Source organism: Pelodiscus sinensis, chromosome 3 (assembly GCF_049634645.1).
Source record: "Pelodiscus sinensis isolate JC-2024 chromosome 3, ASM4963464v1, whole genome shotgun sequence".
Classification (NCBI taxonomy): domain Eukaryota; kingdom Metazoa; phylum Chordata; order Testudines; family Trionychidae; genus Pelodiscus; species Pelodiscus sinensis.
In genome coordinates, this window is record NC_134713.1 from 168,734,678 (window position 1) to 168,878,856 (window position 144,179).

At 44.2% G+C, this 144,179-nt stretch overlaps 1 protein-coding gene and 1 non-coding gene across 2 annotated transcripts; one reads left to right on the forward strand and one right to left on the reverse strand.

Moving 5' to 3' along the window:
* Positions 1-7,376: 7,376 nt before the first annotated feature.
* On the reverse strand, positions 7,377-7,470 carry TRNAI-UAU (transfer RNA isoleucine (anticodon UAU)). Its single transcript has 2 exons — positions 7,433-7,470; positions 7,377-7,412 (listed from the first exon to the last, which is right to left on the reverse strand). It is a non-coding gene; the product is annotated as a tRNA-Ile (tRNA).
* Positions 7,471-16,396: 8,926 nt separating this feature from the next.
* HAAO (3-hydroxyanthranilate 3,4-dioxygenase) lies at positions 16,397-89,081 on the forward strand. Its single transcript, XM_006133988.4, has 10 exons — positions 16,397-16,574; positions 26,913-26,991; positions 44,091-44,174; positions 45,669-45,775; positions 49,463-49,552; positions 52,362-52,405; positions 81,971-82,116; positions 83,030-83,098; positions 84,461-84,543; positions 87,273-89,081. Exons 1-10 carry the CDS (start codon positions 16,495-16,497, stop codon positions 87,349-87,351), a joined length of 861 nt encoding a protein of 286 aa, XP_006134050.3. The 5' UTR covers positions 16,397-16,494; the 3' UTR covers positions 87,352-89,081.
* The last annotated feature ends 55,098 nt before the right edge of the window (positions 89,082-144,179 follow it).

A 144,179-nucleotide genomic window follows, 5' to 3' on the forward strand; every position in this document is an offset into this window, starting at 1 on the left:
AGCCTGGTCCCGGGAAGAGGGGGAGGGCTGGGGGGCATCGGGTGGCTGTCTCGAGCCGTGCCAGGTGCAGGGTCTGCTAGCTGGGTGCTGGCAGGCTTGCACCTGGCACGGGCACCGTAGCCAGCCCGTGCCCCTTTAAGGGATCCGGGGCCGGGAGGGGGACAGTAGAGTTTCCCTGGTGTTGGCCAGAGTGGCCACCAGGGAAAGCTGGGGAGGGCTAGCCTCCCACTAGTTCGAATTAAGGGGCTACACACCCCTTAATTTGAACTAGTATGTTCAAACTAGGCTTAGTCCTCGTACAATGAGGTTTACCTAGTTCGAACTAAGCGCTCCGCTAGTTCGAATTAAGTTTGAACTAGCAGAGCGCTAGTGTAGCGCCTATCAAAGTTAATTCGAACTAACGTCCATTAGTTCGAATTAACTTTGTAGTGTAGACATACCCAAAAGGTGTAGCCCTTTTAGTCTGTAACTTTAAAAAAAGAGGAGTAGTCCTGTGGCACCTTAGGGTACATCTGCATTACAGAGAACCATCAACATGCCACTGTGGCTCTTCCAGGGTTCAAATTAGCAGGTCTAGAGAACACAGCTAATTCAAAGTGGGAGGGGGACTCTGGTCAATGTCAGTAGTCCTGTTGTCATGAGGAGTAAGGGAAATTGAAGGGAGAATGTTCTCCCTTTGCTTCCTACAATGCAGACAGCACCAAAAGTTGAGTTAAGGTACTTCGACTTCACCTACACAATTAATGTAAGTGAAGCTGCATACCTTAATTCAACCTTGTCCCATAGTGTAGACATTTATATATAATCATGAGCTTTTAAGGGCAAAACCCACTTCTTTAGATGACCTTCAGTGGATTCAGTGGGAAATGTTAGGCTGCCTGCATTTAAGAGCTTATCCCATGTATCTATTTTATTTTTAGTAAAAGGTAAAAGATTTATACAATCTGAAGAGTCTAATCCTACAGCCAGGAATAGAATTCATTGCAGACTTGCACTGCCCATGCATTAATCTGTCATATACATTCCTGCTGTATTGTTTTCCTCCTTTTGATTATCTAGCTAAAGTATTTCCAACGCCTAAATAGGACAGCCATTTCCAAATTTCTGAATCCTTAATAAGAAAATTCTCAAAGTCTATTAAATAAGAGATGCAAGTTTGCTTTAGAAAGTGTTACAAATGCAAGTAACCACCGAAAAGAACTAGGGGTTAGATTTTTCAAGTATGCCCAAGTGACTTAAGGAGCACAAATTCTTACTTTCAGTGTGACCTATGCACTCAAGTAATTTTTGCTCGTCCCATCCAAAATCACCTAAAAATTGGACCATTCACTGCTATTTTTGTTGTTTTAAAGGTCAGGATCCAAGAGTTAGTAGGGTCTTTAAAATAGGTAAGCAGAGTATTTGTAAAGAGGGAGCAGGAGGGGAGAGGAGTCTAGAACATTTTGATCACTGCCAGTGTCAGTTTCTAGCCACAATCATCTTCCTCACAGTAATTAATTAATTTAATTGAACATTTTCATAGAAAATGGAGGTGATAATTGTAGTTTCCTCTTCCTTTCAGCTAGGAAAAGTTGAGAGCCTAGTAAGGCATTTGGAGACAATTCATAGGTAGATTGCTACAAATGTTTTGCAGGTTACATTAAAACACAATTCATATTCAAGCTCTCTTACAACAAGATGATAATACACGTACAAGACTTAGCATCTATTCTGGGGAAGAGGAAGGTGGTAAGGATAACACTATCATTTAAATCTAGTCATACACGAGAAACCCACAGAGCCGAGTTTCATTTCATCAAAACAAATAGTATTGACACCTGTGTGTCAACAGAAATAGAAATTAGCACAGCTATAAATAGAATACAGTTTTGTTTTGTTCAGTCTCTTGAAGCTAGACAAAGCACGAAGTATGCACCACCCCCTTCCCAAGAACAAGGCAGCTACCCTAGTAGCATGTACTGCAATATGCCTCACACAGATTGCAGCTACAGCAGGCATGTCAAAATGGCGTCAGGAGGGCTGCATGTGGTCTCATCGAAGTTTTTTGTGGCCCGCCAGTATATTTTCAGAAACATTGAAGTGTGGCCTGCTGGCCACTTGGAGCACATGACCGAGTGTAGGTCACGCCGGCCAACCACTCTGCGCATGATGCCAGCAGCAACTACTCAGGGCCGACTGGCTGGGCAGCTCTGCGCATGGCCCCCAGCACGTAGTCACAGCCGGCTGGCCGCTGTACTCACATCGTCCCAGTGCCTAAGAAAGTGTGGCAGTGGTGGCAATGTGATGATGATGGCTCCAGAACCTAGGCATTAGGAAGGGTGGGGGGGAGGGTGCCTGCCTCTGGGGGAGGCATTAGGTTGGGGGGGAGGCTGGAAGTCCTTGCCTCTGGGGGAGGGGAGGCATTGGACCACAGCTCTTTAGCTCTTCCCTTTGTACAAACATACAATTGTGTTATTTGCATGATGTCACATATTGTTTCTCAAATAATAGGATAGCATACAGTTTTTTCCACCGAATGGAATAGAATCAAGAGTACTGGAATATATACACACACAAGCGTCTGGTTTGTGGTTCCCAGTTTAATTTTCATATATCCTGAGTTTTAAATACCTAACTGTACTACTGCGGTAATATTTATCTGATTTCCTTCGAACGTAGGCATTGCCAAATCAGCCAATGGGATCCTCTAGTCTAGTCCAGGATTCTAGCTACAAAAGTGGCCAATACAAAATGAAACAGGATGAGGTGTGAGTGTGGTCGCATATGTCCACAAGAAACGATAGTGGACAGTTATCCCCGGATAGGGAATGTTTCTTCTTCACTCCCATCAGTTTGTGGCTGGCTTATGACCTGACACATGAGTGGGTTTTAATCTCTTTTTTATCCTACCTATAGTATTTTAGATGTTTTCATTATAAATAAGCCTTCATCTTTTGAAAATCTTACAAACCTTTAACCTCACTGCTATTTAATGGCAGCGAGTTCCACAGATGAATTGGGTAAAAAAAAAAAAAAGTTTCCTTTTATCAATTTTAAATTTCTTGTCATTTAAGTAAATGTAAAAAGATACTCGGTGAAGCCAAGTAAGGGCGTACCATCGATCTTTGTAATGGCATTGTTATGGATTTCACCCAATTGCATGAATAATTATATGTTTATGCAAAAATCTCAGTCTTACAAAGTATCTCAAATTTTCACAGAAGCCTGTTCTATTTGATTAACCACTTTCTATATTTGTTTTTATTTCAACAAAACAAGTTATGTATCATGTAAAAAAAATTGAAAGTACCTTAAATTTATATTTAAATTAAAAATTATGAGCAAATAATTTTACACATCAAATTATTGTATTATATTCAAACAAGACCTGAACATTATAAAATATACCTAAAACATAATCTATAATAATAAATAATTACAACTTTCTGATAGAAGTATATTTTCTTTGGTGGCCCTGAAAGCTATCAGTTTTCATTTGTGCGGCCCTCAGGCTTTGAGTATGACATGCCTGAGCTACAGCATAGCTTGTCTGTACATAGAGGGATATCATAAAGCCCCATGACCCTCTCCACACTAGTGATTTAGCAGCAAGTTAAACACCTGTACCAGTGCAGCTATGCTAGTGCTATAAAAAAAATCAGTGCAAGCAAAGCCTGATCCACACTTATGTCAGCAGAGTTACAGCACACCAGGGACAGTGTGAAAAAGCCAACCTCCTGAGTATAGTCGCTCCTGCCTTTGCTGCACCAAAACTGCCTGAACCTCCATCCAGCACCCTAACTCTCTGTCCCAGGCTCAGGCCAGTCTCTTCCCACACTCTGAACCTCTGAGTCCAAGACCAGAGCCTGCACCCCAATCCACTGCCCCAAGCTGGTGAAAGTTACAAAAAGAGAGGGTGGGGGGTGGAGAGAGCAGGATGGGGTAAGGGAAAGGGCAGGAGGCAGGGCAAAGGTATTTGGGCATGAAGAGTATACTGGATTGCACTTAAATTCAAAAAGTGATCTTGTGCTTAAAAAGTTTGGAGACCACTGATTTACAGCATCAGGGTGTGTTGACATAACCCAAACTGAACCACTGCAGTTCCCAGGGAGGAGAGAGCCTGTCTCTCACATTTAACTTAAGCCCCATTGTTCCACCTCTCCTGCTTACCTCATTTAACACACATTCTTCCATCATGTGCTATTGACCAAGGCTCACCATCCCCTTTGCTACCTCATTACAAGCCATAAATCATTCCTTACCTTAATTAGTCTTCTGGGGAGTAGTGCAGAGTTTTACTGGCCCCGAACTTCTACAACCATTGAGAGGCATTAGCAGAAAGGCCTGCAGCACAATCTATCCAAAGAAGCACTCAAGGGAAGGAAACAAAACACTAGAAACAAAAACTCACAGAATTCTATCACCAAGCTGCTTCTCTGTTATTTATATTTTTGGAATCCAACTAAAACAGAGACTTTTTTTTCTCTACCTTGCACTTCATCTAATCATTTTCACCTGTGCAAATTGAGTGTAACATGCAACCACTCTGCATAGGAGCAAGTGATTACACACAGAAAAAACAGTGGGCAGGCAGGATTTCAAACATAAAAACAGTGGGCAGGCAGGATTTCCCCACTCACAATAGAATACAGTACAGTCACAAAGCTATACAAATTATTAATTCAATCTATAGTAATTTAATTTACTTTATTTTGTGAGTATACATTTATTACATTAATGTGGATTAATCTCCACTGTAAATCACCAATAATTGTCATGATTTAGCATTATTTCCTTTATAAGATCCTCCCACACTCCATTCTGCAAACACGTATTCATGAGCTTAATTTCCCTACTATGAGCAGTCCTGCTACCATGTTAATACCTACATACGTGTTTGCAGGATCAGGGCCTTAAGTTTCATGTAAAATCACTTCTGCCACAAGAATGGCATGATGCAACCATGCTGAGTAGCCTTGTTCAGATGCAAACCAAAGATAATTTCAGCTTCTCAGAAACAGGCTTAGCCTTTGCCTACACTGAAGCCTGAGTCAGCAAAATGTATTTCACTCAGGGTATGTCCACACTTGCCCCCTACTTCGAAGTAGGGAGGCAAATGAAGCATACCGAAGTTGCAAATCAAGCCCGGGATTTAAATATCCCGCGCTTGATTTGCATGTTCCCGGCCGGTTGCCATTTTAGAAATTTACTAGCCCGGAGTAACTGCCCGCATCTACACGCGGCAATGAAACGGGAGTCCGATTTAAAGCCCTAACTCAAATTAGCTGGTATTCCTCCTGCAATGAGGTTTACCAGCTAATTTGAATTAGGGGCTTTAAATCGAACTCCCGTTTCACTGCCACGTGTAGACGCGGGTAGTTACTCCAGCTAGTGAATTTCTAAAATGGCGACCGGCCGGGAACTTGCAAATCAAGCGCAGGATATTTAAATCCCAGACTTGATTTGCAACTTCGGTATGCTTCATTTGCCTCCCTACTTCAAAGTAGGGGGTTAAGTGTAAGCATACCCTCAGGGATATGAAAATTCCTCTCCCTATGACTGACATAAGTTAAAGTGCCATAAGCCTTTTATGCGCACAGCGCCATGTCAGCAGAGGGCTTCTCCCACCGACATAGCTTATGCTACTTGCAGAGCTGGGGTTTTTTGTTTGTTTGTGGGTTTTTTATGCTGATTATGGAAGAGCTCTCTGTGGTCAGCATAGAGCATCTTCATGAGATGCATGGCAGTAGTGCAGCTGTATAGGTGAAGCGGGGCTACTGTAGCATTCTACATATACATACCCTATCATTCTTTTCCCTCTGCCATTTTAAATAAGATAAGAAAACCAAGGTACTCATTAGAACAGGGGTGGGCAATAATTTGTAATGGGGGGCCATGCCAAGATTTTGGTAAGTGGTCAAGGACTGCACTTCTGTGGAAGGGGTGCAGGGTCTGGGACAACAGGTGGGGGTGTGAAAGGGAGAGTGAGATAAGAGGATTGAGGTACAGGAGAGGGTGTGAGGTCTGAGAGAGAGTTTGAGTGGAAGGAGTTAAGATCCGGGGCTGGGGTTTGGGGTGCAGAGTTGAGGGGGGCAGAGGCACAAAGGGGAACCCGCTTGAGCGAGAACGGAAGCAGTCCCTGCTCACGCAGGGTCCTGACTGCTGCACCTCCCCCTTTGAAATGTACAGTAGCTGCCTGCTGCACCTCTTCCTTTCAAATGCACAATGGCAGCAAGTGGCTCTTGCCGTTTCCCCTGCCGCGCCTCTGCCTCCCCTGCAGAGAGGATACGGGGGACACACACGATGACTGGCTTTTAAACTGGCTTTCCTTAGCACCGGCTCCTGTGCCCTCCGCCTCTTGGTGCCTCTGATACAGAGGCAGCAAGGAGAAGAGGGATGGGGGGGGGGGGGCAGGAGGGAGCTAGTCGAGTAGGTACTTGACTACCCGATAAGCCTAGGCTTATCAGGTAGTCAACTAGTCGCTTACATTCCTAACTCATGCATTATTGTTATTTGTTCATTAGTTATGTACTCATCCACGATCCACTTAGCACCACCTCCGACTTTATCAGACATTCTCTACCCATGACACTAACAGCCCAGACCTCTGAAGTGACTACAAGCAAAGCAGCCTATAATGATTTATTTTTACTTTTTATGTATTAGCTTTTTAAAAATTGTCAACAATAATCCTCTGTTACAGTGAATAATACCATGATTTAGTCCAGACTTTAAAAAGCCAATTATTATATTGTCAAGCTGCACAATATACAGCTAACTTAAAATGAGGGGAAAGACAATTTATCCATTTGCAGCCTCAGAGAACTAGTTTGCAGTAACTCATCTTTCTGTGATAAATTGATAATCCATATTTTACATAAAGCATAATCTATATATTAAATATATAATTTTAAATGGTTGCCCACAAAAATCATACATGCAACATTTTCCAGAAAGATGTATAAATTACATAAACTAGCTTGGATATGACAGACAAGTGGAGACTAATAGTTAAAGCTAACACACATCCAAAAAGGCAGAAACATAGGTGAAATATACACAGACACACACAAAAATCATCAGCATGTAGGCATGCATATGTATACACATACACATGCCCATTTCTATTTATTATGTATCTCTATAGATACACAAAAATAGTATCTATAGAGAAAAAGCAGTTTAATCAAGCTGTGAGTTTATATCTGCTTATTGTATAACACAGTGTGTAGATTAGTACTATTATGCAGTGTTACACACACAGGCATAAAATGGCTGCACAATTTAGCCAAGGCCTGGCTCAGCAGTGAGTCCTAGTGCAAGCTGTACTGGAAAGCTGCAAACACTCTTTCACACCAAACACGAAAAACGTGCAGTGCGCGTCCCAAAAGAACATGTGCTCCAGGTGAGGCTCGAACTCACAACCTCGGCATTGCTCTGCTGTGTACTGCTGTATAAGTACCGCGCGCTAACCGATTGCGCCACTGGAGCCCTGACACCATGCCTTCCCGAACGCTTTATCAACGGTGTTCCCGGGGGCGGGGAACGGCGCAGAGCGGTAGCCGCTCACTCCCAGCGGCCGCGCGGACACTACTGGGGGGGAGGAGGCGCGGTGCAGGGGCGGGCCTGGCCCGGTGCCTGGCGGCGCGTAGCAGGGCCTAGCGGCGGAGCTAAGCAATGGGAGCGGTGGCTTCCTCCCTTGCCGGGTGGAGGTGCGGTGGGGGCCCCTCCGAGGGAGCGCGGTGCTGGGGGGGCGCAGTGCAAGGGGCAGCACGAGGAAGCGCGGCGCAGAGGGCAGATGGGGGGGGAGTGCGGTGGAAGAGCAGTAGGGGGCGCTGTTGCAGGGGCGGCACAGAGGGCGCAGTGCAATGGGGTGGAGGCTCGGTGGGGGGGGCGCAGTGCAATAGGGTGGGGGCTCGGTGAGGGGGGGGACGCGGTGCGGGTGCGGGTGGGCGCAGTGCAATGGAGTTGGGGCGCGGTGCGGGGGGGGCGCAGTGCAAGGGGGTGGGGGCTCGGTGGGGGGGACGCGGTGCGGGGGGGCGCAGTGCATGGAGTTGGGGCGCGGTGCGGGGGGGGCGCAGTGCAAGGGGGTGGGGGCTCGGTGGGGGGGACGCGGTGCGGGGGGGCGCAGTGCAATGGAGTTGGGGCTCGGTGGGGGGGCGCAGTGCAATGGAGTGGGGGCTCGGTGCGGGGGGGCGCAGTGCAATGGGGTGGGGGCTCGGTGGGGGGGCGTAGTGCAATGGAGTTGGGGCTCGGTGCGGGGGGGCGCAGTGCAATGGGGTGGGGGCTCGGTGGGGGGGGCGCAGTGCAATGGAGTTGGGGCTCGGTGCGGGGGGGCGCAGTGCAATGGGGTGGGGGCTCGGTGGGGGGACGCGGTGCGGATGCGGGTGGGCGCAATGCAATGGAGTTGGGGCGCGGGGGGGCGCAGTGCATGGAGTTGGGGCGCGGTGCGGGGGGAGGCGCGGTGCGGATGCGGGGGGGCTTAGTGCAATGGGGTGGGGGCTCGGTGAGGGGGGCGGTGCAATGGGGTGGGGGCGGCACGGGGGGCGCCGTGCAATGGGGTTGGGGGGCGGCGCGGGGCAAGGAGGCGGTGCCCGACGCCCCCCGTTAGCCGCGGGGTGTGGGCAGCAGGGGCTCTGCACGTCGCTGCGGCGCCCGGGCCATGGTGCCGTGCAGCGCGCGCTGAGCTGTGACCCAGCCCCAGGGGAAGGCGCTGGAGCCCGCTGGCTGGGCCCTGAAGCGCCCCCGCTGCTCTGAGCGATTTGCCCGCCGGGGGCAGCCGTTCCACGGAGCGGCTCTGGTTCCGGCTGCCTTCCTTTTCCCGAGAGCAAATCGGCAAAGCCCCGCGTGCAGCTCCCGGCAGCAGGGAGCCGCATGGATCCCAGGCCCACTCAGAACATCACTTCTCGTATTTCTGGGGGCCTTCTCTAACTTGTAACGCGCCCCGCCCCCTTCCGCACCTAAAACCGCTGTGGCAACCTGGTGTCATGGTGCAGGTGGACACTGGGGCATCAACACTGCGGGGCTGGGCCCATTGCATAGCCTTGCAGTTTGCTTGGGATTGTTGGTTGCAGGGTTAGGGGAGGGGATATTTTGGAGGGGACTTGGGTTTTTTTAACTTTATTTTCTCTTTGCACCATCTCAAGTGTAAGGGACTATGCACATGCTCCAGCATTGACTGGAATAGAAAAGAATTGGTCTCTGGAGAGAGAATTTCTTTGCTACATGTGCAAATGAAATATTTCATTGCTGGTTTATTGGTCCAACATTTGAGTGGCATTGAAATTGCCTACAGTATTTAGATGTAATTCTTCTTAATCCTGAATTGAAATTTTCCATACCAAACCAAATGATGATACAGACTAAACAACACAGTCTAAAGCATACTTAAAATAAATAATAACAAAGCAAACCTCAAACCAAAGATACTATTTTTTCCATAATCACTTCCTGTTTCACTCTGCTTATTCTAGCCCTGAAGCATTCAGTACTCTGAAAATGAGAAGAATCTTGTACTCTCAGGCACTCATAGAGCAAGTTAACATTTATTTTCAGTGAATTCAGAGCTAATGAGATTTGTAAGATTGCAGGTACAGCAGCAGTAGAAGTTTATCCATGTCTCACGGGTTCATCTACAGCATGGATTCGCAAACTGGGGGGCATGAAGAAATTCCAGGGAGGGTGTGAGGCAACTCAGTCGCTCCCCATCAAGTTTTGCAGCCCCGGTCAGTTCCTTCTTTTTTTTTTTTTTTTTGTGGGAGGGGATGGGTAAGGGTTTTTCAAAAATCAAAAAGGGGGCATGATACCGAAAAGTTTGGGAACCACTCATCTACAGGTCATCCTCTCTATAAGTCAAAAATACATTCCAAAAAACTTGGACTTCTAGAGAAACTGCTTAAAGAGGGGATTTTTTTTTCCTATGGCTGACTTCCAGTTGCAATTTTTTTTGTGTGTGTGTGCGACTCAAGAGCAGGGAATGGGAGAACTTATAATGCATCAGTTCCTACAAGCATCAACGACTTTAGGGCAGAACGGATGTATGCTGGGGCGGCATATAGCAGGGACACCCTTTATACCAAGGATTTGAAGAATTTCTCCCAATATTGCTCTGTCACTGGTATGAAGTAGCCTTTGGCATTTTTATCACTGTGTCATATCAGCCAAACCTGCTCAGAGACTAGGTTGTGTACAGTAGCACATCCACCGTTGTTAGAACTGTCAAAACTACACTGGTGCCAGAGCAATTGTGTGAGAACATCCTAGTAGATAATCATATAGTGAGAAAGTAATAGTCTTCTTGTCCATTTGATTCTTGGGTTCTCTGCAAACAAGTACTTTATGAAGTCACTCTTGCCACCTGCTAAACTTTCCAACTCCCCAAAGGCAGCTTTAACTTATGTTTCTCATGTTTATGGAATGAAGAAAGGCAGAGGAAGAGAAGCTGCCCTCACCCCTCCCCTGAGTCCCTCTGTCCCACCTCTGAGCTCTCCACACCTCACAACCCCCTAACTCTGCACCCCACTATCCCAGGCCCTGAGCCCCTTCCCACCCCCTAACCCTGACTCCTCACACCCCCTAACCCTGACTCCTACACCCCCATATTTTCAGCCTCCTTCCCTGAGCCCCACATCTCCAAGCCCCTGCCCTGACTCCCGTACCCCACACACCCAGTCCCCTGCCCTCAAAGACCCAAGCAATGCTAAATAAATCTAATATAAAGATAATGAAACTGACTTTCATGCCTGCTGAGGAACTGACCTCTGAATAATTCCACATGCCTCAGTATGATGCTAGCAATCTTCTGTAACAAGAAATGCATGTGCAGAAGGGTGTGTGTGTTTTTAAATACCCATGTTACCAAACAAAGCAACATATCTCCATATATTGTTTTTATTTCTCCCTGTTTGGCTATTATTATACATGACTCAATTTACAAAGTTATTCACTATTTCACACTAGTGCCCCTATGCAACCATTGTTGAGTTTTACGGAATGAGAAGCCAAAAATGGAAGGTGTTATAGAAAGCAGTTCATTTAATCAGTTTTTATATGTACAATACTCTGAACACCTTGTGCTCAAGACTCTTTGTACTCTAGATAAAGTGAGGACATGCTGAATTACGTCAACACATAAAAACGGCCTTTTGGTGCTTGTCATTATATAGCAGCCATAAAATAATTATATGTGCCTGACTTCTAGGTGCACAAATAGGACTAGATGGTTTTCTCCATGCATATATCACAGACAGTGGTAATATGGCCACTGTTATATTTAAAACATTTAGAAAAAGGAGCCCACATAATTACATTTAGTAATATTAATATTATAAAGATCATAATCTTCATTTGTAGATTATAAGTGGCCAATTTTTCCATTCCTCTTTGGAATACAGCAGATTGAGCAGAAGATTTTCCTGACAAATTTAACTCCTCTTAAAGATGAGCATTGCTTTTCTAAGTGACCACTGCAGACTAACTAATTTCCACTAAAAGTGGTTTTAGAAAGCTAGAACATTATTGTGTCATTCTTTTGGGATTGAGGAATATTTGCCTAAATTGCATGAAACTAATTGCAAGAAATTCTCTAATGCATTCTTGGTCTCTTCAATGTTCATTGTGCAACTGGAAAAAAGGCAGAGAGGCAGTTCCATGCATTCAGTGTAATTTCTGTCAACCAGTTGCTAATATTGCTTATATAAAGGCCGATATCAGATGACAGTGGGCCTATCTAAATTAGAGTTTGTGGTTCTGTTTTAACCCATGTTAACGGATTCTAAATTAACCTGAGATAGTTAATGTAATTGTACATGTTGCACCTCTCTAAACCAGAACTCTCTGGCTGGACCACAGATGTTCCAGGAGCAGAAAGTCCCAGTGGAGGGCTAGCAGTGGTGAGCCCTGAAGGCCAGCAGGTCAGCAGGCTGCTGCTGCAGGGTTTCCCAGTGGGGTCTGGAGCCTAGCACATGGCAGTGAAGCCCCTGTCTCTGGATCCCCTGCTACACCCCCAAGGATGGGACTGGCTACACTCCCAGCCCTGGCTGTTCTCCCAGCCACTGACTCTCCTGCTGCTGGACTGGCTGCATTTCCAGCTGCCAGCTCTCCTGCCACTAGACCAGTGTTTCTTAAAACTTTTTAAGACCGAGGAACACCAAACAATTATTTTATGAGGAACACCAAGGATTTTTTATTGACCAAAAATAGGGGTGGGGGGAAGGGCCAGGAGGTAGTTATTGAGGAAAAAATGGTCTGGGAAAAGTTATTGAGTAAAAAAAAAAAAGGTAAAAAAGGTTGCCTGCCCCTTTAAGGGCAGCCATTTTGAATTCCGTTCTCCAGTGTGCCGCGGAACACGGTTTAAGAAACACTGCTCTAGACTCTTCGTCAGCTCCCATTCCTAGCCACTGGGGCTCTCTGGTCCAGCAACATCCTGCTGGACTACAAATGTGGCTGGACCAAAGAGTTCTGGATTAGAGAGGTTCAACCTGTATTAATCTATAATAAGGATATAAAGTGACCAAAAACATTGCCACAGAAGAGTAAAAATTCTGTGCAGTTTCCCATCCCAGTGTACTTCCCCTAAATTAAAATGTAGTGTGAATGGAAAGATCTCTCATCGTACAACTTGCCAGTAGTTTGCAGCAGGACATAGCACTGCAAAGCCTAAAACATTTTATTATTTCAAATGTTCAACTTTTTTTGGTGCCATGCACTATATGTAAAAGCATTCCAGCAATACATGTGAAAAATTAGTCATTTTTTTTAAAACCATGTGAAAATATACCAGTAATACTGGTGTAATTACCGGTACCAGTACAACTCCATGTGTGGATGCTACACTAACCCCGACCGTCAATCATAGCTGAAGTGTGTCTGCAGTAAAACCAGCAGGAGCTGCGCTTGCATCGGTTCCGGCTACTCCTCTCATCCTAGTGGAGTACCAGTATCGACAGCAGAGCGCTCAGAGATTGATATATTGTGTCTAAGGTAGGAATGTTAGATAAGCTGATGCTTATCTGTTAATGTTATCAGTTAAACTTTTCCCCACTCCCGGGGAGGTGGCTTCAATGCTGCAATGAAACCTAAGCTTTGCTACAGACTCTGCAGTATAAAGCTTATTTAAGCTGTAGAGCCCATACCATGTGACACTTCAACCACTGAGATTTTCAGCGGTTATCTGTTTACTATTTTTATCGACTTTGAACATCCCTAGTCTAAGCAGACGCGATAAATCGACAGCTTGGTGGATCAATCATTGAAGCGTCAATCCCCAGCATAATGACTTTTTTGTTTTTGTTTTGGAATAGCCTAAATCACTTGAAGAGACAAGATAAACTGGAAAAAGACATTCTTATATGAGTGTCCACTCCTGGAGATTTTCTGTTGTAGCTATATTAGTTTAAAGTCACCCCTTAGGTTATACCAGTGTAACACTAAGAAACACTTCGATCAAATTATCTCAAATGTGCACTTTATCCCCAACATATCAATTTTGAAGCCAATCTGGCCACTTATGTGTATTTCAGTGAGAATTTAAATTCAGGGTTAAGCAGAAACCATGTTATCACCCTTTCATGTTCACACATATAGAAAAATATTAAGAAGACTAAGCTATGACAAGAAAGGGCAAATCCTTATAAATATTAATTGGTAAAAATGTCTATATGTTTATTTCTTTATAAAAGACAGTGGAAAATCCCCTACAAATTGAGAATGGAAATAGAACAGAAACTGTCCCAGGTGTTCAGAAAATGGCAAACAGATCTGTACAGACTCACTAATCAGACCATAGTAATGCCTAATAATTCACAACCAGTTCTCTGCTTATTTGCCCAGGAGGTGATAACCACAAACTCTGATCTTCCATAAGAATTTTACAATACAGTAGGCATGACCTCACATTATGCCATCAAACTTATGCAGAATCATAAACAAGAGAGAAAATTCAGAAGTGATTCTAAGGGGATGACACCAGACATCAGTGTTGCTGATGATTTTGTCACGAGTCCCATGATACATTGTTTTACTTAAACTCCCAGCTCCTGGAGTCAAGTGATATGTGATTATTTCAGCTTTCATTCTTAAAAAAAAAAGTAAATTTTTAGCCTTCATGGCTTTGAAGACAGCTTCAAAATGAGATCCAGTGCACCCTTAAAAAGCAGAAAACACACCAAATCTATTATTTTCCATAATCACACGATTTTAAAACCAATCTCATGATAGTGGATGAGGCTGAGTCATGATTTTTAAGTGTTGGGGGTTACAATACTGCAGTCTGCTAAATTAATTAAAAAAGAAGGGAGAATACACACACACACACATAACTTTCAGGCAGGCGTGCATAGTTATGTATTTTCAGCATCATTCACAACTGTCAGGCTGTATGAAAGGGAGAGTACAAGAGGGAAAGGGAGGCTTGTCTCAGCTCCGAAAGAACATCTGGCATAGCAACAGTGGTCCTAGACACACCTCCTTATGAGGCTGTCTGATACCTGATGAGCTGAGATAAGAGCTCTGCTGACTGGCTAAAAGAAAGAGGGAGCTAAATTTGGTCCAGTTTCCCTCCAGTTGGCTGCATATGAAGGAAAGGGGGGATAGAGTCCTTTCAACTTCCCGTGGCACAATCTGAGACACATAAGAGGCAGCAGAAAAGAAGGCAGGATTCGGAACACAATTTGACCCATCAGTTCTAATTTTAGCTAATTATTTCCAATTCATGGGGAAATTTGTCATGGTTGCAGTTGCCCAACAAGTTGCGATGGTTGAGATTATAGCGTAGCTATGACTCAGATGTTTTTAGCACTATGTAATCTAGCTCAGAAGGCAACTAAATTAAAAAGACTAGGACTCATATATTGCTGACACTGATGGAGCTTACATCAGTATTACCAATCGTGGGAATTTTTTGCAGAAAGAAGTCTACTGTAGACATACCATGGTGATGTCTCTACACATCTGCCCATGTAGGGAAGGGCATCCTGCTTCAGAGAGCATGTTTTGCAAGTATGACTGCTCCCTCTTGTCACTGTTTCCCTTCAAGGGTTACATTTATAAAGGCTTCAACTCAACTTCCATTTCTGCTCCCAAAATTCTACATAAATAGTTTATCACACTGACACATGTATGCACAAGATTGTACTCATACAAACAACACTCACTTGTATTTTAGCATGAACTCTGTTTACATGCACAAATGGAATTTGTAGATTAGATGCAATTATCTTCAACAGTTACTCCAGATTTACACTGATATAACCAAATCAGAAAAAGCCTAATTGCATACAAAATAAATTATATTAAATACACAAGCTAATGAGAGTGCCCAAGATAAATACCTGTATTACCAACTTTAGATAATTCAGGGATGTATACCACATTTTGGACATATCTAGACTACGCAGAACGGTCGAAAGAGGATATGCAAATTCAAAAAATTATGTCTCATGTGGCCTGCAGTCTATATTGGGAGATGGGTGAAGCTCTGGGGGCTGTCTGTGATCTCCAGCACCCTCCTCCCCATTGCCTGCAGGCTGTCTGGGCAGGAGCGAGGCTCGGGGGGGGAGGAGGGTGGGTCCCTGCCGGGAGGGCGAGAGGCTTGGGTGGGTGGGTGGATCCCCGGGTTCCCCCCCCCCCCCAATTTCCTGCGGGCTTTCTGGGGAGGGGCCTCATTCCAGGAGTTGCTCCTGCCTGCAGCTGCCCCCCTGCAGTCTGCAGCTTGTCTGGGGAGGGCCAGGCTCTGGGGGCTTCAAATGGACAAACAGACACAGACAGACAGGGACACACTCTAAAACATGAGAGAGAGAGAGAGAATCTCCTTCAACTCAACTCAATAGGCCTGTTGGCAGCAGGCAGTTTCTAACATTTTGTTGACATAGTAACAATTTTATTTCCCAGGAGCTGTGAATTTCTTACAATACCAACCTGTTGACATCTGACCTAAATTCTCTACTTGCAGTAGTAACAAGTTAAACGTCATGAACAAAGTCACTCATTATTCCATTCTTAAATACTTCAGGAATAGCTAGTTATTAAAAAATTTAAAATATCCATTTATATATAAATATATATCATTATGCAGCCACAATTCTGCCTTTCTTCCGTTAGACTGTATTCTAAACAACTGTCTAGTTAGTATATTATTTTCATGATAATGCAATTTACTGACATTTAACCTGTACCTTCAACAAGATAATGAATACAAACTGAATGATTTTCTTCCTTCTAGCCCTGCTAAAGCAAAGGTTGTATATTTAAACAAACCTAAGCAAAGATCTAGATTTTTTTTAAACTGCATCAGTTGATCATTAACTAAGCTATTAGAAAATAGTTTGCTCTACAAAATAACCTTTGGCTGATCAAAGTAGTTCCCCTTTTCACCGTAGCATGAAGAACAATTCTATCTTATCAACCAATCACATGAGCTTTGTGGTGGGAGTAACCTAACCACTCAACAAGAGTGCGTTCTGCATTCTTCTGTGCAAATTCGTTAACTTCCTCTAAAAATCGCATTGCTGGTGTGCCATGGAGCTGCTTGTAAATGTAAGAAAATGGATTGAAGAAAACAAAACTGCTTTTTTACCCCCAGTGTGCAATAAGCTCATGTAAGTAAATAAAGATATTGTTTTGCCTTGCATAGTCTCAGGATAAAAGGAAACTTCTGTAAAATTCATACAATTGGCAAAGATTAATACTTGTGGATAAAATTGTTCTTCCTACCAGAAGTCTGGCCACAGACTTCTTTTAAAAGACAGAACATGCTTGAAAATTGTTTAATAATTTAAATAAATGGACTGTGTATGTTGAGCACACTGCAATCTACGGCCCTCGTCCAAAGTTCACTGATGTCTACACTGCCTTTTCTGCTAATTTCAGTGTGCTTTGGATCTGCCTCATTGGGAGAAAAATCACATAGAACTATCTCATGAATAGATTCAGCTTATACATTTCCACTACTTCCTTCTCACTTTGAGTTTCCATACTTGGAGGTCAAAGTCATTCCAGCAGTCAGTGAGCAGCCACTCCAGCTCCCTAAGTGAAGGATGGCCCCATTGTTACAATCAAAGAGTAGCAGAAGGAGTAATACATGAGACAATGGAACAAGGAAGAGAGAAGGATGCTTAGAGAGCTAAGTTTCATAGGGGTAGCTATGTTAGTTTGTTTTAGTGAAAACAACAAGGGGTCCTGTGGCACCTTGAAGACTAACAAATGTATTTAGTCATAAGCTTTTGTGGGTTGGAACCCATTTCGCGTGATGAATCTGACAAAATGGGCCATAGCCCATGAAAGCTTATGCCCAGATAAATTTGTTAGTCTTCAAGGTGCCACAGGACACCTCTTTTTTTTTAAAAGCAAGCTAAGTTAATTTCTACCACAGCTGTCAGCTCCGTGGCCTGATCTAGCCTACCCAGTTTCCTGTTTGTAAATCAGGCTGTGTATATTAGCTCTTTTCTCATTATAATTTATGTCACTCAGGGGCGTGAAAAACACTCCTCTGAGTGGCCTAAGTTTACATTGACAAAAGCACCAATGTGGACAACGATATGTTGATGCTTTGGGGATGGTTTAAGTTATGTCCATTGAAGAGGTCTCTCCTGTCAGCCTAAAGTGGCTACACAAGCAATTTTACAGCAGCACAGGGTTTTTACCACTGTAGTCTCTTGTGTAGACAAGGCCTCAAGTAGGGAGAAAGTGACGTCCCAATCTGGCAATGCTTTCCTATAAGGTTGGTTGGCAACCAGAGAGTAGAGATGTGATCTGTGCCCTGAATGAGACGTGTCACATTTGGCAATTTTACAAGGCATTGCATAGCTTTCTCTCAGGAATGTTCTCAAGATTCAATGATATTTTGTTCCACAGATTGGCCACAGTGGTCATGTATATCTTACAGGGTGACTGTGCCAATGTCCACTATAACAATTGCAAAAAATAACTCCCAGGATGGCCTTACATTTTGTTTTAAATACATTAGGTCAGCCATCTACACATTATGTTCCCAAGAACACTCAAGAACCTATAAAATCTGATTTCTACTCTCCTATTCTGGACAGAATTCTTGTAGCGCTTGATAGATGATCCAACTCCAATTTGCTTTCTGCATTAACTGCTTGTGACCCAAAAAGTGAAAATTTTCTTGATTATGAGAAATTGAAAATAATAGTCTGGATGCAGAAGTCAAAGCTGGCAAGAAGCACATTGCCAAAAAATTGACTTCAGTTTCTGAATTCTGGAATGTTCTTAGAGATTTGCCAACAGGTTATGTCACTCAATGAGGAGTAACAGTAGTTCGAATTAGGAGCTTTAATTCGAACTACCTAGTCCATGCCACGTGTAGCCGCGGGCAGGTGTTCAAACTACAGGGCATTTAAAAATGGCGGCGCCCGGGAACATGCAAATAAAGCCCGGGATATTTAAATCCCAGGCTTCATTTGCAAGTTCGAATGCCTACATTAGCCACCCTAGTTTGAACTAGGGTGGCCAAGTGTAGGCAAACCCTTAGTCTGTCTCTGAGGGTATGTCTACACTACAGCGCTAATTCGAACTAACTTAGTTCGAATTAATTAATTCGAACTAAGCTAATTCGAATTAGCACAGCTAGACTTAAAAACAGAGTGGACCCTGAACAGAGGTTAAGGATGGCCGGAAGCAGTGCCGGCAGGGCATCAGATGAGGAGTTAGAGCATGGAGCTGCTGTCTCAGGCTAGCCGAGGGCTGTGCTTAAAGGGTCCCGACCCCCACCCTGGACAGACAGTTCTCAGGGGTGCCCCGCTTGCAAAGCAGTCCTGGCTTGGAGTGCCCGGAATACCCACACTTGGCACACCACAGCACTCGGCCATCAGCCCGGCTGTACTTGCCACAGGCTGCCATTTGGGGAGAGGCGGTAATTGGGGGGCTGCAGGAGAGCTTCCACCCCCAGAAGCCCGCAGAGCCAGCCCAGTCCTCCCCATCGGGGACTCGTACCCCATTCCTCCTTCACCTCCTTCCACTTACCCTTCCATAGCCCCCCTTCCTGATGTACAAAATAAAGAAAACATGTGGTCAAAAATAGAATCTCTCTTTATGGAACAAAACTGGGGGAGACTGGGAAAAAGAGGTGGGAGAGGGGAAGAGAGAAGGTAGGAGAGGGGAGGGCAACTACAATGATCAGGGGTTTGGAACAGGTCCCATATGAAGAGAGGCTAAAGAGACTGGGACTTTTCAGCTTAGAAAAGAGGAGACTGAGGGGGGATATGATAGAGGTCTATAAAAGCATGAGTGGGGTGGAGAGGGTGCATACAGAAAAGTTCTTCATTAGTTCCCATAATAAAAGGACTAGAGGACACCAAAGGAAAGGAATGGGTAGCAGGCTTCAAACTAGTACCAGAAAGTTGTTCTTCACAAAGCAAAGAGTCAACCTGTGGAACTCCTTGCTGCAGGAGGCTGTGAAGGCTAGAACTAGAACAGAGTTTAAAGGGAACTTAGAGAAAGTCGTGGAGGTTGGGTCCATGGAGTGCTATTAGCCAGGGGGTAGGAATGGTGTCCCTGCCCAAAGTTTGTGGAAGGCTGGAGAGGGATGGCACGAGACAAATGGCTTGGTCACTGTCTTTGGTCCATCCCGTCCAGGGTCCCTAGTGTTGGCCGCTGTCAGCAGACAGGCTACTGGGCTAGCTTGACCTTTGGTCTGACCCAGTACGGTTATTGTAAGCTCAGGGTTCAGGGTCAGGGGTCTCACTGGACCACCTTGACTTTCATGCAAACCTGCTCCTGGGTGGCCATGCTGGCAGCTCTCTTGCCCTAGATGGCCACTTTCCTGTGCCTAGTGCAGAGGTCGTGGACGAGGTCCACGATGTCTGCACTGGACCAGGCGGGTGCCCGCCTCTTGTGGAGCAGGGCAGGCTCCCTGGAGCCGCCAGCCGGGTCCCGGGAAGAGGGGGAGGGCTGGGGGGCATCAGGTGGCTGGCTCGAGCCGTGCCAGGTGGAGAGTCTGCTGGCTCGGTGCTGGCAGGCTTGCACCTGGCATGGGCACCGTAGCCAGCCCATGCCCCTTTAACGAGTCTGGGGCCGGGAGGGGGACAGTAGAGTTTTTCTGGTGTTGGCCAGAGTGGCCACCAGGGAAAGCTGGGGAGGGCTAGCCTCCCACTAGTTCGAATTAAGGGGCTACACACCCCTTAATTCGAACTAGTAAGTTCGAACTAGGCTTAGTCCTAGTGGAATGAGGTTTACCTAGTTCGAACTAAGCACTCCGCTTAGTTTGAACTAGCGGAGCGCTAGTGTAGCGCCTATCAAAGTTAATTCGAACTAACGTCTGTTAGTTCGAATTAACTTTTTAGTGTAGACATACCCTGAGTCTGTTTTTCCACTCACTGAAAATGATATCTCCAGGGCTTCCCCTTCTGGAGACGGCTTCCTCAGCCAGCCAGCCTCACAGTCTACAAACCTTGAAGGCTCTAGTGACAGTGATTTCAAACCTGTGCTTTGGTTCCCTTTTGTATGCCAGTCTTGTCCTTGATTGGCCACTTTCTCTACGGCTACTCTAGCCTCCTTGGAGGACTTCTCTATTGTCCTTTTTGTCTAGGATAGGGTGCAACAGGTCACAAGCCTTCAGCAAGGGGCATCAGGGACTGATCCACCCAGTCATAAGTACAAAAATTCACATTCACAGCCTTCCTTTCTTTCTGTCCATCCCTGTTTTCCTTCACCCATCTATTGAAGAGCACTGTTAAGGGAACAACATCCCTTTTATTCCAGAAAGCTGGATAAATGAGTTTCCCTTTCTTTACTTCTGACTATTTGATGAACTAGTTTTAAGAGAATCTTCCACCTAATTTAGTTCCTTAGTAAGATACAGGTTGGACATCCCTTGTCTAGCACCTCAGGACCTAACTGGTCTTGAATGAGGGGATTTGCCAGACCTTGGGAGGTCCCTCCCAACATGTCCCCTGCTTAACCGCTTCCCCTTCCCCTGCTGAATTGCTTCCCCTTCCACTGCAGCTGCCTTCTCCAGCCCTGGCTCCCCAGGCGGGAGCTCCTAGCTGCTATGGGGGCCAGAGCTCTGCAGCTGTGACCAGAGCTGGAGCTTCATAGCCATTGTAGGACCCTGAGCTCCATGACTGGGGCCAGAGCTCCATGGCCAGTGTCAAACCCCAAGGTCTGCAGCTGGGGCCAGAGCCTCCTGTCTGTGGCCAGGGCTGGAGTTCCACGGCTGCTGTCGGAACCCGAGCTCCGCAGCCACTGCTAGGGTTGCCAGGTGTCCAGTTTTGAACCAGGCAGTCAAGTATTTGAGCTTTTTGTTCGGAAAACAAATTGAGAAAATATAAATGTCCAGTATTTTCTAAATAAGATGTAATGTAGATTGTGATGTAATGTCAAGTGTGTTCAGCATTTTTGTTGAAACCGTCTGGCAACCCTCACTGCTGCTGACTCCTGCTACCTCCCCACTGCAGGGGGCAGAACTGTCCGCTGCACCACCTCCCTCTCCATGTTGCTCCCTGCCCCCACATAGGGCTCCTAGCTGAGTCACCAGGTGCTTTTCCCCCACCGCACTCCTGCCCCACAGCCCGGCCTCCCTCCAGAGCCTGTGGATCTGCCCATACTCCACCCTGCTCCTCCTAAACTCTGCCCCACTCTGGGCCTCCTCTCCATCCCCCTCATCTCTTCACTCCCCCTTGGGCTCTGTGATCTAGGAACATCCCTGGTCCAGCAGTTAAGGGAGGTGTACAACCTGTATAAAATCCTTTGTTATGACCAAAATCTTTGGAAACATTTTTAACATAAACATATGGTGAAATTTCATAAACAGGTCTATTGTTATGGAGATCACACAGACTAAATTAGTGTTCCCTTTTTCTAGAAGCAATGAACTTTGTTATAAACACATTAAGCTGCACTTACTAATTTAAAATAATGTCTTTGTTTCAGTGCATTAAATATGCAGTAATCTGGAATGATTACTTAATAAAGGTTTAAGAGAATACATTTAAAATACAAAAGCATTTTAGAAATACTGATTAAGAAAATGTAAAACAGAGAAGAGCTACATCATGTATTCCATAGTATTACATGTATTCAGCGAGACAACTGACTTGCCCTTCCTACAAAGTTTTTACGAATAAATCTCTAACAAACTTCAGGATATATCGAAAACCTGTGAGTTAAATTTTTTATTCCCAAATTTAGTGCTTTTAATTAGGTACCTTCGGCATGTCCAGACTTCACAATCTGGCATGCAGGGGAAAACATGCTCCATTTTCTTTAGAAAGAAATTTTAGAAGAGCGGGTTTTTTTTTCAAATGTTATTTGCTATATTTGGGTTCAAGGATTTGGTTGAAAGGAGTGAGCAGAGGGGGGAGTGAAGAGAAGATGGAGCTGGAGGGGGAGGGGCAGAGCAGAGGCAGAGTTGAGGAACAGCAGGGGTGGAGTATGGGCAGATCCACAGGCTCTGGAGCTTGCCTCCCCAAGCAGCAGCTTTACCCGCTGTGCATGGTAATAAAAAATATTTCTTTTGTCAGTGGAATAAGGCATAATGTTGAAACCCTACCGTACATGAATACAAAGGATTTCCTATTCCTCTTCATGATATCTTTATATTATAACACAATTTTCACATTAATTTGAATGTTTATTTACTGTGATATTGGTTTTAATCCAGTTCATTCAAAAAGAAATTACAAAAGAACAAAACTTCCAGGAATCATTTCTTTTTAATTATCCTAAAGCTTCCCTGTAAATGAAAGTTAAATAACCAGTTCTGCTAGTTCAGGAATGTAAATGCTTTTCATGACTGCATGTGAATCTTTGCTTTTCTGAGTAACTATTCTAAGACACAGATTTCACTGAGGGTGTGCACATTCCCCTGTGTACTGAAGGTGGGATCCTTCTTCCAGGTAGCACCAGCGGCATCCAAGGCCAGGTTCAATATCTAGGGTTCCTCTCCATCCATCCAACACAGAACTGGCTCAAGTCCCCACCTAGTAACCTGGGAAAGTCACACAACACCCCTGGGTGCCTCTGGGAGGCAATGCTCCCCACTCGCAAACAGAGTCTGAGTGGAAAAGAAACCTTTAATAAAAGGGGAGGGAAGTAACATGGCATTAATTTGGGAAAATACCACAGAGTTCATAACCAAGCAGGTTGGGCAATGTCCTTTTCCTCTCAGGTTTTTAAGTCCAATAACGTAAATGTCCCTTTCTCTGCACCCCACTCACAGTCACTGCCCTTGGTCAGGGAAGACCAGAGTTCAGAGGTGATCTGCAGAGTTTACCTCCCATCCAGAGTGGGAGGGGGAGGGAAGGGGGCGCATCACACTCACTCTGCTGGTCACCTTCATCCACCTGCTCACTGCTCTCTGGGGGTATGTCTACACTACAGCGCTAATTCGAACTAACTTAGTTCGAATTAGTTAATTCGAACTAAGCTAATTCGAACTAACGCATCCAGACTAAAAAACTAGTTCGAATTAGCGTTTTGCTAATTCGAACTAGCATGTCCACACAGAGTGGACCCTGAACCGGGGTTAAGGATGGCCGGAAGCAGTGCCGGCAGGGCATCAGATGAGGAGTTAGAGCGTGGAGCTGCTTTCTCAGGCTAGCCGAGGGCTGTGCTTAAAGGGACCCGACCCCCACTCCGGACAGACAGTTCTCAGGGGTGCCCCGCTTGCAAAGGAGTCCTGGCTTGGAGTGCCCTGAGTGCCCACACTGGGCACATCACACCACTCGGCCATCAGCCCGGCTGCACTTGCTGCAGGCTGCCATCTGGGGAGAGGGGGCAATTGGGGGGCTGCAGGAGAGCTTCCACCCCCAGAAGCCAGCAGAGCCAGCCCAGTCCTCCCCATCGGGGGCTCGTACCCCATTCCTCCCTCACCTCCTTCCACTTACCCTTCCCTAGCCCCCCTTCCTGATGTACAAAATGAAGAAAACGTGTGGTCAAAAATAGAATCTCTCTTTATTGAACAAAACTCAGGGAGACTGGGAAAAGGAGGTGGGAGAGGGGAAGAGAGAGGGTGGGAGGGGGAAGGGCAACTAAAATGATCAGAGGTTTGGAACAGGTCCCATATGAAGAGAGGCTAAAGAGACTGGGACTTTTCAGTTTAGAAAAGAGAAGACTGAGGGGGGATAGAATAGAGGTCTATAAAAGCATGAGTGGGGTGGAGAGGGTGCATCAAGAAAAGTTCTTCATTAGTTCCCATAATAAAAGGACTAGAGGACACCAAAGGAAAGGAATGGGTAGCAGGCTTCAAACTAGTAACAGAAAGTTGTTCTTCACAAAGCAAAGAGTCAACCTGTGGAACGTCTTGCTGCAGGAGGCTGTGAAGGCTAGAACTAGAACAGAGTTTAAAGAGAAGTGAGATAAAGTGATGGAGGTTGGGTCCATGGAGTGGTATTAGCCAGGGGGCAGTCCCCGGGTTACGTACAAGATAGGGACTATAGGTTTGTTCTTAAGTTGAATTTGTACATAAGTCGGAACTGGCTCCAGATTCAGCCACTGCTGCGGAAACTGACCAGGGGCTGACTACAGGAAGCCCGAGGCAGAGTTGCTCTGCCCCCAGCTTCCTGGAATCAGCCACTGATCAGTTTCAACAGCAGCTGAATCTGGAGCCTGGGACAGAACAGCTGGGGTGTTGGACGAAGCAGTACAGATTATTAATTATATAAAAACTCGACCATTACAATCAAGACTGTTCAAAATTATGTGTGAAGATATGGGTAGTCAGCACACAGCCCTGCTTCTACATACAGAAGTCAGGTGGCTATTACGAGGAAAAGTGCTGGTTAGATTATTTGAATTGCGTCATGAGCTCTCCATAAATCTGATGGATCACAAATTCCAACTGTCTGATTGTTTAACAGACTTTTTGTGGTTATCTAGAGTTGTGTATCTTGCAGACATCTTTACAAAACTAAATGAAGTAAATCTGTCGTTGCAAGGAAAGAATGTAAATATTTTTAATGCGAAAGACAAAATTTTGTCATTGTCACGGAAGCTACAGTTTTGGATCTCATCTGTAGGACGAAATGATTTGGATTGTTTACCAACTCTGAATGATTTCCTTGAAGAAAATGGATACAAACTTGATGAAGATATTCGCAGCAACATTGCAGATCATCTCCGCGATTTATACATGAACATCATTAAGTATTTTCCAAACATCAATGACAACAATAACTGGATTCGAAATCCATTAAGTTTAACAGAAAAGCCAGTCAGTTTTTCTACACAAGATTATGAAAACCTAATTGAAATCGCTTCAGATGGCCAATTAATACAAAAATTTAAAGAAGTTTCTCTGATTACATTTTGGAGTGAAGTCAAGAATATTCATCTTTATCAAGACGTGCAATTCGTCAGCTGTTACCCTTTGCCAGTACATACTTGTGCGAAACTGGGTTCTTGAACTATGCATTAATGAAAACGAAATACAGAAATCGACTGAATGCTGCGCCAGATATGCGAATCCAACTTTCTAGTATTAAACCAAATATAAAAAGAATTTGCTAAGAAAAGAAGAAAAACCACTCTTCGCATTGAAAACTATGAATATAATTAATATTATTTGATAGTTTTATTTTTTGTACATATTTAATATGATTTTTGTTGAATATAAATGAATGGTGTTATATTCAATATGTTGAATTTAAATGAATGGTGATCTCATGACCGTATTTAGCTTATTACTACGAATTGTGGTGTACTGGCAGTCTGTGTGTGTTTGGGTGTGTTTTTTTTTTTTTGCTCGACAAACTTAATCCCTGGCTAGGGGATTCCTTGAAATTTTTCTGAGTTTGAAAGGGTTCCGTGGTCAAAAAAAATTGGGAAACACTGACCTACAGCAGAGCAACACAGATACTGAAAACAGCTAAGTTCTGGGAAGGCTCAAGCACAGGAACTTGACATAGCACTCAGGTGCACAGCCCCAAAGGGATCAAAAACCCCAGCTAAATCTGTCTTCCTCTGTATAAAAGTTTTACATAGAGAAAGCTCATAAAGTTTGCCCCCCTTTTCAATGAAGGAGAAAGCAGGAGCCCTGGGTTCAAGTCCCTTCTCTATATCACACAGAGAAGGGATTTGAACCTGGATCTTATATATATCCTGTGTGGGTCCTCTAACAATTTAAATAGAAAGGTTGGTCCAGCTAACCCTTTTCTGGAGTTAGGAATGCAAATATCTCTAGCAAATCAGGCTCTGCCGCTGAAGTAAGCTAAATGCCACTAGGGCTTAAGCAGTTCAATGGCATCTGGACTTGAGTGGCTTTGCAGAAACTAAGGTAGAGTTTAAGGAAAATACAGGCTCCTCAGTTCTCCTTAAATCACTGGTGCTGTGCATGGAAATGAAATTCGTGCATTTCTATAAAAATTAATGGTCTTCAGAATTCAGTCATGACACACACACTCTCTAATAATATTCTTCCTTTCTTTTAAAGCTCAGACGATGCTTTGAATTTTAATATTTCATGAGTTGTCTTCTATGCTACTTACAGCTCTCTAAGCATTGCAGTCCTTTGTTCCCCGCAACAAGCAGAATGTTTTTATAGGTTCATCAGTACAAAAAATAAATATTTTGGCTTGCCCTTGGAAATTTGATCTGTAATCAAATTATTGTGATTCCAGATCCTTATTTGGGATTGCTAGTTTTACAAGTATTACACTGTGTATTACCTCCTGGAAATAATGGAAATAGTTTAGTTGGGTATTTTAATTTTCTCATTTAATTTAGCTTTTATTTAAACAAATGTAAGAGTGGATATTGCAAAGATTATAATACCTACCTCTTCATAGAGGATTTTTCATCTTTAGAGCTCAACAAGTATTAAAAAAACACATCTCTTGAAACCCAGTCCAGACCCTATTTACTGGACTATACCGCTTGAGCTCTTAATAAATTAGTGTCTGTAAAATACTTTTAAATCCTCAGAGGAAATATAGAAATGCAAAATATTCCTACTAATCTCTTTAAAATATTTTTTCCAGGCACCGCCAGCAGTTGAATGTCATGTTTGTTGGAGGACCAAACCAAAGAAAGGATTATCATATTGAAGAAGGAGAAGAGGTAACGCAAAGGATATTTCTGTTTTACGATTTATTGATCTCCAGGGTTAACACATGTAACTATGGTATATGTGACATTTGCAAATTAATAAAATCCTACTTAATTCTATTAAATTGATTAGAGGTGGGCAGAGAAAATTGACAAAATCATATTCTGCAACACTTCCTAAAATTGGGTTAATTTCACTACCATTTTGTTTAGGATATAAGAACATAAAACAGTTCCAACGACGTCAAAATGTGCCCTTGCAATATTTTCAGAATGAAGCTTTTTGTTATTTCATATTTAAATGATCTTTTGTTTTGAATATTTATTGTGCATTATAGATTATAACAGGGGTGAGCAATACGCAGCTCACAGGCTGGATGCAGTTTGCCAGAGTTAGCCTCTGGCAAGCGTTCAGAAGCTTTGTTTATCTGAGCGTCAACATGTACCCTTGCTTGCAGCTCCTGTTGTCTGCTGTTTGCCATTACCACTACAGACCAACTCAAAGCAACTCCAGACCCAGCCAGAACAACAGATGCAAAATCTGCAGACATATTTGCACTGCTACAGTGATTAGCACCACACTCAGCACACACTAGATATCTGATGCCACGCCAGAAAGCTTTATACTGATAATTCAATCAGTGCAAGCCTTCCAAGTGAGACTGCACAGTGCCAACACAGGGTTCATTGCATATATAGGCAAAGTTATTTAACCAGAGGTGGCTGTATGTCATATAACTCATAGGTTGACATAATTTTGTAGTGTAGACTTACCCTAAGTGAGTTTCTCAGACCTGAAGAAGATCTCTGTGTAGGCTTGAAATTTTTTCTCTCACATCAAGAAAAGATGGTCCAATAAAAGATACTACCTCATCCACCCTATCTCGCTTTCTTTTATTTTTCCCCTTAAGCAGCAAAGAAAGGATCAAAACTGAACACTAGTTGAATAGTAATAGAGATGTAGCCGTGTTAGTTTAGTCTAGCTGAAACAAAAAACAGGACTATGTAGCACTTTAAAGACTAACAAGATGGTTTATTAGGTGATGAGCTTTCGTGGGCCAGACCCACTTCCTCAGATCAAATTGTGGAAGAAAATAGGCATAACCTTATATACCAAAGGGATACAATAAAAAAAGTGAACACATATAAAAAGGACAAATCAAATTTCAGAACAGAGGGGGGATGGAGAGGGGAGGTAAATGTCTATGAGCTAATAATATTAGAGGTGATAATTGGGGAAGCTATCTTTGTAATGGGTAAGGTAATTAGCGTCTTTGTTAAGACCCCGGCGTAAAGTGTCAAATTTAAGCATGAATGACAGTTCAGAGGTTTCTCTTTCAAGTCTGGTGTTAAAAGGTCTTTGAAGCAGGATGCAGGTAATCAAGTCGTTGAGACAATGCCCTTTCTGGTTGAAATAGCAAGAAACTGTTTTTTCTTTGTGATACTGTCTGATATCCATTTTGTGTGCATTGATTCTTTGGCGAAGCGTCTGAGACATTTGTCCAATGTACATAGCAGATGGACACTGTCAGCACATGATGACATAAATTATATTTCTGGATGAGCAGGAATATGTGTTCTTGATCTTATAACTGAATTGATTAGTTCCAATAATGGTGTCAGTAGAGTAAATACGTGGACAAAGCTGGCAACGGGGTTTGTTGCAAGGAAAAGTTCCAGGGTTGGTATTAGTGTGGTATGTCCTGTGGTTGTTGGTAAGAATCATCCTGAGGTTAGGTGGTTGTCTGTAGGAGACTATGGGTCTGTCTCCCAGAGCCTCTTGGAGTGTAGTATCCTGTTCTAGTATGGGCTGTAGTTTATTGATAATGTGTTGGACGGGCTTAAGTTGGGGGATATAGGTGATGACAAGTGGTGTTCTATTGTTGGTTTTCTTGGGTCTGTCTTGAAGTAGATGGTTTCTGGGTATTCGTCTGGCTCTTTCAATTTGTTTTTTTATTTCTCCAGGTGGGTAATTGAGGTTTATAAATGCTTGGTAGAGATCCTGAAGTTTCTGGTCTCTGTCAGTGGGATTAGAGCAGATGCGGTTGTACTGAAGGACTTGGCTATAGACGAACACTAGTTGTCACTGTAAGCCCATCTTTGCCTTCTTCGTATCTATCTGTCAAGATGCATATGATGGACTTGGCTTTTACAAATTTCTGAGAAAAAAATTAGAGGACTGCATTTTCTGGCTGAAATTAATTAAAGAGGACAACAAATAAGACTGAGAAAAGCAGGAAGTTTAGCTTTTTCGTGCATGAACTGTTTTCTGTCTCAAATCTTTTCAGTCTTAATGCTGAATCCCATCTTTTTGCACTGAATGCACTTTTCAAGTTTAGTGACTGGTTACCTGGAAAGAGTCAAATGATAATTAACTTGAAGTTCCTTGAGAAATAGAAAATATTTTTTTGTTCCCTAAGGATGCATCTACATTGCACCCTTAGCTAAAAATAAGCTACGCAATTTGAGCTATGCAAATTGTGTAGCTTATTTGGAGTGTATTTCAAAATAGCTTATTTTGGAATTTGGCACTGTCTACAAAGCACCAAATTTCAAAATAAACCGCTCTTCCAAAATGTCCCTTAATCTTTGTGGAACGAGGTTTATAGGAACATCGGAATAGCGTGCCCATTATTTTGAAAGACATTTCAAAATAATGGGTTCGCTGTCAAGATGCAGAATAACTATTTCAGGATACCGGAAGTATCCCAAAATAGCGCTGCAATATAGATGTACCCTAAATCTACACATATTATGACAACGGACAAAAACAATCAAATCTCTTGTATAACAGCTGGCTATTAAGTATTGTTTTTGAGACTACATTTATACGTGAACTGAGAATCATCCCCAGGAGTAGTTACACTTGCACTAGCTGTCATTGAGATAGCCAATGAAAATTAGCAATGTAGGCACAGTAGTATGGGCCGTACCAAGTGGTGACATAGGGTAGCCACCATGGCTGTGTCTAGACTGGCCAGTTTTTCCAGAAAATCAGCCACTTTTCTGGAAAAACTTGCCAGCTGTCTACACTGGCTGCTTGAATTTCCGCAAAAGCACTGACTTCCTACTGTAAGAAATCAGTGCTTTTTGCGGAAATACTATGCTGCTCCCGTTCGGGCAAAAGTCTTTTTCCGACAGACTTTTGCGCAAAAGGGCCAGTGTAGACAGCTGAGATTTCTTTTCCACAAAAAAGCCCCAATCGTGAAAATGGCGATCGGGACTTTTTTGCAGAAAAGCACGTCTAGATTGGCCAAGGACGCTGTTCCGCAAAAAGTGCTTTTGTGGAAAAGCATCCTGCCAATCTAGACGCGCTTTTCTGCAAATGCTTTTAATGGAAAACTTTTCAGTTAAAAGCATTTCCGGAAAATCATGCCAGTCTAGACGTAGCCCATGAGTATATGTCTGTGGGATCCGGGTAGCTTTATAGTCAACACAGTTAGCCCATGTTTCTATAGCCATTGCCTGTGCTACCATGATTAGCGTGCTAATGATTACTGTTATCAAGCTAGTGCAAGTATATCTACGCAGGTTGGGAGTCATGCCCCCAGCTCCAAATGTAGACACACCCTTCATGTTCTTTCATGTATTTAGTATTAAACAAGTTTTTCCTTAAGAAATGTATTTTTAAAACTTTTATTGCAGTGAATCAAGTGGTTACAAATTTCAGCCTTTATACAATAAATACAAATACACTTTAACATGGACAGCCCAATTTTCAAGGATGGTCTATGTAATAGGACAATAGGACATCTAAATGTGTATGTGGATTCTCAGCTCAGAATTTAGAGGGGAGGAAAATATTCAAGTGGCAAATTGAGGCCCAAAATGTGTGTGTCCTATTAAGGAGCTCACATTTAAAAGCTGGGCCCACAATCTTTATGCCAATTTAATAGCATCATTGTATATTTAAAGATAATTTGTGGTGGTGGCCTATTATAAGCAACTCTATTTATAAGAGCTTAATGTCTCAGTGATTTGAAAAAGTAAGACACTTATGCTTACCAGATTGGAGGAAATTCAGGCAGGCATGTTTGGTTTGGGAGGGAAGTTCATTTTAGGACAGTTTAAATGTGTTAAGTTCATTTTTCCACGTACAGAACTACATGCTTCTCATACACAATTAGTTGATAATATTAGAAAGTACCTTCTGTGCTTCTCTAGCCCGGTGCTTTTCAGCCTACAGTAACATTTCCCGAGGGATTCACCAGCATGTCAGTATTTGTTAACATGCTCTGATTCTTGGAACTGATACTCTTAGCTTCAAGCCATTGTTTCTTGTAGCATCATCCTTAACCATACTCGGTTGCATCCCTTATCTTGTACTGTTTCCCCTCTCATGATTTTTGTAGATAGTAGAGTTAGAATGCCCAGTTTATCAAAAATAGGCCGGAACCACTCAAACTTTAAAAGTTTGGCTCTAAACTGTGTATCTTGAGCCCACCATTACAGCATATTCATCTTTTCTAATACTGTACAGTAATCCCTCACTTAACATTGTTGTTATGTTCCTGAAAAATGCAATTTAAGCAAAACGATGTTCAGTGAATATAATTTCCCCATAAGAATTAATATCAATGGGGAAGGGAGTTAGGTTCCAGGAAAATGTATTTTAGCAGACAAAAGGCAGTATATGCATATACAGTATACGTTTTAAACAATTTAACACTGTACCCATCAATGATGGTTGTGAAGCTAGTTGATGTGGTAGAGTCAGAGGGTGGAATATTTCCCAGAGAATGTCTTGCTACTAAATGATGAACTAGTATTCAGCTGAGCCCTCAAGGGTTAACATGTTGTTAATGTAGCCGCACACCCTAGAGCAGCATGGACTGAGGCAGGAGTGAGGAAACACAACAGATGCATAGCAGTAGTTGCAAATACTTCCCTGCAGAAACTGAACATGATTAACCCATAATATCCCACTGGAGTGCACCACTTTCTCCTCTGAACAGTGCAGACACAGCTGCACAGTGCCAAGGGGTGTTTTTGTATGTGTGTGTGTGTGTGTGTGTGTGTGTGTGTGTGTGTGTGTGTGTGTGTGTGTGACAGAGAGAGAGTGAGAGCGAGAGAAACGCACAGTAGGTGTGAGACAAAGAAACACACACTATATATATATGTTTGAAAAAGAAAGAGGCAGACAAAGTTGTCTATTGCCCCTTTAAGTATGCTGACCCACTTCAAGTACACTGTCCTTGTAAGTAGACCAGGAAGTCCAGACACAGGTCTCTGTAGCTGTGATATCCTGTTTTTGGAGATGGGCTATAGAGTGAGGGGCTCGATTGTAATAAACAGGGGACATCCTGACACCAACACCCCTCTCTCCTCCCCACTGAACAGCAGTCAGGAGACTCCTGGGAGCGGCTCAAGGAAGATGGTGGGAAGAACATAGCAGTGGGGGGATACCTTACAGCTAGCAAACTTAGGGGCTACCGGCCCATCCTGGTTCCAAACCCTCATGAGGGCAGGCTTCTCTTCCAGAAAATCCTGCAAGTAGTGGACAATGCAGGCAGCCAAATGAAACAACATTAACTGGGACAACGTTAAGTGAGGAGTTACTGTCTGTACAAAGCAAGTTATCTTTGCTTTCTCTCCACAGAAACATAGGGTACGTCTACACTACAGCGCTAGTTCGAACTAACTTAGTTCGAATTAGTTAATTCGAACTAAGCTAGTTCGAACTAACGCATCTAGAACTAAAAACTAGTTCGAACTAGCGTTTTGCTAGTTCGAACTAGCAAGTCCACATTGAGTGGACTCTGAACAGGGCTTAAGGATGGCCGGAAGCAGTGCCGGCAGGGCATAAAAGGAGGACTTAGAGCATGGAGATGCTGTCTCAGGCTAGCCGAGGGCTGCGCTTAAAGGGTCCCGACCCCCACCCCGGACACACAGTTCTAAGGGGTGCCCCGCTTGCAAAGAAGTTCTGGCTTGGAGTGCCCTGAGTGCCCACACTGGGCACATCACACCACTCGGCCATCAGCCCGGCTGCACTTGCCGCAGGCTGCCATCTGGGGAGAGGGAGTAATTGGGGGGCTGCAGGAGAGCTTCCACCCCCAGAAGCCCGCAGAGCCAGCCCAGTCCTCCCCATCGGGGGCTCGTACCCCATTCCTCCCTCACCTCCTTCCACTTACCCTTCCCTAGCCCCCCTTCTTATTGATGTACAAAATAAAGATAACGTTTCTTCCAACATTGACTCTGTCTTTATTGAAAAAAACTGGGGGAGACTGGGAAAAGGAGGTGGGAGAGGGGAAGAGAGAGGCTGGGAGAGGGGAGGGCAACTAACATGATCAGGGGTTGGGAACAGGTCCCAGATGAAGAAAGGCTACAGAGACTGGGACTGTTCAGCTTAGAAAAGAGGAGACGGAGAGGGGACAGGATAGAGGTCTCTAAAAGCAGGGGTTGGGTGGAGAGGGTGCATTCAGAAAAGTTCTTCCTGAGTTCCCATAAAGAAGGACTAGAGGACACCAAAGGAAAGGAATGGGTAGCAGGCTTGAAACTAGTAAGAGAAAGTTGTTCTTCTTGACAAAGCAAATAGTTAACCTGTGGAACTCCTTGCTGCAGGAGGCTGTGAATGCTAGAACTAGAACAGAGTTTAAAGGGAAGTGAGATAAAGTGATGGAGGTTGGGTCCATGGAGTCCTATTAGCCAGAGGGTAGGAGTGGTGTCCCTGCCCAAAGTTTGTGGAAGGCTGGAGAGGGATGGCACGAGACAAATGGCTTGGTCACTGTCTTCGGTCCATCCCCTCCAGGGTCCCTAGGGTTGGCCGCTGTCGGCAGACAGGCTACTGGGCTAGATGGACCTTTGGTCTGACCCAGGACGGCCATTGTAAGCTCAGGGCTCAGGGTCGGGGGTCTCAGTGGACCCCCTTGATTTTCATGCACACCTGCTCCTGGGTGGCCAGGCTGGCAGCTCTCCTGCCCTAGCCGGCCACTTTCCTGTGCCTAGTGCGGAGATCGTGGACGAGGTCCACGATGTCCGCACTAGCCCAGGAAGGTGCCCGCCTCTTGCGGTCCAGGGCAAGCTCCCGGGAGCCGCCAGCCTGGTCCCGGCAAGAGGGGGTGGGCTGGGGGGCATCGGGTGGGTGGCTCTGTGCCGTGCCAGGTGCAGGGTCTGCTAGCTGGGTGCTGGCAGGCTTGCACCTGGCACGGGCACCGTAGCCAGCCCGTGCCCCTTTAAGGGGTCCGGGGCTGGGAGGGGGGCATAGAGTTTCCCTGGTGTTGGCCAGAGTGGCCACCAGGGAAACCTGGGGAGGGCTAGCCTCCCACTAGTTCGAACTAAAGGGCTACACAGCCCTTAGTTCGAACTAGCTAGTTCGAACTAGGCGTTAGTCCTCGTAAAATGAGGTTTACCTAGTTCGAACTAAGCGCTCCGCTAGTTCGATTCAAATTCGAACTAGCGGAGCGCTAGTGTAGCACCTATTAAAGTTAGTTCGAACTAACGTCCGTTAGTTCGAACTAACTTTGTAGTGTAGACATACCCATAGATAGTAGGGGTTCCATCCTACAAACTCTTACTCATAAGTGAAGTCCCATTGACCACAAAACCATGCTCACTCCCAGGAGAAGGGCAAGGACATTTTGGAAATATCTGTACCTCTAATCTAGCCATCCGGCACAGGTCCAACGACCAACCTGCAGGTCGATAGTGTTAGCATAGACTTAGGGATACTTTCACTTTGACTTAGCCTACACTGAACAGTTTTCCTGATATAGCTATAGCCTCCTAATTTAGACATAGCCTATACTGGGAAAAACACTATTGTGCCAATCTAACTGCATCTTCACTAGGGCTTTTGCCAGCACAGAAATGTCACCCTTCCCTCCCCCCCAAAAAATAAGAATCAATCACACATTTAGCCAACATTACTATAACTACAAAAGCTTCTAATGTAGACTTGGCCTTACATCCAGCTGTCTGTGACAACACAGGGCAATTCTTGGAACCTGGGACCAGTCAGGTGCACTTGGCCACATCCCTGTCTCTTAGGGTATGTATACACTGCAACATTTTTTTGAAATAACTCGCGTTATTCCGAAATAACTTAGTCTGTGTCTACACAGCAGGCAGTTATTTAAAAATAGTGTCAAAATACTGTCAAGCTGGAGGACTTCTTACTCTAACTCCTGTAACCTCATTGCATGAGGAATAAGAGAAGTCGGAGGAAGAGTGCTCTATTTCAAAATAAGTGCTGTTGTTTGGACACTCCCTATTTATTTTGAAATAAAACTATGCAATTGATGTAGCTCAATTTGCATAGCTTATTTCAAGTTAAGCCCTGCAGTGTAAATGTACCCTTAGACATTTCCACTACAGTGAAGGGGGATTCTATAGGAACTGTGGAGACAATGCTATACACCCATAGACTTCCCTGTGCATGAGGCATCTTCAGGGACTGGATTTACTAGCATCCTAGCTGCTTTTTTCTGCCTGAATGGTTTGTTATGTAGGCAATTTAGTCAACAAAGTAGAAAAAGGTCTTTTGGAAATTTGTAATCTTTTAACACCTGATCTGCCTAGCTGCAAAAATATTTTAAATAATGGATTGTTTGTTTTTAAATAAGAGAAAAAAGCTCCTCTTGCAATCAGCAGGAGAGAGGTTCCATTCACATCAGAAGCAGCCATTACCTTCAGAAATAGTTTTGCTGCCTAACATTGGTGGGATAAGGCTTGGCTAGTAACCAGGTTTCACAGGTCACTGATGCATATGAGCAAAGAAAAACATAGTTTCTCTCCCTTTCTCATCCAATTGCTTTTCCAGATTTTTCATGCTTGAAAATCTTAGGATGAGAAAGGGAGAGAAAATTATGTTATTCTTTGCCCATGTACATCAGTCACCTGTGAAGCCGGGACAGCACCCAAACTGTACTCCCACATCAGACTGTGATTTGCTCTGTAAATTAATTTAGTTCTTGATTATCAGACACACATGATATTTGCCAATTCAGAGTCCTATCTTGCAGGGTGCTGAACAAACCCAGTTTCTAATCTGGAAGAACTGGAGGCATGTATTTTTGACTCTCTGCTACTTGCTTCATTCTTTTTCATTGCTTGGATGCATACTTCCTGGGGCTAGGCTACAGTGAGGATGCTGATACCTCTCATAGGCTTTTCCCAGTGAAACAGCCCAGTCAAGAAAAGCAGCAGTACTGCAAAACCCTTTACTTGGTTTTGCTGAGCCTGGTACTAATGCCTCCAGCAAATACCCAGTGGCAGAAGATACATTTCTGGGATGAGTCAGCTTAGGGGACTTTCCCCAGCACCCAGGTGTTCATGCTCCCTTAAGGTACAAACAAAAAGTTATGTGAAATTCACCTTCTCCCTCAATGATGTGGAAGGTATGTATACCTTCCTGCCCCCCCAATTAGAGTACATGAATTGGGTTATATTATAAACCAGAAATGAGTTTGACAACTTAAAATACACATTTTATAGTTAATAAAGAGATATAAAACAGAACAAAGCTGATTATTAAGAAGATAAAGCAAAGCCCACAAACTAAGATACTGCTCTTCATTGTACTGAACCTCTGGAACTTCTTGCCAGAGGAGGTTGTGAAGACCAGGACTTCAACAGGGGTCAAGAAAGAACTAGATAAATTCATGGAGTTTAGGTCCATCAATACTTATTAGCTAAATTGGTAGGAATGGTGTCCCTAGCTCCGTTTGTCAGAAGCTGAAAATGGATGACAGGAGAGGGATTGCTTGATGATTACGTGTTTCTGTTCACACCCTCTGGGGCAGTGGTCCCCAGTGCGGTGCCCACGGGTGCCATGGCGCCCGCTGGGGCATTTATGTGCACCCGCCGAATGATCTGGGCCAGCCCCGCCCCCAGCGTGTGGCGCATGCGCGTTGCAGGCCCTGAGTGCATGGCACATGGGTGGCCCCGGGTGTGCGACGCATGCGCAGTCCCACCCCCAGATGCCCAGCATGTGAACAGCCCCGCCCCTGGGCACCCGGCAGCTCTGAAAGGTTGGGGACCACTGCTCTGGGGCATCTGGCATTGGCCAATGTTGAAAGACTTTGGTGTGATCCAGAAGGCCGTTCTTATGTTCTTCTGTACTCTAATGACTTTGGTAACTGGTAATATCCTCTACATTTGGAATGCAATGAAATGAAGGGAAGAACAGATTTAGGGAGAGGAGATGTGTCTTGGATACTCTGGAAAGATCAGGGGAACTAGATCAAAACCAAACTACCAGTCTCAATGTTGATTGTGTAATTTTCAGAAATGTTTTGCATCTGCAGCTGCCAATAGACCCATTCACCACTCCACTTTTGCAATATTAAGCCATACTGTAAAGGTAAAGGGCCAATGCTAAATTGATGATAACTCTGGGCAGTGGGGAAGTGGAAAGTAATAGGTAATAGATTAATAAGAAAGCAGGAAAGTTTTACAATAACAGAAATGGGACAGTGTCAGATAGTAAATAAGAAAGGGCTCATAGGAACAGCTATACTGGGTCAGAGAAAGGTCCATCTAGCCCACTATCTTGTTTTTCAATTGAGTCTAATTCCATGTGTTCCAGAAGGACAGATAATCATCAAGGGTGTGTAGACTACAGAGTTTTTTCGAAAAAAGTGGCCTTTTTTCAAAAAAACTTCCCCTGCGCCTAGACTGCCACTGTGTTCTTTTAAAATTAAATCAAAAGAACGTGGCGGGTTTTTTTGACCGCAGTAAACCTCATTTTACAGGGAAGAACGCCTTTTTTTGAAAGTGCTCTTTCAAAAAAAGGCATTCTTGAATGCAAACAGGGCTTTTTTGAAAGAGCATTCAGACTACCACAGAGGGAAGGGTAGGGGAAGAAAATGTACAAAATTTGGGAGAATATCAAAACCAAATTAAATAAGAGTACAAAAATTAAGACTTCAAACAACCTAAACCCACCCTTGTTTTTCTTCTCTTCTCTTGCCTATACATTGCCTATCTAGACCATAGGCTTTTTGAAGGCAGGGATCTTTCTAGGGTCCATAGCAATGTGCACTTTCACTGCAACCACACCCACCTATTGGAACCTACACTGCCAAAGGGTTTCCTGTGGCTGTGCAGAAGGATTGTATTTGCCCCATAGTATGGAGAGGTCCTACCAGCATATGGATGACTGTTGCACCCAAGTTCAATAGTCTTATATTTATTACTAGCTACTCCTATGACTACTGAAATGAAAGGAACATAGTCTGTAACTCAATGAGCCATTAAACAGCTGACAGTTATCTTGATAAAGTTCAGAAGACATAATCAGCACAGTAATGAACTGGATAATTACTGCCACATGTGCTCCTCAAAATGTCAAATGATTTATAGGTGAATGAAAGACATATTTTTTCTTAAAAAGACATTGTTTTCCTGAAAACTATTTCAAAGAATAAACCCCAACTTGCTGTAAAAAGTGTTGTGATAGTACCGATGCAGAAATATTTGAAGTGAGTATAATGAAACAAACAAACAAACAAACGAATGAATGAATTCCCACCACCATCACACACCCCTATTTGCACGATTTTAACAATAGAGCAGTAAATTCAGAGTTAAGGTTCCTTGGCATTCCATAAGGGTCCATTCCATTGACTTGAATGGAAGCAGAATCAGAAACAATCTCCTGCCTCTTCTGGTCAAAGCCACAGCCTGCTTGTCACTTTCAGCCTCATTGTGGCCAAGACCCCAGATCATGATCCCCACAGGCCTATGCTATAATCCACCCTTATTATCCCACCATTAACAGTATGAAGTTTGAGGAGTGTTATGATCCCCCCCCCCAGCTTTATGAAAATTGGCTTATGCATAACTCAGAGATGCTTTAAATAAAATACCTCATGTAATCCATCAATTTTAATGTTACAGTCTGCTGGATCTGTATATCCTATTTTAGTGCATGTATCATTCTTGTATGTAAAGTTAGAAATATTAAATATGAGACTGTTTATAGTATTAAATGTGCTATTGAGAGCCAGTACTGGTGCCTGGAAACCTTAATGACTGGTTGATCAACTTAATGACTTGTAAATAATCTTGTTTGTCCTGTAAGTCCAAAGGTTATTAGACTAATAAGACAAGTGATCATACCACCTGGTACTGGGATGCCATTTTTTGACCCAAGTAATTTTCCATGGAAGGGAGAATGTAGAACAAAACTTCCCCTTGCTTAAATAGTCTTCTCCCAAGTGCAGGAATCTTACCAGCCCTTGTTCTTCAGCTGACATGAAGAGATCTGGGGGACCCAGATTAGTGTAAAACATCATCTTTGACCTGAAGACTATGCTTAGAACAAGAACAGCTCTTTTAATCTACTTGCAATAAGGTTGGGTTTTTTAGCGAATTTTAACTAGCTGTACATTTTCTTTTTATTTTACCTGAGTACCTTACTTTGATCTGTCTGTTTTCACTTGCAACCATGTAAATCCTACTGTTTGTACTTAATTCAGACACTTTGTTTACTATCAGGCCCAGTATAAATAATTGTTATGAGGGGAGGACTACCAGTGTGCATCTCTCTCTTTCACTGATAATGGCAAATATCCTCATAAGCATTCTTTGTGTAAAACTTTTACTCAGAGATTTGGGATTTTGATGCCTTTTGAGGGTTGGTTTCTGAGTGCTGTGCCCTAGAATTCCATTCTCCCAGAGCTGAAGTGATTCAGCATCTGCACTTCTCTTTGGGGGGCAGTAACCCCAACTCTGTGTCTTGTCTAGGAAAGACCAGAGACTCTGGCCAGCTAGACATGGTAATAGGGATCCCCAGAGAACAAGAAGGTGAGTGTCAGTGGCATAATCAGCACACCAGAGAACAACCCCAAGGGTCTTCTGTGATCATACTCCATCACAGGGAGATCTAGCCTCCATTATGTGATACCCATGAAGTCAGAACTATAGTTTATCCATATTCAGGATTGGCAGACTAGACTTGAATGGGAGCAGGATCACAAGCAATCAAAACATTTAATACAGGAAAGAGTCCATTTTTATTCCTGGTCAGAACAGGGTGAAAATCAGTCCTATGCAGAAGGCCAGCACAAGCTCTATACCCTACTTCAATCCACAAAATAGGGATGAAGAGGTTCACAGACATTGAGCTGGGCATCTGCAATTCACCTATAGTAGTTTAAACAGAAGAGCTTTGGGACCAGGGAGAAATTTTACAACCAAGGCACATTTTTTTTTCTCTTTTTTGGTTGCAGTTGAGAGTTAGCCATTAGGAAGAAAGACTATAACTATGCCTGTGTGATTTCCTGAGAGTGGGCATTAGTGGACTTTGGCCCTTTCTGTCTTCCTAGACTATGTTTCCATGGTAATGTTCTGCAGCAGCACCCTGAACAGAAGCAAAATATGGCAACCAGAGAGAGCACTTCAGAAACTACCTTTCAATTACCAGCATGGCCAGTGAACAGGCCTTTGTGATAGTCACTGGCAGACAAATTCTCCCCAAAAGTTCTCTTTGAAGGGATGTATAGTGAGCAATTTTCCACTTAAGTAATATTATACTGTAAGATGAGCCATCAGCCTTTTTAGTGAAAGCTATTGTAGCCTTTTACACAATCACTCGGTGACACCAGACCAAATTAAAATGACAAGGGGTGGTGGGAGTCATGAGTTGGTAGTTACATGGAATAAAAGGAAAATGGCTAGGTGAACAAGCCAGGCATGGGAGGCTAACCCCCTGTCCTGTTTCTTCTGGTCAAGGCCATGTCCTCATTTACCACTTCTAGCTCCACTATTGGCAGAGGTGGCTGAAAGCTTGGTCAGAACCATTGGACAGAAGGGCTGAAAACTCAGTCCCAGGTAGGGTTGAGCTGTCAGTCCTGGATGGGGCTTTGGTGGAGCTCTGAATCCTTGCCAGAACTGTGAGTCTAGAGACCCTCCCCCATTCTGCCCCTCCTGCCTGTGCAGAATATTTTAAACTTCTGCCAAATTTATTGTCCATAAATACATGTGGAGGCTCCAGCATGGGAGTGTCAAGCTTAGGCCACTGAGTGCATGAAGGTGGGAAATCACACTGTACACACACGTCAGCCACACACACTCTTCTCCTAGGATAGGGACTTGGCGGTGAGATATCTTTGGGTACATGGCGAAAGGCCACAGGGAAGCATTTTACATGATGGCTGACATGTCAGCCATGACCCAAAACCCATTTGAATGACAAAATAGAAACAGCTAATACTAATGACCGAGTCCAGCCCTCATTCAGGCCCTTGCTTGCCATGGCTCTGGGCCATCACCTCCCAAATGGTCTTTTCATTTCCTTCTCAGCTGAAATGCAAAGGAGCAGTCAGTCACCTTTCATTTTCTTTTAACTTCCCCTCCTCCATAGCCAAAAATGTGTCCCTCCCTGCCCCAGTCCACATCTGCTGCTGATTCCTGCTCCAGAAGGGAGGAGAGGGGATCCTTGGTATCTGGGCTTAACTTTCATAGGAGAGGAAGACAGAGTGAAAAGAAGATTAGAGAGACTGCAGGGAGTTGCAGGCAGGACAGGGGGTCAGCGGCCAGGCATGTGGGAAGAAGAGGGGATAGGAGCAGATGCAGTGCATGGAGTAGATCAGAACAGCTGCTGTCCCCCAGGGGCACCAGACTGCTCCCCAGGTAGCCCTAGCACATTCACTCCAAGTCACTGAGCCAGACAATTGCCCCCCTTTCCTTCCCAGCCCCACTCCTGTCACAGCCATCCCCAGCTTGGTTCCCCCCCCACCCCCACACACACACACTGTTCCCTGAAGTCCTGTGCCTGGCTCTACTCCCTGAGCTTGGTTCCCTCTCTCCCCAGCCTTGCTGGGCCCCTACCTGCTCACTCACATGCTGCAAACTTTTGCTTCTGGCAGAAAGGGACACTTTTCCAGCTCTGGACTCCCCAGGAGGGAGGGGCTGGGTGGCACTGGAACCCTCATCTGTCCAGAGGGGAGGAGTGGGGAGAAGCCTGCTGGCTGGGCTGAAACAAGGACCAGAGAGGAGGGGGCTGGATTAGGGTTAGGAAAAGGGTACCAAAGGGGAGGGGTGCTGTCCGAGCCCTTTGTGGCACTCCCTCCCTCACCAGTTGTGTTGCCCTCATCTTGGGCCCAGACTGCCCAGTGCAAAGGCCAGCCTTGGGGGCACTGCTGCAGAGAAACTGGCAGTGGTGTGAGAGACCCCTGGCCTGTCACTTCCTTCCTCTATCTTCTTCACAGGCAGCAGTGCATGCCAGGGAATGCACATGCACTGCCTGGTATCCAGTGGGAGAGGGGAAGCAGGATAGGCACAGATGCACCAGGAGCCCAGCTGGGAGCGTGCCCACCTCCCCTACAGCATGCCCCCCACTGATCCCTTTCATACCTGCCTGCCTCATTTGGCTGCACTCATTGAGCCACCAGCAACAGCCTGCAGCAGAAAACCTGAGAGCCCAGCTGAGAGAGTGCACCACCAGCCGCACGAGGTGTGCCTACAGGAGAACATCCCAACCAGCTCTTGCCAGAGTGGCACCCAAGGGCGCACTGCCTTACTTTTACCTCCATCCATTGCTCTCACTATTCTGGGGTCCCTATCCACATTGATACCCCTGACTTGAATGAGCTGTGGGGAGAGGCTGTTTTGCAGTACAGAGAGGCCTCTGACTTAAAACACCTACGTCAGATACCACTTATGACGCTTTTCGATTGACTGCCTATTTCTCTGTACAATGCTCATTTCACCCTTATAACGGCAGGGATCACATGCTGAGCCTCAGCCAATCACTTATTTCATTATTCAAGCTTTCTGATTGGCTCCCAACCCCAGGCTCAGCCATTCAAAAACAAATGGCAAGGCAAGCTACCCTGGCCATGGAAGCCAATCAGACAAACCACTGCAAGGGATCCCCTTTCAGCTCTATTCTGGAAAGTCAAAGTATATATATGATATGATATGTTTATTTCAATACTGCTTATCAAATAAATACGATGGTGTTGCTATACAGTCATCTATACTTCATTTAATACAAAAATCTGGGTTATTGTGGTGAAAATAGTGTATCGAGCCTTCGTTCAGAAGCCAATCCCCCGATTTGACAGCAGTTTCAATTTACGGTGTTTCCACTCACAATGCAATTCTGAGGAATGAATTGTATTGTAAGTTTAAGGACTCCCAGTATACCTACCATAGAGGCAGGTCTCCTTTACCTTTTCACTTCCTTTTGAAGCAAACATTTTTATTCATAATTTCTGAAGCCTGAGAGATGTGTCCACTAGGAATATGTGGATTGGTTTGGAATCAAGTAAATACAGATAAAATCAAGACCATTTTCTAGAGCAGGGGTGGGCAATAATTTTTGGCTGGGGCCACTTCAAAAATGTTCACGCGTTCCTCCTGCTCCAGGCCAATCAGGACTTGAGGGCGGGGGAGTGCACGACAACTCTCGCCCTGCGAGGAGCTCATGGTGCTTCAAAGTGCTGGGTGCTCCTAATTGGCCTGGTGGCAGGGAAGCAGCAGGGCCTCCGTGGGCCAGATCAACCCACTTGGCGGGTTGGATCCAGCCTGCAGAGGCCCTTTTGTCCACCCTTGTTCTAGAGGAAGAAAAAAAATAGTTTTGATTTGTTTTGTTTTTAAGGTTCACACATATTGGGCACGTCTACCCAGCAGAGCTAAAGTCGAATAAAGCTATGCAACTTCAGCTACATCAGTTGCATAGCTGAAGTTGAAATAGCTTAATTCGGCTTTTGGCACCATCTATACAGCAGGAAGTTGAAGGAAGAACACTCTTCCTTAGACTTCCCTTACTCCTCGTTACCATGAGCCAGAGTAAGAAGTCCTCCTGCTCGACATTATTTTGAAATAATGGCTTGTAACGTAGATGTGCACTGCTGTGTGTACCCATTGGGATTATTGCTAGGACTGGAAACAGAAATACCAAAACACTGCAAATAAAATTTGGTCTAAGTTTGCAGTATACTTGTTAGGTGTTTCTGGCTCTCATGCTCTCTGTCTCTAAACTCCTTTACAAAATTTCCCTGACTGCTACCTACTCTGGTCACTTAGGTGTAAATCTCTGTTCTCCCTGAATTAGTCCTGACCCTTGTTAAAAGATCCCATAATGAATTAGGGATCAAAAGATTGCAGGCTAGAGCTGTGTTAGTAAGCTCACATGGCTTAATGTCATTTTTTCTACACTTCAGTTATTTTACCAGGTGGATGGAGACATGTGCTTGAAGATAATTGAAAATGGAAATCACAGAGATATCCACATCAGAGAAGGGGAGGTAAACAGGAGTTTGTACTTGTCATTATTATACCTACATGTTAAATGACTATCATAACAATTACTGTACTTCAATTCAAATTTCCACTGCAGAGCAGGATAAAATACTGATCCAGGTAATGATTAATAATATTGTGAATTAAATATAACAAATTCCATTGTAAAAGGTACCAATCCATTACACAAACTATATAGTGTGCATAACATTTCAGTGAAAAAATAGCTGGCCTATAAAGTGACAGCCAGACAGACAGGGGGGATAGGGAGGGGCAAGTGGAAGGAGGTGAGGGAGGAATGGGGTACGAGCCCCCGATGGGGAGGAATGGGCTGGCTCTGTGGGCTCCTCGGGGTGGAAGCTCTCCTGAAGCCCCTCGATTGACCCCCCCTCCGGATGGCAGCCTGCGGCAAGTGCAGCCAGGCTGATGGCCGAGTGCTGTGATGTGCCAAGTGTGGGCATTCAAGGCACTCCAAGCCAGGACTGCTTTGCTGTCCCTCATCGAGTTAGACAAGAGAGCGGGGAACCCCTGAGAACTGTCTGTCTGGGGTGGGGGTCAGGTCCCTTTAAGGACAGCTCTCGGCTAGCCTGAGGCAGCAGCTCCATGCTCTAAGTCCTAATCTGATGCCCTGCCGGCACTGCTTCCGGCCATCCTTAACCCCAGTTCAGGGTCCACTCAATGTGGACATGCTAGTTCGAATTAGGAAAATGCTAATTAGAACTAGTTTTTAGGTCTAGATGCACTAGTTCGAATTAGCTTAGTCCGAATTAACTAATTCAAATTAAGTTAGTTCAAATTAGTGCTGTAGTGTAGACATACCCATAGGAACACCATTGTGCTAATAACAAGTTTTCCTTTAATTGTACTTACCATGATTCAAAAATTACAGTAACTTTCTGAATCTCAGATAAGGTCACTGGTTTGTTCTTTATTTTAATTGTCTAACAGCAGTGATGATACAGATTGAACCTTTCTAGTCTGCCACTCTCTGGTCTGGCAACATCCATGGTCCACCATAACTTTAATTAGCTGGCTGTCCACTTCTCATGGGTGGGGCCAAGTTTCCCACAGTTTGTTTATTGAGCTGTTATTGAGTTCTAACTAACCCCTAAATGTCTTCTAAGAGCCCAGTAAGCAGTGGAAGTGTTGATAGTGCTGCTAGACAATATTGACCTCCCATGGTTCGGCAAATTCTTTGGTTCAGCACTATTCAGGTCCCAAGGGTGCCAAACTAGAGAGGTTCAAATGTACAACTGAGAGCTCAGCTCAATACCCAAGAAGACAGTGATCACTGCTGGATGAAAGGTTGCCATTAACAAGACACCAACCTGGGAAAGCTAGCAACAGCATCTATTTTGCTGCTGGTATCAATGTGGGCTCAGTTGCCAAGATCAACGGGAATAGAAGAAAAGCAGGAGGGTGAACAAAGGCCTGCAAAAAGAAAAGAAACATACGTGAGGCAGTTATAGTTATTGTTTCCAATATCTTTGTCTGGGCAGATGTTTCTCCTGCCTGCCAGGATACCTCACTCTCCTCAAAGATATGCAGAGACTGTGGGACTCGTCATCGAGAGGAAAAGGTTAAACACAGAAACAGATGGACTCAGGTGAAATATGGTTTTTTGCTTTAGATATGGGGCTGATCTGTTAAACTTCTCATATGAGTTATTGTTTCGCTACATTGTTGTATTCTACTTCTTTCCTAGTAAATTATCAATGAAAATAGCAGGTATCTATCACACACACACACACTTTAATAAACAGGTTAGCTAATATGTTCCTTATTGAAATGTCTTTTATAAGTATGTTGTATGTTTGCACTTAAATATAGACTTTCATCTAAGGATTTCAGAACACTTTGAAACCATATTTGCACTCTTGAAGATATGCTGTACTATTCCTGTCACAAGTTGTGAATGTGAACACAGCGAAAGTGCTCTTTGGAGAGTGCACAATTACACAAGTGCTTGCATGATGCAAAAGCGATTTTCATGTCTTGCACTCATGAACATCCACTATGCAGTGAAAGTGGACTTAGATGAAGTGGTGGATATCTTTACTGGGAAGTTCCCTCAAAGACTGGAACTTAAAACTCTCTTTGAAGATGGAAACTAAATACTAACAAGTCTTAGACACAGCTGTGAATTTACTCTCATGAAGAAAAGTTTGCTGTTACCTAAAATCTATTTCACTACTACTAGCTTATATATAGTCATAATTGAAAAACTCTGAAGACAAAGACTGGAATATTTTGGAATATTGTTTTTCACTTACAATATTACAGCAAGATCCCATAAGGTAATTTCTATAAAACCTTTATGATTGTATACATTTTTAGTATGCTATAACAAAATCATTTTAGCAATCACTGTTTCCAATCAAATTTTTCATTAACCTCTCATGCACACTCATTGTATGACTAATTTGAACTCCTTTATATTTAAAAGAATTGCAGTCCACATTTACAAAAAAAGCACCCCCACAGAAATTCCTGCATATGGGCCTGCTTTCAGAAAGTCACCTGAATGGATTTTGAGTTACAGGTGCACACAGTTCACCTGAAACAGTGTTCAGTCACAACACTGTATCCTCCTTTCAAAACAGCTCAGAGTCATTCACATTTATAAACAAATTCACTAGCTTTATTTTCAAAAACCAAAGATAAATTGAACTGGAAACACAATAACCTAATATTTGAGAGAACATTATATATTTGTACTTCAAAACTGAAGTTATTCAGCAACATTAAATAGAATCACCTTTTCTTGGTAAAACTTCTGCTTCCCAGGTGTAGTCCATGAATGTGGCAGTGGCATATGGTTTCTAAAAAGCTCATGTAGAGCTTATTCATGGACCAATATATTCTTGCTTTTATAACCTGAGAAGAAATTAAAAGAATTAAAAGCCATCATCTTGTTTACAATCGGCAGACTAAAATGTATTCAAGTGCACTGTTCAGTAAATAAATAGTGCAGGTTGCATGTTTAGTGCCTGTATGGATAATCTGCTAGGGTTGCCAGATGGTTTCGACAAAAATACCCAGACACACTTGACATTACATCACAATCTACATTACATCTTATTTAGAAAATACCGGACATTTATATTTTCTCAATTTTTTTCCTGAACAGAAAGCTCAAATACTGGACTGTTGGGTTCAAAACCAGACACCTGGCAACCCTATAATCTGCAAAACCTTAATTATAAGAAAGTGGGCATTTTCACTGCCAATCAATGACAGAAATCAGGACTAGACACACTCAGTCCAGAATTTAATGCCTCTAAAATGAATCTTACTTTCATTATTCTGATGTTTCTGGGCAGCACTTTTGAGGCCACACTGGAATTAAGTTTAATCATAACACTGAATTTTGTCAAGGATTTTTATATAAATTAAAAATATTTAGGCAAAGATAAACAGTCAAGCAAAGCTAGAAATGCAAAGCCTAACCTCCAGGCTTTTTCTAAAGCCCTGTTAGAAACAGAACTGTCAGTAAAGGGCTTGTCTTACCACAGTTTGGACTACAAGAGTGTGAATGGTAGCATGCACCAAAGTGGTGCTCTGTAACTCTCCCATGCTGATGCTGGTGGTGTGAATTGAAAAGTTCTTAATTAGCATTAACTTAGTTCTCTTCAAACAGGAGGCCTTCAAATATGGGTGCCTAACTAATTCCCACAAGAAACACGAGGCATTTAAAGCCAAGCTGCCTGATACCTTTGTAGTGGGTTTCTGTTCAAGGACCACTAAACAGAGATTGGTACTTAAATCCAGGCTACTGTGAGGTGCCTAACTCTGTGAGAGGGGCAGCGCTTAACACACACTTTTCTCCTCAGCAACTCCCAGGGTACGCCTACACAGCAGTGTTATTTCAGAATAACTGATGGACTTCTCACTCTGACTCTTGGTAACCCTCATTTCATGAGGAGTAAGGGAAGTCAAACGAAGAATGTTCTTCCTTCCACTTCCTGTTGTGTAGACAGCATGAAAAGCCGAATTAAGCTATTTCGAATTAAGCTACACAATTGATATAGCTGAAGTTGCACAGTTTAATTTGACTTTAGCCTTGCTGTGTAGATGTACCCCCAGTGGCTAGCTTAGACAACTCCCCATCTAGCATGCTGGCTTTTTGTGGATTGCTTTCTTAGTGCCTGTCTCTTACTATTCACTGTATAGGGAACTCAGACATCTAACTCTGCTTTTGTGGATCACTGTGTTGTTCCTGTGATTTTTCTTTTTTTAGGTGCCTGGAAGTTAAATTCCAGGACAGTGTTGCAACACCTAACTCCCTTTGTGTTGCCCACTCTAGGTGACTTTCCAAGGGTTTATTTCCCTTCTTTTTCCTTCTCTCTCCCTTCCCTCCCACCCCCATTTATTTAGAAATTGGACCTTTAATAATTCCATTCATCTGAAGAAGTGGGTTGTGCCCACGAAAGCTCATAATACCATCTACATGTTTTGTTAATCTCAAAGGGTATGTCTACACTACCCTGCTAGTTCGAACTAGCGGGGTAATGTATGCATACTGAACTTGCTAATGAAGCCCGAGATTTGAATTTCCCGGGCTTCATTAGCATAAAGCCGGCGCCGCCATTTTTAAAAGCCGGCTAGTGCGAACCCCGTGCCGCGCGGCTACACGCGGCACGGGCTAGATAGTTCGAACTAGCTAGCCATTCTGAACTATCTGTTCCACGAGGTGTACTAGCGGGGTAGTGTAGACATACCCTAAGGGTGCGTCTACACTGCAGGGCTTAACTCGAAATAAGTTTTGCAAATTGAGCTACGTCAATTGCATAGCTTATTTCAAAATACCTTATTTCAAAATTGGGAGCGTCTACACAGCACTTATTTTTAAATAGAGCACTCTTCCTCTGACTTCCCTTACTCTTCGTTCAATAAGGGTAACAGGAGTCAGAGTAAGAAGTCCTCCAGCTTGACAGTATTTCAACATTATTTCAAAATAACTACCTGCTGTGTTGACACGGACTAAGTTATTTAGAAATAACGCTAATAGACGTACCCTAAAGTTCTGCAAGACTATTCATTGTTTTTTAAGTTTTTCCAGTTACAGACTAACTTGGCTACCACCTCTGAAGCTTTTCCACAAGACTGTGTTAGAGCTGAAAATAGGACTGAAGAATACAGACTCTCTAGGCTAGCCACTAGAAAACACTGTCCTGCTAATGCACTGTACTTATTAATAAAATATAGTTCATTGCATTAACCCTTAAAATGCTATTTTATATAAATAACCATTGTGCAATGGAATGATTTACTAATGTTATTACTTTGTCAGATATTATGTTGGAGAATCAACCAACGTCCTATTTGAAAGATGGTTTCATTGTGAGGATCTTGGCACACAGCTTATCCCGATAATCCAAGAGTAAGTCTGTTCCTGTTTATTTCATGTGGTCATGTACTTACCCTTCTTTTTATGCTGCATTTTGAATAGTATTAATGAAAGTGGGTGTTTTAGTTACCATCCTACAAAAAGATCTGTGGAACATTAGTGAGCATGCACAACTCCCACTGAAGTAGATGGGAGCTGAGTGCCACACTTTATAGGGTTATAGTCTGTGCAGAGCAATTGACCAAGACAGAGCATGGGGAGATATTTAATGTAACAGAAATTCAGTGTTACAATGAAACTTAAACGATGTTAGCGCTGTGTCTGATAATCATTATTATGGCTATGTCTACATTGGCAAGTTTTTGCGCAAATACTTTTAGTGCAAGAGTTTTTGTGTCAAAGTATTTGCGCAAGAGAGCATCTACACTGGCATGTGCTTTTGTGCAAGAGATGTGCTTTTGCGCAAAAGCATCCGTGCCAGTGTAGATGCTCTCTTGCACAAGAAAGCTCTGATGGCCATTTTAGCCATCGGGCTTTCTTGTGCAAGAAATTCATGTTGCCTGTCTACACTGGCCTCTTGCGCAAGAATACTTGCACAAGAGGGCTTATTCCTGAGTGGGAGTATCATAGTTCTTGTGCAAGAAGCACTGATTTCTTACATTAGAATGTCAGTGTACTTGCGCAAGAACTCGCGGCCAGTGTAGACAGTGTAGAAAAGTGCATCCGCTTTTGCGCAAAATCTTGCCAATGTACACGTAGCCTATGTGTATGTAGAACTAGCCTGAGGATGAGGCTACTTTGACTTTCTAGGGGTATGTCTACACTACCCCGCTAGTTCGAACTAGCGGGGTAATGTATGCATACCGCACTTGCTAATGAAGCCCGGGATTTGAATTTCCCGGGCTTCATTAGCATAAGCGGGGAGCCGCCATTTTTAAATCCCCGCTGCTTCGAACCCCGTGCAGCGCGGCTACACGGGGCTCGAACTAGGTAGTTCGGACTAGGGTGCCTATTCCGAACTACCGGTACACCTCGTTTCACGAGGAGTAACGGTAGTTCGGAATAGGAACCTAGTCCGAACTACCTAGTTCGAGCCCCGTGTAGCCGCGCTGCACGGGGTTCGAAGCAGCGGGGATTTAAAAATGGCAGCTCCCCGCTTATGCTAATGAAGCCCGGGAAATTCAAATCCCGGGCTTCATTAGCAAGTGCGGTATGCATACATTACCCCGCTAGTTCGAACTAGCGGGGTAGTGTAGACATACCCTAGCTCTGCTTGTGTGTCTGGTTTTGTTTGCCTGAACTTTAAAAATATATATAGAAACCTTAAAAATACAAAAAAAAAATTAACAAAAAAATCCATCATAGTTCCTTATTGAAACTAGTTCTTTAGAATTGCAGGTAAGACTAAGCAGGTGTGCTGATTTCCACTGGACTATTATTAATGGATAATCAGTGTTTTGGTAAATTTGCTCGAGCATGTGGAAAGTAAATGTCTCCAAGCCACGTGTAAACTTGCTCACTGATGTGAGTTGCTGACTTCTCCAAATGGCTTGTAACGCATGAGTAGCTAGCAGGATACGCTTTGTATTACAGAATGGCAAGACAGTCACCTAGAGCTGCAGGACATGAAGGCAGCAACATGTTTAATGACTAATTGTCTGAGAATGATTTGGGGTACTAAAGTGCTTTTGGGCCAAATCCTCTACAGGCAGTCCCCGGGTTACGTACAAGATAGGGACTGTAGGTTTGTTCTTAAGTTGAATCTGTATGTAAGTCGGAACTGGCGTCCAGATTCAGCCGCTGCTGAAACTGACCGCCAGTTCTGACTTACATACAGAATCAACTTAAGAACCCCAGGCGTCCCCAAGTCAGCTGCTGCTGAAACTGATCAGCAGCTGATTCCAGGAAGCCCGGGGCAGATCAACTCTGCCTCGAGCTTCCTGTAGTCAGCGCTGGTCAGTTTCAGCAGAAGCTGACTTGGGGACGCCTGGGGCAGAGCAGCTGGGGTGCTGCTGGGTTGCTCCAGTAGCGCCGCTCCTCGGTGCTACTGGACCAACCCAGCAGCACCCCATCTGCTCTGCCCCAGGCGTCCTGATTCAGCCACTGCTGAAACTGACCAGCAGCGGCTGAATCAGGACCTGGGGCAGAGCAGCTGGGGTGCTGCCGGGTTGGTCCAGTAGTGCCCAGAGCGGCGCTGCAGGACCAATCGGCAGTGCCCCAGCTGCTCTGCCCCAGGGTCCAAAACAAAAGCCTGGTCTGCTGGGGGGGGCACACTAGCTGCGCCCCCCCCCCCAGCAGACCAGGGACACGGGGAGCAGAGCCGCAGTGGCAACGGGGTGCCGCGACTCTGAGGCTTTGCTCTGGCAAAGTCTCAGAGGCGCGGGACCCCGCCGTGGCTGCAGCTTCAGTCCCGGTGCCTGTGGTCTGCTGGGGACGGTCCCCAGCAGACCACAGGCACCCGGACTGAAGCGGCAGCAGCGGCGGTCTCCAGCAGACCAGGGGCACTGGAGCAGCTTACGAACGGGGCTTTCTCACCCCGGAGCTCGCAGGTAGCAATCCGCCACCTCGACCTGCGGGGCGAGAAAGCCCCGTTCGTAAGTGCGGATCCGACATAAGTCGGATCCGCGTAAGTCGGGGACTGCCTGTACTAGTGAAATTGGCATAACACCATTGAAGTCAATGGAGCTATATCTAGTTACACCAGCTGAGGATCTGACCCTATCTATTATGCAGATTACTTATGATAGCACACAACTCTATAGGATGTATGGCTACATAACCTCAGTTAGCCTACAAAATGTGAACATTAGGTTTTAGTGATGCTTTATGTTTATTATTGCAGGTTTTTCAGCTCAATACAATATCACACAGGAAAACCAAATCCAGGTAATGAAATGATTGTCCCAATTACAAAATTAATGTACATCTGATTAATTAAACAGCAATAATTTTAACTGAATTAAAGTTATTTAATTAAAATTAAGTTTAGTTTTTCCTTTCTCACTACTTCCATAAATGAAAGTCACTTTGGAAGGAAAAATAGCAATGCTCCTTCCCTGCATTGGAGATAAGAAAAGTGCATTTAGTCTGTTCATGTGAGGATAACACAATTGACTGTTTAAAGAATTATAGAGTGCAAGATCTAAGAAACTGCTTTGCTGCCATACTGGTGCATAATGCAAGCCAGAGTGCGGTTTTAGTAAATCAAATCGCCACATTGCACAGTTATTTCTCCTCCTTTACACAGGATTGTGCATTTCATCCACACCCTGAGAGAACAGGCACTTTATTTTTGGTCACTCAGGACCTGATCCAAATCCCATTGTATTTCAATGGCTTCAGGAGACCTTGGATCAAGCCCCAGTGCAATTGTGACTGCAATTGTGTTGCCCTTGAGTGGAAATTAGTCATTAATTTACTCCTAAGTCAGCCCTCAGGTTGGGGTGCAAATCACTTCTCTTTGAGGCTCTCCAGCAGCCCAGAGACATAAATCCCAACGTATTTAGTCCTAAATCTTCCATCTGCCTAGCTACACTCTCTCAGCCTACACTACAGCATTATTTCAAAATAGCTTATTTTGAAATAATTATTTCAAAATAACACGTCTACACACAAAATGCATTTTGAAATGGTGTTTTGCTATTTTGAAATAGCGTGTCCACACTGATAGGACACTGAATCGCATTTAAGGCCGGCCAGAACCGGTTCTGGCAGGGCATCAGGTAAGGAGTTAGCCTCAGGCAGCAGCCACACAAGGTTTCTGAGACCTGTGCTTAAAGGGATCCCTCCCTCCCCGTCCCCGGACAGCCGGTTTTAAGGTTTCCCTGTTTGCTTACCTCTCGCTGAGGGACAGCAAAACATTTTTTTCCTCTGCGTGCTCTGGTTGCCCTCACTCAGGACACACAGCACTCTGCAGCACTCTGCCCCTGGGCACTCTGGTGCTTTCCCTGGATGTGTTGCTGTGAGCCTGGCAGCACATTCTGCAGGCGGTAACAGTCTCCCTGGTGTGCCCCACTGGGGGCTTGTGCCTCATTCCTCCCTCACGTCCTTCCACTTACCCATCCCTAGCACCCCTTCCTGCTGTACAATAAAAGACACATGTGGAGATCATGGACATTGGAGGCAAACTTGAATTAGGTCCCTGACCTCTGCACTGGACCAGGCAGGTGCCCCCCCCTTTTCTGGCCCCTGGCTGGCTCCTGGGAGCTGGCAGACTGGTCCTGGGGAGCAGTGCAGGGCTGGCTGGCACTGGCTGCCTGGCTCATGCTGGGGCCACTGGGTCAGGTGCAGCGACTGCTGGCTCTGGGGTGGCAGTCTTGGGCTGGCACAGGCACTGTGGCCAGAGTCTACCCCTTTAAGGGCTCTGGGGAGAGGGGAAGGGAGAGTTTTCTTGGTTGTGCCCAGAGAAGCCACCAGGGCACCCTGAGATGGGCTGGAGACCCCCTATTTCAAAATAAGCATCTACACAGCACTTATTTCAAAATAGCAATTTCGAAATGGGCACTATTCCTTGTGGAATGAGGTTTACCAATTTCACAATAAGTGCTCCGCTATTTTGATTTAATTTCAAAATAGTGGTTTGGCTGTGTAGACACTGGTAAAGCTATTTCAAAATAACAGCTGTTATTTCAAAATAACTTTGCTGTGTAGACATACCTTCAGAGAGGTGGATTAAATGCAGTGACAGGAAAACTGCCACTGCCACTGTGCTGTTTGGCATTTTAAGTGCAGATATAGCCTTACATAGTATGAAAACTTTGCATAAAAGAATATTTTATCTGACCCTGTAATGCAGAGATGGGGAGTGCGGGCTCACCCCACTACAGGGGGGAGGGAGAATGGAGCTCTGAGCCACATCAAGGCAAGTCTTAGGGTGTGTCTAGACTACATGCCTCCTTCGACGGAGGCATGTAGATTAGCCAGATCGGAAGAGGGAAATGAAGCCGCGATTAAAATAATCGCGGCTTCATTTAAATTTAAATGGCTGCCCCGATCTGCCGATCAGCTGTTTGTCGGCAGATCGGGGGAGTCTGGACGCGATGCCCCGACAAAGAAGCCTTTCTTCATCGACACAGGTAAGCCTCGTGAAACCAGGCTTACCTGTGTCGATGAAGAAAGGCTTCTTTGTCGGGGCATCGCGTCCAGACTCCCCCGATCTGCCGACAAACAGCTGATCGGCAGATCGGGGCAGCCATTTAAATTTAAATGAAGCCGCGATTATTTTAATCGCGGCTTCATTTCCCTCTTCCGATCTGGCTAATCTACATGCCTCCGTCGAAGGAGGCATGTAGTCTAGACACACCCATGGGCTGCATTCATGCCCTCTTCCCACTGCCATTCCTCCTCTCCCCTGACTGGGGGAACAGCAGTTCATGTAAGTTCTGCTCCTGTGCTCACTTGCTGGCTCCACCCCCTTGCTCTCATTAGCTAGGAATCACAGCCAATGGGAGCAGTGGGGACTGAGCCTTCAAGTGCAGGGTGGTGCACAGCCACCTCTGACCCTCTGGGAGTTGTTCCAAGTAAGTGCCCCAATCCTCTGTCCCTCATACTGCACCCCTTGCCCCAACCCTCTCCCCCCACTCCCAGCCCAGACCCTGCATCCCCAGTCCACTCCTTGACCCTACCTCCCACCCAGACCCCACATCCCGAGCCTGTTCCTGCACCCTACTTCTTGCCCAGACCTCGTACTACAGTCTGCTCCCCTACAGTTCTCTCATGTACACTGACCCCCTCATTTTGGAATCACCCCAATGGCTATTCGGCCCCACTAAATCTACTATCCCTGTGCCCCCAGAAGGGTTAATCTTGTCCTGGGGGAAACCCTAGGGGCTGAGTGCTAAGGCAGTGAGGTAAGTGGCTCTTTTTTTCCCCTAGTAATAGAGATGTAGCCGTGTTAGTCTGGTCTTGCTGAAACAAAAGATAGGACTATGCAGCACTTTAACGACTAACAAACCATCTTGTCAGTCTTTAAAGTGCTGCATAGTCCTGTCTTTTGTTTCTCTTTTTTCTGTTTCTCAGTTGGTGGCAATGTATGTGAGAGTTTTTTTCCTTCTCACACTTGGGCTTCAATTCAGTGAGTGGAGGTTGTTTGGTTGGTTTTTGTTTTTTTGTTTTTTGGTTTGTTTTTTGCTTTCCACTTGCATGTGGTTCCTGGCTGATTTTTTTATAGGCCAGTGGCCCCTGATCCCAAAAATGTTCCCTAGCCCAGCAAAATTGAATGCTAAACTATATTATACAATTTAGCCACTAGATGGTGTCATGCATAACAGACCTTATCTGAGCTGGTAATAGCTAGAGCAGTGGTCACCAACCAGTAGATAGAGATCTATGGGTCCATCTTGGATCCTCTGACAGGATCCCAACTGGTTTGACCAGGAAGCTATCAAGCGCTGGCACTTCAGTTGCCCTTACCCCCACTGTCTTGCTGCTCCTGCCCTCTGCCTTGGAGCTACCCCCCAGGAGCCACCTGCTTGCTGTGCAGGGTCTGGGAGGAAGAAAAGGGGGATTCTGATGTCAGGGTGTCCCTCCTCCCCCCACTCCTGTTCCCTGTCTCCATACTGAGAAAAAGGCGTGGAAGGAGCTAGGCAATGCAAATTTCTGTCACTCTCACATCACACATTGTCGCAAATGTCTGTCGTTCTCATAAACACACTCTGTCCTTCACTCTCATCTCCTGACCCAACACACACGGTCTGTGTGTGTGGGAGGGGGGCTTGTTGTTACTCTTTTTACTGCTTGCAAAGTGGGTTTGTTTCGGTTTGTGACTGGTCTGTGCATTTCATAATTTTCATCTCTTTCTTACACTTACATTTAATTCTTTGAGTAGTGAGTTCTAAAATGCCTAACCTGGTGCCACTGGAGTAATTGTCTCAGTGGTAATTGCTGTTCCTGGAAGTAGCTGGCATGTCCCTGCATGTCCCCTGAGAGAAGCAGAGCAGGGGGGCTCCACATGCTGTCCTTGACTGCAGACACCACTCCTGCAGCTCCCATTGATTAACCGGCCAGTAGAAGCCATGGGCTCAGTGCCTGTAGATGAGGGGCACCACATGGAACCATTGTTGTATATGCCAGCTGCTTTCAGGTGTGGTGCAGAGCCAGGGCAGGAGTAAGCTGCCTTAAGCCCACCACCCGGGAGCCGTCTCTGTTAAATGGTGCCCAGCCAGAGCTTGCTTCCAAAACCCCTGTCCCAACCCTGAACCTCCTCCTGCCCCCAATCTCCTGCCCCAGATGTGAGTCCCCCTGCATCCAAACTCCTTCCCAGAGCTTGCACTCTGAAATGCCTCCTGGACTGCAATCCCCTGCCCTGGGCTAAACCCTGAGCCCCTCCCTCATGCCCAACCCCTTGGCCAAGACCAGAGTCTGCACCCCAACCCTCTACCCCAGCCTGGTGTGACAGAGGATGGGGAAGGAAGGAGGATGGAGTAAGCAGGATGAGACCTTGGAGAAGGGGTGGAGCAGGGCAGGGCCTCAAAGAAGGGATGGGAAGAAAGCAGGGCAAGGGTATTTGGGTTTGAGGTAGATCTTACATTGCACTTCAATTAAAAAAGTGATCTTGTGGTTAAAAAGGTTGAAGATCACTGAGCTAGAGCAAGCACAGCACTGAAGGGTCTCTTAGGCTGTGTCTAGACTACATGCCTCTGTCGGCAGAGGCATGTAGATTAGACAGATAGGCAAAGGCAAATGAAGCCGCGATTTAAATGATCGCGGCTTCATTTACATTTACATGGCTGCCGCGCTGAGCCGACAAACAGCTGATCAGCTGTTTGTCGGCTCGCGCGCTAGTCTGGACGTTCCCCCTGTCGATATCAAAGCCCTTTGTCGGCAGCCCCGTTATTCCTCGTGGGATGAGGTTTACCGGGGCTGCCGACAAAGGGCTTTGATGTTGATAGGGGGAACGTCCAGACTAGCGCGCGAGCCAACAAACAGCTGATCAGCTGTTTGTCGGCTCAGCGCGGCAGCCATGTAAATGTAAATGAAGCCGCGATCATTTAAATCGCGGCTTCATTTGCCTTTGCTGAACAAACAAATCTACATGCCTCTGCCGACAGAGGCATGTAGTTTAGACGTACCCTTAAAGCGCATCTACACTGGAGAGTTATTTCAGAATAACTCCTCTTATTTCAAAATAACAAGCAGAGCAATGTAATGTCTGTAGATGTAATGCCCACACGCCAGGTACATCTACATAGTAACTGACATTATTCTGAAATAACATAGTCCACAACTACACTACAAGCAATTATTTCGACATAATGTCAAAATAATGTTGAGCTGGAGGTCTTCTTATTCTGACTTCTGTAACCCTCATTTTATGGGGAGTAAGGAATGTTGGAGGAAGAGTTCTCTTTCTCAGACTTCCTTCTGTGTAAACAGTGCCAAAAGCCGAAATAAGCTCTTTCAACTTAAGCTACACAATTAACATAGCTCAAGTTGCGTAGCTTATTTCAGCTTTTTCCCTGCTGTGTGGACAGACCCTACTAAGCCTGTTATTTTGAAATAAGGGTCTTGTTATTTCAAAATATTAACTCCTACTTCCCTTGGGGAATAAGCTTATTTCAAAATAGTTATTTTGGGAGTTATTATTTTGAAATAACATATTTTGAAATAATTTTGTTGTGTAGACATAGTTATAGTGAACACATCTCTGGTGTGTCCCAGGGGAGGAAGCTCTGTGGTCAGTCCATGTATGCAGGGCCATCCCTACCAATTCTGGTGCTCTGCACAGTCCGAGAGCCTGCCTGCACCCCAATTGGGGGTTTCAAGGGCTGTGGGACTGCAGGGACAGAAGCTGTGGGGGACAGGTCCAGAGCTGGGGCGGGGCCGGGAGGCTCTCTGACCTAAAGAGCAAGGAAAGCAAGCAGGTGACATGGACGACAGTGAGCGGTGGCTGAGCTGAGCACAGCCCATAGTGGATAGGAAGGGGTTGTCCAGGAAATGGGGCTGGCTGCCTGAGCTGGGGCTGGTACCTAGCACACAGCTGCCTAGGGCACCATGAAATTTGGGGCAATTTGGTGCCCCAGATTTCATAGTGCCCTACACAGGTACATATTCTGCATCTCAGTAGGGACACAAAATATGTGAAGGGTCTTTAACCTGCAACTTATCATGCTAGACCCAGCATCAGTACTGTGTTCTCATGGGCTCCTGGCAAGAAGAGGGCTCTGTGCTTTTCTGGGAACCAAACTCTTTCTCCCCAAAAGCTCACTTCTTACCTAACAATAAACAAACCAGTTTACTTTGCTACAGGTAGCCTAGCCTTGGGAATAAATCGCTAGGTTAGAGTTTAGAAGATGTACATGCAATTCCAGATCTGTCACAAGCTTCCGATGTGATGTTGGGCAAGTCACTTAAGCTCTTTGTGCTTCACTTTCCATTCAGTAAAATTACAGTTGTTTTTCTTCCATTCTCTGCCTGTTGGTCTATTTAGACAGTAATCTCTTTAAGGCAGGGACTCTTGCCTTATACTATATAGCACCTCTCACAATCAAGCCTATTTCAATTGGGACCTGTACGTGATACTTTAATGAAAATAATATCCCCAATCTCTCACACCATCTATCCTTGGTCAATTTAATGGAATCCAATAAACAAAAGTAAGATAGATTTGAGCAAATCTCTTCCCCATAAGAACAGGGAGGTTGTAGCTTAGGAAGTGAATTATACTGAGTAGGAAAAATATAGAATACTAAATATTAACATTGGCAGTAATTTCACAAAAAGTAAGAACCACAGGCTAGACTGTCACATGCTACAGTATTTCCTTAAGCTTTTTTACACAGAACTCCAAGAAATTGTTAGATAAATCTAGCAATGAAGATCTTTCTTCTGTTGTTGTTCAAAAGCCCTCTAAAAGCCCAGAAGTCTAGGGAGAGTTTAATTAGAGCCAAAAGGAAATGTTTTCAAGAAAAAAATTAAGCACTTAAGCGTATTACATTTGTTCTGAGCTCATTACACTTTTTTCCCCTGAATGGTTTCCCACTTGGATTTAGCATCTGAATCCAGAATACAAATACTGTCTATGTTTTTTGGCTTTGCTCTTGCCCAAAGCAAAAGGCAATCAGAAAAATTCTGGGCAGAACTGCAGCCTACTCAGTGCTCCCAGTCTACACGTCTCACAGAAAGTAATAAACACAAGTTTCCAGAAATCACTTCTATTGTGCAAAAAAAGCCACATATATCCTAATATTTTTTGAGTTGCAGGAGTTTTAGCTTCCAGCTCCCATTAAGGTCAGGGAAAGTTGTATATCAACCCGTGCATAAAGCTTTACTGAAAACTGGGTAATCTAGTCACAAAAAGTACTAACTTCTCAATTCTCGCTTCACTGATGGAGAATGTCTCCCCTTGAGTTGTGATTCCCTCGAGGAGTTATCATTTTCTCTCCTTGTTACAATTCAAGAAACAGCTTAAGAGGTGTGCAGTATGCAAATCTAACATAAGCCCCAGGTACATAAGTGGTCCATTAATCTTGCACTCATCCTAGGCAAAAGGGTGAATTTCAGGCAAACCAAGCAAGTAAGTCCTCAGTAGTACAGCTTCAGCCAGGGCACTCTGAGTCTCATCTCCACATGAGTCCCAGCTGTTCTACAACCTCTGCAGAGAGGCACAGAAATAGAAAAGGAAAAAAGCAAGAGAAAAATATTCAAAGAAAGTGCTATAGCAGCTCTCTCATATGGGAAAGCTATGAATGGAATCAATCGCTCCATAACTTATTATTTTATTTGAGCTAAGTTTCTTCTGTGTGTATGTTGCGACAATTTCTGGCCTTGGTTAGCACTAGGACAATCCTGCTGAAATTAGGGTTTACAAAGATGTATGCAAGGGTAAAATTAACCCTTTGTGATACATTTTTAAAGAATACCTACATTGTGTGTGCAGTGAATGAGCAAAATTATGTGTGCAAACTAGGCAGGTACATGCCTAAATAGCCATTTTCAAGGACAATCACAAAATCTGCAATGATGCCCACATTTTTTCATGCTGGCCTCAGGACTCCTCTCTCAAAACTACTTATGTATACTAGCATATCACACACCAACTGGCCCATGTAAACCCTGCTGACTTGCACTAAATGGTCCTTAGTGCATGGCAATGTAGTCCCATTTCAAATAATAGCATATCAGAATGCACTTGGGAACTTTCCACATGGGCTACTTCATGTGCTACATGCTAATGTACACTAGAATTTACAGATACTTAGGCTACTGCACACTCATTTTTGCACAAGTAAATTTACAGTAAAGCGTCAGAAAATGCTTCTTCCAGAAGAATTATTCCTCTCCCCATGAGGAATAAGCCCTCTTGCGCAAGAGCTCTTCCACAAGAAGACAGTGTAGACAGGCAACATGATTTTCTTGCGCAAGAAACCTCTATGGCTAAAATGGCCATCAGAGCTTTCTTGCACAAGAGAGCGTCCACACTGCCATGGACGCACTTGCACAAAAGCACAACTCTTGCACAAAAGCACATGGCAGTGTGGACGCACTCTTGTGGAAGACCATTTGCACCAGAACTCTTGCATAAAACAGTTCTTGCACAAGAAGCCTGCAGTGTAGACGTAGCCTTCGTCTTTGCTTATCACTAGTAACTGCCAGCAATGCTTGAGCCTGAAAAGCTTCATATAGTTGGTTTACAAAAACATCCAAAGGTTCAGAAGCTTGTCCAGGGTTCCCTGAAATGTTCCAAACTTACAGTCTGCTCTCAGAAATATATGGCAATTGATTCTCTCTTAAGTCATCTGGTACCTCTTTTTAGGTGGGATGGAAATGTTGTTAGAATGGCCTCACATAATTTAGATTCTTCCATATCAGGGAAATGGAGCCCCCCCCCCCTAAAGTTTAATGAACTTCCCTAAAGATTTTGTAATAGGGTTGATTTTATCCAAATGGAGCTAACTATTTCTAGTCATTATATACCGTACCTCACCATCTACAAAGGCTTTATTAGGATATATAAGAATATGGTACACAGAGTCTAATTCTGCTATCACATTACATACACACTTTCCACTGATTCCAGGATATGAAACAACTGCACTATGGGTTTGAAAGCCTAGTTTGTACATAACTAGTTTTATCATAATTTTTGATAATCACACAGTACAGCAAAAATAACAACAACAACAAAATATTAGCAGATATGAAATATTGTGTGTTTTACTCATCATGTTAGGGTGAAAAAGCTATAATGTACTCTTAAGACCTGGTGTACACACAACTTTGCACTGGTTTATCTAAAAGTGTTATATAAATTGTGGGTGAGAGTTAAACCAATGTAAGCTAGGTTTAAACCAACATGAGTATCCACATTACAAAGATGACATGGTTTAGCAGCACTCCTTTTGTTAATCTGATGCAATTTTTGTACTTAGACAAACCTGAATGCCTGGTAGTGAATCTTGCTCTACCAGAGCATGAAATCAAACAAGCCAGGAGGAGTACAACACTGTTTTCAGCAGAGACCGCCCAGTTGTTATGCAACAGACAGTGCCTGATTTACAGCAAGGACTATTTCCAAGATATCATAGTTAAAGGCATTAAGATTTGGCACACACAACCTTCAGTGCAATTATCTGTTAATTGAAAATTTAAAAAAAGTAAATAGAGCTAAATAAGAAAGATAACTAGCTACTGTATAGTCTATTGGTTCAATTAAATGAAAACAGTACAAATTAAAAAAAAATCAAACACTAAAGGTCAGAATTCTGCTGTTTTACACCAAATAAATCTAGAGTAATTCTGTTAAAGTTGATCAGATTTAAACTTGTGTAACTCAGGAGAATATTTTAAAGATCATAATCAAACCTACTGAAATAGACAAAAACACATTTTCTTATAGAAATTGTATCTTCCAGTGTCATGCTCATATATGTAAAAAACTATAAACTAAACTATTTGAAATTGTCATTATTAAAAACACCTTGTGCTAAAATCCTCCATTTAGCTTCTCCATGCCCTCAAATAAGGCCTCTTCAGTTCAATTTTTTAGCTCTGACGTGGTTTAAGATAATGATTGCTTGGCTATGGTACTGATAGAGGAAGGAGAGGAGAGTTAAGGCCACCAGCATGCCAGGCTGGATTACTCAGTTCTTTTCTGAGATCAGTTTAATCCTCTCAATTTTTTAATTCATGGGTTCAAAACAGTGAATGAAATGCGCAGCTGTTTAAAAAGTCACTTGCTGTTGGAAACATCCAAATCTCTGCATATTATCTAAGTACCAGCCAGCAGTTGGTCAGAGCAGAGCAGCACTTGAATTGGGCTGGTTAAACTCACACCAGTAATCACTTTTCAGGGGTGAGTTAGAATTAACTGGGGCCACCAAAATTTCAAGGTTCCATGAGACATTATCTGTGCAACCCCTCCTATAATTCAGACCTGGCCTCTTTTTCCATCTTTCCCCATGCTCTCTGCTTCCCTAAGATACTAGCCACAGTACCCCTTTCATCTCTGTTTTCCATAGGCCTGCCCATACCTTCATCTACACTGTCCCTTGTGCTTGCAACTCTTTTCTTAAACCTATTGCCAGTCCAGCTCCTCTAGCCAGATTCAATCTTTCCTAAAACTCCTGCATGCTGTTAAGTCTACAGTAAGTAGAAGGAATGAATTGAACCATCTAAATACGTACATATATACTTTATCAAATAACCATGTGATCTTACTGTCCCCCTTGCCTTTCCTCTCCCCTTGTGCACATCTGTCCCATACTAGTAGTGGCATGTGCAACCCAAGCTATGCTTTTGTGGGTAGGAATGTAAAAGTGTAGTCAATTAACCAATTAACCAATAAGTGAAAGCTTATAGGTTAATGCTGTAGACTACATGCATTTCCCCCTCCTCTCTCCACCAGTAAATTTTTTAGCAAGCTGGCAAGCAGCCCGGCTCAGTCCTAGCTCGCACTAGGTTTGGGACTTACCCCCTGCTGCAGCTCTGCATTTAAAGTGTGTTAGGAGCCAGACAAGCAGGAAGCCTGGCTCAGTTCCAGCTCATGCCAGGTCTGGGAGCTCAGCTCTCCCTCATCCCCGGACCGGGGCTGCTGCCACCCCACATTGCTGCCTCTGTATCAGAGGCAGCAGCGTAAGGCAACAGGCAGCCAGTCCATGAGGGGAGTTGGGTTTTAAACTGGCTCTCCTCATGGACCAGCTCCCACCTGACACCACATGCTGCTGCCTCTATACAGAGGCAGCAGCACATAGTGGTGATTCTTTGGGAGTGGATAGAATAGTCGAGTAACTGATAAGAAATTAATGAGGTTAATGGACTATTCAATTAATCGATATTTAACATCCCTATTTGTGGGCAGGGACTGTGTTGTTACTAGCACACTTCTGGACACTTGGAAAAATAATAAATGTATAAATAATAACTTCCTTAGGAATGGTCAAAGCATCTATAGGTTCAAGAGACTTTCCTGCTAATTTCACTAGGACTTTTCCATATGAGGGGGGCATTCATAATGACAGATCCTGTGCTAGTGCACTGTCCCTCCTTATACCTTATAGCACACATCACCCTACAGAGGACATGAAAGATTAAGCCATGCCAAACCTTTTAGCATACCCCTGCATCCAACTGCACCATCTCGTGCAGTGGTCCCCAATGCGGTGCTTGCGGGCCCTATGGCGCCCGCCGGGCCATTTCTGTGCGCCCGCTGAGTGATCGGGGCTGGCCCTGCCCCCGGGCACATGGTGCATGGATGGTGCTGACCTCTGGGCATGTTGCGTATGGGTGGCCCCACCCCAGGGCACACAGCACAGGAGCAGCGCCGGCCCCGGGTATGCAGCGCATAGGCTGTTCCGGCCCCGGGAACATGGCGTATGGGCAGCCCCACCCCTGGGCGTGCGGCACAGGAGTGGTGCCGGCTCCAGGCACATGGCATATGGGCAGCCCCATCCCTGGGCGTGCGGCACAGGAGTGGTGCCGGCCCCGGGAGTGTAGCGCATGGGTGGAGCCGGCACCGGGCATGCGGTGTATGGGTGGCCCCGCCCCTGGGGGCATGTGCGGCCCCACCTGCGGGTGCCCAGCACGTGAGTGGCCCTGCCCCCAGGCGCCCAGCCACCCCAAAAGGTTGGGGACCACTGATCTAGTGTGATGCTGCAGAATGCACACTTAGAACCTCTAGAAGAGACTAAGTCCAAAGTACAATCTACCCCTTTAATAGTAAACAGACTTGTCTTTGTGGAAGCTTGGCCACATGCCACATTTGGAGGTTTGTTCAGTTATTTTTCAATTATAATATAATAAATGGGGATATACCTATCTCATAGAACTGGAAAGGTCCTTGAGAGGTCATCAAGGTCAGTCCCCTGCCCTCCCAGCAGGACCAAGTGCCATCCCTGATAGATTTGCTCCAGATCTCTAAATGGCCCCTTCAAGAATTGGGCTCACAACTCTGGGTTTAGCAGGCCAATGCTCAAACCACTGAGCTACTCCTCTTCTTAGTAGTAGACAAAAAGAAATCTAATTATTAAACTTCAAGAACGTATTTTGCTTTTACTTTCCTATTGCTCAAAATGGTGAAAGGATTCACTTTAATTTCTACAAAGAGCTGAAACAGAATGTGCAAGTCTGAGTCCACAAAGACAATTATGAGCATGAGAAGACAGGGAGTTTGAATGGCATGCCAGATGTCAGTCTGATGGTAGCATCATGGCTGCAAGCGCTAGGAGAAGTACAGTTTAAAATATAGAATGCAAATTACCTAAAAAGAAGGGGTGAGTGCAGTAATGTCATAAAACTGGCCTGTTGACTCAGCAAATATATGACACGAGCAAGCCATTTAATCATTCAAAACATGGGCCACCAGTTCTGGATGCCCAATTTGAAAAATCTTGGATGACATATTGGATCTTCAAAATTGTGGCACCCATGATTAATAATGTAAAAGTTGGCCTTTATCTTTCTGAGCCTTTGAGATGAGTGGGGGCCTGCCACTTGCTTTGGATCAGGCCTCACATGTCTCAGTTTTCTATCTGTAGAATAGAATGCTTACCTAACCCCGAGCGTCTGAAAGGATGAAATTCATTGCTGCACATAGAGCACTTGGCAGATACTATTGAAATGCAAAATATTTCTATCAAAACAAGCCTATGTGTAGTTATTTAAAAAATGATTTACATATCAAGAAATTCATGGGAGTGCAGTTTTTAATTAAGAGCTAAATAGTGAGTTTCTCATACTTCCCAGTCAAGGAGCAGTGTGTTGTTGCACTGTCCTAGGAAGCAAACTAGAACTCATTGATTCACAATCTGCCTTCCAGTTTGCTACTACTCCATACATGGCACTGTAACCACCCATGTCAGTATAGCAGGGATAACTAGTACATTGGGGAGGACAGAAGGAGCCAAAACTCCACCCATTGCCCACTCTCCAGCTACTTCATGGGCCCAGTCAGCTCTCCTCCTGATAAAGCTACTCACAACATGTGCAGTCAACATATGGGAATAAATAGTCATATTCTCCTGCATGAACCCAAAGGATGGGCCATAATTGTTCTAAATGAAGAATATAGGATAGTAATTTTTAATTGATTTACATAATTAACCACATGAAAACTTATTTTAAATCTTTGATCCCAAATCTCTAAGTTTTCTACAGATGCAAGGATTCTGAACTATGGGTTCCCAGGGGAGCTCCTAGAGCACAGAGCACTCTAACAATGACAACCAAAACCACACCAAAATAAATCCCGAGACACAGAAAGATCTCTTCTAAACTCTTCTGTTCTGTAATACTTTCAGCTGAGGCTCCTCCAAGGGTGGCAAAGCACAAGCCATAATCTTCAAGAGCTCTCCTTTTGCCTCACCATGGGAACTAAGCATTGCTGACTTTTGCACATATGTATCTCATAACACCATGACAGAAATCACAAAAATGCTGGGTCAAAATGCTTTTCCTTTTTATATTCAGTCTCTGGTCACCAGAACCAAAGCTTAGATCATTCACCTTATTGTAGGAGAAGTTTCTGGGTAATTTCCTTCTTCTCTTTTTGAATGATCCCAAGACAGGACCTAGACCACACTATGCACCAAGAGAATCAATCTGCTGTCTTTTACCTAACCTATACCCAGGGCTATTTAATAGTAATCATAATACTTTGCACCTCTCAAACCCCTTCCTTACAGATATCTAAAAGGTTTTAGAGAAATTATTTATGCCTCTCACCATCCTAGATGAGGAGGGAATTACTATCCCAGTTTTACAGAAGGAGACATCAAGTCACAAAGATATTAAATGGCTTGCCCAAAATCATATGTAATACTGTTGTCACCACACTGGTCCTAGGATATTAGAAGGCAGATGAGGTAAATCATCCAAGGTTATGTAGTAAGTTAATTGCAGACTCAAGAATAGAACCCCATAGTCTTAATTGCAAATCCTGGACCCAGAATACTAGACCACATTTTCTACATGTATTACCTGGCCCTTCTGACCATGGTGACACAGACCCTGCATTGAAGAGCTTAAAAAGGGCCATAGCCTAATTCCTTGTTACCCGAGCAAAGGGAGAAACCACGTATAGTTCACATATTATTCCCTCTTCTAGCTGGGTACATATTCCTTATAAGGAGGAGAAAACATGGGCCTATGTCTTTAGGTTCAAAATTTATTTTTTATCACTTCTCTTGACCAAACTCTTTGTTTAAATAAATAATACAAAGAAAAAACCACTGTTTAGTTTGCAGCATAGATTTAGTAACACAAAGAAAAATGTACAAAGAAACTTACATGAGCACTAATAAATTATTAGCCATGATAATCCTTGAGTCATACCACAAAAATATGTATAACTACACTGAGAAACAAATGCTAGAGTGCTGAGTTTTTACGTAGATGGCTCAGCAGCTGTACTTGACATCAGTGAGACAGCCATGAGTACACTGGCCTAAGTTTTCAATTTGACAAGTGCAGGGTCTCTGGAATAATTTGCATTGTGGACTACTGAGGGCCATTGAACCAAACCGTAAGCCTTGAATATGATGAAAATCACTTCAAGCCAGAGGGTTCAGCAGCACCACAGCACCCCTAATTCCAGCACCTAAGGACTAGTGATTTTAAGTGCCTCTATTTTCGAGTGCACAACTTGAGATTTTATAAAGAAGTCTGATTTTTCAGAAAATGCTGGACATCCTACCTCTGAAAATCAGATCTCTGTTAAGTGATTCATGCTGGGTTCTCTCAACTGAACAGGCTGCCAGGTTAGTGTACTAGCTTTTGGTGTGAGTGAGTTTGCTCAACTGTTTGAATTTTGATTACTGTGGCAGCTGGGATTGTGTGTCTGGGAGTGTTTGATCCTTTGTTCCCTTTATTGCCTTTGATCAGCCTTGGGATCACCCTTCCCCAGTGTTACTTACAAGGGGGTAGGCCTGACGGTAGCCAGACTGACCTAAGTGAGCAGGCTTTAAAAGCCAGAGGCAGAGAAACCAGGGGAGCGAAGTGGACAGGGGCTGGTGATAGGGGAGTTTAAGAGGGAGTTTGAAAGCAGGAGGCCTACTATGGTCAGGAAGACCAGCAACACCTGAGCCAGCAGTGCTTCTCTCTCCTTCACCTCCACCTGCACCTGAAGATAATAAGGTGATAGATAATAGCCAGTATGGATTTGTAAAGAACAAATCACATCAAACCAATCTGATCACTTTCTTTGATAGGATAATGAGACTTGCGGATAAGGGAGAAGCAGTGGACGTGGTTTACCTAGACTTTAGTAAGGCATTTGATACGGTCTTCCATGGTCTTATCAATAAACTAGGCAAGTACAACTTAGATGGGGCTACTATAAGGTGGGTGCATAACTGGCTGGATAACCATTCTCAGAGAGTGGTTATTAATGGTTCACAATCCTGCTGGAAGGGTATAACAAATGGGGTTCCGCAGGGGTCTGTTTTGGGACTGGTTCTGTTCAATATCTTCATCAATAATTTAGATATTGGCATAGAGAGTACGCTTATTAAGTTTGCAAATGATACAAAGCTGTGGGGGGGTGGGAGGGAGTTGCAAATGCTCTGGAGGCTAGGGTCATAATTCAAAATGACCTGGACAAACTGGAGAAATGGTCTGAGGTAAATAGGATGAAGTTTAATAAGGACAAATGCAAAGTACTGCACTTAGGAAGGAACGATTAGTTTCACACATAGGGTATGTCTACACTACCCTCCTAGTTCGAACTAGGAGGGTAATGTAGGCATACCGCACTTGCAAATGAAGCCTGGGATTTGAATTTCCCGGGCTTCATTTGCATAAGCGGGGCGCTGCCATTTTTAAAACCCCGCTGGTTCGAACCCCGTGCAGCGCGGCTACATGGGGCACGAACTAGGTAGTTCGAACTAGGCTTCCTAGTTCGAACTACCGTTACTCCTCATTCCACGAGGAGTAACAGTAGTTCGAACTAGGAAGCCTAGTTTGAACTACTTAGTTCGTGCCCCGTGTAGCCGCGCTGCACGGGGTTCGAACCAGCGGGGTTTTAAAAATGGCGGCGCCCCGCTTATGCAAATGAAGCCCAGGAAATCCAAATCCCGGGCTTAATTTGCAAGTGCGGTATGCCTACATTACCCCGCTAGTTCGAACTAGCGGGGTAGTGTAGACATACCCATACAGAATGGGAAGTGACTGTCTAGGAAGGAGTACGGCAGAAAAGGATCTAGGGGTCATAGTGGACCACAAGTTAAACATGAGTCAATAGTGTAACACTGTTGCAAAAAAAGCAAACATAATTCTGGGATACATTAACAGGAGTGTTGTGAGCAAAACATGAGAAGTCATTCTTCCACTCTACTCTGCGCTGGTTAGGCCTCAGTTGGAGTTTTGTGTCCAGTTCTGGGCACCCCATTTCAAGAAAGATGTGAAGAAACTGGGGAAGGTCCAGAGAAGAGCAACAAAAATGATTAAAGGTCTAGAGATCATGACCTATGAAGGAAGACTGAAAGAACTGGGCTTGTTCAGTTTGGAAAGGAGAAGACTGAGAGGTGACAAGATAGCAGTTTTCAAGTATCTAAAGGGGTGTCACAAGGAAGAGGGAGAAAAATTGTTCTCCTTAGCCTCTGAGGATAGGACAAGAAGCAATGGGCTTAAACTACAGCAAGGGATGTTTAGGCTGGACATTAGGAAAAACTTCCTAATTGTCAGGGTGGTTAAATACTAGAATAAATTGGCTAGGGAGGTTGTAGAATCCCCATCTCTGGAGATATTTATGAGCAGGTTAGATAGACATGTATCAGGGATGGTCTAGATTGTACTGGGTCCTGCCATGAGTGCAGGGGACTGGAATCACTGACCTCTCAAGATCCCTTCCAGTTCTAGTGTTCTACTATTCTATGAACTTGAAAATTTAGGTCTGTGCCTTGATATTGTACTGTAATGGGCGTCTGTGCTTGTGTGTGTGTATGTGCACGAGAGAGAGAGAGAGAGAGTGAGAGATTTATATTAAATAAGAAAGACAATATATTACAACCTTGGGTGGCTAAGGTTAGATGTCTTTGTCCATATTTAGGCACTTGATGAGATGGCTTGATTTCCAGAGGCATTGTGCACCTACAGCTACCACTGACTCCATGGGGGCTCTGGTTCAGGAACTCACTAAGCATGTTTACATCCATCCCATGTGCTTAGAGACCCATTGCATTGCTTTAACATTAGACATGGGCTCAAATGAAGTTCTGTAAAAGGATTATTTTTTAAATTGAGGCTTTGAAAACTGAGCACTTCAGCTACTCAGAACAATTATTTTAAATTGTCAACCCACTTTGAAAAAGTTACCTTAGATATTTAATTGACATTGCCAGTAAAATAATAGGTCTAGAATAGCATTTGATTGCATCAATTATAGTTCAGCTGTCTCAAGTTATATACATTATTTACAGATAATAGTATTTATGGAAGATGTGCTTGTACATGGGGAGTTAGGCTTATATATCTAGACAGAGAATCTTAGGATATAATCATTGTTAGCATGAACAATTAAAGCTTAATGTATGCAAAGTTATGGAATTATAGCTGTCATCTGAACAGCTTCGCTAAGATACACTCAGTTATTAATACAAGGTAGAGGGAGATGAATGCAAAGGAGAACAAGAAAGTAATGACGATATAATATCTAAAATAAAAATGTGTGATTTTCCCATCTCTGCTCCAGCCCTTTTTGCTAGGTCAAGGGCCAGAGGCATAAAAACCTCTGTTGCAGCTGCAGGAGAATTGTTCTGATGCAAGCATGGTGAAGACAGTCAAAAGACTATCTCCTAACCTCCTCCCTCAAACCCTGGCTGAGGGGGCATGGTCGTGGGGGACAAAGTTCATGGATATCTGGAGGTTCTGGTGAGAATGGTGACACAAAGCCTGCCCTCACTTAGGCCAGGTCTACCCTAAGGGACAACATTGAACTAAGATATGTAACTCCAGCTACATGAATAGTGTAGCTGTAGTTGATGTACCTAAGTTCAAATTACCATGGTGTCTCCACTGTACTAGACCCACTAAATCAAACTCTGGGAGATTGATCTTGAAGCACCAATCTCATAGTAAGTATAGACAAGGCCTTAGACAGGAGGGTGCAAAGGTTGCTTACAGTGATGCCTGTTAGCCTGCACCTTCTGAAGGAACAGCATAGAATCTCACCTAAACAGTATTATCTCTCATAAGCCCTTTGAACAGATGTCACTGGAGTTTGTGCACATAATTGAGTTTAATAGTTTATGAAGTTTTGTGTTACCTAAATTATCAAATTTTATATAGTTGAGAGTTCCTTTCCTTAGTAACATCTCAGAGAGGGTTGCTGAAAATGTACTTGTTTTATTGCCTGAAACAGAGTGAAACAGAAGTCATTTGTGGCCAATATAAAATATTATACAAGCAGTCTGAAAGCAATATTACTCCTGCATTTTGAAGCATAAGCAGAATTTTTCCCCAGTGTCTTTTAAATCCTGAGTTAGTTTTGAGGTGTAGTTTGATATTCTTGGTCATGCAAAACAGTTAGGTGCAAGAATGAATGCACAAGTCTTACTTCTTGGGCCAATGTAGAGTACAAACCAAATTCAGGTTTGGTGTATACAAATGCTCCTACTGAACTCTCTAGAAGATGCACCCATTGTGCCAGGCCTCAATTGGATTCTTTTCATGCAGAGTTTTTTAGTAATTAAATCCAACAGAATCCAGAAAGGCCCAAGCCTAGTCTTAGTTGTAAGAACTCCCAAGCTAATGGTGGATGGAAGCCATGGTGGTTTGATACAATTTGAACCTCAAAACGGGCAAAACTTAATTATTTTCAGTAATAGTTGTATTCAAAATTTTGGGATGAGATCAAGGGGATCTGAATTCTCAGATACTGAAACAAGGTTCAGATGAATGAGAGAAGGAATTGAAGTAAAATCCCAGATCTAAATTTCAAACTCTGGAGGTGATCTTGAACCAAACTCCAATCTGAATCCACATTTTGGGCCTGCCTTTTTTTTAAGTGTTGCAGTTTTTGGACACCTAACTTGACAAACCTTAGTGACCTGCTGAGCAGTAGCCTTCTGAAAATAAGGCTTCTTTAAGTTGTATGAAGATTGGCACCCAAAAATCACTCATCTTTGTAAGTGAAATTTATTTTTTATAAAGGACTGAACAAAAACCGAGACCCAGACCCTTCTCCATTGAAATTTGAGGTGTCAAAAATTTTGGATAAAGTGTGCATCGATACTCTTTTATCTGTAGAACAATCATTCCTATCCAGTCACCTCCCATCTAGCAATGCAGCAGGATAGTCAGGACAACTGCTTGATAAACTGCTATCTAGATATGAAGGTTAATACTGAGGTCACTCCATACGTTTTTGGTCAATCTTCTGAAAGCTCTGGCTATTCGAGCAGTCACATCATCAACTATGTTTATATTGAAGGACAATATGCTTCCAAGGTAGCACAACTTGTCAACAGCAACTTGTCAACAGCAATAAGTAGTGATCAGTGGAATGCTGGACTCTTTGCAAACAGTCTGAGACATGAGCTCTGTCTTCTTGAAGTTCATTGTGAGTCCAAAATGGTGAGTAGAGCTAGAAAATGATCATAAAGCTTCTGTGCAGCCTTAGTTGAATGAATTAACAATACATACTCATCAACAGACAGGAAGCCATGGTTAGCTGTAGTGAACATTTTGGTGCGAGCCTGAAGTCTTCAGAGGCTGAAAATGCTGCCATCAGTTTGGAACGGAATGGATATTCCCAACTCACAATGCTTGAAAGCAACTAACAGGATCATCAAAAATTAGACGCTGAACAGGAGAGGAGCAAGGACACATCTTTGCTTTGTACCATTTGGTACTTCAAAAGGTACTGATGTCTCTTCATTTTCAAGGACATGACCTAACATACCATCATGAAAGAACTGAATAATACTGATACATTTTTCAGGACAGCTGATTCATCCAAGTACCCAAAGCCCATTTTTGTTGACAGTATTGAATGTCTTTGTCAGATCGATGAACATCATGTAGAGATTTTGATGTTGTTCTCTACATTTTTATTGAATCTGCCTGGCTGTAAATATCACATTGACAGTGCCTCCACTGGCTCGAAATACACACTGACTTGCAGGAATTATGCCATTTGTGAACACATGTAATGACAGTCGATTGTAGATGATGCAAGTCAGGATCCTACCAGCTAGACAGCAGTGAGATGCGCCAGTGCTCATCACAGCATGCACAGTTACCTTTTCTCTTGCATATGTGTACAATCAGGGCATGTTTGAAGTCCTGGGGGGCTTTCTCCCAAATGGTAATGAATAAACAGGAGCATCAACTGGCCCCCAACAGCTTCGTAAATCTCTGATGGGATCACAGCACCACCAGGTGCCTTTCCAGATCTCATCTGCTTCACAGCTTTATGTACCTCATCAAGAGTTGACTGTATAACCAGCTATGAATCACTAGCCCACTGAGAAATCTCTTCAAGAACGCTGCTGTCAAAAGTTGATATCTGATTTAATACACTGCAAAAATGTTTGGCCCAGCAGCCAAGGATTTTAGTACTATCTGTAGTCAGAGTGCTGCCCCAGCAGAGCGCACTAGTGTAGAGCCAGCATTGCATGACCCATAAACTGCCTTTAGCCCATCATAGAATGCTTTGAAATCATATTTATTGGTGGCATCTTGAAGTTTGACTGCTTTATATTTCCATCAGTCCACTTTCATTTACTGTAATTTGACTTCTGCTTAACTTGGATGTATGCTGATTTGCTGGAGGCAGTCTCTTTATTGTTGATCCAAGCTAGGTGTATCACATGCATCTCATCAAGAGGAACTCAGGCATCTTTATCCTTGTCAAACTAGTCCTTGTGTTTGCGTGTTCAGAAATCCAGTACTTTGACAGCAGCTTTATAGCTTGTTTCCTTGATGTTAATCCAGTCCTCAATAGTGGTTGGCTGCTGTAGATCTTTATTGTTAATAACTAAGGAGGCATCAGAACTGAGCTGAAACAATCCTCATGTTTCAAGCATTTCAAGTTTATCTACATCCAACGTTTCCCTGCATAAAGTGAAATGATGACATTTTGGCAGACAGAGACTCAAGGAATTAATGCTGCATACCATATAATGGTCAAACCAGAAGCCAGTGCCATGCATTGCATAAGTCAACTTAACATCAGAGAGGCCTCTTTGTTTTCTAATGAAATAGTTATTCATATACCAATGCAAGTAACGAGGGTTCATCCAAGTTGCTTTGGATTTGTTCACCTGTTGGAAAAACAAGCTTGCAATGGCAAGCCCATACTGTGCACAAGTTTGAAGAATTAAGTTCTCACTTCCAATATCATGAGTCCAAGAACATTTTGCCATGTGATGGAGTCCTTATCAACTCTAGAATTAAAACGGTCAAGTCTATATAGCTTGGAATTAAAAAGTACTGAAGAGATTGCTTAATTCAGGTTCTTGTGGAAAGCCATCTTTTCATCATCTGCAGCAGACAATGTGGGTGAATATGCACTAACACGTACAAAGCACTGTCCATGCCTCAGTATAAGTCTTTCAATCATGAGGTGAGTACTGATAGCATGTGGTTGGGATTCAAGCTGGGGAACTAGTGATGTCCTGATGACAAAGTCAACTCCCACTTGTCTTGGATGCCCCTCAGCATGGTCCACACAATAATATGAATAGCCTGCTCCAACTTCTGCAAACTGGCTATTACCAGAAATGTGTGTTTTGCTAAAGGTTGCAACATCGATGTTATAATGTGCAAGTTCTCTACCAATAATTGTTGACCTGTGTTCGTGGCGATCATCACTGACAAGTAGTGTCTGTACATTCCAGGATGCAAAGTGTAATTTCTGTTATGACTGCAGATTTTTGTATCCAGTTGTTTGCAGTTAACTGACAGGGATCAACTGGAATAAACTATGTTTAGGAATTGTTTTCTCTCCCCCTCTTCGTTCAAAGAAAGCAGGCTGTCCCTAAATAGGGCTGCTTTGTCACCTGGCAAGATACAAGAGCTGCTGTTGTTCCAATTCAGCACAAAAATGACCATCACACCTGAGCTGCCAGTATGCACTTTTGTGGCTAGATGCTTCCTGTGGTATCCTCCCTAAAAGTTACAAAAGATGCCATCCTCCTTCTCTAGTTCCTTCCTTGCCTTTAATATTTTGTCTGAACACACTTGAGGGGCCTGACATCCTCAGAGCATGCTCATCCAATCTCGTGAGTTTGGTGGCTGAATGCTCATCTTCTCCTGGTTTATGAATTGCGCTGGCCTTAGGAAGGACAGGTGCCTAGGGTGCAGAAGGAGAACCCAGGTTTGCAAGGAACTATTTAGTGAAAAAAACGTAGGTGCCAAGTTGGTTTAGATACCTGCCGAGTTGAACAGGAGTTTTGTGAATCACGGTGGAGCTTAGACTTGGGCTCCTGAACCCACACTTCGGCATCTAAGTTCTTTGTGAATTCAGACTTCCCGCCCAGAAAGAAAATGATCCTCCATCTCATATGGGATTTAACTGAAACTATTGGTTAAGGGCTACAGCAAAGGCAAGTGTGGAATGCATGTAGGGTACAACACCCCAGACTGAGGATCTTTGGGCCTGAGACAATGCCTCTGAACCATAATCCAGTCCCTGTGTCACACTTGCCATGCCAGGGAGTGGAGTAGTAATTTTGCTGCAGGCCTATACCAACCATAATTTATGATACCCTGTTGGACACCGCACTGGAGCCCATCAATAGGACACTAGTATGAATAAGGATGGAAAAACAGAATCCACAATGAATGAGATTCAGATCGTGGGCTATAATTTGGGATTTCTTGGCTCCTGGGCCTGTAGACAGACTCCAATTTTGATCACTTTCCACTTGCTTGAAAACACAAAAAGATGGGGGGGGGGGGAGGTTTCTCCTTGCATAGGGTTCCTGCAGTCTAATCGCACAAACCCAAACAACTTTGCCCCTCTGCTTCATCAAAACCCCACCCCTGCCCTGCCCCTTTGCCAAGGCTCTGTCCCACCCCACTCATTCCATCCCCCCTTTTTTGATTGTTCACGCTCCCCTACCCTCATTCACTTTCACTGGACCGGTGTGGGGGGAGGGGAGGGCCTTTGGGTTGAGGCTGATGGGTTTGGAATGTGAGAGAGGGCTGAGCCTGAGGTGGGGATTGGGGTACAGGATGGACTGTGAACTCTCAGAGGGTATGTCTACACTACAAAGTTAATTCGAACTAACGGACGTTAGTTCAAATTAACTTTGATAGGCGCTACACTAGCACTCCGCTAGTTCGAACTTAATTCGAACTAGCGGAGCGCTTAGTTCGAACTAGGTAAACCTCATTGTACGAGGACTAAGCCTAGTTCAAACTTACTAGTTCGAATTAAGGGGTGTGTAGCCCCTTAATTCGAACTAGTGGGAGGCTAGCTCTCCCCAGCTTTCCCTGGTGGCCACTCTGGCCAACACCAGGGAAACTCTATTGCCCCCCTCCCAGCCCTGGACCCCTTAAAGGGGCACGGGCTGGCTATGGTGCCCGTGCCAGGTGCAAGCCTGCCAGCACCCAGCTAACAGACCCTGCACCTGGCACGGCTCGAGCCAGCCACCCGATGCCCCCCAGCCCTCCCCCCTCTTCCCGGGACCAGGCTGGCAGCTCCAGGGAGCTTGTCCGGGACTGCAAGAGGCAGGCACCCGCCTGGTCTAGTGCGGACATCATGGACCTCGTCCACGACCTCCGCACTAGGCACAGGAGAGCGGCCGTCTAGGGCAGGATAGCTGCCAGCCTGGCCACCCAGGAGCAGGTGTGCATGAAAATCAAGGTGGTCCACTGAGACCCCCGACCCTGAGCCCTGAGTTTACAATGGCCGTCCTGGGTCAGACCAAAGGTCGATCTACCCCAGTAGCCTGTCTGCCGACAGCGGCCAACACTAGGGACCCTGGAGGGGATGGACCAAAGACAGTGACCAAGCCATTTGTCTCGTGCCATCCCTCTCCAGCCTTCCACAAACTTCGGGCAGGGACACCACTCCTACCCCCTGGCTAATACCACTCCATGGACCCAACCTCCATGACTTTATCTCACTTCTCTTTAAACTCTGTTCTAGTTCTAGCCTTCACAGCCTCCTGCAGCAAGGAGTTCCACAGGTTGACTATTTGCTTTGTGAAGAAGAACTTTCTGTTACTAGTTTGAAGCCTGCTACCCATTCCTTTCCTTTGGTGTCCTCTCGTTCTTCTATTGTGGGAACTAATGAAGAACTTTTCTTTATTCACCCTCTCCACCCCACTCATGCTTTTATAGACCTCTATCCTATCCCCCCTCAGTCTCCTCTTTTGTAAACTGAAAAGTCCCAGTCTCTTTAGCCTCTCTTCATATAGGACCTGTTACAAACCTCTGATCATTTTAGTTGCCCTCCCCTCTCCCACCGTCTCTCTTCCCCTCTCCCACTTCCTTTTCCCAGTCTCCCCGAGTTTTGTTCAATAAAGAGAGATTCTATTTTTGACCACACGTTTTCTTTATTTTGTACATCAGGAAGGGGGGCTAGGGAAGGGTAAGTGGAAGGAGGTGAGAGAGGAATGGGGTATGAGCCCCCGATGGGGAGGACTGGGCTGGCTCTGCGGGCTTCTGGGGGTGGAAGCTCTCCTGCAGCCCCCCCAATTGCCTCCTCTCCCCAGATGGCAGCCTGTGGCAAGTGCAGCCGGGCTGATGGCCGAGTGCTGTGATGTGTCCAGTGTGGGCACTCAGGGCACTCCAAGCCAGGACTGCTTTGCAAGCAGGGCACCCCTGAGAACTGTCTGTCCGGGGTGGGGGTCGGGTCCATTTAAGCACAGCCTGAGGCAGCAGCTCTACACTCTAAGTCCTCATCTGATGCCCTGCCGGCACTGCTTCCGGCCATCCTTAACCTCGGTTCAGGGTCCACTTAATTTGGACATGCTAGTTTGAATTAGCAAAACACTAATTCGAACTAGTTTTTTAGTCTGTATGCGTTAGTTCGAATTAGCGCTGTAGTGTAGACATACCCAGAGGGAGTCTGGGTTCAGGAAGGGGCTCAGGGCTGGGGCAGGGAGTTGGGATATGGAAGGAGGTGAGGGATGCAGGCTACAACCAGGCACTGCTTACCTGAGGCAGCTCCCAGGCAGTGATACAGTGAGGCTATGACAAGCTCCTACTCCCAGAAGTGGCTGGAATGTCCCTGTGGCCCCTGTGGGAGGGGACACATGATTTTGTGTGCAGCTCCTCCCTTCATGCACCTCCCCCACAGCTCCCATTGGACACAGTGCCCATTGCCAGCCCATGGGAGCTGTGGTGTCAGTGCTGGGGGCGGGGGCACTGCACATAGATCCTCTGCCCCCTGATGCCTCCCAGGAACCCCAGGGATGTGCAAGTCGCTTCCAGGAGTGGTGTGGGTCAAGGGAGGCAGGGAGCCAGCCCTAGTTCCACTGTACCACTGAACTTTTAGCAGGCAAAATTCTCCCAGATTAGCTGCAGTAACTTCCAGGAGATAGCGCCCAATTCTGAGAGATGGCTGGCAACGCTATCCTTGGCAGGGCTCTTCCCATCTCATTTGAACCCACAAAGAACCCCAGTTACCCTTGCTTAAACTATCTCTATGCTCCCCTCATAGGGAGTACGTCTAGATTGCAAGACTATTTTAGAATATCTCCGGTATCCCGAAATAGCTACCCCACATCCAAAGAACGCGCCTGCTATTTTGAAATAATTTTCAAAATAACGGATGCACTATTTCGGCATCCCTGGAAACCTTGTTTCATGACGAATAAGGGATGTCTCAAAATAGTGCTTTATTTCAAAATTTGGCTCCACATAGACATGCCAAATTTCGAAATAGCCTATTTTGAAATAAAATCAAAATAAGATACACAGTTTGCGTAGTGCAAATTGTCTATCTTATTTTGATTTTAGAGTGCAGTCTAAACATACCCATACTCCCAAATTGTTGCCACTATTCCTCCAGCCAAGAGCACTGTACTCCTTTTTAACCTTAACAGCTGGAGGCTCACTGCCTAGTAATGGCTCAAGAGGAATGGAGCTTGCTGATCCATCTTGCTGTTCCCCTCCCACTTCAGCATGGATTGGCACCATGTTTAAGTCTCCCACATAATAGGGAACACTATCACTAAGCCACTTGGGCTCCAGAAAGCTTTTTCCAGTTAAACAGTGCCATATGTTCTGTGACAGTGGAAATAACTCAGCTATTTAAATAATGCTCAATAGAGTAGACTATTACTGTTAACCAAATGAAGCATTTAAAAATCAATTAGAACACTAAGTACCAGGGTGGAATGCTTTCAAATTTTCTCTGCTGTTATGTGTAGATGTGACCTATAAAATACTTTACATACATTCCTAGCCAAAAAAACTATGTTAAAATGTGGCAGAAATTGAGAATCCATATCTATAAAGTAAGAGCAAAGAACGTTACAGGCACATGGTAATTATCCTAAAAAAAAGCAGTATGAACCTTCTAAATTAAAAATTAAAGTTAAACCTAAAAGAAATCCAAGCATATTCAAATATGAAAATGGACACTTAAGGTATCCAGACTAATCTCTACTTTGCCTAGTGACACCATGCTATACCTATACAAATATAATTAATTTTTATTAGTGTTTGTGGTCCTACCTTATAAGTAAACAGATTTACTGTCAGAGTTTGTTCATAGTGTCACACCATTTCTAGAACTTTTTTTTTTTTTTTTGCATTGCTTTGTTTTGCAAAAAAGAAAATTGTTCAGCAATTGAGCTGGATAAGACAAAATAAGGTACCTTTTTCTAAAATAAGTTTTAAGCAAAAAGAGCTTTAAGCAAAAGATTATTTTTTTGGTGTTAGCACTTTAGATAATGGAGAGCAGCATTACAAAAAAATGGTTTTTTTTTACAAATTGAGCTTTGTAACCTGCTTACTGTAACAGTCATCAATGTAATAGAGATTTTAATTTATATGACAGAAGCTGTTTCTGTATCAAAAGCTGCTGATAAGTGTTTTATTTTGTTCACATTTTCTTGAGGATGAATATGGCTGCAAATACTTTGTGCATTTCTTAATCAATTAAATTGTGATAGTTTCTTTAACACAATGCATTACATTTCATCCACTGACCTTTCCTATAAAAAACGCTGTACAAGGATCATATTCAAAATGGCCCATTGGGGGAAAAATGTGGCAATTTATACTCAAGATACCATGGTGCAATAGTATGTTAACTGAGGTTTGTGACTTCTAGAAAAGAAGAAGGATAACTTCATATAATCAGTAAAATAAAACTGCATTTCTAAAACTCACAATATTATCTGTGCTGGGACTAAGACTCAGTTGTGTGTTCATTATCTTGATGCCTTTGACTGTAACTTTCGTCCTGCATCTACTTGAGATTATCATTTGAAAAAGTACCTCAGCGGCATTCTCCATCCCTTCTCAGAACATTCTACCTAGCACACTCTGCACTTATTATCTCTGCGCTTTTCTGGGGGTTGATGGAGTCATAGATTTGAAGGGTAGACAAAATTATTAGATCATCTTGTCTGACATGCTACAATGCACAGGCCATTGAATTTCACCCAGTTACACCTGTATTTAGCCCAATAACTTGTGTTTGACTAAAGCATATTTTCTAGGAAGGCAGCTAATCTTGATTTGAAGACATCAAGAGATGGAGAACCCACCAATTCCCTTGGTGGTTTGTACCAATAGTTATTCACCTTCACCGTTAAAAATTGTGTGCCTTATTTCTAATTTGAATGTGCTAGTTAAAGAATCCTTTATTACCTGCTATTATCTCCCCTGGAAGGTACTTCTACATCATGATCAAGTGCAATCTTTGCATTTATAACACAAATGGATTGAGCTTTTTAAGTTTTGCTGTACACCAAGTTGTTTTCCATCCCTCAAATAATTTTGGATGATTGAAGTTAATTTCAAATAACAGCAACACAAGACACAAACCTTGAACCTCATTAGCAAAAGCAAAGCTTCATTTAGCCCTCTAGCTATTTTAAAATAGACCAGTTATGAAGGATAATTACTGGAAATTAATTCCAAATACAACTGCATGAACATCATGAGAAAGATTCTTTATTAAATTTAAGATAGTGATAGAAATGTAGCCGTGTTAGTCTGGGGTAGTTGAAGCAAAATGCAGGACAATGTAGCACTTTAAAGACTAACAAGATGGTTTATTAGATGATGAGCTTTCGTGGGCCAGACCCACTTCCTCAGATCAAATTTTATTTGATCTGAGGAAGTGGGTCTGGCCCACGAAAGCTCATCATCTAATAAACCATCTTGTTAGTCTTTAAAGTGCTACATTGTCCTGCATTTTATTAAATTTAAGACTGTGGTAACTGATTTGTTTCACTCTAATCAATGAAACTTTCATAATACCTTAGAAGACATGGTGGAGAGGAAATTAAGAAATTGTCATTGCTGAGTATGTGAAAAATAGACCTTATTTACACAGAGGTAAAGAAGAAGTCATTCCACTCAAGTCATAGCAATGAGAATCAGCCCATCAACATGATTTTACCAGTTTTGGGTATCAGTGTGGAAGGAAATGAGTAACCTGCTAGAGGAGACTGTGCACCAAGGTTTGCACCCTGCTATAACTAGAACATGATTTCTGAATATAGTTGTAAAACCATGTCATGTTCAAGCAAAACACTTTCAAAGAGAGTTTGAAAGAAGGCTACAAGCCCTGATTTGAATAAGGCCTATGTGTCTCTTGTTTTGCTTGGTCTGGCTATCCGTCTAAAGCATATGGGGAAGGCAATTCACCAGTCCTCTTATGGAAAGTTCCATTCCATCAGAGCACAAAAACATGCATATGATCCATAACATCAAATACAAAATTTAAATTCTATAACAGCACACATTGCTTGTCATTGGCATTCTGATTAGCTAACATTCGTGTTTACAGCTGGCTTAGACATCTAGAATTATTAGCAAAGATCAAAGATCAGATATCAAGTGGAAGCGAGTTTCACTACGATTAACATTCTGTTTTGTTTGCAGCTGATCTCCTGAAAAACACCCCTTTTCCACTAAATACCATTGAAGTCATGGATCCCTTTTCCTTCCAAATCTGGCTAAATGATCATCGTGGAGAAATAAATCAGAAGAAATCCTTGGCCATGTTTGCAGACAATTTTGAGACAGAGGTAGGAGCTTTCATTTTCTTCAAGACACCTGGGAAAATGTTCAAAGCTACAAATAGCAGTCAGGCACCAACTCCCATTGGACATCATTGGGAATTAGGCAACCATTTCCATGTTTCTCTTAATAATCACCCCCATGTTCATTATACCCCTTTAATTTCAAATAACATTCTTGGCACTGAGGTCAACTTTGATTTGGGATTTCCTTCTTTAATCAAAGAACAAGTCTGATAAGGGACTGATTGATTCAAAGGATCAGCAGTGGAAGAGCCTTTCATGTCTAGATCACCATTTCAAATCCAGTCCCAACTGAAAGTAAAGTTGTTAGCATCTGATGACTGTTCAACATTCACATTAATTTACAAACATGTAAAAAGTAACATAGCTACCCTGGATTACTTAGGATCACACTTAGAGACAGTCCCAAGGCAGTAGCCTGGAAGTGATGTCAGAGAGCTCGTTGCAGATTAGAAGAATAATAAGGCTTTGAAGGAGGAAAAGGAGGACACATGGGGCCTGATCTGCAGCCCTTTGAAGTCAATGGGAAAAATCTTAGTAATTTCAACAGGCTTTGGATCAGTCCCTATGGTGCAGGAAAAGATGATGTTTGTTCCAAGAGTAGGAGGTAGCAAGAATAAAAGTACAAAACTGAGAGAAAGAGGAAGCAAATGAAATAGATGAGTGAGGATATGAAGGAGCATAAGGAGTGGCAGGTGTGTTCAGTTCCCCTTTTATCAGTAGGTATCTTTAAGGGATTAACAAATGTAATGTGAATTCCAACAGTGTACGTAAAATAATGTCACATTCTACAAACACTTTCCCTAAAAATAGCATGTGTTGCATACTGTAGGAAGATTCACATATACATCAGTCACTGGGATAAAATCCACAGCCTTTTCCTTATTGTATGTTTCAGGTTGTAGTTTATGGACCAGGAGTAAGTGAAGAAAGCAAGAAGAATGCTGATATCTGGCTATGGCAGCTGGTAAGTGACATTCTCCTGGACTGAGTGTGGGTTGTTAGTCTGTGAGGATCTGGAACAGATCACTCTACGAGAAAAACTTCTTAGTCATGGGCAAGAAAAACATTATGTAATTCCTTCTCTAATAAGATTCCATAGCCAAGGAGCTATGGAGTCAATGGCAAACCATCAGTCACCCATCAGTGCTCGAAAAGTAACCCTTCTTTCTCCTCCACCGTGGTGGAATGGTTAAGGGTCACGAACATCCTTCACCATATCCTGGAAAGGAGTTAGATTCCAACTAGCATCCCTCCCAGAGAGCCACAGAAGACATACCATGGGCTGCAGGAATCTTTCCTCTGCTTCCCTACCCTGGCCCTAGAGAGCATGTGCTCTAGTTATGCACATGGACTGCTATTGTTCTGAATTAAGGACTGCTGAGCTACAGAATAGATGTCTCTATTTCACTTTCAAGTAGATAAGTTCTTACACAAACCATGCAAATCAAGTAGAGCTCTGAAGGTAATTTGCATGGTTTGTGAAAGAACTTACCTATTTGAAAGCGATAGCGACACCTATTCTATGGTTCAGCAGACTTTAATTCAGAGCAGAGATACTGGGGCAGGCACTAATCTAATGGATCCCAAAAACAAAGAAGAGAAGATTTGCATCCCAGCAGAAAAGAAAGCAGACGGGAAAGTGTCCATTTTACAAGTCAGGCCTGCTGCCAGAAAGTCACTGATTCCTATTTAGTTTAAATTCACAGGGAATGACTATCAAATGCTAATTTTAAACAAAAGAAACCTCAAAGGGAACTTGTTTGTACTGTAGCCAGTAGAAGAGCACAGTCAGCAAGACCCTGAATGTGCTCACATGAATGGGGCATCTCTAAGTCAGACAGGACAGTAACATAGCTGAGACTTAGAATAGTGATGAGTCCATTTCAGTATAAATGGACTCCTATCTGTAATTTTTGTCAGGTCACCATTGACTTGTGAACTGCTTTTCAAATCTCAAAAGGGATTTAAAGAAACTAAAAATAAAGAAGCTTGAAAAATACTCCAGGAATCTAGTCCTGTGATTTTCAGAAAGGAATATCGATGATCAGGAGGCTGTTAGATTAACTGCAATGAGTCAGCTATGGGGAACCTGAGGGACTATGACGTTTGAAGTCATGTTTTAAATTGCTGCTAACTGTCAGGCAGGGAAGATCAGCTACAGTTTTAACAAAGGCCACCTAGATCTGAACAGTTTTCAAGCTATATTTCTATGGAAATGTTACATTTTCCTTTCATGATTTACTTCTTACTAAGTGGTTCTTTTTTCTTTCTGCCAATGACAACACATGAAGAATTAAAAGCCAACTTACTTGTTCTTGTCTTTCAGGAAGGCACATCCGTTGTCACTATGGGTGGTAAAGCACTGGTTCTCGCTGCTGGTGACAGCCTACTCATCCCTGCTTTGTCTAAGTGAGTGCAGAACAATGCCTAGTTTGGGCAACAGAATCCCTATTTCCATACTGGGATACATAGGAGACCAATAGATATGCCTTTCTGCACAAGGCAGCTACACAGAACTTCTAGCAAATAAACTCATTCACTACATACCAGGGAGTGTGTCAACAGGCACATCTGAGTATAGCCCCAGTGAACACAGTATCTGCATAGGCAACATTACTCGAACAAAGGGGTGTTGAGGAAGAAATGTGGTGGTGCTGATAGACCAGCCTAGATCCCCTCTTGAGTACTGAGTTAGACCAAGAAAATAAATCTCTCACTAAACAGATTGACAAAAACAGGATACAAAAAACCTGCCCTGAGTACAGGTAAGGTGGTGGGGGAGAGTCTGAGCCTCTGTCCCTTCAAAGGTGACTTCCTGAGCATGATACCAGATCTCACTGTGCATATTAAAACCTCCTAACTAGATGTCAGTTCAGGAATACAGCTTTCTCCTGTGTGCATTATCCTGGTGAGGAAATGGGATCTTAGTATGGTCATTCCTAAATAGGCTGTTGACAGTCAAGATGTTCAAAGGAGAGTTGGTGAAAAGTTTTCCAGCAGAGAATGAAAAATGTTTTCATTAGAAGAATGTCATTTTCCAGCTAATTCCTTTGGAAAGTGACACAATTACCCCATCAGAGAAAGCACCTATCTGCAACCAAATAAACAATTAGTGCAAAGTGTTAGGACCAAGCAGTGGGCTATCAGAATATGACAGTTATGACTTTTTTCTTTCCTATGGAGGGATACCAGCCCCAGAAAAATATTTGGATCTCCTATTTTGACATCCTATAACACTAAAAAACGTTGTCTGGATACTTGAAACCATCTAATTGTGAACAGAAGTATAAAGTCAGGCCATTTATCTAGTGATCTTAATGATGTTTTTAATAAGTTTTAAAGAGAATTTAATATAGAATAATTGTGATAGGTAACAGCAGAAAATTATGTTCAATGTTATTAATTAAGCCAAAATTCTATAACTTTATTAACATGCTGGCCACTTCCACTCGAAGCACTATAACATGTTAAATCTAAATATTTCACTAAATACTGTACCAGAGGGCCCCATAACCCCTTCAATTTTTATAACAAGTACTATATAGAATATATAGGCTTAGGGTTTTTTAATGATAATTATAATTAGTTATAATTTCTTAGACTTACAGAAATTCGAGGTATAAAATGTTATTAGATCTTCTATTTCATCTCTTTACAAACTTAGGATAGTTCCAGCTTTGAGATCCTTCCTCTTTGACCCTACAACATGCTGATTTCCATGTATTTTGTGGGCCTCGTTTTGTTAGTCAAAATAGACAGATTTTAATTTTGTCCTAACAATACAGTGCTGTCTCCAAATTTTTCTCCGTAAATGTATGATTCTTACATTTATCCACTTCCTCCTTCTACCACACCATGGGTATGTCTACACTACCCCGCTAGTTCGAACTAGCAGGGTAATGTAGGCATACCGCACTTGCAAATGAAGCCCGGGATTTGAATTTCCCGGGCTTCATTTGCATAAGCGGGGAGCCACCATTTTTAAAACCCCGCTGGTTCGAACCCCGTGTAGCCGCGCTGCACGGGGTTCGAACCAGCGGGGTTTTAAAAATGGCGGCTCCCCGCTTATGCAAATGAAGCCCGGGAAATTCAAATCCCGGGCTTCATTTGCAAGTGCGGTATGCCTACATTACCCTCCTAGTTCGAACTAGGAGGGTAGTGTAGACATACCCCATGGGTTTTGAACCTACGTGTTAAATTAGCCCCTAATCTTGCAACCTGGTCAATGAGACTAGGTGTATTTAGAATCCATCTGGAGTCAGTTGAAGTAAGCTTGGTCAAAAAGATCAACCCAAGCAGATCACATTGGATTGAGACCTTTAATTGTAATCTCTTTGGGGCAGGGGTTCTCTTACTATGTATACGGTCTGCATTTAACACAATGGGGCCATGATCCTGGCTGTGGCCTCTGATCAACACTGTAATAGACATTAAATAGCATAAGTTTGGGTGAGTCTACACAGCACCCTAAGCTCAAAATAAGATATGCAATGCTTATTTTGAATCTATTTCAAAATAGCATCTTTTGAAATTTGGCACATCTACACAGTGCCAAATTTCAAAATAACATGCTATTTCGAGACATCCCTTAACCCTCATGGAATGAGGGTCACCGGGATGCCAAAATAGCATGCCCATTATTTCGAAAAATATTTTTAAATACTGGACAGCTTGTGTAGACATGGGGTAGCTACTTCAGGATACCTCTGGTATCCCAAAATGGCCATGCAGTGTAGACGTACCCTCTGAGAGATGGCCCTAAGCCATGATTCCAGATACAAACATTTCAGAACTTTTAGGTATATGAAATCATGGTTTAGATCTGGACTTTTTGAACTAAATTCAGTGCTCAGTGGAGTTATTTTGCCACTATCCCTAACAAAGCAGAACGTAGTCCTTTGATTTCAGGACATCTATAACATATGGATATTTACCTACTTGAATATTTCAGCTGGCTTAATTTGTCTTGCTTCTGACCTCTCTTGTATCAGTGTTTGTGAAGAATAACTATGCAGTTGAAGGAATTATACCAACACAAAACCAGGATAAAAGTGTTTAGAACTATGCCCCATTATTTCAGCCTGTACTACATCTATGTTACTATTTACATTATATGATCTCTCTGTGTATTTTTGAAGGTACCACTGGAAGAGAGCAGAAGGATGCGTTGCTCTTTACATTGCTCAAGATCCAATACGCAAGAGACCCTACACCTAATTTCTGGGAACATAAACTAAATGTTGGTGATCAAAAATTTTATAACACAGAGAAACTGAATTATATGTTTAATAATAAAGTTACAATGATAGTTAGGTTTCAGGCAATAGATCCAGTTAAACAAAAAACTTGCATACTATGTGCCACATGATAAATCGGCACATATGAGCTATTTGGTAAAAAAACTCAGCACATTCATTATTCCAAAAGAAATGTAAAACTGATTTAAGTAATGCAGCCAAATATACAGATCTAGATAATTGATTTTGAAAGCTGAAGCTAGATAAATTCAGCTGGGAAAGAAGGTATTAATTTTTAACAGTGAGAATAAGGAGCCATTGGAACAAGTGCTAAGAGTTGTGGTGTATTCTCCATCACGGGCAATTTTTCAATCAAGAGTGGATGTTTTTCTAAAAGAACTGTGCCAGGAATTTTTTTGGGGAAGTCTGATAGTTTGTGTTATACAGGAGCTCAGACTACATGGTCACACTGGTCCCTTCTGGCCATGACTCTATGAATGCCAACTACAGCAAATCAAATACCTTTCCAAATAGGAAACTCTTCTAGTAACTTAATGACTTTAGTGGGACAAGTCATGTGAGTAACCCATACCCAGTATGAGCTATAGGTGAGGCCCAATGTGACTACATCAAGGGATTTAGATCTGTCTATCTCATATCTGTTAAGCTGCAATCATTTTGTGAGCTCACTGGTGAACATGGAAGCTGTCACATACGCCATGTCTAGACTGCAGAGCTTTTCTGGGATACCACAGCTCTGCCGCATCCAAGGTATGCATCTGCTTTTCAGAACAGTTTCTGAAAAAGTGGACGTGTTCTTTCGGCATCCCTGTATTCCTCTCGGTGAGAGGAATAAGGGATGTTCTGAAAGAGGATTTTTTTTCCTAAATTTGGCCCCCGTGTAGATGGGCCAAATTTCAGAAAAGCCTCTTTCCCAAAAAAAATGTTTTAAAAGATACGCAAATTTCAGTTTCCAATTTGCGTATCTTTTTCTGACTTTTCTCTGCAGTGTAGACATAGCCATACACACTCCCACACAGGCAACTGCAGTGGGGAGGAAAGGGAGCCATCATCAAGTCTCCACTAACCTTTTTGGGGCATAACAAGGGGATGATCCTTGTGCTCTCCTGAGCCCCCGTAAGAAATTGTAGTTGTAGCTCACCATTTTATGGTCATGTTTTCAAGTAAATTAAAAGAGATCATAAAGATAAAAGACTGGTCAGGAACCACGATTATTAATTAATACTTCATACAACATATATTATTGTATCTTGCTATTGTATAAATACAGTATGATAAAGCACACAGATTGCCTGTAGTTCTCCAAATGCCAAATTTCATTTAAAAGTGACCAGCTGTTCTTTCAGAAACCTGGAAGGGATATCCCTCCTATCCCCCACTTGATTTTTACTTTGGAAATATCAGGCATGACAAGTGGTTTTCCCTGGTTTCCTATAGGGTTTCAAAGATTTTACATAGGCCTACATATTGGATCCTTTTACCATTGAAACACTGAAAAAATACACTAGTTAGAAAAGTGGTGTTACCAAATCTTAATATTTGTATGTTTGTGAAAGTCTAAAATTACTGTAGCTTGATTTTTGCAATTATATTAATAATTTAACTTAAAAACAGACTGTTCTTGCCTATAGTTTTTCAGTATTTCTGCCTACCACCTACAGAGTTTATTAAATTGAGCTGTCATATCTCTCTTATGCTATTATTCATTCCTTTGGGGAGAAGATATCAGATGGAATGACTTTAATCCTTAACTTCTATGAAAGGCTCACTCTAGAAGCTTTTCCATTACAGAGTACAGCAGAAGTTATCTAATTCTCACACACAACTGGGAAACTCACTGTGAATAACTGAGTTTGGCTAATGAGGGTCCAGTCTGTTATGCTCACACATGTAAGTAACTTTACTTACATTTACTTCCATTGCCAATTCTGGCCACACATCTATAGAAGCAACACCATCACAGGACCTAGCACATAAGTCACCACATCAGAACATACAACTGCATTCTCTAATGTGATCTATGCCATCAAGTGCCAGCAATGCCCCTAGGCCATGTACATTGGCCATACTGTACAGTCTCTATGATAAAGGGTTAATGGACACAAATCAGATATTCTATATAGTATCATGCAGAAACTTGTGGGGCAACATTTAAACCTGCCTGGGCACTCATTAATGGATTTAAAAGTACCCATTCTTTTACAAAGTAATTTCAGGAGCCAACTACAGAGAGACTACAGAAATGACCTTCGTATGCAAATTTGAAACCATTACCCAGGGACTGAGCAAAGACATGAACTGAATTGACCATTATATTCAATAAACAAATGACATCAAAAGCTAAGTATCAGACACTTACAGCCCACTCCATTAGTTTCATTTAGCACAGGCACTACCATTGACAGGGTTTTTCTCTCTCTCTTCCCCCCCCTTCTTTTCTGCTTTAAATTTTGGAGTTTCTGTGCCTTTTGCTCCACTTATCCACAGAAGTGGATTGTTCCTACAAAAGCTCATGATACTATAGATACTATTTTGTTAGTCTCTGAGGGTATGTCAACACTACCGCGCTAATTCGAACTAACTTAATTCGAATTAGTTAATTCGAACTAAGCTAATTCGAATTAGTGCATCTAGACCTAAAAACTAGTTCAAATTAGCATTTTTCTAATTCGAACTAGCATGTCCACACTGACTGGACCCTGAACCAAGGTTAAGGATGGCTGGAAGCAGTGCCGGCAGGGCATCAGATTAGGACTTAGAGCGTGGAGATGCTGTCTCAGGCTAGCCGAGGGCTGTGCTTAAAGGGACCCGATCCCCACCCTAGAAAGACAGTTCTCAGGAGTTCCCCGCCTGCAAAGCAGTCCTGGCTTGGAGTGCCCTGAGTGCCCACACTCGGCACATCACAGCACTCAGCCATCAGACCGGCTAGACTTGCCACAGGCTGCCATCTGGGGGGGCAGGTCAATCGGGGGGCTGCAGGCCAGCCCAGTCCTCCCCATCGGGGGCTCGTACCCCATTCTTCCCTCACCTCCTTCCACTTACCCCTCTCCGGATGTACAAAATAAAGCCCCCCTTCCGGATGTACAAAATAAAGGACACGTGTGTTCAAAAATAGAAACTCTCTTTATTGAACAAAACTCGGGGAGACTGGAAAAAGGAGGTGGGAGAGGGGAAGAGAGAGGCTGGGAGAGGGGAGAGCAACTAAAATGATCAGGGGTTTGGAACAGGTCCCATATGAAGAGAGGCTAAAGAGACTGGGACTTTTCAGCTTAGAAAAGAGGAGACTGAGGGGGGATATGATAGAGGTCTATAAAAGCATGAGTGGGGTGGAGAGGGTGCATAAAGAAAAGTTCTTCATTAGTTCCCATAATAGAAGGACTAGAGGACACCAAAGGAAAGGAATGGGTAGCAGGCTTCAAACTAGTAACAGAAAGTTCTTCTTCACAAAGCAAAGAGTCAACCTGTGGAACTCCTTGCTGCAGGAGGCTGTGAAGGCTAGAACTAGAACAGAGTTTAAAGAGAAGTGAGATAAAGTCATGGAGGTTGGGTCCATGGAGTGGTATTAGCCAGGGGGCAGAAATGGTGTCCCTGGCCTCTGTTTGTGGAAGGCTGGAGATGGATGGCACGAGACAAATGGCTTGGTCATTGTTTCGGTCCATCCCCTCCAGGGTCCCTAGTGTTGGCCACTATCGGCAGAGAGGCTACTGGGATAGATGGACCTTTGGTCTGACCCAGTACGGCCATTCTAAGCTCAGGGCTCAGGGTCGGGGGTCTCAGTGGACCACCTTGATTTTCATGCAAACCTGCTCCTGGGTGGCCAAGCTGGCAGTTCTCCTTCCCTAGACGGCTGCTTTCCTGTGCCTAGTGCGGAGGTCGTGGATGAGGTCCACGATGTCTGCACTGGACCAGGCAGGTGCCCGCCTCTTGTGGACCCAGGCAGGCTCCCGGGAGCTGCCAGCCTGGTCCCGGGAAGAGGCGGAAGGCTGGGTGTCAGCGGGTGGCTGGTTTGTGCCGTGCCAGGTGCAGGGTCTGCTGGCTGGGTGCTGGCAGGCTTGCACCTGGTGGTGCCCAGAGTGGCCACCAGGGAAAGCTGGGGAGGGCTAGCCTCCCACTAGTTTGAATTAAGTGGCCACACAGCCCTTAATTCGTACTGCTTAATTCGAACTAGTTGTTAGTCCTCGTAGAATGAGGTTTACCTAGTTCGAATTAAGTGCGAACTAGCGGTTTGTATGTGTAGCGCCTATCAAAGTTAATTCGAACTAACATCTGTTAGTTTGAATTAACTTTGTAATGTAGACATACCCTGAGGTGCTACAGGACCACTCGTTTTCTAAGTTCTTTTAGCCACAAAAATAGTCCCATTAAATTCACAGGAATTACTCGTGACTAAAATTATTCACACGGTTAAGTGTCTGCAGGACTATCTCCTCAGTGAGTTAGGGACAACTTCTACTACCACTGAGGTTAATGGGAGTTTTTGCATCATCTTAAAGCAGGACTAGGTTTAGGGTCTCACCTGAAAGGTTAGAGCACTGAAGTCAGCAAGATAATCAAATCAATAAAATATGCTTGAACCTGCTCAAACCTGGGAGAAAGACTAAGCTCTTATGTACTTTTCAAGATATTGTGATGTTTACATTTGTTTTATATAAACAAGTATATAAGAAAGTGATTTCTGTCCCCCTTTATGACAAAAATGGAGCCAGATCCTCCACTGATAAAAATTAACAATTTCATTGAAGTCTGTGTAGCTATGCCATATATACAGTTATACATTTAAGTCTTAATTATGTAAGTTCTCATGACATCACCATGATATTAAATGTGTTGAAATATGAGGACAACTTTAAAGAGTGGTAACTGGCAAGACTCTACTATACATCAGCATCTACTCATAACAAACAGCCTAATTCCACAAAGTAACCAGTGTAATAAAAAGTAGTAATCCCAAACCAAATAAGGAAGTCACAAGTACTCACCAAAGTTTTTCAGTCTATTGGAATAGGCATAGCAAGAAAATCTTTAGTGGGAGATGCATATGTTAGGCCCAGTAAAATTAAAGTGCAGTACACTTTGAATCAATAAAAATAAATAATTCTCTATGCCACATATAGAATTCACTATGCCAGGATATTAAAGTAAATAGTGGAGCCTCATTTTAAAAATGTATTGGGTAATTTGATTATTAAGAACCTTTTTACTTGAGCTATGACAATGATTTAAGTGTAATCAAACCTAATGTTTCAGTGCTTAAACTGACCAATTGTAAAGGATCAGGAAGGAAGTCCTCGTTGACCAATACAAGCATGAGTGAATTTTATTGCTTCATTGGAAGCAGGGATTGTCAATAGGCAGACTACGGGCCAAAGTATGATCTCCAGATGCTTTTGAATGGATCCCAAAAATCTATGTATTATTATTATTATTATTATTATTATATCTAGAGTCTGGACCTTGACTAAAACTTAACCAAGAAATTTAGACCTAACAAAAAATAATTGACTATCCCTGCCGGAGTCTGAAGTATCAGGTTGCAGGCCCTATCAGAAGTAGGATATCAGACTACTTGGATCAGTGTTCAGGAAATCTTTGTCTCACTAAACCAAAATTTCGAAGTTTAGTCATCTATGGTAAATAGGTCTTTCTCTTAGGCTATGTCTACAGTAGAGAGTTTATAGCTCACATCCGTACCAAGGCAGCTGCATTGCTGTAGGATGCTCAAATAGCCACTCTATGCCACCAGGAAAGAGTTCTCCCACGGACATAATGAAACCACTCCCAAGTAGTGGCAGTGGATATGTTGACGGAAGAAACTCCCCCACTGATGTAGCACTGGCAACACCAGTGCTTATGTTGCTGTAACTTATGCTGCTCCGGAGGAGGGAGTGTTTTTTCACACCACTGTGCGACATAAGGGTATGTCTACACTACAAAGTTAGTTCGAACTAACAGACGTTAGTTCGAACTAACTTTCATAGGCGCTATACTAGTGCTCCGCTAGTTCGAACTTAATTCGAACTAGCAGAGCGCTTAGTTCGAACTAGGTAATCCTCATTTTACGAGGATTAAGCCTAGTTCGAACTAGCTAGTTCGAATTAAGGGGTGTGTAGCCCCTTAATTCGAACTAGTGGGAGGCTAGCCCTCCCCAGCTTTCCCTGGTGGCCACTCTGGCCAACACCAGGGAAACTCGTCTGCCTCCCTCCCGGCCCCGGACCCATTAAAGGGGCACGGGCTGGCTACGGTGCCTGTGCCAGGTGCAAGCCTGCCAGCACCCAGCCAGCAGACCCTGCACCTAGCACGGCTCAAGCCAGCCACCCGATGCCCCCCAGCCCTCCCCCTCTTCCCGGGACCAGGCTGGCGGCTCCCGGGAGCTTGCCCAGGACCGCAAGAGGCGGGCACCCGCTTGGGCTACTGCGGACATCGTGGACTTCGTCCACGATCTCCGCACTAGGCACAGGAAAGTGGCCGTCTAGGGCAGGAGATCTGCCAGCCTGGCCACCCAGGAGCAGGTGTGCATGAAAATCAAGGGGGTCCACTGAGACCCCCGACCCTGAGCCCTGAGTTTACAATGGCCATCCTGGGTCAGACCAAAGGTCCATCTAGCCCAGTAGCCTGTCTGCCGACAGCGGCCAACCCTAGGGACCTTGGAGGGGATGGACCGAAGACAGTGACCAAGCCATTTGTCTCGTGCCATCCCTCTCCAGTCTTCCACAAACCTTGGGCAGGGACACCACTCCTACCCCCTGGCTAATACCACTCCATGGACCCAACCTCCATGACTTGATCTCACGTCCCTTTAAACTCTGTTCCAGTTCTAGCCTTCACAGCCTCCTGCAGCAAGGAGTTCCACAGGTTGACTCTTTGCTTTGTGAAGAACAACTTTCTGTTACTAGTTTGAAGCCTGCTACCCATTCCTTTCCTTTGGTGTCCTCTAGTCCTTCTTTATGGGAACTAATGAAGAACTTTTCTATATGCACCCTCTCCACCCAACTCCAGCTTTTAGAGACCTCTATCCTGTCCCCCCTCCGTCTCCTCTTTTCTAAGCTGAAAAGTCCCAGTCTCTTTAGCCTCTCTTCATATGGGACCTGTTCCCAACCCCTGATCATTGTAGTTGCCCTCCCCTCTCCCATCCTCTCTCTTCCCCTCTCCCACCTCCTTTTCCCAGTCTCCCCCAGTTTTGTTCAATAAAGACAGATTCCATTTTTGACCACAATTGTCCTTTATTTTGTACATCAAGAAAAGGGGCTAGGGAAGGGTAAGTGGAAGGAGGTGAGGGAGGAATGGGGTATGAGCCCCCAATGGGGAGGACTGGGCTGGCTCTGTGGGCTTCTGGGGGTGGAATCTCTCCTGCAGCCCCCCAATTGCCCCCTCTCCCCAGATGGCAGCCTGCGGCAAGTGCAGCCGGGCTGATGGCCGAGTGCTGTGATGTGCCCAGTGTGGGCACTCCGGTCACTCCAAGCCAGGACTGCTTTGCAAGCGGGGCACCCCGAGAACTGTCTGTCTGGGGTGGGGGTCGGGTCCCTTTAAGCACAGCCCTCGGCTAGCCTGAGACAGCATCTCCACGCTCTAAGTCCTCCTCTGATGCCCTGCCGGCACTGCTTCCGGCCATCCTTAAGCCTGGTTCAGGGTCCACTTAATGTGGACATGCTAGTTCGAATTAGCAAAATGCTAATTCGAACTAGTTTTTAGTTCTAGACGCGTTAGTTCGAATTAGCTTAGTTCGAATTAACTAATTCGAACTAAGTTAGTTCGAATTAGCGCTGTAGTGTAGACATACTCTAAGTTATACCAGTATAATTAATAAAGTAGACATGACCTAAATGTTACACAATGGAAGAAGTTGCCTCCCATTAATAATGCTCATTCTGTATACTTTCAGCTCCCCACCCACACTCACTTTATGGAACAGGTGCATAGAAAACAAGCTTCCCATTCACATTCAAATAAAAAGAGAAATGTATTTATCTGTGAATTTTAATAGGCTCCTACAGAATGTCTCATGTCCATGAGGACTTATACTTTCTACGTGAATTTTTCAGGCTATTTTGTGGCTACCAATCTAAATTGCATTTAAAGGAACAAATTCAAATTGGTTCCAGTTGTTAAGACTGTCAGACATGGTTTCTTTCTATTGAAGACACAAACAGTGGTTATTCCTTAACAGGACAACCTTCAAACTTTGTACTGAAGCTGATCAGACTCAGTAATACAGTACTGATACAAAAGCCAAATTGATTTAAAAGGAGTAACTAAAGGGCGAGTTAAATAGCACTCTATATATCAGAAACAAGGATAGGGTCGCAAAGACAGGGTATATATAAACAAGCTAGCTAGTGGAGGTACAAACTGTTGTATTCAATCAAAGACATGCAGCTTGTCTAAAGGCTCATTGCAAAACCCACCAAATCAATAGCAGGGCTCCCACTGCCTTCACTGAGTTTTTGATGGAAACCTGAAAACATAAAGTCAGAAAAAGGAAACATATTGTGCTGGAGCTTGAGAGGTGCTAAGAGTTTCCATTGTTATTCTTGGGAGTTGAGGGCATGTCATACTTCACAGGAATGCTCAGTACCTTCAATAGATCAAGCACTGAAATAACGAATTAAGCCAATACACTGTTGATCTCCCTTTCCCAGAGTGCCCTAGTTCTGAGTTTATGACCTCTAGAAGGAAGTCCTGTGAGAGTTTGTTTTTTGATTTGGTATTGGTCAACATTAACTGCAATCCCATGACCTTTAGAAGTTGTACTTTCTGTATTTAAGCTTAACAATGTGTGTGTGTGGTGGGGAGAGGGAGCTCCTATTTCAAATGCTAACCATACCATGAAGAAAAAAAACCCCAGAAGCCATGTAATCTATTTTCATCGATATGCTATATCTGAAAGCATAACACACAAAAGTGTAATGTTGACGGGTTTCATGTTCTAACAAAAACTCAAAAGTGCATGTACCTGACTACTGCACAGGACTTTTGGTATGGTTTTGCAAAGCAGTGTTGTATTATAGCAAAAGACTGAGAGTCCAGACTCAGGAGATCTTGGCTCTGTTCCCCATTCTGTAACTACTGAGGTGTGCAGCCCTGATTTTGTTCACCCATACTGGCCTACGGCCCAGTGCCTTTCTGAATAAAATTGTGCCCACCATGTTGTGTAACCTCCAAGGTACAGTGCACATGAGGTCAAAAGTGTGGGAGCACCATTCCCCCATGTACTTGACCCTTTTCCTTGTGATTTGTGCCAACAGAAAGATGCTATATTAATGCACATTATTACTACCATTACTCAGAAACAGCTAGTACCTGGTTTGGGGTTGCAATGACAAAAATGAGAATATCCTCACTATATGAGCATAAAACAGGATGATTGTAATTGTACAGTTGTTATCAAGAGCACTAATGCTTTCATTCAAAATATGTCTCAGTTTGATTGCTGGATTAAAAATAGTATATTTAAAAGACTATTCTGCCAATATAAACTTTGAAACAGATAAACCCTGTGCATTTCACTTCCAACAGATGTGATCTCTTGTAAAATACTCATACTTCAGATTTCACAGTTTGGAGGCAGTCTGAAGTATCCAATAATACCAGACTTAATTTAAAAATGTGTAGATGCTAATATAAAGCTTGAAGAGTCAATTTAAAATTTCAAGAGGTTTAGAGGGAAAAGAAACAAAAAAACAACTTAAGCCATTTCAGTTAAATGACTTGGCACTATTTATACTAAGAATTCCAAAGACAGCAGTGCATTGAGAAATTGAACTGGTGGTATAGCAAATAAGATTTGATCAGGAAATGCAGAGTCAATAATTATTCCTATCCCAAAAACAAAGAGACTAGGGAGCCTACACTAGTCAGAACTGGCCATTTGGGCAAGCAATCTTAGCATGCTGAGCACCTAGAAAGGGTAGGTGTACCCCCATGCAAATGAGATCAGCTCCTGAAGACCTCTTCCACACTGCATCAGTAGATGTCAGCAGAGAGCTCATTGAGACTCTGCTTATAACTGTTTTGCATCTGTCCAATAAGAATCAACAACAAGAAAACTCATTTTTCCCTCACTTGCAAAGATAATTAAAGTCAGAGGGCAGGTCTATGCTGTGGGGCAAAGTCGACCAAATTTACATAACTCCAACCCCTAGGGAATCGATCACCATGTGTTGATCCCTTGATAAGTGTAGATAAGCCCACAGTCATAGAAGCATAGAAATGTAGGACTTGAAGGAATCACAAGAGTTCATCTTTTCCATATCCTTGCGCAGAGGCAGAACCAAATAAACCTAGACCGTCCCTGACAGTTGATTCTCTCTAACCTATTCTTTAAAAACTCCAATTATAGGGATTCCACAATCTCCCTTGAATGCCTATTCCACTGCTTATTAATATTCATCTTAAATCTTTTCTGCAAATTAAGCTGATTATTTCTCATCCTTCCTTCATTGGACAAGGAAAACAATTGATCACTCTCCTCTTTTTAACAGTCCTTGATGTGTTTGAATACCTGTTATCTAGTCCTCCCTCCTGCTGTGGTCTTCTTTTCTCAAGGTACATGACCAGTATTTTAAAACCTTTTCTCACAGGTCAGGTTTTCTAAACCTTTTGCTGTTTTTGTTGCTTTCCTCTGAACTCTCCAATTTGTTCACATCCTTGTGGCACTCAGAACTAAACACAGTTCTGAGGCCTCACAACTGCAGAATTCCGTGGGGCAATTACCTTCCATGCTTTACATTTAACACTCTTAGTAATAAACCACAGAATTACAGTAGCCCTTTCTGTAACTGCATTACATTCTTGACTAATTCAATTTGTGATCCACCGTGTCCCCCAGATCCTTTCCAGCACTACTAACACCTTACCCACTTATTCCCCATTTTGCACTGGTGCATTTGATTTTTGATTCTTAAGTATACTACTTTATAATTGCCTTTATTGAAATTTCTCTTCTTGATTTCAGACCCATTCTGCAGTTTGTCAGGGTAGTTTTGAATTCTAGTCCTGTCCTCTGTTGGAATTTTGTGGTTCCCAAACAAATGACTCAGATGCTGGGCAGAATCAAGGGTCTTTGATACTTCAATTCAATTCAATTCAACAAGACTTTATTCAATGTGCACAAAGGGAGAGCCCTTGGTACAAAAATCAGTAAGAGTCCCTCGAGCAAGAAGCCTCTCCCCTGCTATTTTATAGCACGTGGCATTTACATAACAGGTTACATAACACAAACCTCTAAACCAATCAGATTTAACCTTTCCATATGTGGATTTGTTCGTCACATGCTTGTACTTCTCCACTCCACACGTTGAGCTCACCTCCCTCCCCTTGGCCTTTTCTAGACTGTTCCTGGGGTGGTGAGCCACAGCATGCTTCTTTATGCATACATACCTTTTAAATCATATTTTGTTTAAAATGAACACAAGCGTACCCTTCACCTCCAAACCTGCCAATGTGACATCACCCAAAGATTTTATAAGCAGCGTGCCAAACTGCACGGCTGGTGAGCAGGGCTCACCGCCACTTGTCAAGCCCTGTTTATAAGCATATCTCCGCCTCCAAGTTATAAGAACATAAGAACAGAGGGTATGTCTACACTACAAAGTTAATTCGAACTGACAGCCATTAGTTCGAATTAACTTTCATAGGCGCTACACAGGCAAACCACTAGTTCGAACTTAATTCGAACTAGCGGAGCGCTTAATTCGAACTAGGTAAACCTCATCCTACGAGGACTAATGCCTAGTTCGAATTAAGTAGTTCGAATTAAGGGCTGTGTAGCCACTTAATTCAAACTAGTGGGAGGCTAGCCCTCCCCAGCTTTCCCTGGTGGCCACTCTGGGCACCACCAGGGAAACTCGTCTGCCCCCCTCCCGGCCCCGGAGCCCTTAAAGGGGCACTGGCTGGCTACGGTGCCCGTGCCAGATACAAGCCTGCCAGCACCCAGCCAGCAGACCCTGCACCTGGCACGGCACAAGCCAGCCACCCGCTGCCACCCAGCCCTCTGCCTCTTTCCAGGACCAGGCTGGTGGCTCCCAGGAGCCTGCCCGGGGCCACAAGAGGCAGGCGCCCACCTAGTCTAGTGCGGTCATCCTGGACCTCATCGAGGTTTGGGGGGAAGCCTCCAACATCCATGACCTCCGCACTAGGCACAGGAAAGTGGCCGTCTAGGGCAGGATAGCTGCCAGCCTGGCCACCCAGGAGCAGGTTTGCATGAAAATCAAGGTGGTGAGTGAGACCCCGACCCTGAGCCCTGAGCTTAGAACATAAAAACATAAGAATGGCCGTACTGGGTCAGACCAAAGGTCCATCTAGCCCAGTATCCTGTGTTCCAACAGTGGCCAATGCCAGATACCATGGAGGAGTGAACAGACTAGGTAGTCATCATGTGATCCCACTCCTATCATCCATTTCTAGCCTCTGACAAACAGAGGCTAGGGACACCATTCCTACCCATCCTGGCTAATAGCCATTGATGGACCTAATCTCCATGAAGTTGTCTAGTTCTTTTTTGAATCCTGTCAAAGTCCTGGTCTTCACAACATCCTCTGGCAAGGAGTTCCACAGTTTGACTCTGTGCTGTGTGAAGAAAAACTTCCTTTTGTTTGTTTTAAACCTGCTACCTATTAATTTCATTTGGTGTCCCCTAGTTCTTTTATTATGGGAACAAGTAAATATTTTTCCTTATTCATTTTTTCTACACCAGTCATGATTTTATAGACCTCTATCATACCCCCCTTAGTCTCCTCTTTCCTAAACTGAAAAGTCCCAGTCTTTTTAATCTCTTCATATGAGACCTGTTCTAAGCCCCTAATCATTTTTGTTGCTCTTTTCTGAACCTTTTCCAATGCCAAGGTATCTTTTTTGAGATGAGGCATCTGTACGCAGTATTCAAGATGTAGGCGTACCATGTGTCACATAAAAGTCATATGTGGGTCCTGAAGCTTAGCTGGCCTGGGATGGAAGTTTCCATCCCTGCTATACCCAGTTTAGCATAGTGTGGGACGCTGCAAGCACGAACAGAAGCTGGGCTTTATCAGCTCTAACCCATGCCTTGAGCTGGGAAACTACTAAGTGGTAAACAAGTTTGACCTCAATCTCAGCCTATAAGAGTGATAAGAATGGTGTTGAGCCAGATACGTGCACACCCGGTAAACAACTGTAGTATAAGATCACCTAGACCTTAAAGGGTGTCCTGAATCCCCCTAGCTGGAGCCATATCCTCTGCAGCTGGGTGCGAGGTAACCAGAACTGACTCCCCACAGACCTGAAAGGACGTAAGCATTTCCAAGTGCCTGTTACTCTTATATGCTATACTCTCATTTTGCCTATGCTGATTGTTGTATTACTTTGTAGTAGCTGTGTAACCATCTGGTGGTATTAAGCCTGTAATAGTAATGACGCAGTGAAATTAATAAAAGCAACTATCTATCCCTAATTGACTCTGTTTTGAAGTGAATCCAAAGCCTGCATTTTTACTTGGCTTTGAACCAGTGACCTTTTGTGTGTTGGGCAAATGTGAGAACCACTACAGAAAAACCGGTTAAGGCTTTTTCTGAAGGACTTAAACTTGGACAAATTTTCTGTTACTAACTGTAACCTGACACCATGAGCATTTTTGAAAACACTGAAAAATATCAGATGCAATATAGAACACAGTCACACCACTAGATACATCTTCTCAGTTTGTCGACAAACTACTGATCACACATCTGAGTATGAAACAAAAAACATATGTGTTCACTTTTTTTGATTGTATCTCTTTGGTATATATGGTAATGCCAATTTTCTTCCACAATTTGATCTGAGGAAGTGGGTCTGGCCCACAAAAGTTCATCACCTAATAAACCATCTTGTTAGTCTTTAAAGTGCTACATAGTCCTGTTTTTTTGTGTCAGCTAGACTAGACTAACACGGCTACATTTCTATTACTACTTCACATCTGAGTATGTTCTTTCGACCCTTTATGCCTATTTCCCTAGATTGACCCTATTTCTAGTTTGCTTATGACACTGAGGGTATGTCTACACTACAAAGTTAGTTCGAACTAACGGACGTTAGTTCGAACTAACTTTAATAGGTGCTACACTAGCGCTCCGCTAGTTCGAATTTGAATCGAACTAGCGGAGCGCTTAGTTCGAACTAGGTAAACCTCATTTTACGAGGACTAACGCCTAGTTCGAACTAGCTAGTTCGAACTAAGGGCTGTGTAGCCCTTTAGTTCGAACTAGTGGGAGGCTAGCCCTCCCCAGGTTTCCCTGGTGGCCACTCTGGCCAACACCAGGGAAACTCTATGCCCCCCTCCCGGCCCCGGACCCCTTAAAGGGGCACGGGCTGGCTACGGTGCCCGTGCCAGGTGCAAGCCTGCCAGCACCCAGCTAGCAGACCCTGCACCTGGCACGGCACAGAGCCACCCACCCGATGCCCCCCAGCCCACCCCCTCTTGCCGGGACCAGGCTGGCGGCTCCCGGGAGCTTGCCCTGGACCGCAAGAGGCGGGCACCTTCCTGGGCTAGTGCGGACATCGTGGACCTCGTCCACGATCTCCGCACTAGGCACAGGAAAGTGGCCGTCTAGGGCAGGAGAGCTGCCAGCCTGGCCACCCAGGACCAGGTGTGCATGAAAATCAAGGGGGTCCACTGAGGCCCCCGACACTGAGCCCTGAGCTTACAATGGCCGTACTGGGTCAGACCAAAGGTCCATCTAGCCCAGTAGCCTGTCTGCCAACAGCGGCCAACCCTAGGGACCCTGGAGGGGATGGACCGAAGACAATGACCAAGCCATTTGTCTCGTGCCATCCCTCTCCAGCCTTCCACAAACTTTGGGCAGGGACACCACTCCTACCCTCTGGCTAATAGGACTCCATGGACCCAACCTCCATCACTTTATCTCACTTCCCTTTAAACTCTGTTCTAGTTCTAGCCTTCACAGCCTCCTGCAGCAAGGAGTTCCACAGGTTAACTATTTGCTTTGTGAAGAACAACTTTCTCTTACTAGTTTGAAGCCTGCTACCCATTCCTTTCCTTTGGTGTCCTCTAGTCCTTCTTTATGGGAACTCAGGAAGAACTTTTCTGAATGCACCCTCTCCACCCAACCCCTGCTTTTAGAGACCTCTATCCTGTCCCCCCTCCGTCTCCTCTTTTCTAAGCTGAACAGTCCCAGTCTCTGTAGCCTTTCTTCATCTGGGACCTGTTCCCAACCCCTGATCATGTTAGTTGCCCTCCCCTCTCCCAGCCTTTGTCTTCCCCTCTCCCACCTCCTTTTCCCAGTCTCCCCCAGTTTTGTTCAATAAAGACAGAGTCAATGTTGGAAGAAACGTTATCTTTATTTTGTACATCAATAAGAAGGGGGGCTAGGGATGGGTAAGTGGAAGGAGGTGAGGGAGGAATGGGGTACGAGCCCCCGATGGGGAGGACTGGGCTGGCTCTGCGGGCTTCTGGGGGTGGAAGCTCTCCTGCAGCCCCCCAATTACTCCCTCTCCCCAGATGGCAGCCTGCGGCAAGTGCAGCCGGGCTGATGGCCGAGTGGTGTGATGTGCCCCTTAGAACTGTGTGTCCGGGGTGGGGGTCGGGACCCTTTAAGCGCAGCCCTCGGCTAGCCTGAGACAGCATCTCCATGCTCTAAGTCCTCCTTTTATGCCCTGCCGGCACTGCTTCCGGCCATCCTTAAGCCCTGTTCAGAGTCCACTCAATGTGGACTTACTAGTTCGAACTAGCAAAACGCTAGTTCGAACTAGTTTTTAGTTCTAGATGCGTTAGTTCGAACTAGCTTAGTTCGAATTAACTAATTCGAACTAAGTTAGTTCGAACTAGCGCTGTAGTGTAGACATACCCTGAGTGTCTTTCAGTCATAATTCCCATTTAGAGGACATAGATCATCTTATTCAGTAACCAGAAGCAAATATGTATGATTTGGTGAAAAATTTAAATGACACAATAAAAACAAGTCCCGACATTTTGAAAAAAACACCCATGAAAATTCCTAATTTTTTTTATTATTATTATTCAGTAAACATTTTCAAATACTAAATATATTTGGTAGAATCTGTATGGATTTTCAAAAGACATACTTAACCAAAAATTGACTACAATTAAAAGTACAGTGTGCTGTATACTATTCAACCAGCCCAGCTGTTACATTAAGACTATACAATTGTAGGTCTGGACTTCACATAGCTTTACTCCATCAATTTTATATGAAAGGGCTGGGGAGATGGCGGGGGGATGTGGGAGGAGATAAGTGTTGGCTGCTGGTGGCAAATTATTTATAAACCCTAGTGTTTTGACAACACTAAGCATCACTGCAAATGCTTAGCAAGGTACATTAATCTCTGAAGGACGTACAAGTCTCCATGGGGATGGGGCTGCCTCAGGTGGACTTACTGACAAAGGCATGAAGCTCAAGGTATGAAGCAGAAAGTCTTCAAACACAATGGTCCAATCTAAAGAGGCAGTGAAGCCGCACCTCAAACCCTGAAGGAGGGGTGAGACCATTTGGGGGTCTGGATCAATAAACCGGTTCCTCCTAGAGACCACCCCAAAGGTAGGGGCCTAGCTCTGATCCTCTGAGTCTGTACCAGTCCTTTACCTCTTGCCTGTTTGGGTGCCACAGGTGTGTGCCATACTTTGTGTTACAAAGTATATATGGCATTCTGAGTATTGTCAGATAGTAATAACCATCTCTAAGTAATAACCATCTCTAAGTAATAATCAGTAAGAGTTATGCCAGAGCATGTGTTTAAACTTTTTCCTCAAATCACATTTGGTACATTATGTTTTAATAATAAGACATAGAAAGAATTGAGAGCAAAGGCCAGTTTTATTTATGGCAGACCTAAGATGTATTGGAAGTGGTTTGATGGAGCAGTTAACTTCTGCATTTTTTGCACACATGTACTGCCAGACGAGCAAAAGCAGAGAACATTGGGCTATATCTACACTACAAAGTTAATTCGAACTAACGGACGTTAGTTTCAATTAACTTTGATAGGCGCTACACTAGCGCTCCGCTAGTTCGAACTTAATTCGAACTAGCGGAGCGCTTAGTTTGAACTAGGTAAACCTCATTCTACGAGGACTACGCCTAGTTCGAACTTACTAGTTCGAATTAAGGGCTGTGTCGCCCCTTAATTCGAACTAGTGGGAGGCTAGCCCTCCCCAGCTTTCCGTGGTGGCCACTCTGGCCAACACCAGGGAAACTCTATTGCCCCCCTCCCGGCCCCGGAGACCTTAAAGGGGCACGGGCTGGCTATGATGCCCATGCCAGGTGCAAGCCTGCCAGCACCCAGCTAGCAGACCCTGCACCTGGCACGGCTCGAGTCAGCCACCCGCTGCCACCCAGCCCTCCCCCTCTTCCTGGGACCAGGCTGGCGGCTCCCGGGAGCTTGCCCGGGACCCCAAGAGGCGGGCACCCGCCTGGGCTAGTGCAGACATCGTGGACCTCGTCCACGACCTCCGCACTAGGCACAGGAAAGTGGCCGGCTAGGGCAGGAGAGCTGCCAGCCTGGCCACCCAGGAGCAGGTGTGCATGAAAATCAAGGGGGTCCACTGAGACCCCCGACCCTGAGCCCTGAGTTTACAATGGCCGTCCTGGGTCAGACCAAAGGTCCATCTAGCCCAGTAGCCTGTCTGCCGACAGCGGCCAACCCTAGGGACCCTGGAGGGGATGGACCGAAGACAGTGACCAAGCCATTTGTCTCGTGCCATCCCTCTCCAGCCTTCCACAAACCTTGGGCAGGGACACCACTCCTACCCCCTGGCTAATAGCACTCCATGGACCCAACTTCATGACTTTATCTCACTTCCCTTTAAACTCTGTTCTAGTTCTAGCCTTCACAGCCTCCTGCAGCAAGGAGTTCCACAGGTTGACTCTTTGCTTTGTGAAGAAGAACTTTCTGTTACTAGTTTGAAGCCTGCTACCCATTCCTTTCCTTTGGTGTCCTCTAGTCCTTCTTTATGGGAACTAATGAAGAACTTTTCTTGATGCACCCTCTCCACCCCACTCATGCTTTTATAGACCTCTATCCTATCCCCCCTCAGTCTCCTCTTTTCTAAACTGAAAAGTCCCAGTCTCTTTAGCCTCTCTTCATATGGGACCTCTTCCAAACCTCTGATCATTTTAGTTGCCCGCCCCTCTCCCACCCTCTCTCTTCCCCTCTCCCACCTCCTATTCTCAGTCTCCCCGAGTTTTGTTCAATAAAGAGAGATTCTACTTTTGACCACATGTTTTCTTTATTTTGTACATCAGGAAGGGGGGCTAGGGAAGGGTAAGTGGGAGGAGGTGAGGGAGCAATGGGGTACGAGCCCCCGATGGGGAGGACTGGGCTGGCTCTGCAGGCTTCTGGGGGTGGAAGCTCTCCTGCAACCCCCCAATTGCCCCCTCTCCCCAGATAGCAGCCTGCGGCAAGTGCAGCCAGTCTGATGGCCGAGTGCTGTGATGTGCCCAGTGTGGGCACTCAGGGCACTCCAAGACAGGACTGCTTTGCAAGCGGGGAACCCCTGAGAACTGTCTGTCCGGGGTGGGGGTCGGGTCCCTTTAAGCACATCCCTCGGCTAGCCTGAGACAGCAGCTCCACGCTCTGTCCTCATCTGATGCCCTGCTGGCACTGCTTCCGGCCATCCTTAACCCCGGTTCCGGGTCCACTTAATGTGGACATGCTAATTTGAATTAGCAAAACACTAATTTGAACTAGTTTTTAGTTCTAGATGCGTTAGTTTGAATTAGCTTAGTTCGAATTAACTAATTCGAACTAAGTTAGTTAGAATTAGCGCTGTAGTGTAGACATACCCTCTCTGAGCAGCATGGTAAGGGGACTGAAGGATGCTCCAGCTGAAAGCCCTCCCTAGACATACCTTTTTGCTGGACTTCTGAACCTCTGAAATATGCCATTAAAGGACAGAAAGTGGTTTAACCTATAAGAAATTTAAAGTGAAAGAGTAACTTACCTACCTTGTCTCTTCCCTATCTGGGATCAGCACAGCTACAACAAGGTAAACAAAAAATGTATCCCATAGCAGCATTAATTCTCCCTACAAACTTCCATTTCTTCAGAAGGAAGCTAGAAGCAAGTTCAGAAAGCATGTAAAGGGAGCCTATGAACATACACTGTTAAAAGTAAACACAATGATGGTGAACAAGGGTGACTGTTGCCAGTGCAGGGTGTTGAGGTACAGGGATGTGGCTTCTATGATGTGGACAACTGTCTGCCAGGAATTGGAGAGAGATAAGCAAATTAAATTTCACATCAGCCACAGAACAGCCATCTTCAGCTTTCCTTGCTCACTAGAACCAGTACATTTCACAAGCACCAAGAATCACATAATTTAAAAGAAACCCACACTGAAATGGAATACAAAATTCTGAGAAACTGAGCTTCTTGGTTTATTTTTTCCCATAATTTTATTGCATCGTTGTGCTATTTATTTTCCATACACAATTTTTTAATTATTTTGCACGTGAAACATTTTCTTTTGTATTTTTATTGGACCACATTTTGTTTGGGCATAATGGTGTTACTCTAGATTTACATTACAGTAGCTGAGAGCAACTGTGTACACACGCACACACACAAGTACAAATAAAGAATAACATAATGATTAAAAAAGCTCAGTGCAGGGAGACAAATTAGGTTAAATAAACACAGGGTACATCTATTTAAATATGCTGTTAATGTCCTGTGAGTTGTAGCAGTACTCTAATTACAAGCCTAATATAAGAAAACAATAAAGCAGCAGAAGTACTATTCTATTATAAAATCTCCGGTTACAGCTACATTCGTCTTTGCAATACTACAAGAAGCTTTTATCCGTTCTCTGTGGAAAATGGATGGCAGGACCTAAAACAGACTATCTGGCTGCACCCATCAAGTTAGGACAGCAATGAAAATACATTTAAGAAATTCATTCTTGCCATTTTGGAACTGTTGAGTGCTTTGTAATTAAAACTTGAACGATAAGGTCCAAAGGATTTGCTTTGATTAACTCTCTAAGGCTAGGTCTACACTGCAATGGTAAGCTGGAAAAAGAAATGCAATTTTCAGTATGCAAATTGTGTATCTTTTTTCACTATACTGTTGAAAGAGGCTTTTCCAAAATTACACAGTGCCAAATTTCAGAAAAAAGTGCTCTTTCAACACATCCCTTATTCCTCGTAAAACAAGGTTTACAGGGATGGTGAAAGAACGTGTCTGCTTTTTCAAAACAATTTCCAAAAAAGCAGATGCATTCCTTGGATGCGGAATTGCTTTTCCAGGATATCTCCAGTATCCTGGAAAAGCAATGCAGTCTAGACGTAGCCTAATTCTTCTGTGTCTGAATGTACTCAGGATGATTCCAGGTCTTTCCACCTTTCAGTTTTTATCTTGCACCACTGACTTCAGTAGGAATTTGGATCAGGTTTGACTAGACGATATAAAAGGAAGGTTTTTGGTACTAATAATGTGGCCCATATTCATTTTTATAGACATCTGTCAAACAAAAATATAGAAGTATAATTCATGAAAATAATGTGTGTGTGTGGTGGGGGGGGGGGGATTAGGAATTAAAACTAGCTTCCTTAGTTCATTTATAGGGTTGTCATCTAATAAACATGTCCTTTGCCATTTACCCTGCTTCAATATCCTTTAAAAAAAAATGTTTGGAAAGGGACAAGTAGTTCTTGCACATACATATCTCATTTCTTACCTACCTCAGTTGGGTACCTGACCTTGTGGTTAGGAAATGAACAGAAATTAACCTGTCTGAAATGGTCTGCCATGAGGCCTTTGTCAAGCAGGTTCATGCTGTGTAGATTTCCATGGCAACTATTGGAAGTCACATAAGTGTGCAGTTCTGAAATATGAAGTCCATGGAGATGATTAGGTACAGCACTAGCTCCACAAACACCACTCTGACATGGGGACATTCCCCAGAGACTGAATAAATTGTTGTTTGTCTCCTCTGTGGTGGCTGAGCTCAGGGCTAGATCCTGTTTTATTACAGACTTAAAGAATTTAATCACGCTTCACAAGAGACATTGCACAGAAAAGATAACTTCTCTAGTTAAGAGTCCATGAGCCACGCTGTGCTCTCTTACAAAAACACCTTGGGCAATTGCTCCCAAATGCTGACACTGGCTTTTATATGAAGAAAACCAGTAGTTGTGGCTCAGGTGGGCTTTGGAGTTTTTATAGGACAACTCCACAGAGGTCACCATGTAGAGTCTCAAGAGTTCATGAGAGAGAAGTATCAGAGGGGTAGCCATGTGAGTCAAACTGAAAAAACAACCAATAGTCTAGGAGCACCTTAGAGACTAGCAAACACGTAGATGTTATCATGACCCTTGTGAGGCACAACCCACTTCTTCAGATGAATGAAGTAAGGGGTCCAGTTCCTTACTCCATTTATGTGAAGAAGTGGGTTGTGCCCATGAAAGCTCATGATACCATCTACGTGAAAGAGAAGAGAGCCAGATGCTACAGAGCATTCCTTCTAAGGCCATGTCTATACTAGAGACTGATGCAGCTTTGCTGCTATAATGTCTCCGGTGTGGTTGCTCTATGTTGACAAGAAAGAGCGTTCTCATTGACATAATTAAACCACTTCCCCCGAGTGGCCGTAGCGCTGTATGCTAATGTCAATGCTGAGCGACATACGTTTTACTAAGGTAAGTGGTGGTATAGACATGGCTTAAGTCTATTTTAATTTGGGTGCAGGAGAGTCACAAAGGAGCATGTAAATTCAAAAATGTATTTGTCCAAAGTATCTGGACTCACCAATAACAACTAGAGCAGTTCACAAATAACTTGCTGACTAAAAAGGGGGCAATATTAGAAATAAACAGTGGGCTAGAAGCCAGAATGCCTCATTCCCTGCCTGACATAGAGCTGGTGTAGCCAGATCCTACATCACATCCTACTAAAACTTCCATCGTAATGGGGATTTTTTCTAGTGGGGGGCAGGAAGTAGATATGCCCAGCAATCCTTGTGTTCTCCAATGGTCCCAAAGGGCCTTTCTGTGGGGTGGCATAATTCACACTGTGGGTGGGTGAACATGAATATGTTGCACATTTATCAGTCCACGTTGACACTGCTGGCATGCACAAAAGTAGCAATTTTCAACCAGGGGTCGGGGGATGGGAGAGCGCAAACAAGTTAGCTTAGCTTTGTGGTGTCCTCTGTGATGTGGGACCTTGGGCAATTGCTCCCAAATGCTGACCCTGGCTTTTATATGCAGAAAAACAGTAGTTGTGGCACAGGAGGGCTTTGGGGGTTTCATAGCATGTTGCAGGGGAAGGGGGCAGAGACTCAGAAAGAAAAAGGTTGAAAATTAAGTTCCCTCTAAGCTGTGCAGCCCTGCAGCTACCTATTAAGCAGTGTGCAAGTGCTCAAGGCTGCAGCAGGAAGAGATGCCTTGTCCCCAGCCCCAGACCGGACCTTCCTCAGCACCTCTCCTGGGGCCCTGGCCCAACCCCAGACAGACCTGCTGCAGCAGTGGAATGATGCCCCTCTCCCAGCCCAGCCTCGCTGGAGCTGTTGTGACAGGGAAAAGGCACCTCTCATCTGGCCCTGAGCTGCTGCAGCAAGAGAGGGCTGGAAGAAATCTATTCTCTCAGCTGCAGCCCTGGAGAACCCTTCTGACTCCCCCACCTCAAACACACCTCAACCCTTTGCCCCATCCCTGAGCCTTCTTCCCACATTCTGAACCCCTTGGCCCACCCCCACCAAATACTGTCCATGTGAGAAATGAATTTTGTTATGTGCACCAATATGGAAGTATGTGTCACTGCTTGCAAATAACAAAATTAATTTCACACAGGCCGTGAAAAATCAGAGGGAACAGGGGTTGAGAACCCCTGCACCAAAGATTCCCTGGTGCACATTACATGTATTAGTGCAGAGGTGGTCAAAGTGCAGCCAGCCAAACATTAGGCTTCCTGGCGGCTGCAGCCTCACACATGGCTCAAAGCTGATAGCTCCAGAGGCCAATGTGTGCCTCTCTGCAATGCACGCCCTTCATGGGAAGAGGGTCTCTGTGCCCTGCCCCCACACCCAGCACCATTCTTGCAGTCTTCCATTGATGTAAACCAGCCAATGGAAGCCGCAAGCCCACAGAGACCTGCTGCTCCCCTCTCCTCAAGGGGCATGCCGTGCAGATGAGGGATCTGAAAGTGTCACTGAGTACATGATTAACCCCTGAGCCTGGGCTCATTGGACAACCTTCACGGTAACAAACAGGCTCCCGGTATGCAGCTTTTAAGCTGGCTCCCAGTCACACTGGCTCCTGGAAAGCAACCTGCTCCCCCCCTCCATGCTGTTGTCTTTGTATCAGAGGCAGCAGCATGGGGGAGAGAGGGAACAGGCAGGAGCCAGCTTTAAAGATGGCTCCCCATGTGCACCAGTTCCTGGGAAGTTGCCTTTCCCTCCTCTCCGCCCCCGCTCCTCCACGTAACAGTTGAAACATCCAGAGAGCAGACATACATATGCTGATCCCAATAGCCAGACACTTTGAGTGGCTTGTGGGGGCGCAGCAGCCAGGGAGCCTGCCTGAGGTTTCCACTGGGCTGCCACCCAGGAGCCACCTATGATAAGAGCTTGAATCTGGCATCCTGCCACCCTTCCTGCTCCCCTGTCCCAGGTCAGAACCACCTCTTGAACCCAAATTCTGTCTCAGAACCTGCATTCCTCCTGCACCCTGAGCCCTTATCTAGAGTTCGCTCCTGCACCCCCTCCTTTAATGTAGTAGAAAAGTGAAGCCCCTGGCCATTAGCCAAATTTCTGGAGTGGCCACCCTTCGAAAATTAATGCTAGAGCATAGAAAGGAACCTTTAGTGCACACCAGAAGGGTCTATACAGACCATGTAATGCAAACCATGTTAGTAAGCTTTAAAACTCACACTCCTGTGGTATGCCTTGCCATACTACATAAACAAGCTCTCTGAGCTCATAGTGCTTGCAACAGATCTGCTTCCTTCTGGTTTTGCACTGCCCAGTTGGATCAAGAGCTTCACTACACCTTGCCCTGGATCTCTCTGGGAAGTTTAGCCTTCAAAGGCAGAGTCCTACATACCACAATCCCCACCTGGCCCCTTGGGGAACATAGCCAGATGGCATAGATTCGACCTAGAACTGCTATTATTTACACTGGACCAGGACTGACAGAACAGGCCCCGAAACTGAGTAGTCATAATACCCTTTATTCATCAGCAGGAAGACATATCTAAACAACTCTATCTTCACAGTACATTGCACTTGACAGAGATCATTATAGACACACTCACACAAGGAGTATCCCTTTTTGCACACAGCTGATAGAGGGAATTTTATAGAAAAAAGTAAAGTTCTACAGAGTAACTTGGTTTTACTGTTCCCTTTAATTCTCACATCTATTTCAGGCCTCCATTAAAACTGCATAACGTTCATTTATTCAGGAAAGCATACAAGTCTCCTACCAGAAGTTCTCTCCATTAAGTTGGCATTGCTGTCATTTTGTGGAAGGCCTGAACAGATGTCCTTTTTCTGCTATTTTACTCTGAGCTTTGAAAAGGGAAAGGCAGTTTCTTACAGTTAAAGTAAAACACTCATGAAAACAACACATCCCCTTACCCTCTTATTTGCTGAAGCAAAGCACTGTGCACAAATAATACATACGCTATGAAAATAATCACAAAAATATAAGAGGTCAAGATGGAAAGAATAAGTTAGATCTTCAGTTGACAGTGCCACATCTGGGGTAAATCAGCAGGGCCGTAACAAGGGTGAGGCGAGTGAAGCACTTGCCTGAGGCACATAGCTGAGAGGGAGCAGAAAAATAATAAAGAAAACTAATTATTTTAAGACAGCACCATTTCCTTCCCCCGCCCATTAGCATTAGCTGGCCCACAGTTTACTTGTCAGGCTGCACATTGCCGCTCTGCAATCCAACAGTCACCAGCCCTGGTGGCCGCCCAGTGCATCAGCTGCTTCCGAGCTGCCAGGAAGCTGAGCACTGGTTCAGCCGCACCAAGCGCCACCTTAAGGTTCCCTAGCACAGTTCCCAGGCATGGGGCTGGGGGAGTAGGGGCTCAGATTGCCCTGCACAGAGGCAGAGCTGCAGGGGATGAGGTGGGGTGTCAGGCTGGGAGCCAGGACTCCTAGGTCTTGTCTCACCTCTGCTAGGCAAGTGGCTCTAGGTCTTAGGAGTATGTGACTAGAGCGGGGGGTCTGGGAACTATGATCCCCGGGTTCTATGGGTCGGGGTCCAGGCCTTTAGCCTGTTGGAGTCATGGTTTCCCCTCCAAAGACTAGAGTCCATGCTGCTGAGCTGCCTGTGAAAAGTGCTTTGAATGTGCAGCTACACAAACCAAGGGGACATGGCAGTGACTGTGGCTCCGCGCACGTGCCTCACCCGGGGCTGACTCAACCCTCCTGTGCAGTGCAGGGAGCCGATGCTCCCTCCCACAGTACACCCGGCAGAGCAGCTAGCGCTACTTCCGGAATTGCCAGAAGTGGCGCTAAGCTGCAGGACTTCTCTCCATCCCCGGGAAGCCTACACTACCTCCATTTTCACTTGAGGTACGTAGTGGGGCTTCTCGGGGGTGGGAGGGAAATGGGGGCGGGGCAGACAGGATGCCTCGCGATCGACTGGTTGAGGCCTCGCGATCGACTGGTCGATCGCGATCGACCTGTTGGTGACCACGGTGCTACACAAACCAAGGGGACATGGCAGTGACTGTGGCTTCCTGCAAAATAAGTTTTAGTAAACTAAAATTAATTAAGAACTACCTTTGAGCATCCACGGGTCAGGAGAGATTATCAAATATGTCCATCTTATCAACAGAACATGAGGTAGCGAATAATATTAATTTCAACACAATTGCTGATGAGTTTGCCTCATTAAAAGCATGCAAAGTACAATTATAAACAAATACCTAATAGTACCTGACATGGTGATATTTTATAATTATATGTATATATGTATTAATTGATTGTTTATGCAGATCTCATAACTATAATAAATAAATGTTGTGGTGTTATTATTATCATTATTGTTATTTATGTATTTTCCCTTTTTCTACTAAATAACTACTATGAATATATACACAGGAGGCACAATTTTATATTCTTATCTCAGGCACAGCACTGCAAATCAGTATAAGTACTGAATTCAATGGCACTATATTAAATTACATCAGCAAAGGACCTGACTCTGTGCGGTTTTAGTAAAGGGAAATCTATTTTTACTCTGCTGCACTGGGGCAGGAGCAAGATATAAGAGGCTTGCTCAGGGGATGTCAAACTTTTTCATGCAGCCATAAGAGCTTTTTGAGCATTATTATGAAAGGCAAAGGGAAGAGTGGACTGAGCTAGGGAGGAGCCAAATCAGAGTTTGTGCAGCCCCATGTGAGCCAGCTTATTGGCCATTGCTCACCATAAGCAGAGAAAGCAGGATTCTTAGTTGGAGAATAATTCCACTTTATTTGTTCATGATGTGTGGTCCTTCTTCTTGCCTTCCACAGAGAACACCTCTGCCTTTCAGAAAGGATATGTCCACGGTGCATATTCCAGTATTCTTCATGCAGTCCCATTGTCTTCAGTGAAGACACTGCCTGCATAAGGGCTACAGGAGGAAGCCCCTAAACATCTGGTAAAGAATAGCCATTTCCTGAATTCTACACCATACATAAGTACAGAGTACGCACGTAAGGCCCCCATGCTACCTGTGCAGATCCCAAAGGTATATCTGCATGCAGATGTATCTCTTGTATCAGGATTTTCAGTGTTCTTGGAGAAAAATTAAGTTAATTCTGTCTTGATTGATAAATAAATCCTACAGCACTGTGGTGCAAAGTAGGATGTGAACGACTAGTCAACTGGCTATCAGAAAGAGGCAGCAAGGGAGGGGGGAAGAGGTGGGGGTACTTCAAAATGGCAGCACTGCATGGAGCCTCGGGCCAGACCCTGGGCTCCACACAGCGCTGCCCCTTTGAAAGACCGCATGGAGCCCAGGGCCAGCTGGGCTGTCCCCAGGCTGCACGCAGTGTTTCAAAGTGGCAGCACAGACGGAGGCCAGGATCAAGTGGGGACTCCCCTGCTGACCCCTGGCTCCATGTGGCACTACTGCTTTGAAAGGCCACTTGCTCCAGGCTCCATGGGGGACTCCTCAGCTGATCCCAGGCTCCACTTCAAAGGTAGAAGCACCCTATTAACTAATCGAATGGTCAATGCAAAATGCATCTACTATTCAATTAGTCAATTACTCGAAATTTAACATCTCTAGTGCAAACCTGCATTGTACCAGTCTCTGTACAAACGTATTAAGAAGGTCCCACCCTAAAGCGTACAGACTAAATAGATTTTAAAAAGCTCAGGGATGAATGGCAAAAGTCATGTCAGTTACACGTTTTTAAGCTATAAATCTGCGTTTTTTTTCTTTCTGGCAGGATGTGGTTTGTTTCTGATGATGATGTGTGTGGGAAGGTCATTTTAGATGTGTAATATCTATTATGAATATTTATCGTATTATGAATATCAGTGACTACTTGCCCTCTAGAGTTAAAAAGAATCATTTTGTATTAAAAATTTGCTTCTCTGTTTCTCTTTTGGATTCTGTGAAACTGAATATCCGAGGAAAAAAATTTCTCTACACCAGAAGTGAGTCACAAAGATGTTCCTGCCACATTAGATGTCTTTACATCAAGACAATTTCATCTGATATCTAGTATCTGATTAGTGATATTCTGAAATAGAATATGGGGTTCATATAATTCCTTCCATCTACATCATAAGTATTTTCAATGTCATTTTTCTCCCTCTCAGCACCTCTCTTTGAAAAATGTTCACAACTGCAGCTTTTGTCGCTTATGCTCAGTAGTTTCTCTATCAACTTCACACTTTCTCTATCAACCTCATGACCTTATTGACCTTTAATGTTATCATCGCTTGGAACCTGGCATTCATTGCTCATTTATGCCTCCCAACTGACTTCTGTATAAGGAATGTAGAGCAAGACTTTACCCAAGTTAATTTCAAGTGTTCTCTTACAATATACTTCCTCATTCCTTGCAGCTGGGGAAATATTCTTGTTATCTGAGGTCATTTAAATTTTTGCCCATATTTGTAATCTCTCCAGATCCATTTCTATAATTTTTCTGTCCACTCTGATATTTCCAATGCTTCTTGCTATGATTGTCTGCCAATTGAATGTGCTGATTATTCTTTATATTGTAATGAATAATAGCACTATAGTACACTCCTTTCAAAGAACTAAAAACCTTTGCAAAGGGGAGGGTAAACATTATGTGTCTGTTATATATGATAATAGTGTTAAATGAGTTGCCCAAATTTACAATGACTTGCTGGCAGGGACATGCACAGAACTCAGATAACTAGATTACCAATACCCTACTCTAATCATTAGGCAACTCTTCCTGTCTAATGAACACATGACTACACTGATCTATAGAGTCCTGCAAATCTGCAGATATTTGCATCTGCAGTTCATTTTTGTAGATACAGATGCTGATACAAAATTTGTATGTAGAACTTTGCAGTTTTGCAGACATCTACTTTATATCCACTGGTACACACACCCCCAGAGGTGGATGTAAATATCCACAGATCATTTTTGCAGATGCAGATGTGACTACGGATACCAATTTTGTATCCGTGCCCGGCTCAACTGATCTTTGCAGCTCACTACATTCCTTATTTCCCCCATCCCCATGCCTCATTACATGACATTTTTCTTGTATAATCTTTCTGGTAGTTTCCATGCATATGATCACTTACATCCCAGCACCTAACACCCTCTATCTATAACAAAAATATAGAGAGTATCATGAGCTTTCATGGGCACAACCCACTTCCTCAGATTACAGATATGGAGCAAGAGACACAGAGGGACAAATATAAAGCAGAAAAAGAGGGGATAGGGAAGGAGAAAAAAACCCTGTCAAGTAAAGTGTCCATGCTAAATGAGGTTAATAGAATGGGCTATAAGGTTAGGGTTTTTGCACAAAAATAAGCAGTGTGGACGTTTTCTTTTTGCACAAAACTCCCTTTTTCTGCAAGATCCTTATGACCCAAAAAAGGAGGTTTACTAATCTTGCAGAAAAAGGGGTTTTTGTGCAAAAAGAAAATGTACACACTGCTTGTTTTTGCACAAAAACCACAGCACAAAAACGGATTGGCAGAAAATATGCAAATGAGATCATGACTCATGCAAATGAGTCCCTCATTAGCATATTTTTTGCCGAAAAAACTCGTAGTGTAGACATAGCCTAAGTGTACGATACTTAGCTTTTGATGTCATTTGATTGTTGAATAATAACGGCCCATCCAAGAAATATCTTTGTTCAGTCCTTGGGTAAATGTGTCAAATTTGCCTATGAAAGCCAGTTCCACAATTTCTCTCTCTAGTTGGTTCCTGAAAGTATTCTGTAAGAGAATGGCCACTTTTAAATCCTTTAATGAGTGTCTGGGCAAGTTAAAATGTTCCCCAGCAGGTTTCTCTGTATTACCATTTCAAATATCTGATTTGTGTCCATTAATCCTTTGTCATAGAAACTGTCCAGCTTGGCCAATATACATGGCAGCGAGGCATAGTTGGCACTTGATGGCATAAATCACATTAGAGGATGTGCAGCTGTATAAACCTTTGATGTGGTGGATTATGTGGGTAGATCTTGTGATGATGTTGCTTGTATAGATGTGTAGACAGAACTGGCAACAGAGTTTATTGCAGGGGTAGGTTCCTGGGCAAGCTTATATTTGTCCCTCTGTGCCTCTTGCTCTATGTCTGTCACTTGAAGAGGTGGGTTGTGCCCACAAAAGCTCATGATATTATCTATATTTTTTGTTAGTCTCTAACGCTACGACTACACAGTAGTGTTATTTTGGAATAACGTCCGTTATTCTGAAATTACTATACGAGCATCTACATAGCTAGCCCGTTATTTCTAAATAATTTCAAAATAACAGGTGGCTTATTTCAGCATTTGTAAACCTCATTCCATGAAGAATAGTGCCTCTTCTGAAATAGCTATTTTGGAATATCAGTAGTGTGGGTGCTCCATTGCTGCTATTTCAAAATAGCTCCTCCCCCAGCCCATTCAAAGTAATTACTCCCCAGTGCTTCCTAGGGCTCTAAATTGAGGTAGCATGTCCATATTAGGGGAGCCTGCATTGAACTAAATTCCAAGCTTCCCTGTAGTGTAGACGTGCTATTTTGAAATAAGCTATTTTGGAGTATTTCTTCCGAAATAGTTTATTCTGAAATAATCATGCAGCGTAGATGTAGCCTAAGGTGCTAAAGGACCACTTGTTGATTTTTAAGCTTTTTTTAAGTTACAGACTTACACGCCCAGCCCTCTGAAATATTTTCAGTAAGATATTGAAGGCCACTATATCAATAGACGTTTCACTGAAATCCAGGGGACTTTCCTGTTCTTAGCTACACAACCTAAATTCGAAGTAACTCTGCAGATGTCATGGAGTTGCTCTGGATTTTTACCCATATAAATGAGAACAGGATGAAAAAAGATGAAACATGAGATTTTCCTGTAAACACGTCAAGAACTAAGACTAACCATTTATCATGATACTGCATCTGCAATAACAGCATGAGACTGAAATAAAATTGTGAAAGTTTCCTTTTCCTGATCACTATCTTTTCCTGTGTCATCAGATAAGGCATACTTGGTTATGCTAGGACTTGACCCTGCTGTTTCTAATTTACACTTTTCATGCAAGCGTTCTCCTAATTGTGGTACCGATACAACCATTAATAGGCAGTATGCATTAGTGCACTATGCACAAGCTAAGTCTGAACACTTACCACAGGAGCTACTCTCCTAAACTATATCCTCCAAAACTATATTCCTGCACCCTCTGAAGTCCTTACATAAAATATCCAGAACTTCAGTAACTCAGCCAGAGTTAGAACAGTGGGCAGGTGAGGTTCTGTGGCCTGCAATGTGGAAGAAGTAACACTAGATGATCATGATGGTCCCTTTTGGCCTTAGACTCTATAATCTGACCTCAAACAATTGAAAACATCTCATTGAACTATCCATCTGAATGTTCAGAGGATACTGGTTTCAGTGGAAGTTAAGATTCTAAATCAGGGGTCAGCAATAGGTAGCCCATGGACCGGACACGGTTCACCAGAGTTAGCCCCTGGCAGGCTGCCAAACACTTTAGTTACCTGCATGTCCATAGGTATGGCTGCTTGATTAAACTTGGGCCGGGTCACCATTTCCCGCAGCTCACACTCGTCAAGAACAGCAAACTGTGGCCAACCGGACCTACGAGTGGCTGTACCTGCAGATGCACAGCTAAATAAAACATCTGCCAGGGGCTGACCCTGGAGAACTGCATCTGCCCCACAGGCTGCTTATTGCCCACCCTTGTTATAAATAGCAAAGACAGAACCTAACCTCTTCTGAGCATTCAGGCCCCACTGCTCAAAAGAGGTGATATGTATATCTCTCATTGCCTCTTTAGCAAAGTTTATTAAAATTGTTAAGCAAGAGAAGGTTTTCCCAATGTAAAAAGCCTGTAATGACCATCTTTGATTTGTCTGTCTATCAAACTCATCGCTTGTTTTAATGCCTGTACATTTCCTATAATCTATAGGTTATGGTTTCCAGAAAATGGGGTTTTTAGTGATTGTCTCACGCATTAGCAACCCTTTACCTAGAACTAGAAAACCCTTTTTGATTTGCAATGTTTTCTAAAACAAAATAAGATGTTACTGTGCTATAACAGTCTGCAAGTGTTTGACAGAATCGTATCAGTCTTTTGGTTATCTGGATTCTACCAGCCAGGAAGCAGGTAGCTCTTTATCCCTCTATACAGAAAGGAACTGGCTCTCTAGAGAGAGGATCTAGAGTGTGAACTCAGGAACCCTGAAGTAGGAACCTTAGGAGAAGGCAATTCTGAAGGGAAGGTTTGAACTGAACCTTGTTCTTATCTCACTGTTAATTCTTTTGACAAAGCCCAGCACAGCATGTGCATTTTCTCTGAATATGTTGGAAGAGGCACCTGCTCACAAATACCCACATAAAGCTCTGTTAGACGTGATGTCTATAAAACCAAAAGCTCCCTCAGTATGGATAATACTCATGGAATTTTGTTTAGTTTCAGCTTCTTGAATCCTCTGATTACATGAGAATCTCAGCTTTCATGGAAAAATAATTTGTAGCCCTCAGAGATTCAGAGAAAACATTAGATGAACTGTAAATGTTTAAAAAACAGAAGGCAAAAGGAATATATATATATATATATATATATATATATATATATATATTGGGGTTCTTTTCAACATCTCATGATCTGTAGGCCAATTGCATGATGCAAGGGCATGGCTCATAGTTTTTAAATGCTCAGAGCTGTCTACACTGCACTGTTATCTAATATTTCTAAAGTTAAAAAATGGAAGAATATCGAGAATCCGTATAGAAATTACTTTTGGGGGGGAATGCTCAGCCTACCCATCTCCTGATACTGACACCAGTGAGGATGTAACAGAGAAGGAGATGTTTAGCAAAGACAAAAACTCCCAAATGAATATGAGCTAAAAGTAGCTAAAGGATAATTCATGTTAATGCTGAATTGTAATGAATAAATCAGACATCAGTAAAGTAATTCCAAATATAGCATTGTCGTTCCAGAGGCCATATATCAATATTTCATTTCTCAAAGGACAATTGGATCTTCTTTCAAAAGGGAGTCTAAAAAGCACATAAATGCTTAACCCTAGCTAGGACTTTTCATAATCCTGCTGTTTTGCTCATATCAAGAGTGTTTCTATTAGTGATCTGAGAGCCATTCTGTGAGCTCTGGTCTATACCAGGGAGTTATTTCACTAGGGAGTTATAACTCCCCTTATTTCAAAATAACAAGCAGAGCGACCACACTACCAAGCCCATTATTTCAAAATAACGGGCTTGTTATTTCAAAATATTCACTCCTGCTTGTCATGAGGAATAATGTTTATTTTGAAATAATTCTAGTTTGGATGCTTAGCTGCTGCTATTTCAATATAATTGGCTTCCAGAGGCTTCTCACAGCTGTACTTATGGCTGCTCTGGCCACATCCCTGACAACTCCATTGCTCCAATTCTCCTTTAAAGCTGCAGGCAGAAGGGAAAGAGCTTGTGGCACTAGGTGAGTCCTGCAAGCCTTGTGCCACATAGTACCCATTACAGGATCCATGAATGATCCCAGTGCTCCTTCTGTGACCCCCCCTTGGCTGCCAACATGCCCACAGCACCCTCTGATGGCACCAGCCTGGACTAATGCAGAGATCCTGGATCTCATTGAGGCTTGTGGGGAGGAGACCAACATCCAGGATCTCCACACCAAGAGGCCCAATGCCAATGTTACAGCCAGATGGCTATCAGCCTGGTGGAGAAAGGTCTCACCAGTACCTTGGACCAGGGCTGATGAAAATTAAAGAACTCAAGAACTCTAGCAGTCCTACACCAAGGTCAGGAAGCAAAGTTCCCACTCTGGAGTGGCATCGCACATCTGCCACTACTATGAGCAGCTGAATGCCCAGTGGGAGGGGAGGCCAATCATCTTCCCCACATATCATTGCTGACTCCAGCCAGGTCATACCCGGCGTCAGCCTCTAGGAGGGTAGGGTTGTGGAGGAGGAGAAGGAGAAGAAGCAGGCTAGCCAAGACACCATGCCCCCCAGCTAGGAGCTGATTCTCAGCCTGGAGCCGGTCCTCCCCCCCCCACCCCCACCCCAGAATATATCCCAGGGCTTGGACAATCCAAAGGAAGACACTTCAGGTGAGTTCCATAACTTTCCCTATACATACACAGGGGCAGGCAGGGGGCTTCATGCACCTCATTTGGCCTTCTTGGCCTGGGGGTCACACAACAGCCTGTGCATGTGGGTGCATATGGAGAACCAGTCTGGAGCACTCAGTTCCATGACACTCTCACACAGAAACCCCTCAGTCCCTCTCACAAGGCCTGCCTTGCTCCAGCCTCATTGGTGGGACACCTTCCCACAACAAGCCACGAAACATACTGCAGTGGCGCATATGGCACAGTGGGTCATGGAAACATACTGCAGTGGCGCATATGGCACAGGCTCATGCCCACACTCTCAAGCAGCATCCGCTACAGGTCAAGTGTGGTAATGCAGAGGAGCCAGATCCAAACCTGCTGGGGGTAAGAAGAGCAGGGGACCCCAGCAGCACTATCCCTGGAAAGCAGCCTCTGCCATTCACACACTCCTCCCCCAACACCCTCCTTCTCTCTGCAGGCTGCCACCACTGCCCCCATAGCGTGTGTGGGATACGGAAAGCAGCCAAGCCTCCCTGTCCTCTCTTCCCACCCACAGACTCCTGGCCTGGCTGGCACCTTCCCATGCCTGCTTCTCCTCGTAACGTGGGGATAGCAAGGCTCCCTTGGGACGTCTGTGCCCCTGCAGGAAATTACCCACTGCCTAGGCAACAAATGGCCTTGCTCAAAGCACATTGTCATCATCTGAACCGAGATCTTCAGTGTCTGTTCAGGGTATGTCTACACTACAGAGTTAATTCGAAATAACAGACATATAGCGGAGCCCTTATTTCGAATTTGGTAAACCTCATTCTATGAGGAATAACACCAAATTCGAAATAGCTAAATCGAAATAAGTGCTGTGTAGACACTTATTTTGAATTAGCTGGCCTCCAGCCCTTCCCAGGGAGCCCTGGTGGCCACTCTGGGCACAACCAGGAGAACTTGTCTGCTACCCTTCCCCCAACCCCGGAGCCCTTAAAGGGGCAGACTCTGGCCATAGTGCCTGTGCCAGTTGCCAGCCTGCCAGCACACAGCCAGCAGACCATGCACCTGGCACAGCATGAGCCAGCCACCTGCTGCCACCCAGCCCTCCGCCTCTTCCCAGGACCAGGCTGAAGGCTCCCAGGAGCCTGCCAGAGGCCACAAAAGGCGGGAGCCTTCCTGGTCAAGTGCGGAGATCGTAAGCCTCATTGAGACTTGGGGGGAGGCCTCCAATACTCATGATCTCCATGCAAGGCACAGGAATGCGGCCATTTACAGCCACAAGGCTGCCAGCCGGGCCACCAGAGGCCACATGCGTACCCAGTCGTAAGTGCGCTGCAAAATTAAAGAGCTGCGGCAGGCCTACGCCAGGTCCTCCCAACCAGGGGCTGACCCAGAGGCCTGCCCTCACTTTGAGGCCCTGGACTGCATCCTGGGGGGTCAGACGGTCTGTGCCCCCCTGGTCATCACTGACCCCCTCAGAATGGAGAGGGGTAACTAGTGGTGTCAGAATGGAGAGGGGTAACTAGTGGTGTCCCCCAAGGGTCAGTCCTGGGACCAATCCTTTTCAACTTATTTATAAATGATCTGGAGAAAGGGGTAAGCAGTGAGGTGGTAAAGTTTGCGGATGATACAAAACTGTTTAGGATAGTCAAGACAGAAGCAGACTGTGAGGGACTCCAAAAAGATCTCACCAAACTGAGTGATTGGGCAACAAAATGGCAAATGAAATTTAATGTGGATAAGTGTAAAGTAATGCACATTGGGAAAAATAACCCCAACTATACGTACAGTATGATGGGGGCTAATCTGGCTATGACAGATCAGGAAAGAGATCCTGGAGTTATCGTGGATAGTTCTCGGAAAACTTCCACACAGTGTGCAGTGGTGGTCAAAAAGGCAAATAGGATGCTAGGAATTATTAAGAAAGAGATAGAAAAGAAGACACAGAATATCTTACTGCCCCTGTATAAAACTATGGTACGCCCACATCTGGAATACTGTGTACAGATGTGGTCTCCTCACCTAAAAAAAGATATTTTGTCCTTGGAAAGGGTTCAGAAAAGGGCAACTAAAATGATTAGGGGTTTGGAACGGGTCCCATATGACCCGTACTGACCCCGTACTGACCCAGTACGGCCATTCTTATGTTCTTATGTTCATAGGGCCCTGCCCCTGACACAGGAGAAGGTGGGGGGGGGGGGGCGAGCCATGCCAGAGAGCCCGTTAGCAGCCTCATCCAAGGCCGGGGAGGCCTCCACATGTGAGTGACATCACGGTCCCCTTATGCAGGGTGGGGGGGGAGGAAGGAGGAGCCCAGGGACCTTACCCCGGGGAGAGACAGTGCACACTGCCCTCCCTCCAGACCTTCCTCTACACAGAGGCAAGGCACATCTCCCCTCCCCCCACCACTACCACACTGTAGGCAATAAAGAGATTGGGGTGCAGACCTGGGCCAGCTCACACTCCTGGGGATAGCATGACGTGATGGTGCAGACACCTGCCGTCCTCACCTTGCAGAGTGGGGCTGGGTTTCACCCACTATGTCCCCAAGGAGAACTGACCACTTCTCTTGTTTCACCACAGCCACAGCACCTGCGAGTACAAGACGCACCACCTCACCTAGACCCTCCACCTGAACCTGGCCAGCAGGTGCACCCGCAACCTGGAGGAGTTCCTGAGGCAGCAGCTGTGGTTGCAGGGACAGCAGGTCCACACCCAGGGCAGTGGGTGCAAGAGGACCTGCAGCTGCAGTGGGAGAGCTTGAGGGAACTCCGGGAGCAGGGCCATGCCCTCCGCAAGCACCTGCAGGCCCTGGCGGACCGATTGCTGTCTCCTGCTGCTCCAGCCCCTGCGGCCGCCCCACTTATCGCTCCTCCTCCCACTTCTTCTGCACCCCCCGTCCCTCCTGCCCCACCCTCCACACCCACTCCCTCCTGATGCCCCCGCACCCGCAGTGCTGCAAGACGGGAGAGCCAGCAAGACCCCCAACCCTGAGATTCCCCTCCCCCTTCTTCCCCTTGCCTCCCCCTTCCAGCTCCCTCCTCCCAGGTTTCTCCCCTCCCCTCTTCCTCCCTCATTCTCCCCCTCCGCCCACCCCAGTTATGTGAAATAAAGACTTTTTTGTGGCCACACAGGTGTTTTTATTGTAGATCAGGAAGGGGGATTAGGGAGCGGAAAGGGGAAGGAGGTGGGGGAGGAATGTGGAAGATAACGAGCCTTCACTCTGCATTGTGTTTAAGCAACAAGTTATTCGAGCAATACAGGCAGTCCCCGAGTTACGCGGATCCTACTTATGTTGGATCCGCAGTTATGAACAGGGCCATCTCCCTGGTCTCCAGCAGACCAGGGAGAGGAAGCAAAGTGGCGGAGCACGCGGGCAGTGGACAGCCCAGGCGTCTGGGCTGTCCGCTGCCCGCGTGCTCCGCGGCTTTGCTCCAGACGCCTGTGGTACAGCAGCTGGGGAGCTGCCGGTTGGTCCCGTAGCGCCGCTCTAGGCGCTACTGGACCAACCCGGCAGCACCCCAGCTGCTCTGCCCCAGGCATCCTGATTCAGCCACTGCAGCGGCTAAATCAGGATGCCTGGGGCAGAGCAGCTTGGGTGCTGCTGGGCTGGTCCAGTAGCGCCGAGGAGCAGCGGTGCTACTGGACCAACCCAGCAGCACCCCAGCTTCTCTGCCCCAGGCGTCCCCAATCAGGCGTCCTGGAATCAGCCGCTGATCAGTTTCAGCAGCAGCTGATTTGGGGATGCCTGGGGTTCTTAAGTTGAATCTGTATGTAAGTCAGAACTGGCGTCCAGATTCAGCCGCTATTGAAACTAAAGAAATTATGGATCTTAAAGTGGAGGAGGCCTGGAATTATTTTAAGTTAAAGTCACAGAAGCTGTCAGAAGCCTGTATCCCTAGAAAAGGGAAAAAAATTATAGGAAGGTGTATTAGACCAAGCTGGATGAGCAAGCATCTCAGAGAGGTGATTAAGAAAAAGCAGAAAGCATATAAGGAGTGGAAAATGGGAGGGATCAGTAAAGAAAGCTACCTTATTGAGGTTAGAGCATGTAGGGATAAAGTGAGAAAGGCTAAAAGTCAGGTAGAGTTGGACCTTGCAAAGGGAATTAAAACCAATAGTAAAAGGTTTTATAGCCATATAAATAGGAAAAAAACAAAAAAAGAAGAAGTAGGACCATTAATTACTAAGGATGGAGTGGAGGTTAAGGATAACCTAGGAATGGCCCAATATTTGAACAAATACTTTGCTTCAGTCTTTAATGAGGCTAATGAAGATCTTAGGGATAATGGTAAGTTAACAAATGGGACTGAGAATAAGGAGGTAGATATTACCATATCCGAGGTGAAAGCCAAACTTGAACAGCTTAATGGGAGTAAATCGGGGGGCCCAGATGGTCTTCATCCAAGAATATTAAATGAACTGGCACATGAACTTGCAAGTCCATTAGCAAAAATTTTTAATAAATCTCTAAATTCAGGGGTTGTACCATTTGACTGGAGAATTGCTAATATAGTTCCGATTTTTAAGAAAGGGAAAAAAAAGCGACCCGGGTAACTATAGGCCTGTTAGTTTGACATCTGTAGTATGTAAGATCCTGGAAAAAATTTTGAAGGAGAAAGTAGTTAGAGACATTGAGGCTAATGGCAATTGGGACAAATTACAACATGGTTTTACAAAAGGTAGATCGTGCCAAACCAACCTGATCTCCTTTTTTGAGAAAGTAACAGATTTTTTAGATAAAGGAAATGCAGTGGATCTAATCTACCTCGACTTTAGTAAAGCATTTGATACAGTACCACATGGGGAATTATTGGTTAAATTGGAAAAGATAGGGATTAATATGAAAGTTGAGAGGTGAATAAGCAACTGGTTAAAGGGGAGACTACAGCGGGTCATATTGAAAGGTGAACTATAAGGTTGGAGGAAGGTTACTAGCGGAGTTCCTCAGGGATCAGTTTTGGGGCCAATTTTATTTAATCTTTTTATTGCTGATCTTGGCACCAAAAGTGGAAGTGTTCTAATAAAATTTGCGGATGACACAAAGTTGGGAGCTATTGCCAATTCAGAAAAGGATCGGGATATCATACAGGAAGATCTGGAAGATCTTGTAAATTGGAGTGATAGCAATAGGATGAAATTTAATAGTGAGAAGTGTAAGGTTATGCATTTAGGGATTAATAACAAGCATTTTAGTTATAAGCTGGGGACACATCAGTTGGAAGTAACGGAGGAGGAGAAGGACCTCGGAGTCCTGGTTGATTATAGAATGACTATGAGCCGCCATTGTGACATGGCCGTGAAAAAGGCTAATACGATCTTGGGATGTATTAGGCGAGGTATTTCCAGTAGGGATAAGGAGGTGTTAGTGCCATTATACAAGGCATTGGTGAGACCTCATTTGGAATACTGTGTGCAGTTCTGGTCTCCCATGTTTAAGAAGGATGAATTCAAACTGGAACAGGTACAAAGAAGGGCCACTAGGATGATCCAAGGAATGGAAAACCTGTCTTATGAAAGGAGACTCAAGGAGCTTGCCTTGTTTACTTTAACCAAAAGAAGGCTGAGGAGGGACATGATTTCACTTTTTAAATATATTAGAGGGATAAATACCAGGGAGGGAGAGGAATTATTTAAGTTTAATACCAATGTGGACACAAGAACAAATGGATATAAGCTGGCTAGTAGGAAGGTTAGATTTGAGATTGGATGAAGGTTTCTAACCATTAGAGGAGTGAAGTTCTGGAACGGCCTTCCAAGGGAAGTAGTGGGGGCAAAAGATCTATCTGGTTTCAAGATTAAACTAGATGGGTTTATGAAGGGGATGGTTTGATGAGATAACATGATCTTGGTAACTAATTGACCATTCATTATCAGTGGGAAATAGGTCAATGGAGGGATGATAGGAATTACTAGAGAGAACTTTCTGGGTGTCTGGCTGGTGAGTCTTGCCCACATTCTCAGGGTTTAGCTGATCGCCATATTTGGGGTCGGGAAGGAATTTTCCTCCAGGGTAGATTGGCAGAGGCCCTGGAGGTTTTTCGCCTTCCTCTGTAGCATGGGGTACAGATCAGAGCTGGAGGATTCTCTGCATCTTGAGGTCTTCAAAGTATTTGAAGGCTTCAGTATCTGAGATATAGGTGAGAGGATTATTCTAGGAGGGGTGGGTGAGATTTTGTGGCCTGCACTGTGCAGGAGGTCAGACTAGATGATCATAATGGTCCCTTCTGACCTTAAAGTCTATGAGTCTATGAGTTAATTCGAACTAAGCTAATTCGAATTAGCACATCTAGACCTAAAAACTAGTTCGAATTAGCATTTTGCTAATTTGAACTAGCATGTCCACACTGAGTGGACCCTGAACCGAGGTTAAGGATGGCCGGAAGCAGTGCCGGCAGGGCATCAGATTAGGACTTAGAGCTAGCCGAGGGCTGTGCTTAAAGGGACCCAACCCCCACCCCGGACAGACAGTTCTCAGAGGTTCCCCGCTTGCAAAGCAGTCCTGGCTTGGAGTGCCCTGAGTGACCACACTCGGCACATCACACCACTCGGCCATCAGCCCGGCTGCACTTGCCGCAGGCTGCCATCTGGAGGGGGGGTCAATCAAGGGGCTTCAGGAAAGCTTCCACCCCAAGGTGCCCGCAGAGCCAGCCCAGTCCTCCCCATCGGGGGCTCATACCCCATTCCTCCCTCACCTCCTTCCACTTACCCCTCTCTAGCCCCCCTTCCTGATGTACAAAATAAAGGACACGTGTGTTCAAAAATAGAAACTCTCTTTATTGAACAAAACTCGGGGAGACTGGGAAAAGGAGGTGGGAGAGGGGAGGGCAACAAAAATGATCAGGGGTTTGGAACAGGTCCCATATGAAGAGAGGCTAAAGAGACTGGGACTTTTCAGCTTAGAAAAGAGGAGACTGAGGGGGGATATGATAGAGGTCTATAAAAGCATGAGTGGTGCGGAGAGGGTGCATCAAGAAAAGTTCTTCATTAGTTCCCATAATAGAAGGACTAAAGGACTCCAAATGAAATGAATGAGTAGCAGGCTTCAAACTAACAACAGAAAGTTCTTCTTCACAATGCAAATAGTCAACCTGTGGAACTCCTTGCTGCAGGAGGCTGTGAAGGCTAGAACTAGAACAGAGTTTAAAGAGAAGTGAGATAAAGTCATGGATGTTGGGTCCATAGAGTGCTATTAGCCAGGGGGTAGAAATGGTGTCCCTGGCCTCTGTTTGTGAAAGGCTGGAGATGGATGGCACGAGACAAATGGCTTGGTCATTGTCTTCGGTCCATCCCCTCCAGGGTCCCTAGTGTTGGCCGCTGTTGGCAGACAGGCTACTGGGCTAGATGGACCTTTGGTCTGATCCAGTACGGCCATTCTAAGCTCAGGGCTCAGGGTCGGGGGTCTCAGTGGACCGCCTTGATTTTCATGCACACCTGCTCCTGGATGGCCAGGCTGGCAGCTATCCTGCCCTAGATAGCCACTTTCCTGTGCCTAGTGCGGAGGTCGTGGATGAGGTCCACGATGTCTGCACTAGACCAGGCGGGCGCCCGCCTCTTGCGGACCTGGGCAGGTTCCCGGGAGCCGCCAGCCTGGTCCCAGGAAGAGGCGGAAGGCTGGGTGGCAGCGGGTGGCTGGCTCGAGCCATGCCAGGTGCAGGGTCCTCTGGCTGGGTGCTGGCAGGCTTGCACCTGGCATGGGCACCGTAGCCAACCCGTGCCCCTTTAAGGGCTCCGGGGCCGGGAGGGGGGCAGAAGAGTTTCCCTGGTGGTGCCCAGAGTGGCCACCAGGGAAAGCTGGGGTGGGCTAGCCTCCCACTAGTTCGAATTAAGTGGCTACACAGCCCTTAATTCGAACTAGTTAATTCGAACTAGGCGTTAGCCCTCATAGAATGAGGTTTACCTAGTTCGAATTAAGCGCTCCGCTAGTTCGAATTAAGTTCGAACTAGTGGTTTGCCTGTGTAGCACCTATCAAAGTTAATTCGAACTAACGTCTGTTAGTTCGAATTAACTTTGTAGTGTAGACATACCCTTACTTCCCTGGCCACTCAGTTCCCATCTGATACTGTCTTATCTCCAAGGTTCTCACTGAGGTCAGCAGTCCATTCTTATCTTGGAGAGCGAGGCAGAGAGGCGAACGCAGCGTCTCTTCTAGCTCCCACGTTAGCAAAAGTCAGAGTGAACCAGACTCTTGCTCTGCTACTGACAAACCCTGAAATGGCCACCCAAATCCCCTCTCCCTTAGTCCTGCTTTCACACTAATGTAAGGCCCCAAGCCCCAGTGGGGCACGCCAGGGGGACTTCAGTCCTCGTCCACCTGGAAGCTCTCCCACAGGGCTTTCCAGATGTGGACAGCCCCCTGAAGGGCCTCCCGGCTGGCAGCCATGAGGGGCTGTGCATACTGGCGAGCCAGGAGGTCAGCCCCTGCCATCCAGGCTGGCAGGAAAGCCTCCCCATTCCTCTCATACAAATTGTAGAGCACACAGCATGCTGCCACCACGTGCAGAATATTGTGCTGGGAGAGGTCGAGGCAGGTGAGGAGGCATCTAAACTGTGCTTTCAGTCGGCCGAAGACCCCTTGACCACAATGCGGGCCCTGCTGAGCCTGGCATTGAAGGCCTGCTGGGAGAGGCTGAGGTGTCCCGTGTAGGGCTTCATGAGCCAGGGCTATATGGGGTAGGCCACATCCCCCACCAGGCACACTGGCATGTCCACATCCCTGACCCTGATGTGGTGGATGGGGAAGAAAGTCCCGGTGTGCAGTCTGTGGCACACGGAGGAGTTGCGGTACACCCGCGCGTTGTGTGCCTTGCCGGACCAGCCCACACTGATGTCCGTGAACTGGCCCCGGTGGTCAGACATGGCCTGCAGGATCACAGAGAAGTACCCCTTGCGGTTAATGTAGAGGGAGGCCTGGTGGTCTGGGGCACAGATGGGAAGATATACAGGGCTCCCCAAAAGAGTGTGTTTAATGTTCAGCGAAAAAAGCAAAAGAGCAAATGCACTCCCTGGACGCGGTGGAGTTTATCCAGGATAAACCCCATAGTCTAGACATAGCCTCAGGGAGTATTTGCAGCCTGTCTTTCCTTTAGTCCCTCTTGCTACTTGCAGCTCTACAGCTTTTTACAAGCCTCTCCTGTTTCTGACAGCTGTCCTGGCTTCTTGTGGCCTATATCTCTCCCCTACCGGCTGCTTAACAGATCATTTAGGATCACTGGCCTAATTTACCCTCTCAGAGGTGACTGTGGGGAATGCATCCCATCACAATATCATAGGACTGGGCTCAACATTTTTTGTGGCCGTGATGCATCACAGAAATAATTATAAATCACATTTTGTGGTCCCTTTGGTCAGATCAAACTCAGATACCCACAATTCCTTAATGGCAAGAGAGAGATTAGGGAAAGGACATTAATAATGCATGTGACATTTACAGATGTTTTCCAATGTAAAATTGTAAAAGTTAGCCCATAGAGTATTTGTAATTGTAAAAGTTAACTCCATAACAATGGTGATAATGAAACCGCTATTATAGGGACTGTACAAGCAGCCTTCTGTATTGGAAAATTTGGCAGGTCAAGTAATTCAAGTGGCTGAACCTTTCCAAATGCCTTCTAAAGAAAAGACCACAATATTAATTAATTGTCAGTACTTGCACTGTACTCTCTCTCAGAAGATCTTAAAGCACTTTGCTAACAACTAAATAAGACTTATAATTCCCCCAGACACAATTACCAGCACTCTTCAATCATGGTAAAAATGATCATCCCCATTCTACAGATGAGAAATTGAGACACTAAAAGGATATTTACGTTGCAAAAATAGGTATTTTCTTAACCTCAGGACAATACAAGGATCAGTCCATCTAAGCTTTACAATTTGAGTTACATTAGTAGTGTTGGGATTTTGTGGTTCCCAGAGAGTCAGGTGCTGGGCAGAATCAAGGGTCTTCAATACTTCAATTCAATTCAATTCAACAAGACTTTATTCAATGTGCACAAAGGGAGAGCCCCTGGTACTAAAATCAGCCAGAGCCCCTCGAGCAAGGAGTCCTCCCCTTGCTGTTTTATAGCACGTGGCAGTTACATAACAGGTTACATAACACAAACCTCTAAACCAATCAGATTCAACCTTTCCATATATGGCTTTGTTTGTCACATGCTTGTACTTCTCCACTCCACATGTTGAACTCACCCCCCTCCCCTTGACCTTTTCTAGACTGTTCCTGGGGTGGAGAGCCACAGCATGCTTCTTTATGCATATCTACTTTCCAAACCACATTTTGTTTAAAATGAACACATGCATTCCTTTCAGTAGCATAACTCAAATCAGCATATCTTAGATCTAGTTACCACAGGTCCACACTGCAGGGGGTCAACAGAAAAAAAAACCTCTCCTGTCAACTCCCCTTATTTATCCATTCTGATGGAGTACGGGAGTCAATAGGAGTATGATCAACAGTCAATTTATTGGGTCTTTTACTAGACTCGCTAAATCGACTGCTGGTGGATGGATCGCTGCAGCATCGATCACCCTCTAGTGAAAATAAGCCCTCAGGGGAACTAACTTGGGTTGAACCAGCAATGAAGGTCCAGCTACTTAGCTTTTAACTCAGGTTAACAGCTTGAGTTCAAACTTAAACTCTGTATATGAATTACCTCTAATCTAGCTGCTAACCCAAGTTGCAGTGTCCACCCTTCTATATTAATCTGAGTTGAGAACATACCATTTTTTACACTGTAGACTTTCCCTAAGGGTGCATCTATACAGCACCCTAAACTCGAAATAAGATACACAATTTGCACTATGCAAATTGCATATCTGATTTCAAATCTATTTTGAAATAGCTTATTTTGAAATTTGGTGCATCTACACAGCACCAAATTTTGAAATAACGTGCTATTTTGAAATAACGTGCTTATCCCTCATGCAACGAGGTTTATAGGGATGGTGAAATAGCATGCCCATTATTTCATAAAATATTTCAAAATAACAAGCAGCTTGTGTAGATATGGGGTAGCTATTTCAGGATACCGTGCAGCGTAAACGTACCCTAAGGCTATGTCTACACTGGCCCCTTCTTCGGAATAGCCATGCTAATTTAGAACTTTGGAATAGGGAAATGCGCGGGGGATTTAAATATCCCCCGCGGGATTTAAATAAACATGGCCGCCGCTTTTTTTCCAGCTTGGGGAAAAGCCGGAAAAGAGCATCCAGACTGGCGCGATCCTCCGGAATAAAGCTCTGTTCCAGAGGATTCTTATTCCTACTTTTCCCCAAGATCTCTTATTCCTACATTTCCCCCCCCCCCCCGACACTTCCATGCACTGCCCCTTTGGTACTTTTACCATCTATCCAATGCACTGGGCCATGACGAAGGGCTTGGCGCCATGTCCAGGCGTAACAAACTGGATCTGGGCTGCTGGCCCTGACTGGACTTTGGGGGGGTGGTGTGTCTGAAAAAAAGCAGCAGCCATGTTTATTTAAATCCCCCGCGCATTTCCCTATTCCAAAGTTCTAAATTAGCATGGCTATTCCGAAGAAGGGGCCAGTGTAGACACAGCCTAAGAGTTTAAGCAACTTGAATATGATCTTGCAGGGAGTCTATGGCCAAGTAGTAGGGAATAGAAGACAGATCTCCAGTCCTGGGTCTTATTCACAACATCATCTTTCTTTACAAATATTTGAAGTCAAAGACCAACATAGGTTTGGGTAGAGTACTTCTGCTAGTCACGAATCCCTCTTAGAACTGTTTTACTTGTGGGAGGTAGGGAAAGTTTATTTGGGTCATCTGGGTATTTTTTCCTTTTTCCTCATCTTGACGTGACTGCAGCCTTTAACCCAACCTACAGTTCTTTCTGTTTCCATTTTTTTATAAAACAAAAGATACCAAAAATGCTTAGTATTCTCAAGCTAGACTTTGCGTCTCATATGTGCAAGTTACCATGAAGCATATTCATGATGCAGAAAAAATGGAAGCAGCAAAAGATGGACAACTGGTAGTGGCAGAGGAAATAAATGTTCGGGCAAGGACGATAAAGAAAATGACAATGCTGAGGAGAAAGAATATTATATTGGCTGCGGGAAAGTCCTTACAGAGAAACATGGCAATCTGGAGATGGCTTGGGATGTGTTTGTGTTAGAAACAGTAAGCTATTTTCCAACCTGGGGAAACCTTTGCTGACTGATCCTGTAAACCTCGTTTCACGAGACATAAGGGATCGGTCAGCAAAGGCTTCCCCAGACGACAGATCCGCGTCTAGACTGCTGCGCTGTGCCGGATCAGCTGATCATTGGCATAGCGCGGTGGCCATGTTTATTCTAATGAAGTGGGGATTATTTAAATCACCACTTCTTTGCCTATGCTGGGTAAACTAGTTTACATGGCTCCGTCAACAGAGCCATGTAGTCTAGACATACCCACAAAGGTCACTTGCTCACAAAGGCCAGAGGGACTACACAGATACAGAGGCTAAGTCCAGCTCACCTTCTCAGGCATCTACAAAAGTGATAGGAAAATGACAATTCATAAATATATTAAACCTGACAATTACTGATGAGTGCCTTCTGTAGTCTTGAATATGAATCTGATTCATTCCTAGGCTGTACCATCATTATTTAGTTATCATTCCTGAAACATATTTGATGAGAACTCAGAGTATTTAGAAGAAAGCATTAAAAATACCGGTTGGCACCAAAGCAACTAGAAGCGGTGAAATACTAATATAAATAACCATTTTCTGAGTACTTTCTCAGTTGGGTAAGAAACTAACTAGTATCAAATGTGCCCTAGAGGGGGAGTGGGGAGGTCGGTCCAAACAAGACAGATTCTACTGTATTAAATCAGTGCTTTCAAACTCCCAGCCCATGGACAACCTAGAGGCTGGAGCACATTCACAGTCTTGCCCAAGAGATCCGATGGCCTGGAGGTGGCAAGTCCATCCCTGTCACCTAAGCTCCACTCCTTCCCACCACCACCTGCCCTCTCCCCTCCATTGCATGCCATCCCCTAAGGGACATGGCCTTGGAGATTACCAGTGGGGGGCAGGCATGGGGTGGCAGCAGTGGGTGGGTCCTGAACTCCCTACAGGAACAGGAGCTGTGGGGAAGTAGAGCACACTTGGCACGTGCACTTGCTCTGCTTCCCCATAGCTCCCGCCACTGCAGGAAGTGTGTGGGGGGACGGACTGACTGCTGCTTCTGCCCTGCAACAGGCCCCCCCCAGAAATCCCTCAGCCCTGCACTCTGCAAGCCACAGCCACTTACCCTTCATCTCATCCCCTGCTTCCAGTCCCTGGCTGTTCAGACTGGCTATCAGTCAGCAGTAGAGAACACGTTTTTGGCTGCCAGATGCACTTTGGGGATTCCAGGGAGAGCCCCTGGTCTTTGTCAATCCTGACCTCCGCATTTACAATTTCATCTTAAGGGTCAGGTCCTCTCCGTACCACCTCCATGCCCTCTGATGTATCCACGGGGCTCTTGTTGATAGAGGCGAGGTCTCCTCCAAGGATTGCATCCAGATCCTTATAGAAATGGTAGGTCTTTGATGAAGCATCAAAGCATTGGCTTGCCTCATGACCTTATGATATGCTTGTCTCAGTGCTTTAATCTTCACTCTGCGCTGCAGCAGGTTCCTCTCATACCCCTTTTCACACAAGACTCAACAAATATGCCCGTATGTGTCCCAGTTCCTATGGGTCATTCGCAGCTGAGATAGGACAGACTCCTCTCCCCATACACTAATCAGAGCCAACAGCTCTGTGGTGGTACAAATGATTGAGTGTTTGGTCTGATGGCTAGGCCTGGGCACCTGGGAAGACACTCAGGGTGTGTCTAGACTACATGCCTCCGTCGACGGAGGCATGTAGATTAGACAGATCGGCAGAGGGAAATGAAGCCGCGATTAAAATAATCGCGGCTTCATTTAAATTTAAATGGCTGCCCCGCTCTGCCGATCAGCTGTTTGTCGGCAGATCGGGGCAGTCTGGACGTGCCGCGTCGACAAAGAAGCCTTTCTTGATCGGCACAGGTAAACCTGGTTTCACGGGGCATACCTGTGCCGATCAAGAAAGGCTTCTTTGTCGACGCGGCGCGTCCAGACTGCCCCGATCTGCCGACAAACAGCTGATCGGCAGAGCGGGGCAGCCATTTAAATTTAAATGAAGCCGCGATTATTTTAATCGTGGCTTCATTTCCCTCTGCCGATCTGTCTAATCTACATGCCTCCGTCGACGGAGGCATGTAGTTTAGACGTACCCTAAGAGATCAATGCACATTAAGCCAGCACAGGTAGGGGAGGGGTTCCAGATACTAATGGCAGCAGATAAAGAGATTTAAATTTCATGGGGTGTATAGGGTGAGTAGTTGGTCACCTGGCTGCAGGGCCATGGAGTTCAAATTACTGACTAGAAGTGCTTGTTGGTATTTGTAGGCCACTTCCTGAAGCAATAAAATGCCTCGAGGTGTCCACACTGTATCTTTGTCAACAACACAGGGAGAGGAAAAGACAAAAATCCCTCATAGAGCTGGAAGCTTTTTGCTGATGAAAATTGCCATTACAGTGTGAATGCTCATGCAGCTTTGTCAACAAGGGCACTTTTTCTTGACAAAACTTGTGAGTGGAGGCAGTCCCTGAAAGACCAGCTGATAACATATCAACAAATCCATGTAAGCCATAAAGGTTCCATCAGTTCTCCTGGTGAGATGTTACTGAATTGCCATGTCAAGATTGTAAGATCTATGGGACAAGGATCATGTTTTGGTTCTTTTTGTACAGTGCCTAGCACAATGGGTTCCTGATCCCTGACTGGGGCATCTTGATACTATCACAATACAAATAAACAATAATATGTCTGGGCAATGAGATTCCTGAGACGATGGCTATTTGAAAAGTATAAAAGAGAAGAGATGAAAGCGATCACTTTTCAGTTATGGGTCTAGCCTCTTGACTAGTGAAGTGAAATGGAATTGAGAAATTTTAGTCAGTTGAGATGACCTTGCAATTATGCAATACTGTAAATATAAAACATCCCTACAGAAGCTGTGCTGTATTGTCATAGAAGGCAATTAAAACTCCCTAGGAGGCAAGAACAAGTGGCAGATCAATATGTCTGCCTAATTAAGAACATCTAGTTTATTGGAGTTTAGAGTGCTCCACATTTTGAAAATTGGTCTCTCATTTGCAGAGACCTTCAAAATGTGGCATCTTTGAAACCTTTCTTCTACTTGTAAGCAAGGTTTTCTAAACAACCTTTATAAATTTGCTTGGGAAGTAAGACAGCACTGGTAGTATCTAATAAACAATGCCCTTATTATGAAATACAAAACAAAATGAAATAAAAAGCTGCATAAACATTCACACACAACATTGTTGACCCAAATTAAGCATGAAATTATCTTTGAAATTTAACAAATAACTTTTGCTTTCATAGTCAGACTGTAGCTTTCCTCTGGTATAAGAGTAGGGGTTGGAATATTACAGACAGAGAATGTTGGCAGAAGCAGATATTTGCAACTGCTTGCCTAATTCTTGATCTTTGGTTATAGTATAGCCTTAAAACTTTCAGAGTTCCATAACTTCAAAATACTGCAAACAGTACCATTCCTGAAAGGTGCTCTGCGCTTTAATCCCTAACCTCTCTCCTTCATTGATTTACTAGGACTTATAAAGCCATACAGCAAATTTTTGAGTGCCTAGCTCTTTATAGAAGAAGTGAACTCGAGTCTCTACAGATTGGGAAAAACTCTGGAGAGGAATGACGACTCATAAAAAACAAAACAAAACAAAAAGCCTTTTCCATAATGTTAAAATTAGAAACTATGCTGTGAAGGTCTGAAACTGAACACAAATTGGAATGATTGGCTTCATCTTTTTTTTTCTTTAGAAAAATGTAAGTTAATTCATGAATTTTGTAATTTAATGTTCCAAGTAGTTTTGGGGGAAATTGTTAAAATAAATGGTTCAAGTCAAATGTTAAGGTCAGATTTGAGTATGCTTTTCCACATTTTAAATAGTATCTTAGGGTATGTCTACACTACCCCGCTAGTTCGAACTAGCGGGGTAATGTAGGCATACCGCACTTGCAAATGAAGCCCGGGATTTGAATTTCCCGGGCTTCATTTGCATAAGCGGGGAGCCGCCATTTTTAAAACCCCGTTGGTTCGAACCCCGTGCAGAGCGGCTACACGGGGCACGAACTAGGTAGTAACGGTAGTGAAATGAAACCAAAAGTCATTGGTTTTCCTTTGTTAGAGATCCGTACTTTGAACAAGACAGACATCCATACTTGGGTCAAGGAAGGGGCCACGCAGGTTCCCCCAGAATGCTCATGGTTGTGCTCACACTGAGTAGCACCTTACTCCACCAGCAGTCTCACTGACTGCTGTTATCAATAAGGGTATTAGAAGGACAAGCGAGAAGCAAAGTGCCAGTGGGGAAGGAATCAGTTGCATATATAGTTTTTATATGCATGTACTATTTCTATTTTATTTCTGATAATTACAAATATATGATGAGCCAATCATCTCCATCTGCCCCTTAAGCCATCATTAATGGCTTTTAATCACTCAGCTAAATTGTGGGAAAATTGTTTTTAAATGATTTAATCTTGGCATTTTGGGGGGGGAGGGGAGGTAATTAAGCTTATAGTGAAATGCTATTGAAAGAAACCTACAAATGCGGAGCTGTTTATTTCCCATTCCAATTGATTAAATTGTGATCTCATTTTTTATTCTGCCTTTTTCATGCTGTTAATATACCTCTACCCTTTGGTATTAGTGACTTTTACAAATCAGTTTCTTAGCCAGATATCAATTTTTAAATAGTGTATTAAAATTTTATTCTTCCTGAGCAGGTAATAATACTTTTTCACTTACTCTTCTGATTATTTTGGTCAGACTAAATTATAGCTCTCTTCCCTAACATGAGTCCTGGCTGATTCTAAATGCATCATAAATGTCTGGTTACATTGTCACAACTGGAATAGATAGATAGATAGATAGATAGATAGATAGATAGATAGATAGATAGATAGATAGATAGATAGATAGATAGATAGATAGATAGATAGATAGATAGATAGATATTTTAAAATGAACTGTATAATTAAGTTAAGGAAATTAAAAACATTTTAATCAACTTCATCAGGTTTTCATCATAGCTTTTATGAACATCAGTTCTAAAATATAAACATCACCTATTAAAACAGAATAATGCACATTAATTTGCTTTAAGCTGCTATTAGATAAAATATAACAAACCTGTTAACACAGACAAATGACGTGGCACATAGTTTTCAAAGTGAGTCTTTCTATATATTCCAGTACTTCATAAAAAGACAGTGATGCTGGAAGTAGGGGTCCTTGGAGTGTTGCCACACGTCTGGCTTGAATTAGCAATAACCATCACCAAATACTTGGTTTCAATGATTTCCATCATCTGTTACACTATACAAATCATTCCAGCATCCCTGTAAGAAAAAACAGTTGTGGTTCACACACTAGGATCCAGGAATTTAGGATAAAGTTCTTCTTGGCTCTGCCACAGACACCTAACATGATCTTGGCAAGTCACAAACTCTTGGCCACAGTTCCCTATCTGCATCATAGAGATAATAGTGGTTCCTCTCTCCCACTCTTTGCCTGTTTTTTTCCATTTAGATTGTAAGGTCTTCAGGGCAAGGACTGTCTCCTAATAAATGTATGTCCATTCCCTAGAACAATCAGGCCTCGGATAAATGTGTGGACATTTCCTAACACAATCAGGCCTTGGTTTTCATTGGGGCCTCTATTGTTACTGTGATACAAGTTAATAAAATAATAGCTACAAGGCCTTTGTGGCCACAATTTGTATTAAGGTTCCATTTCTAAATATTTTATAAAGAGTAAATAAATGATTTATACATGGTTTTAATTAAATGAGTAATACATTGTTCAAGTCCAATAGGTCAATAATCTACTTCTAACTATCCATAAAAACCATATATTGATGTGTATATAAGTATCTACTACACTCTCAGGGTATGTCTACACTACCCTCCTAGTTTGAACTAGTGGGGTAATGTAGGCATACCACACTTGCAAATGAAGCCCGGGATTTGAATTTCCCGGGCTTCATTTGCATAAGCGGGGCGCCGCCATTTTTAAAACCCCGCTGGTTCGAACCCCGTGCAGCGCGGCTACACGGGGCACGAACTAGGTAGTTCAAACTAGGCTTCCTAGTTCGAACTACCATTACTCCTTGTGAAATGGGGGTTCGAACCAGCTGCACGGGGTTGGAACCAGCGGGGTTTTAAAAATGGCGGCTCCCCGCTTATGCAAATGAAGCCCGGGAAATTCAAATCCCGGGCTTCATTTGCAAGTGCGGTATGCCTACATTACCCTCCTAGTTCGAACTAGGAGGGTAGTGTAGACATACCCTCAATCATGTCTATACCATGTTTATAACATTTAACACAGCAGTAGACAGGACTGAAGCAGCGTTCCACCCCCAGCCCTGTGCGCCAGGGCCTTCCTCTTGCTCCTCTCTTTCTACCACCACGACATTCTGATCTGTCTCCCCTTTTCTAGGGGCAGGCAGTGAGTCTCACATCTTTTCTCCCTGTCGCTTTCCTGACCAACTCTCTGAGGTGTCTCACCGAGCCTCCTTGTTCTCCAGAGCCAACGGGACTACCCTTAAGCTCAGCCGGAATTCAACTACTGAGTCGCTGATACACTGGTCCCCCCTCTTTAAAGGTCCACTGCCTCCCACTGACAACCCACTTGTGCTTTATTTACCAAGCAGAGGTGTTTTGGAAATGCCTTTCTCCGATCATCTCCCTGAAATCTAAAAAATGGTTCGATTACGTCATCAGCTGTAAACTCTCCTTCCTCCAAACCTTGTTTCCAAAGAAGTATTTGCAGAAAAGATGAAGGCTGCTTTCCTTCTGGCAGAGTGCAATCCTTAAATTCGAACACAACTGTCTGCTTGACATTTATATTATATAATTAGGATCAGTTGTCATGTTGTTGTGCTTCTTCTCCCATATGGCACTATAATCCACCATCAGAGACTTATAGTTCATGACTCCCACTTCAGCTTGTGCATGTGCAGCTGGGTGGCCAGACGGTGGCTCATCCTCACTAAAATACATTTTTCCATTCTAGTTTGTGGCGGTGAGATAGTAACTGATTTATGCTTCTGGTTGCATAGTGAGGATCACAAGGAATAATGCACAAGAGAGGGTGCAGCAGGAGTAAATTACTATCACACCTAGCTGCACAGTGCAGCATTAATGCCCCACCTGTGTCCTAAGAGAATGAAAGTAGTATTCCATGCTGCAGGGCGATGTTTCCCTGAACCACAACTCTCTTAAAGGTTTAAAACAACAGAACTGAGCTCAAAGTGGCTGTATGATTCAGAGGGCCGTATACTGCTTTTGAGCAGTGGCAGGATTCCCCATGACACCCACAGGAGTGCATTATGTACAGTATGTATATGCATACTGATGGCAGTATCCTTAAGGATTTTAAAGACGTCTGAGAAATTTTTAAGACAATTTTCATCACTTGCATGATCTAAAACTTTAACTAGGTATTTATACCCCAGTAGATTAGATTGATCAGCAATTGATTGGCTGCATGTGAACAGGGTTGCAATCAAGAGTGAGCATGCATAATAGTTGTGATAGTGGTATTCACTTATGAGCTGGTGCTTCATGCACTACACATGCATGCATGTTAAAATAAGCCATAATAAGCATGAGGAAGAAGGGTCTTCTGATCAAAAGCACTAGTTAAGGGGTCAAGAGACCTCAGTTGCTTACTCATCTTTACTACAGCCCCTCCTGTGTGACTTTGCAAAATGCAGCCCCTTCACCTCTGTTTCCTTGTCTGTTAAATGAGGTTCCCATCTCATAAGAGCATTGGGAGGCTTAAATCCTGGCATGAGAGAATAAAATAGCCACACTCAGTGAGACAGGAACACCTGTGAGATTAAAGCTTGTTTAATATGAACCAAGAGTCAAAGACGGTAATTAAGTACCAAATAAATAAATAAATACATAGAATAAAATCGATTCTGTCAAAAGCTAGTGTCAAACAAAAGGAGAGATAGTATCAATCTTGCATTCAACAAATGACTTATTAATAATGCAGGCAATGCTATTTTCCTACAACCACAAGCCTTAAAACCTCACAGAATGCCGAAGCACCCGGTCCAGGCAAACCACTTGATATGCAGAAAATGTATGTACATGAGTACATGTCTGCATAGATCACACTGAATTAACAATGCTTCAGCAACAATTCATTCTAGTTGAAGAATAAACAAGAAGTTATACACTACTTATATAGTTAAAGCAGTGTAAGCCCCTTATGTGGGCATAGACATAAAAATGTTTATACCAATACAGATTATTTCCATATGAGAAGGGGAATAATGTATACTTGTGTAAGGCACTTTTATATTGATATAACTTACTCCATTTGAGGGTTGTGCTGATACAACTATCAATTTAAAAAAAGAAAATCACACTCCTATCTGACCAGCACAAAAACTGCATGCAGACCAGATCTTCAGTATTTGATCTTTGCAAAGCCTTAGTGATGGGTATTTAAAGGGTTCGTCTATAGAGATCAACAAGAACAAATATTTCTGAGTGCAAAATTTGGCCTTACAAATAGGAGAATTAGGTAAACTCCATGGCTATGTCTAGACTGGTATGATTTTGCGGAAATAGTTTTTCCGTTAAAAGTATTTCCGCAAAAGATCATCTAGATTGGCAAGGATGCTTTTGCGCAAAAAGTGCTTTTGCACAAAAGCATCCGTGCCAATCTAGATGCACTTTTGCGCAAGAAAACTCCAATGGCCATTTTAGCCATCGGGCTTTCTTGTGCAAAAAATTAAGGTGCCTGTCTACACTGGCCCTCTTGCGCAAGTATTCTTGCACAAGAGGGCTTATCCCTGAGCGGGAGCATGAAAGTATTTACACAAGAAGCTGCTTTTGCGCAAAATCTTACCAGTCTAGATGCATTCATCATATGTTTTATAATATCATCCTTTGAAAAGTCTAACTGATATCAGAAGACATCAAATAATCTTTTACTGGGGACTACATTCCTGATAATTGATAATGTGCAGGAGCAAGCTTTTAGTGCATTGATCCATCAGGCATGTGAACTAGGGATGTAATAGTATAGTTGATTAACTGATTAACCGATAAGCAAAAGCTTCTCTGTTAACGCTGTCAACTAAACAAATTTAACACAAAGCTTCATTCCCGCTGTGGCTCTGCATTTAAAATGTAGTAGGAGCCAGGCTGCCTGTCCTTACTTACAGACCCTCCTTGGGGGGAAGAGAGTATCCACAGCTACCCATAGGGCCAAAGGCAAAGCTATGTGGCTGCATCAAGCCTGTGGATTGATGGGGAATATGGTTCCTACCCCATGGGTTCAGAGGCATCAGTAGGGTAGAAGGTCACACTACTCCTTCCCCATCAGCTTGTGGAATTCTGCATCCGTTGGCTATCTTGCTTATAGGGCAAACATAAAACCCTCTAACTCCACCAGTACAGGAACAAGCCCGGCAGTTTCTCTACAGAACGTCAGTGCAGGGGATAGTCTGAGGCAGGGTTGATGTAGCCCTAGCTGGTTCTCATCCTGACAATTCTCTGTTGCTTTGCTGGCTCCCTTGGGACATAGGATGGATAAAGGGAGCCCTGAAGGTAGGGAGGTTGGGGCACTTCTCTGGTGGCACAGTAGATAAAAGTCAAGGTTTCAAGTCCAACCCTTAACCAATGTGGACCTGGCAGCAGGGAGATACATGTTAGAAGTATTCTCTTGGATGTCCTAGGCTATATCAGAGGCTGGCAGGGACAACCCCTAAACAGGACTGGCATAAGCCACCATCCCTCATTCCCTGTTACAGGCCCTAGGATAAATTCAGCACATGAAGAGCCTCTCAAGGTAAGGGATGTTAGGGGGTAGGACACAAATGTCCATTCTATGAGATCAAGAGTGTCTGTGCCCCATATTTAATCTCCTTTGCACACCACTATAAGAGGCACAGAGCCCTAAAAGTTATATAACCTAAAACAAATAAGGATCCCAGACAGGAGCAAACATTCTCAAGAATGAAGGACTTTTACAGACCTCACCACCTTCTGCAAGAGCCAGACACACATCTACTGTGTTCTCTCTTTCCAAGCAGCCTGTAGATATGAATCATTGTATTACACTGCGTATACAATCCTCCTTCTGGAGGGAGGACAAACAAAAGGACCAGATGTGACAAATATTAGCAATGCTAATGCTAAGGAAGGAAGGAAGTCACTCAGACATTACAGTGATGAAAGCAGTACAAGTATCTGTACAGAATAGAACTGAGCAGCTGTACAGGTTTCAAATGCCCCATATTTCTGAACACCCTTCCAACAAATATATGTTCCTGGTCAATTTCAAGAGACTGGTTGCTCCAAAGTATGCCTGACTTTATCCTTTCCAACTGGTGCACACAAAGTAGTGTGGGCACTTCGGTAGGCGGTGCTCTGTGGTCTGAGTGTGTTCCAAACCAAACCCCCCAATGGGGCTAGCAAGCACAGTGCTGCTGGAGAGAAAGTCATTAGAAGAGACATCAAAACAAAGTTCTGACCATTTGGAAGCTATAAAAATAGGGGTGTTGACCCTCCTGACTTGGCTGGTTTCCCGGTTTTGATTCTGCCTCCCTCAGTTCTAGCTTTATTTTGAATCAAATACAGACTTCTTCCACACATCGGCTACGTCTAGACTGGCATGATTTTCCGCAAATGCTTTTAACGGAAAAGTTTTCCGTTAAAAGCATTTGCGGAAGAGCGTCTAGATTGGCACAGACGCTTTTCTGCAAAAGCACTTTTTGCAAAAAAGCATCCGTGCCAATCTAGACACGCTTTTGTGCAAAAAAGCCCCGATCGCCATTTTAGCCATCGGGGCTTTTTTGTGCAAAACAGTATTGTGCTGGCTACACTGGCCCTCTTGTGCAAATGATTTGCGCAAGAGGGCTTTTGCCCGAACGGGAGCAGCATAGTATTTCCGCAAGAAGCACTGA

Coding starts and splice junctions, on each gene's coding strand:
- HAAO (XM_006133988.4), top strand. CDS start 16,495: ATGGAGCTGCTTGTAAATGTAAGAAAATGGATTGAAGAAAACAAAACT. Junction 26,992..44,090: donor ATATTGAAGAAGGAGAAGAG/GTAACGCAAAGG, acceptor TCTACACTTCAG/TTATTTTACCAGGTGGATGG. Junction 84,544..87,272: donor CTCATCCCTGCTTTGTCTAA/GTGAGTGCAGAA, acceptor GTATTTTTGAAG/GTACCACTGGAAGAGAGCAG.